Consider the following 144179-nt stretch of genomic DNA (forward strand, 5'->3'; position numbering starts at 1 on the left):
GGTTGCATATACTGTCTAGTAGACTGTGCTGACTTTTCTATGCACGTAGGTATATTGTCTTGTATGTCAACCAGTCTTACCGTTGGCATACTGCACGTAGAGATAGAGGGGCTGCGACATGGAGAATCTGGTGACGATAGAGACATTTGTGTACAATACACATATTTTTCAGTAGTTGAAGGTTCGACATTGTCAAGCAATGAGTCGTCAGTCGTAGTGGTTACAGATTTGAACCTTTTATTTGGTTTAGAAGTTGGTGAAATTTCTCTTTTACTAGAGTTATTGGACATGATATGAGAATAAGTGAGCACAGTGCTCGTTAAATTAAATATAATATCTGAGTATTAGTTGTTATTAAGTATCAACCCGGTTAATACTAGGATTAGAGACTGTGAGTATATAATGAATTGAAGATCTATTTACGACTTAAGTCCGCAATAGGTACAATACGAACTGGTAATTGTCCGTCGAATAAAAATAAGTTTTTTCTTATTTTTCGGGGTAAGATCTACCCGATGTACAGGATAGGATGATAATCACAGTATAATACACCCTACAAAAGAGCAAGTCGAAGAATTCCTAAACCACGTGAAAAAATGTTACCACTTTCAAAGCTCGCGGGATCATTGCTTAATATGACTCCTAAATCTTTAAAGTTTCTTGCTTTGGGTAGCACGAATCCACGTAGTGTATAGTCATACGATTCATCAGAGTTATTTAACTGCATCACTACACTCTTATTAAGATTTACTTCTAGTGACCGCCTGTCTAACCATGCCACCAATGAGCTAAGATCGTCCTGTAATACTATTCTATCCCACATACTATGTATGGGTCTCCAAATCTTTATGTCATCAGCGAAGAGTAGAACGGATGATTTTGCTACAGTTGGCAATTCATTTACATCAAGTAAAAAGAGAAGAGGGCCCAGGATTGTACCTTGGGGAACCCCACTTTCTACAGGTACCCACGGGGAGAGAGCCTCATTAACCCTTACCCTTTGTCTCCTGTCATGGAGAAAGTCACTTATCCGATCGACGACTGTATAATGGATTCCGAAACGTTCCAGTTTGAATTTAAGACCAGAGTGTGAAACCATATCAAAGGCTTTACTTAGATCTATGAAAATTACATCCACAGGAGCATTCCGATCCTTTGCCGCAGCCCACTCTTCTCGTGCAATGAGAAGATTTGTCAAGCAAGATAGGCCTTTCCGAAAACCATGTTGTGCCCTGGAGAAAAGATTTTGCCCTTCAACATAGTTTATAACAGCTATCCGAATGATTTTCTCCATCAGTTTCACAACTGCACTAGTTAAGCTAACGGGTCTATAGTTACTAATTAAATCCCTACTCCCAGCCCTATACACCGGACTTGTTATGTCGTCTTTCCAGTCTCTAGGAATTCTGGACTGTCTCAGAGACATGTCGAATAGTATCGCTAATGGTTCAGCAATTTCATCTGATATGGCTTTTATAATCCTAGGATGAATATCATCGGGACCACTGGACTTATCAGGTTTTAGATGCTGAAGTAGCCTTAAAACAGCACCTTTCTCAATGACTACAGGATCCATCAGCGAGCCGTCACGGTCACGATGAATCATTGGTCGTTCCTCATTACCGATAGAAAACACTTTACCAGAATATTCCGATAAAGCTTCAGCTTTTTCGGCATCATTCTCTGCTAAGATTAACGGATTATCTCGTATCAAAAGTGATGGAATTCTATCGCTTCTCTTAGTTTGCCTTTTTATATACGAGAATAACCGTTCCGGACTATATCTAGAATCCCTAACCAATTGTTTTTCGTATGATAGTCTAGTCTTGCATATTAACGCTTTACAGGTATTCCTAATCTTACAATAGCTGGATCTGTGTTGTTCTAAGCCAGTAGAGATGAATATATTCCAGTGATTCTTCCTTTTTCTAAAGAGTTTTCTGACCGTTTTAGTTATCCATGGTGTACGGTTATTCGGTCTTCGCGGTACCAGGTATGGTATGAACTGGGACGTAACTAGTCTAAATTTACCCTTAAATACAGATCATGCTTCTTCAACTGATATGCTAGTATCTACTAACCAATCTGTCTTAGCAGCGCATTCCTGAATGGCTGATATGTTAGCTTTTCATACATTTGGGCGCGGTGTAACCTGATTGTATAACATGTCCCTAGTTCTAAACGTGAATGACACAACAGCGTGACCGCTGTTTACTAACGGTGGAAGAATATTAAAGTCGACAATATCCTCAGTCTCATGAGTGATTACCAAGCCCAGCAGAGAAGAACCCTGGTTAACACCAAAACGTGTGGGTTGGGATACATGCTGCACTAGTGCATGCTCCATTATTGTTATCAGTAACCTACTATCAAAGGAGTTTATAGATCCTTCTGTGGTCATATCAGTCGAACTAATATCAGGTGCGTTAAAGTCTCCTATTATCAAGCATCTGATATTTTCACTCCAAAGATGAATGTGCTCTAAAACAAAGTCATCAGCTAAGCAGATTGGGCTCCGATAGATGACACCTAGCATAAATGTACTACATCCTATTGCCAACTTACAGCTAATGACTTCACAAGTGCCGCTATCATGGGATTCGCTAGCAGAGGAGCGGATAGTTATGCCATTGGCTATATATAACAGGTGCCGCCTCCTTTTCTACATCTATGTCTATCACTCCTGATGTAATGGTATCCGGATAATTCTGGAGTAATGTCTAAGTCATGGACTAACCAAGTTTCTGTCACTGCTACCATAAGTGGCTTTAACCTGTCCACTAGTGCTTCTAGTTCATAGAACTTATTTCGTAGACTACGAGCGTTGGTATATAAAGCTCCTAAGTAGAACAGCCTATCCACACAGGCCTTGGTAGCATTCACTTCCAAGACCTGACTATCCGAAAACCCACTAGTTGGAGATTTTCCTCGCCGTTTTGCCGACGGGTTTCAAGTTCAGCTAGTGCTTTCTTCCTTTTTATTCTATCTTCGAGAGACATGTCAGGTCTAACGCAAATGTCAGAATCCTCGTGACAACGAGCGCTACTTAACAAGAGATCCCGTTGCTTCTCCGATCCTTGGATTACCTTAAGGAGTCTGCATAGACGGGGTTCAATATTGTCCTCGGTCCTCTTGCCTATTCTTACCAATTTTTTGACCTGAACTCCTTTGGAGTTATCTGGTAAAATACTACGAATGTATTCTCCTAGCTTTTCTAAGTCATGCACGTGTCTAATTTTCGGATCAGGGTCGTTTGACTCCCGCAATTTGCTCACAATAATATTCGATGTTATTAGATTTTTCTTCTTTGTCGCGCCAGGATGGGTTTCACTCTTACCATCAGATCTTGGTAGTGCAATTTGTGGCTCACAATTTGGGTCCACCAGTGAGTTACTAACTACTTGTGTACTGCCTACAGCTTTTTTCTTTTCGTTTCGTTTCCTACGTACCGTAGTCCACTTTTCATCCCTCATAACACTGGGACTATTTGGAACGGTGACTGTTTTATCCAGATCTTCGGTTCTCATTAAAGGTGCATTATTAACAATGTCAGTACCAGGTGGTACTACTCCCCCTGTTAATGTCAACGGAGATTTCACTTTTACGTCAGTCAGAGTCGGTTGTTTGAGGCGTCGCGTAACAGCAGGTACTACACTGACACATTCGTCACTGTCAGTGCCCGTGTTGTCGGCGCATATGCCATCGTTCTTCTTACAGGCCAAAGCCAACAGGCTCATAGCCTCCTGTATTAGTAATGCCTTGTTGGCACAGCAAAACATGCAAAGCCAATGTGAGTTAGGCTTCGAGCATCTTTTGTATGCGGTGGGATTTAAACGGGTGCACATTTTGTGGAACCACTTATTGCATTCGTCACACTGCATTCCCTCCTCTACAGGGAACAAACAGTTTGGTTGTCCACATTTGTGAGTACTATCAACCATTTTAGTCAGATCATGGTGTAACACACAATATGATCACCGTATGAACAGAAATGTCAGTCAACGAATAAAAGGTTACCACAAGACAAACTTTAGCAAGATTTCGATCCTTAACTAAAGTACTTCGATACAGACCAAGAATGGTTTCGAATGTAATAAACACACAAAAGCCAAAAAAACTCAATAGAATATCACTTTAACTGTAGTAGATTCAATTAAAGTGTAAATCGTAGTTTTGATACGTAATTTACGATCAAAACAGTTAACTAATTCAACGAGAAACAGTACCACTGTCCTTTTCAGATAGCGCGTGTCATATATATACCCACATCATTATTGAAAACGAAGTTCAAATGAGCATCCAAACGAGTAGGAAAAACTACTACATTTTGGTGACCCAGTGACATAAGGAAGCTATAGTCACATGAATTTAAATCACCACATACAACTGAAAGTAAATCCCTGGATGAAGTAGGCACGGTTTAAACGTCACCATAATCAAGGAGGTGAACCATATATAGTGGGTTTTACGGCTTATTTTCATTAAAACTCAATCTGTGATCTATTTTCGACCAGAAAAATGGTGTTTTACTTGCCTGACTTTGTATTGTTAAAAATAACCATATTACGGTAACTACAGATTTACTTAGGTGGTGAGCAAGAAATACGTCAAACTGCTAATAAATTGGAATAAAAACTATGCTGCAAGCACAAACATTACGAAAATTCACGTGTGACGGAAAAAGGCTGTTAATAGCTGATAAATAACGACACAAAAAATCCACGACAATATGTTACATGTGCGCGAAAACCTGTAACTTAACAGGCAGAGTGTGCTGTAGATATTGGTCGTAGGCCTTTCATAAACGCTCCTGTATAGTCTATGCGATTAATGGACAGGATGAGACGTTAAAACAAAATGAAAAACCGATAACTTGTTGAAATAACTAGATGGCAGAAACAGGACAGTCAGATATTCAAGCGGGCCGCTCAATTTCTGGCATTCATATCTCCTTTCTGGCCATGGAACTCAGCAATAAGACCGGCAGTACTAGAGTTATAAAAATTGTATAAGACAGTTCTTGGAGTTAAATAACGTATAATCCGCAAGACTAGATCATCGATAGATGATCGATTTTCACTAACAGGAAGCACGTGCTATGCAAGTATATGCGCCTTATGGATATCCGATGAGTGGTAGATATTAAGTGTAAAACTATTTTTGAATACCATATAAGTTACTGATATACAGCCGCAAACAGTTCTATCCATTACAGTTATCATGGTTTTCGACTGTATTGACATATTATTATGTCCGGTGTCTTAGAAATTATGAGTAACAATTGACGTTGACAGCCTATTCTCCTAACTCTGATTATGTGCAGGAACTGTGTAGAGCATTGCAATAAGTGCCACATAATGCAGTCACATCTTCTTCATAAGTTGAACGATGCGTGTTTGTCCTGAGCATTATTCGTTCTTCATAGATATCCGTCTAAGGTAAATTAGCGTCCCATAAGTGTAAACGTGGAAACCCAACCGTTATAACACTAGACGAAATGAAACCGAGTGTTATAACAAGGCCATAAGAAACTTGACAGCCCTGTCCAGATATTTGATTCGTTACACCTTCCGACCTAGGGGTCTAAAGTGCTAGATCCACCAATATTTCTAAAAAATGATAACTTTATGATCGTACAGAGGTGGTACTGAGTGCTGTACTATGATTGGAAAAAAACGAATCACGAACCTTGTAGTGCTATTGTTTCTAACCACACAATACTCAAAGGTGAATATGAGATAGCTGGGAAAATAGGTATTCAACATTTAACACGGAAAGAAGGCCAACACTGGTAAACGCGAGAATATTATTCAGTCGGATGCCATGGCTAAGCCCTTCAGGCGTAGTTATTCTTATGTAATTTATCTGTTTTATTCACATTAAATATCTTTTTCCATGGATTATTTGCATATCTTCAATCACTTGTCATTACATGTGGAAGTCATATTTGAAACAATCTCAACGATTAAAATTTACATTTTATTTTCACATATAATGATTTCTTTATACGCGGCGCCCAATTTTTGTCAAACTGCTCGTTCTAATATTGACAAATTTTCGTGTAAACGTTTTCCGGTTGTCCTAAGCATCCTTCATGATTCCTTCAATCCTGCTTTTATTCTGTTTCCTTTTTATTCTCGTCAATTCATTCTTTTCAATCTCCCTTGGACAAGCATCCCATTTCTGATTGGTATTACATACTACCTAATTCTGTCAATATGGGTGACATATACGACAAACAAACCACTGATCAACTTCCTAATTAAATGCAGATAGGTGACATAATTTCATGTCAGATGAAAGATCTTATGGGACGTTCACTTGTGATCGGGAAGGATGATGGTAGTTTATCTGATCACTTGTGGCTACGTTGACTACCTAGGTGTGCAAGTGATTCCAGGAGCCTGAGACAGTGGTGCAAATATCAAGTGTATCACAAAAAATGGCTGACAATAAGTACCTGAGAACATAATGGATGTGCTCCATAGGAATAGCTCGACGAAGTCAATGTTTCACAAAAAATGTTGAAAGGTTAATGCCTGTATTTAATGAAGTTGATGTTGAATAACAGGTAACAAATGGTCATGAAGCAGATAGCAGTCCCAGTGATACACAAATCTGTGCTACAAGCAATGCAGCACATTCTGCAACTAAGGATATCAGCCAAACGGTACAGTTAAGAAAAAAGTATCTGAGTCCCCCGATAAACGTTTGATGGTCGAAATAAACGCTATTAACAGTCTCGTAATTTCATCAGGTCGCGAGAAGAAAATTGCTCGGCTGGTAGTCAGGAAAGTCTGCTGCCTTCACCGGCACGACTCTGTGACAGGTCCTCGTTGTTTGTACACGAGGTTGTACGGACCATAAACAGCAATCACTTGACAAACAAATGCAAACAACACCACGGTTCAATATTGAGCTTGAGAGGAGCCAGCAAAACCGATATGCAAATCTGGGTTGACATTATTTGACCCCAGGCGCAATACCAGGCTCTCATGGAGTTTTAGAATTACAGATATAGCCAACCTGTCGTCAGCAAAATTCGCTGTTGTGAAAAAATACCACACAATGATGAAAATTGCATGCACATTGTCAAAAACCCTATGGTAAAAAAGGCAACCTGCTGACACATGCTTTCTACGACTGAACCGGGAGAAGTTAAGGTTGTTAGACAGTAAGCTGAAATATTTAGGCATAGCAGGGTTGTCTAGCGCCCCGAAAACGGTGAAAAAAATGGGACATGTGGAAACAGTTGACCTCTTATCAGACAAAAAACGGCTCATAGATATATTATACCAAATATTCACGTTTTTATCAGCGATGTGAAAGGTGGTTTATCCCTTCGGATTGACTAAGTAAGACAAAGCTTTTGACTGTTCATAGGTTAAGTCACTAGATAATTATCGAGAGCATACGCAATTAATTGACGACTTGTCACGTCTTCTTGGGTTAACAAATCACAGACCTTTTGAACAAAACTGTGCAGAAGTAAAGCAGCGATCGAAGAAAATATTGTGAGAGTTCAATATTGATGTCGTAAGTTTGGTTTCAAGGGTCGTGTGGGGAGGGGGGAATACCACCACAAGTACACTTTCGGACTTTTTATCTTTCATCAGAGGCTATGTAAGTATTCAAGAACATTGGATAAGCTGCAAACAAAGAGACTCTACAGCTTGAGAATACGTTGGATGACTGACGTGTCTCAGTTGGACCCGCATTTCAGCACTTATTAAACACCATATTAGAACTTTTCTAATTTTTTCCGATAGATTAGATCCTACACAGATGAGTTACAATACGTTAGGAAGTGAATTTTCAGTGACCAACCTGTCGGTCAAAAAGTTTTAATACTTAATATAAGGTTGCATTCTCACAAAGTATGCAGACCAAAAGTCTATTACGGGGTACTAAAGTATGGGCAAAATAATGGTTCACCCGGGGGAGTTCAGCAATTTAGATTCGTCTCCATAATTGCTTCTAGCATACTATAAGAATGAAGCAAAAGATGGCTTGTTTGGGGAAATGATAAATGTTTTCACGCGAAATAAAACCGAATATCGCATGTTGACGGTATAACAACCCGGATATATTGAGTGTAATAAATCAAGATTCCTATGCATGACTCTTTTGGCATGCTAAGAAGCTAAATTGGGGATAATAATCTAATGTGTGATTTTAAACAGAGTGTGCACGTCTTTCCTCTGAAGTGACTGGCACATACTTTTCTAAAAACCACCCGTAATATATATTGTATCCGGAAAAAGGCCACGGTCAAGCTAGTCTGTTACAAAGGCTGTACTTGAGCCGGGATGTTTGTAACTGGACAAAAAGACGCAGCTTCGATGCTAAATTCAAATACATACGCACTGACACCATTGAACTGGTGCACCCCTCTTATAGGTTACGTCGTATTCCTAATTGAGTTCATAGGTTTCCATGATAGACTGTGGCAGTGTCGATAACAGACACTTTAACTTAGATGTTTGTTAGAGCCATAGTTAAGCTTGTATGAGTTTACGTTCGTTAAGGACTTTAATTAACCTATTTAACTGACAGATAGACTCATTGTGGTCAGCGATGATCTACTTATATTATTGCATTTGGATCCTAGAATTGAATTCATTATCTAAAATGATAATTATATGTTCATCTTATATGTGAATTCGTGACTTGTAATCATCAAACCTCTAGTGATCACGCACAATATCAACGTCAAAATGCAATGTTTAATAGTGAAGAATTATAAATTTATGTCACTACAGCAGGATCATGACATTCAAGTGTTAAATTGTAGTTTAAGGTTACTTTGTAACAAAGTCTTAAAGTTTTGGTAGCTTCACAAAATGCTTTAGTAAATAGAGAGGTCAATTAACTTTAGACTTGGTCAGTGTTCTTTTGTTACTCTATTTGTACCTAAACAAATCATCTGAAACAACGAGAGTACCTGATGTCAAGAACGAACTATGATCTCTCATGGTGCATGTTTCCCCACCCCCAAATCAAGTCTCGAAACCGACTACATTAACACATCCTGTGTACGCTTCCTGTGAATTCACCAGTAGTAAACATGAAAACATACTGTGAAAACCTACAGAAACATGGATGGCCTTTCTGTTTTCCATCTTTAGGGTTAAATCTGCAAAGTATCTAGATCAACGTCTAGACGTTTCTTGCAAGATTAATATAACATTTCGAAATTGTGAGGTTAAAACTAAATGGTCTAAAGGCTGGGCTTCCTACAGTCCTCAAGAGTGATCGGTAACGTTTTGTTATTTGCTTATGAAACGTGACAAGATTTTTTGGGAATGTTTAGAAAATATACGCATAATTAGTAACAGAATGAACATAATTGAGTTATAAAGAGCAGCTACAATCTTTTCGTTGAAATATAATGGCCAATTTTATGTTATTTTATCACATCAGATTATCCGTGGTTTATTCTATATTGGTGGAATCTAGTTTAACTTTTCAAGGTTGCGCGATAATTGGAATGGATTTTGCGTTTATGTGATGTAATGTGTTCGGTTCTGTATACAGCGAGATTACTGCTGTTGTCAAATTTAATACTTCTGATAAGAAGGTCGACAGGTTTGTTTACAATTTTTTTATCTGTCTTCTGATAGGAATATCTCCGGACATTTATACTGACCCAGATGAGTTGGCATTCGAAGTTTATAGTTCGAATAATACTCAGGAGAAGTCTTTCTTTCTTATCCAGCCCGCTATGGAGGGCTCTATCATAGCACATTTGGGGTCATACAATTCCACTCACTTTTACAAGATGGCCAGTATAAACGTATTCCTAAATACCCACATAATTTTTGTATACAAGACCCACAGCTCACCTTTGTATGCTCTTTGTTCACTTGAAAACAATTATCTTGTTGCGCAGCAAAACACCTTCATATTCTGTTCTTTCCGTGTATATATCCAGTCATTTGATTCGCATGTCTTTAGTAATTCATCATGTACAATCCGAACTGTTAATGAAACTGAATGCGCAGCTAAACTCGACCTAGATTTTATAAAAATGCAATTTCTTGCACATATGACCGAATCGTTGACCATATTGGTCAAATATAACGCAACGGCTTATCAAGCTAATTATACGGAACCTTATCTTCATTATGTAGAACGGTCGGATATAACGCACTCTTTGATTCATCAGTCACAAGTACTTCCTCCAGTTACGGCAATCCAGAAGCCTGATTTCGAGTGGAATAATATTAACCATGGAGTTTCAAATGCATCACTGGTTCAAATAGGGATCTCTGGCTTCCGTTTAAACCACGAATTTTCTCTGAGAGTAGCAGTCAATCGGAGCTCTCAGATTCATGAATTCCGGTTGGGGTAAGTTATTATCTTGCAATTTTTTACTGTTTTATATGATTTACATAACAAGTTTTGGCCAAAACATATTTCAGTACTTCTTAGGCTTTCTCAAAATTACCAAAATAAGTGTAACTCTTTATTGTATGCTCTTTTCTATTAGAGATTCATGATATCTGTGTTAGTAAATATTAGATATTCATAAAAGTTTTACTTTGAACTCAATCCCAACTTTTACAAAATTTTCCTGTTCATGGCATGCTCGTAAATACATTTATCTGACTCACTATCCTAACGCCGATCAGTTTAGCAGGTTAGAGTCTTCACATCTTTTGTAGTGATCTTTTTTCTAAACTATCAATCTTACCTAATTATTTACACCTGTTTCTCCTCGAGTGATATAGACCACTAATCATGTATCTTCAACCACCTGCTTCATAATTCACTCTTGTTCGATGGAAGGCGATTTTTAATCAAATGCGTTTGTAATGTAGTATTCGTTTAAATTAATTTTGTCCTGTCTGTGAATTTGATCTATTTTTTAGAACTCCCTTGTCCGTGTGAGTTGAAAAACCCAAATGACTTGAAAGCTTGCAGATGTCTAACTTTATTGGGGTCCATGACTGTTAGTAAGAGCTCAAAACTTTAAACTTTTATGTATTATGAGGGGTCAAATCTGATGTAGAGAAAAATAAAAATGACCACATCTTTTAACGGTGTGAAAAGTAAACATCTTCAATTTTATTTTCTGCACATTCATGTATGTGGAGAAGCTCCTGTAAATTCCAAAATCTGGAATAATTAAATATGATGCCTTGCTATTCAAGTTAAAGTTCCGTTTTTATGTAAGCATAACGCCTTTGTAACACCAATATACTCTTTGTTTAAGTAGACAATAAAAAGCCGTCAATTAAAACCATGTTGTCGCACGTTGAATATTGATGAAACAAAACCTTTGACGAAAACCATATTTTTGTAAACTGTTTCACTGGTTTTATATAATATAGTACAAAATTCATGCCAAAACGGAACTTGTTATGCTTTACAAAAATTTCATGGTCAATAATTTAAGTAAAATGTTCAAGACTATAGATTTTCAACACATTATGATGACATATAGAGGCAAAACCTGTTTTGTTTGCTGCGGACTCATCTATTAGTTGAACTGTATAGCTTACCTACTGTCAGAAATGATTTTAGAATATTCAGTTTCACTTGATTAAATACTATTTATGATGAATAGCAGCGTAAGTCAAAGTGAAGTCATTTCATTGTTGACAGACTTACAGTCCCTAACTTCTAAAACAATTTACATCAGTGAATGTGGTTCATCGAACAAAAGATCCACTTAATAAACTTTTTTTATAAATAACGACGGAAAACAATGTAGTGTTTATCGGTCTTATGTTGAAATCCAGTACGTTGATAGGAACACTATTTTCTTAGGAATAAAAAACACACCTAGATAATGTTAATTCTTACTAAATAAGTTGTTAGGTAAACGTAGGTGGGTTACCACCAAGTCTGTAACAAGCGTTGAATTTAACTTTTTATTATGTGCCACGTCATTTTTAAAAATCAGTCATGAGCTTAATTTTACCGAAAATTCCCATTTATTTACGGTACGAATATTTAGATTCAAGATTGTTTAAAATATTTTTTTGTTCAGCGGTTGCTGGAAACGAGTAGCTATTCAACTTTCTTGCAACGATTAAAATCTCGAATTCGCGTAAAAAATTTTTTGTGTGAATATCTTTATTCTCATAAAGCGCAAAATTTTACGTGAGCTCATTTTTCTAGAACTGTACTGTGTTTAGGAAATAGCCTTGAGACTCTTTGTGTTCAGGAAGTAAAGATCCAAATACTCTTCAAACTTTTCCACAAAATGATGATTACTTAAAATAACTTGAATTTTTAAATGAGTCTAGAGATCAAATAAAAACTACTTGCTGGTCCGACAACAAACTTTATGGCTCCACCTAAAATATTTCACACTGTGTTAAAGGATTCTTTTTTGTAGTCTTATGTCTCATTTACCATAATTGCGATCATCATTATCTCCATCATTTATTGTTTAGGCCTAATATGATGGACAGTTTTTAAACTATATTCAGTTGAGTTAACTGCGTGCTTTTCTCTAACTGTATTAGTTTATTTTGTCTGCAACTGTCAACAGGATATTTGCGCTGTTTAAATATGTCTATTTGCTTACTAACTGTCTGACTCACCTGTAACTCATTTTATTGTTTATAAAGAACCTTGTGTTCCCAGTAAAATACCAATGGAGATAATATAGACTGTAAAAGTTAAACTACTTCTTAAACCTGACAAAATAAGAAGTGAAATCTATAAAAATCATGCCATTAGCAGGTAAATTTAAATTCTGAAAGTTTAGAAGGAAGCTGATTGTACCTGAAGATAATTTTAATTATCTCGAAAACTTTACGAGGATTGAATAAGGAATCAGTATTTACAGTCTTTGCTTAGTCTACGATACGGATTTATGGGGCTGTCTTTCTACATCACGGATTGAGTGGAATAAAAACGCAAAGAACAATAAATCCCAAAGTAATAACCTGTCAAATACATAATGGCCTTCGGTTATATGCCGCTGATGATTGGATTAAACGCAGAATAGTACAGGCATCCCAGTTCCTGGCTTTTAACCTTCTTTCAACCTCACGATGAGATTACTCTTTAGTCAAAAACTCTGTCATATGCGTAACCCTCTTGGTTCGCCATCCATTTATGCTTGTAGTAAAAATCATATTTGAACTCACTAGAAGTCTGTTATTGAGATTGAATTATCGAATAATGAGAAATTTCAAAAACTCCCATTTGACTCTTCAGAGCTTTTCATTCAAAAATAGAATATACCAAGACGTTAACACCACTCTTGCACTTAAATTCTGTTCCATAGAAATATATTTATTTTTATGTGCTAAGCCCAACAACATTGTTGAGTTTCTCAATTAAGATTGTAAGCTAAACGCGTTTGATTTACGTAAATAATAAAGCAGATTTATTAAAATTTTGCGTAACTAATGCGTTCCTATTGTTTTGTATCATTACGTTTAAACCAGAATGTCAGGTTATATTAGGAATACATATGACTATTATTATCATTATTACTAACTCTCAAGGATCAAGTGTATAATTTTACATATTCGGCAAACTATCTGCCTTTTGTGTTAGTCTATACTGCTTGAATAGAAACTTTGAAATCGAATTTAAAAAGTGATTGACATTCTCTCTTTATTAAAAAAACATTATTCTGTTCAAAGATGATAACATTTAAGCGCAAAGTACAAGTGAAATTTACACCGTTTCTATCATCACCATAAACATTCTATAAAACCTCATGTTATGAACGTTCGTTATATACACTGTAATAAACACCATTGTGGAAATTTTTATTACTTATCTCTATTTAGCTTTTACGAAGTAATTTATTAAGTAATTTCATACGTTGTTTTATTTTATTTAAATAGATTTGTTATAAATGCAAGGTATCTAGATCTCTGTAGTTCATAAAGCAGTTTGTTTAACCATTCATAATATTTTATCAGGTTGCTAAGACTCAAGGTCTAGTAACACTTAACGTTCCATGTAGGTTGCTTTTTTAAAGACGTGAGGGAAGTAATTTGAAAAGAATAACAAAATTTTATTACTTTTATCTAGAAAAAATTTATCATGGTTCATACAACATTATTCTGAAACAATTAAAATAACCTTGTGTACAAATTACTATCTCTTCGAATTAATTACATAACAGTTGAAATTATTTTGTATTTTTGTAAAAACAACCTTGTAATACGTTAATCACTTGGAGTCAATAACTTCTACAATAACAATCAAGCCTCCACGGTATGTACACATCTCATGTATACAACTAACTAATGCAACATCTCATATCAATTCCTAGTTTTTGTATTGCTTTATACAGAGTCAAAACGAATTTATGTTAATTCTATGTCAAATAATGTTTTTTGTCCTGACTTAAATTTCACTGGTTATCAATTCTAAATCACTTTTGTTCACTTAGCAAATACTCTCCCATAATTTTCATGAAACTGATTACGGATTGACATTGAATATACAAAACAGAATCACTAGTGCTATTTTGTTAGTACGATATTCTTTCCTATATTTTCATGTTACGTGATTAAGTACTTAAGTTGATACATTGACTGATCTAAATCTGATAGATACTTATATCAATTGTCATTACAATAATAAAGTAAATCAGATTCCTTTTAATGTCCAAATCAGAAGTCCAGGAAGAATAGGAAATTTTTTATATACTATACTACCACTGTTTCAAGAAAACTTGATTGATAAAAATATCAGAAGGGGTTTTGTGGAGATCATAGTAATTTCATTAGTTTAGATCATGAATTAATTGAAGCTAGACCACCATGGAAAAAGTGAAAGCACTGGACCGCCGTTTCGTCCTATTGTGAGAAGCAGTGACCAGTGGAGTTCAACCTGGTCTGTTGTGAGATAGTAAGTCACTGATGACAATGGTGGATGTGTCGCTCAATTTCGTAGATTATTTGAACCTAGACATTAACACAATTCGATGCCGGCTCAGTGGTCTAGAGTTTAAGCACTCGTGTGCGAGACCGATAGGTCCTGGGTTCAAATCTCGCGAGTGGGATCGTGGATGCGCACTGCCTGGGAGTCCCACGATAGGACGAAACGGCTGTACAGTGCTTCCAGGTTTTCCATGATAAAAATATGTTTGACTTTTTCTAGTTGAAGTTTTTTGCTCATTATTTACTGTTTTTTATGCGTCAAATATTATGTTTTCAGTCTTTAAATGAGAAGTTCTGTGTGCCTTTTATTGCGTTTCATGTAATTCTGGTTAATTTAAAAGTGTAAAGACTTCAAATACTTATACATATATTGAGAATATTTTTAGTTCGAGCTTTTAAATTTACTGATTGTGATTCCTATCAAAACATAGTGAGATATTTAGCTAATTGGTCATCGAAAAATAGGTACTTGATTTATAACGAATAAAACATTCTACATTTATTATGTCATGGAAATATTAATGGAAATTTTTGAACAGACTTGTCATAATATTTTATATTTCAGTTTTAGTTTCCCTATTAAGAAAATACATTATCCTAAATCTTTGTCTGTTCTCTGAACTTATTAAAAAATATAACAGCTTCCAGTAGCTAGCTAGAATAAAGAAAAGATCAGTTACATATCTATGCATGATACAATTGTTTGTGTGAACTAAAATTTCCGCTATAATCAAAAATTACTAAACTAGGTTCTCTTACAGAAATTAACTAAATTTTACAATCTCTCAGCAAAATGCAACCCAACACTGTAACAAGAACCACCACTTATTATTGAAAAGGAAAAACAACAGAGTGAACTTTTTTTAATAAACTGCTCAATGTATTTTCCATGTAAAGAATTTGGAATTCACCGTTTTAAAGCACATCTAACAATGTAGTTACGTAACATTATATTTTTCACACATTACCTAATTAGAGTAACTCTGTGTTTGCTAAACTCATAACTGATAGAGTTTGTATTCCTACGCTAATGCCGCACTCTTAAACATTATCTGGGATTGTATAAATTGCATTTATAATACGTCTCAGATTATTAAGAGCCCTGTCGAGAACACTGAGTCAAAATTTATGAAGGATGTTTATTCAAATAATCTACCTTTATTTTTTCATTGTTCTATCTAACTTTTTATTAAATTAATTATACCGGTAGATTGGTGTGAATCCTTTCATGATTGTCAAAATCTAGGCGTTAATAATACTGTCCAGACATATTATTAACCAGAATAACAAGTTTATTTTATTCATGTATTGCTAAACACTTTACATTTGAAACATAAAAAGTTTTTTAGCAAAACTCTTTGTGTGAAAAGTAACTATCATCTTTTCTACTCTATTTTGAATAATTGAGTGAAGTGAAATTGTGCACTGTCATTTTATTTTGTTTTGCTTTAGAATTCCACAGGTTTCTCGAATTCATGAAGTATATATGAGAATTCAAATTATTAGTCTCTACTTAAGTTCACCTGTGTTATTTATACGTTAATGTTGCTTTATTTATTTTCCCTTGTGCTATGAAGATTTTTGGTAACAGTATGATCAATAAGATTATTATTCAATCTATCTTCATAATTTCTAGTACACTTTAATTCATTAGCATAAAATGTAACATGTTTATGTGTTAACTTTGTTTATTTACACACACAGTTGTCTTAATCATAAATCAGGCAGAACATTTGTGACATTCTCTGAAGATTTTTTCGCAAATTAGTTTTTATTTTTGAAATGAATTCCATCAGTCCAAGTTCTTTTAGTTTGAAAATGAAATGAACCACATATGTGTTTAACGATATATGCTTCCGAATCATCTCATAATAAGAACAATTAACAACCTATAGGTTCTAAACAGTTGTTTAATGGACAGTTATTTGTAATATAGAAAAGTACAAATCATAGTATTCACACTCAGTGATATATGAATACATTACTTCATTTAGGATCATACTTTTAACTGAAATCTAATATTTTTGAGATTGACAAAATCATTACACATCACACAACATCAATGAAATTTTTGAAAATCTAGTGATTGAACAACTTAAAAATGCTGTATTATTCTGAGTACACCTAGTTAAAAGTACATATTTGTTAATTCTAAAAGAAATGATAAAGATAAGCTAAATGTTATTATATAAACCCATCAAATATTTTGAAGAAACGTTTAATTAAAAAAAATTGAACAAAAAATGCCGTTGGTAAAATGCTATTGAAGCAGTATTTTGTTTGTAATTTATTTAATGCAATTCATAATAATCAGTCACAATTGTATTACTGATTATTGGAATAGGAAGCTAGTGAAAAAAATCATTATTATTAAGTTTCAAGTAGTCGACAGAGAACTCTGGATCTAGGTTTCATGGTTACTTCTTAAATTATGACACTGGGCTACCAGTGTTAAAATTCATCAGGGAGTATAAGTTCCCTCGGCGTTACAGGTATGGCTTATTGATGAGTATTAGCTAACATAAAGTCTCTATCCGATGTTTCCTGTCAACTACCTCTAGTCATCTAAGAGGAAACACAATACGGTATACAGAGATACTTAGACTAGTAGCCACATTTCAAATTCATCGACAGAATCTGGTCAACACTGGAAGGAATGAATAAACATGACAATGGTCAAGTATTTTCAAACATTTACGTATAACTTTCTAAAACAGTATAAAGAGTGTTGTTTCACAGAAGATAAACACTTCTATAAAAATTTATGTGAAAACTTTTAAAACTGTCTGGCAAGTTGGAGAATTTGTCTATCAAATACTGTTTAAGAATTAGGTATAATATTATTGTAACTATGTTAATTTGTACTTCTTCGGTGATTGAATCATCATAAAAATACTACAGATGATATGGATATTGCTAAATTTAAAAGTTTCCCATCTGAACTCTGCTCGCCTTTATTAACTGTTAAAGGAGTCGTTAAATTAAATATTTCTATAACATACGTGTCTTGTTAAATTCATGGATTGAAAGCTGTTTGTTTTAATGAATCAACCAAGATTATTCTAATGTGTGAAAAATATTTTACGTTGATGAAAGGATTGTTTTATGAATGTTGAATATTATTATTCGGATAAAAAAATATAGACATCGGAATACTATCATTTCCGTTGTTTTGCAAAAATACATATATTTGTACAAATGTTCTAATGATTCAGATGTTTGTTTATTGCTCTTTTTTATTAACTAAAAACATAGTTGATAGTTGATGATTCATATTTCTGTTTTTTCTTTACGTATCACTAGTAGTCTCTCTAAATTGTCACGCACATTGGAGTCAGTCTAAATTTCACTAAATTTCGAATTAAAATAAATCGTTTTCTCCACAACTGTAAATTCTATATTATACTAATTACCATAAGAATAAAAGAAAAAAATGCTTTAGAGGAGAATATCTTTTTTTGATGATGCATTGCTACCGTATAATCGTATTACTAGTTACTCAACACTGTATAATAGTTTATTGAAATAAGAATGTGTAAAGTGTTCAAAAATTAGAGACTTTATGCAATTGAATAAAAGATAACAAAAAATAGACAAAATTGGTTAGTAGAATAAAGCATGAAATATGATTTTGAAGAAAAAGAACTAGATAAAGGGAAAACTTGAGGGTCATATTAATAACTTTCTGATTAGTAGGTATAAATGCGATTCCCCATGGCATGTCTCATGTTATTCGAAACTCGTCAATTGAATATACCTGGATTTAGCTGTTCATGTAAAATTCTATCATGTTTATAACTTTAGAGGGGTTAAGAAAAGTATTTTTCTCACCATCATATACTGTATACTGTTCAGTAACTGATTATAGTTTTTTTGTGATCATTAACTAAGAAATTGTTTAAATTATTACACAGCTCAAATTGTTATTATTTAAATGAATAGCATGTGAAAGTTGTTATTATGGAAATACTTCATCAGTCTGGTTAATAAACGTAGGTTCTATCACATGACATGGCTATTGTTATAGTATGCATTGTCGGGAATCCTACCTTAACAAACGATCTCATCAAAATAATACTACTGTTTCTACACATGTTATTTTCAACTTTGAAATGATATGTTGATAAGGTATACTAATTTCCTGAATTTTTTTGTGTAAACAACAAATCTTATACGTTCATCAGATATTAGTTATTAACAAAATTGGTTTTTAGTTTTACTATATAATAACTTTGATCATATATTAAACATAAACATATTCCATTCATATATAACTTTCAATATCTGTCCTTCTTTATCTAATTTTATAGTTTATTATTATTATCATCATCATTTTAAGACTTATATACAGTAAATCTTGATAAGTACAGTTTATTTAAAAAATGTCAATCAAATAAGATCATGAATATTGTCAATAGTAAATAAATAGTAGGGTTTCTATGTTGTTTTTTTGTCACAAAAACATACATCAAATAAAGTACTTTAAGTGTGTGTGTGTTTTTTTGGTTTTAAAAAAGATTAGTCTGCTTCAATACATTTACAATTCATCATATAAATCAATCTTATATAAAATTGTCTATGTTTTTTTATCGAAATTATCTGGTGCATCTCTTATCATTTACCTTCTAGTTTGTTTTTTATAGAAAAAAACAAACAAACATTTAAGCATACAGTGAAACTTTTTAAAACTTAGTTTTTAAACGGTTTTTATTTTTTTAAAAAAAATTTTTTTTCAGTTTAATTAACTTTTCAAAGTAATAAAAATGCAGTTAAAATTTAAAAGAAAAAAGAAAGAAGACCTAGACAAGAAAAAAACAACACAGTCTGATTCCTCTTAACTTATATTTGTCTCTATGTTTTCTTTTTCTCTTATTATTAAAATTATGTTTATACTAAATTCATTAATAATTATAATCATTTATTTTTAAATGAAACAAATAAATGAATAAATAAATAATGAGTCATTAAGTAATGAGTAGTAGACAACAAGCAGAAAACATTTTGAGGATGATAACAAAAAAATGATAGTTAGTGGGAAATAGTGTTAATTATTTAACTCTCACTATCTCATCCTCTATATTTCCTATATTAAATGGAAACATATTACCTTGTCTTTTTTTTTGTTTTTCGATAGTTAGATAAAACATTTTAGATTTTCAATGTATCTTGTTTGATTTAGATTAAGTGATATTTGTTTAATGTCTATGAACCACATCCATATTTTTTTAATGTAAGTTATTGATAGTATTAACATATATCAAGTTGATTATTTATCTTGACAATAATCATTTATTAACTAGTGATTAAAATGAAAATGAATTTCTCGAAGTTCTCATGAAAATTAGAAACTGATATGCTTCAGTCATGTTGTGCGTAATTCAGTAACTAGAGATAATATTGAATAATTATTAGGCTACACGACAAATTAGCTAAATTAAAATTTTATGTTATTGTATATCGACTCAATTATTCATAATTTCTGGTAGTGAAAACTCAAGGTATTAAATTTGATCCCTCGACTGTGCATAGTATACTGAGAGTGTTAATATCTATGTTTAAATCTGGACTCAAATATATTATGTTTTTGTTTATTTGTTTGACTTCAAGTGGTTCCATATGCTAGCTACAGGTTACATGTATCCAGTAGACAAAACCTCTCGTTGGTCAAGAAAATGAAGTTTTAATTTTAAATTGTCGAAAGGTATTTATTTATTGTTTATTTCGATGTCCAAAAAGAACAAAATACTAATATTTCGTCTTCTCAATTTATTTGTTCAAAGTAGATTTATCTTCGTATGGTTTGGATCGTCAAGTGATATTTGTTTATCGTATTATTACCCATGTATTTTAATTTAAACATGGGAAAAAGAAATAAATTTGACTGTCTGATGTAAACAGAACAGCGTTCACTAGATATATAGCAATATGTAGAAACTAAGCTTGAAGTGTATTTAGTGGCTCGTGGATCTGACTCCATTTAGATCGTAATGACGATTGTTGTTGAAATATATATGTCACCTATCCTCGTATATAATCATCGACTTTAATCGCGTTAGTCAATAACGGAATTACGTAAGTCGAATAACGAGAATGGACTTGTGAATACATATATTTTACATATGAAGCGAATGAAATAGAGCAAAGCAAAACAACGCGCAGTGGAGATGGCTGGTAAGCCAACTCCATTTCTGGCCAGGTGTTACGCGATATTTATAGGCAGACAAAATAAACTACAGACATGTGATGAGACATGGGATCTGAAGTGTACACACATATGCGCTCATATAAAAACAGTCAAGACTGATAAGCGAATAATTAACAAGGTCAAAATATGACTCAAGTAGAATGAATAGAATGGGATGTCCGAAAGCTAGAATAAGGTATATGGGCTTAACATAATAACTGACACTTCATGTATTTCAGTGAATTCGCATTGTTAATCCTGTATATAATAATGTGCTCTCTCACATTTTGTGCCAATCACGTCTTTTCGTATTCTGAATGGTATCGCAGTGCTTTAATTGTTCGATTTATGTTTCATAAACAATTTACAACAAATAATCTGATTTGTTGCAGTACCGTTCTAGTCAAATGATCATTATAACTAAATGTTTGTATTCAGGTATTTGTAGTGGTTACAATTATTTATATATTTCACTACTGGAAGTTGGAGTGAATTATTTTTACTAAGCATCTTAGTTCATTAACTGATACTCAATAATGAGTTATATTAATGTCACTTTTATTTTCCAAGATCTAGAACTGAATTAAATTCTATTTCCTGTCATCGTTGTGACTAATTTAGCTTAAAGAAGATACACCTATACATATACGTACATATGTTATTATAGACGTCATTTTTATAATCAACTAATATGTTCCTGAGTTCAGTGTGTTTAGGTAAATTATAGCTTCCAAAGTATTGGGAGACTTTCCGTTTGAATAAATTACCTATATCATAAGCTACTTAAAAATTAAGTTTTTCTAATCTGTAAAACTAAGTTCTGATGAGTAAGTGTTAATTTTGTTATTTATATAGTCAGATTACTTAATGGTCAGAACTCTTTATATTTAACAAGAATCACATCACAGCTAAAAACACATATTTCATGACAAAAGAAAATAACACTTCATCCGGTTGCTTTATAATAACACTATATATTTAAAGTGGAATCCTATATTCCAACTCATTTGCATTCTTAACAAATCTATGCCTACAAAATATCTGTTTTGCTCATAAATTTATTTCTCTTAGCATCATCTTAGTAATAATCGTAAATATGACAGGCAAACAGATGAAGAAACTGTTTGTACCTAACCCCCTTGATGTTAGGATGTCGATGTCTAAATTTTATTCTAATCAATCAGTTGACTATTCATCGAAAAATCGTATAGTTCCCTTAGTACGTACTTCAGTAATAAAAAATAGTACCGAATTTATCATTTGTATAACAATATAACATTTCAATGTAAAAATCATCAGTGTGTAAGTGATCACTCTACAAATCCTTAAGGATCAAAGCTTATGTATCATTATGAACAGAAATACTTAGGAATTAATTATACATTTATTCAGTAAGAGATTTTATATTAAGCTTCTAGGTATCTTTATTTCATTAAAAACTTAAACTTCATTAAATAAATCATTGTAACGAATCATAGGAATGACCTGTAAACATCCCTCAAATCTCTGTATGAATAATATAAGCGGTTTCTAATAGATAAAAAAGGCGGAAACTAACCTTTTTTTATATTTAAAATAATTTGTCTTCATTATAAAGCAATTAGACGCTTCTAGAAACTCCCAGAGTGTAATAAGAAGACGAAGATTATCAGAACTATGCGATATATAAGCGCAATACATATCGAACAATCTGATCACACATATACTTGTTAAGAACATTTATATGTAAAAATAAAAGGTCAACTTGACTAGAAATGGAGGATAAGAGGAGACAATGGTAATAAAGAAACTAATAATCCGAAAACAATTTAAAACCTTATCACTGCCTAATAAGCTAATATTACCAGGGTAGGTTTAAAGTGAGGACAAACAGTTTTTGAATACACAGAGGGGGTTTGAATTTTCATATGGCTAAGGCTTCAACAAGCCTTAGTATACGCTTTTTTACACTTTTGTACAATGCCACAAATACCGAGTTACGACCAATTTTATGACCTGTTTCAATTATGTGTTTAGCAATAAAGGATGATGGATGTTTATCATCTACCTTTTATTTTTGTTTATAAATTTTCTTAACAATTATATATGTGATCAGATTGTTCGATATGTATTGCTCCAATATATCTTAAAGATTTAAATAGACGAACATAATCATAAAGAAAATTATGTAATATTTGTTAGACTGGATGTAAACAGAACTAGATGTTTTACATTTCATACTAATAACTTACTTCTCAAGTACATATTACTTTACTCAACTTAATCATAGAAATAGCATGTGATAAATTACTTCCGGAAAACCTAAAGATAGCCATCTAAGTGTCACATTTGCTATGAATTATAATTACAGTCAATTGTTGGTTCTATTATGATAACCATTATTTAAAGAAAATTATTTTCTCGAAAAATTGAATAATTATTTATTTTAAAAAATTACTATTTATTTAATTAATTAGAATTAGATACTGGCTATTTAGAAAAAAATACCTAATGTATAATTTCTAGGTTAACATTGAAATTTGTTTATAATATTTAATTGGATAGTGATATTTATTTGGCACAATTTATGAGAGAACAAATAAGGTAAAATTATTTTCGCTCTGATCGCGATCATCAGTAAATTAATGTCAGGCCACCATTGAAAAAGTGGAAGCGATAGACGGCTGTTTCGTTCTATTGTGGGTCTCCTCGGCAGTGCGCATCCACGATCCCGCTCGCGGGATTCAAACCCATGGCCTTCGGTCTTTCGCGCTAACGCTTAGCCTCTAGACTACTCAGTCAGCATCCAACGGTACTAATGTCTAACCGTGTCTTGCCGTGACCAGTGGAGCTAATCCGTGTCGACCACAGACATGTATCTACCTGAGTACAATGGAAGATGGCTGCGCAATTTCGTGGATTGGTTGAGGCTAAACATTGACATCGTCGGATCCCGACTCAGTGGTCTGGATGCTAAGCGTTCGCTCACGAGACTAAAAGCCCTGGCTTCGAATCCCGCAAGCGGGATCGTGGATGCGCACTGTTGTGGAGTCCCACAATAGGAAGAAACGATCGTCCAGTGCTTCCAGGTTTTCAATGGTGGTTTAACATCAGTCGATTATTGATCTCGATCAAAATCTTAATGATCTCCACAACCCTATACTGAAAATTATTTTGTGTCGGATACCTTGTTAAACAGAAAATATTCCTGTTAGGTAAAGCATGAAATTAAGTTCTGATAATTTAAATATTGCTTAAATGTGGTATTTACCTGATTAATGAAAATATTCATTACTTGCAATCAAAGTTCAACAATGTCCCCTTTTTGTTCTACTACTCATCAATATACATTCTTTGTGATTGATGAAAACTAATTATACTTTATGAATTTGCTGTCGTGAATAAATATATGCTATGAATTAGGTAAAAAAGTTGTCAATAATAACAGATATTTAAAGAAATTTTATCTTATTATGTAGGCTGGTCTTACAGTTTTGAGAGCTCAACGCAAAGGAGATTCTTAAAAGTGGTATGTATAACATGTAAGCCGCTAGTATATTTCAGATTCCCTTCTGATAAATCAATGAATCTCCGAACAACTCTTTTTGCTTCAACTGTCATGTTATTAATTTCAATGAAGAATAAATGTAATTATTTTTATGACTTTCTACGTAATTGTATCTCTCTATATTTATAACCTTTGAACGAAACCCGAATCACAAAACGCTGCAATCATAATATTATGTCCGTTAAGTATTGCTTAAATTAGAGTTCAGGTATCTATCAAAGAAAAAAAATGTTTCTACCTTTTCTGATGAGATTTTTCATGGGAGGGAAAAACCGCATTTTCATGTTGAAATCAGAAACTTATGTTCTGGAATGCAAACTTGTTTTTTGTATGTTGAACAAACCGGATTTAGACAATTAATCGGAACAAATCAGGTTTCTCTTGATAAATAATACACATGTAATACAAAAAGTCCTTACACTTCATTTATATTACTTGTAAGTAAAAAGTTTTTTGTGTGTATTTTATCGTATATAAAATACCATACCAAGAATCATAAATGTCAGTAAGGATAATTAATTGTAAACGTAAATCTGAGATGAAAGATTCATTAATTTTATATGTAAATGTTCTTAACAATTATATATGTGATCAAATTGTTCGAAATGTATTGAGCTAATATATCGCACAGTTCTGATAATCTTTGTCTTCATTATGTTATATATAAAACAAGAATCAAGAATAAATTGTAAAATTATTTATCATTTAGTGCTATTATTGACGTTATTACAAATGAAACTAAAAAAATCACATTATCCACAAACTAGTTAGAGTTAGAAATGTAAACTAGGTTCTCAGTATTTTCTAAAAGATAGTTTGCTGATTGATAGAACACATCGTTACTTACAAACTATCAATATGGTTTATATGAAAGGAAATATCATCATAATTCGTGGTTAATCAGGCGATATTGTATTTACTTGTATGATTAGGAAACATTTTTAAAGCACTTTTGTCCCATCTAAATTTTTTTATTCGTCAATAGACAAAAAGTAAAGTAATGACATTGTAACATTTTCATAAAGTGAGTTAAGTAGTGATCAAAACTTTCTATTCCATTGTTGATCATGGTTTTTAGGTTATAGATTGTATCGTATTGATTCGTTTTGATAGAATAAATACATTTCTTAGAAGACATAAAAAGTAATTCAGATTAATTCGCATAAGTTTTGACTATCATTTACAAGAATTACTCAGTTGGTCATTGCAACTGTTTGTTAAAATAATGACTCTTCTTTTATAAAAAATAATTTTAATTGCCTTTTTAAATTTAATTATGTGATTAATTCTACTTTACATATTAACACAGTTGTTCAAATAAACTTGGTAAATGAAGTTAACAACCATCCCATTTTATACTTCCAAAACCATATAAAATCTGTAATAAACTAGTAATAAAGAAACCATTATACCTTGTTGTGAATTCTGTCTTGCATTTTATAGCAAGTAAAAATTTATGTACATTACATTGAGTTTGTAGTTTATACAATCTCTTTTTTCTCTATTTATTATTTATTGAAATCATGCGAATATATATTTGCTTATGTTTGTTAGTGTTAATATTGAAAATGAAATCATTCGCTATCTTTTGTTTCACCCTTAACTAAAACTTTGTCAAATAATACGCTTAATTAGGATTAAGTTGACTACGATTAGTATTGTTATCATTTCCCTTGGTGATAATTATATTATTAATTATATGATTTTGTGATTATATCTTATACAACTTAACAGTATGAATATATATATATATATATATATATATATATATGTGATAGACTAAAAGATTACTTTTCATAAGGTCTAAAACTGGCTACTGTATGAGTCATGAAATTGTTACAGAAAAACATCGAACCACCTTTATGATTAATCCATTTCAATGTTTTCCCATTTTATTTATTGCTTGTAAATTATCTCACAATTTACTATGAGCTTCAAAATTTTTTTAAATAAATAACCTTAATGTTTATTTATGCTTCCTTGCCAGTGAAATACTTCTTTTTTTTAAAATAAATAATATTCTTATTTCTTGAAATGTAGTTGACTTAAACGCTTGTTATTAATTTCATTTCTTGTTAGGTGAAAAAACACAGGAAATATCATTCTTTTTTTCAGGAACAATTTCCTAAATAGAAGGAACAAATTCATTATTGATTATTAATTTTGTCAGAATGAAAAAAAACACAACACATTTTATGTGTAATTGTTCCCAAAATAAAACTAATCATCTTTAGTGATATAAATATATTTATGTAAATTGTCCCATTATGTAAAATAAAGAACCCTTTATTTAAAAAAAAAAGAAGGAAAAATCCCATCAATACGGTTTAAAAAGGATTCTTCATTAATATTGCTCATTTACATAATGTGGGTATACACTTTGTTAACTATCAGTATCAAACTAAGATATAATCATATTGAATGATCAAAAGTTTGTTATTCATTCAAATGTTATTTCTGTATGTTTAAAAAATGTATTGTCTTTGATGAAATGCCATTGATTAGTTTGTTTTTTTCCAAGAAAAAATAGATACATTGTAACCATATGTCACAATGTTGAGTTTATACAGATTAATAGTTTACAGTATAGATGAAACTGACATTTAAAAAGAAAATAATTAGAGTTATAATAAGTTTGTAACAATGATTCAACTTGAAAGTACCGGTAGTTTGTGTTATCTAGATGACAGAATTCTATAAAAGTATTTCACGGCAAATGAATATTAACAGATTATTTTATAGAATTTATAATTGTCCAAAACGTATAACTTTATCTATTTATCGGTCAGTAAAATGTAGGTTTTTCTGAGTTGTCCAGTTTTCCTCAAAGATTTTATGTGGATAAGATTTATGTCGTTTATAGTGTATGTTTCATTTGTTTACAAACTGTCAGAGTCCAGTTCGAATTGTTTAGGCTCATTTTATTAGTATGTTTATATTTATTCTTTTTGGCCTAATACGTAGTCTCCCTTTTAATCGTCATTTCATGTGTATAACCTTTCAGTTACAGTATATAATGTGAAAATATGGTCCTTATTTTATAAAAATCATTAAAATATGAAGTGTACATTTGTTTTTGATGATAAGTTCAGTAAAATACAAATTTCAATACACAAAGATTTTCAATGAAAAAGATGTTAACTAAAAAGCATATGTACTTCATGGCTAAAATCTACGATGATCATCATAGATAAGTTAGGCAATAATCACTGTCCAATAGTAAATAATTTACATTTTTCGTGTTATTAAATACATTCAACCGACTGTGAGCCATATGTTACTAATATCATTAACTTGACATTTCTACCATTGTTTTAGGATTAATCTGATATTGATAAGTTAACCTTAGACCAAATAATAAAATATTTTAAATAACAGGCTTTCTTTTAAGAAAAGGAAGATAAAAGCTTATATCTATCATATTTCTTTTTGTATTCAATTAATGTACAACAGTGAAAGAGAATCCTTCAATGGTGATTAAGCATTTGAAAAGATAGAAAAAAAAGTAGGAAATAAAAGGGGAATTAAGACTTACTATTAGCTGTCACGTTGAAAACGAAAAGAAGAAATAGATTGTAACTCAATATTCAATCATTTTAGTTATATTTCACTTTACAAAATATATGACTCATAGTTTGCGTGATATATGCATAAATACTCGCAGTCTGTCATCAAGTTAAAATTGAACTAATGATAATGATATCGTTGACTTTATTGAAAGGATTTATATCAGTTTTAAATCTAAACAATCTTTGAAATAACACCAGATAACTGTGAGAAGTAAAATGAATTTTAAAAATCATTATTAAAGTAGGAAATTCCTTAATAGTGTCCAGAAACCGAGCTCATCATAAATCTCAATCTTATCAATTAGGAATGTGATAATACTTTACGATAAATTGGGACTGACAACATTTATGTTTCAAATAAATTAAAGAGTTTAGACCATTTATGCACTATTTTTTTGGTTGATAATTGAATTGTGGATCAGATTTTTCTTCTGTCGAAATTGTTTCTATGTACACTAACAAGTGAGAGATATTTTAAAGATTGACTACATTTCCTCAAAAACGAAACATGACGTAATACACTGCCAATTTACAAGATTTATTCAATTACACTTACTTTTTTCCATTATTTTCTATTTTCGTCAAAGTTAGATTTATTATTAAACAATCTATAAGATGTGTTGTTAAGACTTAAATGAAATGAATTCTTTTTTTTTCTCAACAGCCTCTATCCCCACCAAAAATTAGTTGACATAAACAACTTCATGTTTCATAGTTGACAGACAATCAATATTAAGATCAAAATTATAAAAAAATTACTATAGCAAATAATCTATCTGTCATTGTACTGGGGGTTCATTTTGAAATTTTATCTTTGTTGAATGAATGTTAAATTTTTTGAAAAAAAATTGTACAATTTGTTTTTCTTTTAATTTGATTGATAATTTTTAAAAATTAAGTAATCAAAATGTTCCTATTTTTTTCTTTTTTTCACTTTTTATTCTTATGAAATGGAAAAAAAATAATTCAATGTTTCATATTTAATAATAAAAGAATTCAATTTGGTTCAACGATACGTTTTGTTCGACCAAAACCATCAAAATTCTGGGGTATCAAAGTAATACCTAGTCAATATGGTGTCAATTTTAGATTTCGTAATAAAAAGCCAGATATAGCGCAGAAACTGGGCGCACAAATAAATGATAAAAGGTAATTAATTCTTCAATATATATATATATATATATATATATATATATATATATATATATATATATAAGATTAAACGGGAAATAATTGCCAAACTCAGATTATTACATTTATTTTAGTTTGAATTCCTATTTTACTGAAGTTTGTTCAGAATAAATGCAAATTTGTGCTTCATTCAGTATTGTACTGTTATATGACTTGGTTATTAGAAACCGCGAATCGGACGTCGGTGGATGACAATTTATTTGATACCCAAAATAAATTAAAATCAACGTCTAATTTCACTAAATTTCATACGGTTTGAACTGATCAATGGACAAGTTTACACACATTGAACTGAGTAGTATCTAACATTAGTTAATATGTAATATACTGAACAAACATAGATATGTAATACCATGAAATAAACCGACCATGACCAGCCGATATGATTTATTAGACGACTGGATAAAAAAATAATCATCATAGGTCACTGGCACACTTAACTCTTTGGTCACCGTTTCAGTTTTGAACGTAATCATATATATATTCAAAAGTGTTAAGAATAACTGCATGGTCTCCGTTATTCTATCAAGAAAACAGTCTAGTGATAACTGATAAGATTGTATATACATTTTTTCTAATGTTGAATATTCGATTCAGTTTGTTCTTTTTATTGTTGATTCCAAACTAGTTTGGTGATTTCTGAATCGATGTGATCGCTTTGATTTTAAGCCATTTGTACGATTAAACTTTGCCTTGGTTTCCTAACTGGATATTTAAGAACTAATCTATCAAGATATTAAATCTTCGAAACCATTCAGTTTATTCACAATAATTAATGGTTGAAGTGTTTTTTATAAACAGCTATGAATAATGTATGAGTATCAGTTCACTAAGCTTGGTAGTTTATTTTAAAACATTATCTCTGAAACTAGATAGTTTAATAATCTAAGCTAATTAAAATGATTGAACTCAAATTTTATCAGCGAACTTTGAATTACGATTCCTATCGTAACCAAAAGATGAGTTTTCACTATTTTTTAGTATTTTGGTAAAATAATGATTCTACTCACTCATATATTCTTTTCTTCCTTCTTTTGAATGTTTCCTCTTTCACTGTTACCATTTCTTACCTAGGTAATTCTAACTGGATATCTTTCAATTTCTTTTTTCGATGAGATGTAATATTTGTGTTTTCAAGCTTTTTTTTTAGCCAAATTTATTCTGCATGATTATAATTTTATGCTTTTCGAGTAACATAGCTAAATCTTTGGTTTAGTCCCAAATCTCGGTATTGATAGCTTACGCTTCCCTTATATTGAAATAAAAGAAGTTATTTGTCAGGAAATACTATTTTCGTTCAATATGTTTGGAAATATCTGTGATGTCGGAATGTAAAACGTTATTAGGTTTCAGCTCAGTAGCTTAATAGTCGTGTCCTCATCGGAATACTTTGGGATATTCTATTTCACTTTTGTGTAGTTGTATGTGCTTCTAAGTTAGATAAACAGTTTCACAGTGCTATTTGGGGTACTTTTCTAATGGGTTCCAGTAAGCGGTAAAACTATTGTCAAATTCGCATTAACCATTTTTTGTGAAAATCTATTTATGACGTAATCAGTCGTGGAAAATAATAATAATAATACGCCTTTATTTTTGTTCATTTTGTAGTTTCGCCCAATGTAATAGAATAAACAACAGATATACTAAGAACTTTAACGAACTAATCGTACACCTTAATATTTGCTTAAGTGAAAAGTAGGGCAGAGTAGATTTTATTTATTTTTTTAAATTTTGAATTCTTGAACAACAGACAATGTATTAGTTTTAACCAATAAATTGTAAAGTAAATTCGTGGTATTCAAAATAGAGATTTAATTATTTACAGTGATATATAACTTATGCATTAATAATTTGGTGACGAGTCAGTCATTATTACTATAATTATTCGGTGTTTTTTTTTCAAATGACTAAAAGTTTATTTATTTTCGAACATTTTCTTTTGTTTAGTGGTTTAATGATTTATCTGTGACTATTTCTTATTTTTATTTATTACATCAGTTAATTATGTAGTTGGGTGCTTATCATTTCTTTATAAATAATCCATTAGAATTTAGTGAATACACCTTTTCTTAATGCTTGTCTCCATCATACCTGTATATCTAAATTTTCACAAGAGTGAATTGTAAATTATCACTTAAATTACTGAAAAATCAAACGAGTAGTTGTTTTTCATTCTACCAATCAGCAGCTCACGTCCTTTGCATTTCAAGGGGCAACTAACTAATTTGGACGTCCCACTTTCGTGGGATATGTTATCAATAACGGTTAATGAGACAGTGTTCTTAATGTACAGGGTTGCTCCTCCTCCCTGATGCTTCTGAACTCTGTTGGCTCTTACGAATGTGCAACTTCCAAAATCAATTTTAGTACCGTCTATAAACTACGTCAACCAAGTGGCTTTGACTGCGATTACATCCGTCTTAATAGAGTCTATCTGTACATCTAGCTCCGATCGCTTATTGGACGAGCTCCAGGTATTGGTGTAACAGATCCGAAGCTCATTTAAATGGCTTCATGCTGCACCCAGAGTTGCTTTGGCATCATTCTCTTTCGAAGCCTCATCACCCGAAAATTTACAACTTTTATGGTCTCACCAGCATCTAACCTCAGTTTTAGTTCATTTTCAGATTCTTACCATTTTATGCGATCCGAGAGCGGCAAGTCTTTACGGATAAAAACTTCTGAACTTTTTAGTTTATGTCTATTCTGTAGTATTGAGTCCCTTACGTTAGGACACTTGCATACTACTTTTAGCATCCTGGTCTGATTCTGTTTCAAGTCTTTTTGGCTACCTCGTCTATAAACCTTTAGCAGGATGACCCAGGAGATATCCTGAAGCATTAGCTGGTTTAGTAGCTCCTTTATAAACTCAATGTCATGCTGAGTTCTAGGTTCTGAGCTTTCGCTCTCCTTGACTTTATGAAAGACAACTGTTCTGTCACTGCGATCAGTCTTCAAAGTCTCAGTTATTTTTGGGGGGACCGGCTTATCTCACAACATTAGGTCGCTTCTTATTTTGTTTTGTACACATTGATCAATTTTCATTGGAGTAACAATCACAGTCGCGCCGCGCACACTGTGAGATTCTGGATGATTGTCGATAACTTGTGTTATTAGGTTGTTGTATTTTCTGCTAGAAACAGACCTTACCTTGAGACTGGGTTTTTTAGACAATTCCTGCTCGCTGTCGTTTGGAAAGCCGCTGGCAGAAAAAAGTTCCTTATTTGAGCCGTCCTTCTTACTTTGGCCCATGTAATTCCGTCGAATCTGTGCTTATTTGACGCAACTCTACATCAATTTGTGTATCGACCGAAAGAGTATTGGTGTGTCTCGATTATGTTTGTTAATATGCCTTTCAGTAGCATTCACCATTGCGATGGCTTCGGATAACAAGCTATTTGCGTTCAGGCAGCAGTTCTGAGACAACCACACACAACTATTTTTGCTTAACCGTTTGAAAGCCGCAGAGGTTAGATTTGTGCAAACTTCGTGATACCATCATTTTCAGACATTGCATACATGCCACTTCCCACAACGTGTCGAGAGCCTGAGCGTTGACAATTTCTTGTTTTGTACTGTTCAGTCATTATTCAGAGGTTTTCAAAAGGAACTGGACACAAACAATACACAGAGATATAAGAAACTAATGACCAGAGAAAGTGAAAAAACTATAAATTGTTAGAACCAAAAACGCAAACCAATACAACCAATGTACTCAAAAGTACCGACAAAAAATTACTTTCGAGAAAAACGATATTCTTGATGAATACTTCAAATGTAATAAATTCAATAAAAGTGAAAACAACAGTTTTGATGCGTAGTTTACGATCAAAACAAAATACCACTGTCCTTTTTAAATAGCGCGCTAGAGAAACATTTAAGCTATTATTTTATCCAGTTAACTAACTGATAAATGATAAAAAGTTTTAACTCTTAATTGATTATTAACAAATTATCTTTGAACTTATTATCTGATAAGGTAAAGTGATGGTAATAATCAAGTACATTTTAGCCGCCATTTGCCATATGTTTTAAGATATTTGGATACCATTATTACACACTTGCTTTTCCGGAGATAAGTTATTTGATTTGTGAACTACGCTTTGCGTTGCAACGCTACATGACATAATACACTCGTCAATTCATCGTGTCATGTGTAAATATGGGATGCATTAATATTTATTTCTTGTCAGTTTACAATTCACTTATAATTTTCACCCTGTCTGAAATACTGATAATACATACTCTTGTAGACTTTTTATTTATGATAACTCAATCATAAAAATTGACATCTGATTTGTATTGTATACTCCTATGTTAACTTTGGCATTATTCTTTTTTTACACCAGAATCCGGGTGCTAGTTTCAGGAGTCTTATGAAAAACTGTTTATTAGTTAAAGCCAATCAATATTTCTTGAAAGTCATAATGACAGTGACATGCAAAAAAATAACACTTTGCACTCATTTCCTTTCAAACTTAAATGTCACCAAACCAGTGTCACTAAAAAAAATTCTAAATTATTTCAATCGTCTGGAAGACTTGTTGTAGTTATCTGTATATAAACTAATACTATGAGTAAGCATATGTCTAATTTAATAAACAGTTCTAGCTAAACTGTCAAGCTAATATTGAGAACGTTGTGCATTATACTCGTTTTCACTCATAGTCATAATTCTGTCCATCGATGAGAAAATGTAAATGAATCATTTTTTTTTACTAAAATATATTATTTTTTCTCAGCAACAAATAGTTGTTATGATTAAAAGCGAGAAAACTAAGCATATATTAACACCATTGGAACTGTTAAACATTTTGTTCTAATTTTAAAATCAAATATCATTTGACTAAACATAGCCAGCTTATATTTCATTTCTGTTATAGTGATTTGTTTCCTTAGTGGGTTCAGCTTTTATACTTTAATGACGATAAAGAAGTTCCAGGTAAAAATAATCAAAACCACAAGGAAATTCGTTTTATAAGCATTTAGGTTGTGAATTTTCAACAACAAAAAAATGCATAGATAAGAAGTTTTTAAACATCTCTTAGCTGTTATTCTTATTTATTTTCCAATATCTATGACCAATTTTTCTCTCACATCTCTCTCATCGATTAAACAATTTAATATATCAATTCTCTTGTAATCATAACTAACTTCATAAAATAAAGGAAAGTAAAAGTATATGAACAAAGAGGATCCACTTATTAAGTTTGTCGATAATCAGATTCATAACACATTATGTGCATTCTATGAAATCGTGCAAGTACATGAGTTTATGGAACATAATTAGTTAATCGAAATAAATCTTAAACATGAAGCTTTATGCTAATGAATGAAGGTTTGAAGAAAATATGGTCTAGAAGTTAGAACATAATGCCAAACTCGTTGAATTTCTATCTATAACTTATCGTATATTTTGATGTTTGCATAAGATTTATCCATAAAAGTGGTTTGTCTAGTTTCATCCAGGTTGACTTTAGACTTCAGTTTAATATGACATCTAAATAAACTTAATTTGTGTATATGGTCTTTAGAATCCTTTAATCTCTCTTAAAGTGCTTATGGTGCTCTCAGTTTAAACTGGATAAGCTTAAGGTGGAAAATATTAATGTCTTAATCTCAGTATAGTGATGAAATTTCACCTCCTTTTTCAAAGTTGTGAAATATTATACTCTTTCTCATCGATTTAAATTTTAAAACTCAGATGAGAAAGTTGTACAATCTTCTGTTATATTCTGCAGTCCTTCACTTGGGGTCAATCTGTGAAACAAATAGAAAAATATCAAAGTGAATACGTTCTGCTTCAGAAATAACATTTTCATTGTTATTAGATATCTAATTACTTGGCTTTAATAATACAGTATTTTTAAAAAGCATCTAAGAAAAGTTAGATCGTGTTCAGTGTAATGACTCTACCAAAATCAGTGTTAGAGAAGACATTATTGTAACTGTTGGATGTTTGTTTTAACTAATATATGAAAGTTACAGCAAGCTACTATGTGAAATGCACTTGTTCACTGTAGTGAATCAGCTTACGAAGGAAACACTTTCAAACCGATGTATCATAAGTTCTATCTATAACACTGCCGGTGCTTTTAATCAATACATTCGCAAGTAGTACCAGTGAAAAATTAGTTCTTTTTTAATCGTATCAATATTTTTCCACTTCTTATTTATCTCTCCAAGACCTCCTGATTATACTAGGATACTTCTGCCCATGCTTTGTTTTATTACATTGATTCCTGATGATTGTAATCAGTAGACAATCGAGGTTAATGAGCGAAATTTTGTTCAATCATTCATTTTAAACAAATCGTTAATCTTGTCAAATGAATGTAATTATTAAATCGTTCTTAAATTGCCGAAATAATTCACATTCCGACAATCACTTTTTATGTACATATTTACTTTTTATTAATAATATTTTTGTTAATGTTAGCATGTGTACACATAAGAAGAATGATAATATAACAACAGTATCCATTGGTGACTGAATTTACTGTATGTTGCACATGTTAAAAACAACTAATCATTTGTCATTTTATATCAATAAGATATCATAAAACTATCAATGTTACCTACAAAATGTATCACGTGACTTCCTGTAAATATGAAAAGGAAATAATAAAAACCGTTTTTGATGGAGCTTTGTTCTCTGAGCTGGATGGTTTGGTCGTAGAGCTTTCATCGTTCTTCTGAACGACATCATCAGCACAAACTTCACCTCTATCTGAAGTTTGTGCTGATGATGTCGTTCAGAAGAACGATGAAAGCTCTACGACCAAACCATCCAGCTCAGAGAACAAAACTCCATCAAAATCATTCACCTGAGCTACAAATCTTCTCCACCATCTCAATCAAAAACTGTATTACATTTTTCTTACAACTTTATGATTTTACATATTATCATGATGATGAATTTAAAATGGAACTAATGTTAGTGACTATAGATTTAATGTGTTATTTACTGTCCTTTATCGATATTACCCTCATTATATGGTGAAACTGATGTTACTATGTATATATATTAAAGCTTTCAGTCAACAATAGATAAATAGTCCTGTACATACAAGTTTTATTAAAATATCACATATTTAGAAAAAAAAGGTGTTTTAATTCTGGCAAAATCAACATGTGTAATGTCATCCATACATTCTCACATAACTTTTATTATCAAATGGTCAAAATATTTTAAATGATTTATTGAAAAAGTATAAGTGTTGTTATTGACTTCCTCATCAATAGGTATTTAATAGAATATTTTAATAGTTTGTATATCATCCATTAGGTAATCCGTAGTTTAAATTGTACTGAATCTATACCTAATTCACAGTTTAATAAACATGTTCACATTATAGAAGGGATAAGATTTTTTTAATAATTAGTGAAGAGTATGTGATTAAATGTTTACCATATTAGAACTTAACTGCTAACTAAGTAACTAAGAAGAAAATTCAGTTTATTTAAATATTTTAGCATTATATTAGTTTTAGAGTAGCTAAGATTCAGCTTAACTGAGAAAATCCTAAACTGTCAATCGGGTGTGATTATAGTTTATTTGATGTACAGGATACCAGCTCATTCATTTGGCAAATTTATTCTTGAACATCAACAACTGAGAAGTTACGGACGATTCAACTAACCTCATAAGTAACATTTCGATTACTATTCAGTAATAATTATTTACAATCGATTTAGGCAAAGCATTTCCATAAATTCCATAGTTTAAATCGTGAACTGATCTTATCTAACATATCATTAAAATTCGGGAAGAACTGGACGGTTGTTTCGTCCTAGTACGAAGCTCATCAATGGTGGGCATCTACAACCTTCCCATGACTAATCGAACCCAAAACCTTCAGTCTCACGCGCTAACTCTTAAACCCTAGACCACTCATTTGAGATTCAGTGGTGTACATGTCTAACTCCATTTGACGAAACTGTGAGGCCATCTTCCATTCCTTGAGGTGGATAGCTGTCTCACACCCAACATGGTTGAACTTTGTAATCATGGTAATAAACTCATTTGTCCGATGGATCTACAGTAACCTACTAGTCAAAATAGCCAACCATCTCTGTCCAGTCATTGTTCTGTGAACGAAATAAATGAGTTTAATCAGTACAAAAACATTGCATGCTAATGATGTATTTACGATTAATAGAGAACTTAAAATGTAATTTAATAAACTGTCTTAGCGAATCTATCATAATTATTCAATTTAAACTAAGCTTATGTGGATATGTCTTTGATTAGCTGAGTACCAGTGGTAGATCTTTACATCATTTTCATCAGACTATGGTATTTTGAAACTGATGAAGGTGAAAAGTATCTAAAAACAGTGTAATTTATCTTTATATTCAAAACATGCTATTGATAAGAGATTACAAGTGTAAACTTTATAATTATATAGTTTCTGTTGTAAGCCCAATTTAAATGTATAATTTTGAATGAAAACTTAAGAAAAGACCTTGAAATTCAACATTACTACTTAGGCTGTTCATTTAGTATCCTATACTGATGTTGATATATTGATCTCTGTTTTTCACTAATTCACTAGCTGACAGTAAAAACTAGCTTCCTAGCAAATCGAATATTAAAAATTCTGTCTCTTCAAAAACTATTTTATTCAAGTGACAACCAACTCACTAAAGTGACTTACATTGAGAAATAATTTCTAGCAATCTAGTAAGAAGTCACGACTGGAGGAATTTACTCTGTTGGTGGTTGGCGGTAAATATTATTAGTACCAACCGACGATGATCATATGGTTACCTCAGTTAACAAGCTGGGAATATAAACTATTATGTCCCAAGTCAGTTTTATGAAAATTACGTGTTTGCTACGCGTCCTACAGGTCATAAGTCTGATCCTCACAGTCATGAGTGGGGACAACTATATAGTCACATACTACGGTATTTCACAGTTTTCAATGTTCGTCTAACTAAAGTTGGTCTGTTATATAAAAAGAATAGTCTCTTAATATTTTCGAAGTTGAATTCAAGAGTTGATCTAAGCTGGACCACCAATGAAAACCTGGAAGCACTGGATGGCCGTTTCGTCTTAACATGGAACTCCTCAGCGGCCCGCGTTCATGATCCACGTGGAACTCGAACTCAGAACTTTCGGTTTTGCGCGTGAATGCTCAACCTCAAGTCTACTGAGTCGGGATCCAACGGTGTGATCCTGCATCAATCTTTTGATAACTGATACAACATATTATGATATATGTAACATATAATCAGTTCTTAGTCCACCACATTTAGAATTATAAAATTTACCTTTTAAATATCTTATACTTTTTAATTATGTGAAGTATTATGTTACATTATAAAGTATATACGTCATTAAATTTCAATAACTTTGTTCTTTTTGTCCTTTTAATTCAAATGATTCATAAGTCATAATCACAAGGATAATCTATGTTAATCTATGTTAATCTATGTATTCAATGCATATTCAGTTTTTGTTTCATTTTTCCCATTAGGGCAGACAAACAATAGGTCATATGTTAAAATGACATTGATTAATAAGAAAATATTGATGACAATGATTCATATCTACATATCTTCACCTTTCCTTAACTCTTCATTGATTTACTTATCCATACAAATAAAGAACAATAAATACTTCAATAGTATTTGTAAACATCTTGATACTTGATTAAAATCATAAAATCTGGAAGCATTGAACGACCGTTTTGCTGTAGTATGGAACTCATCAGCAGTTCGTATTCACGATCCCGTTTAAACTTAAAATTTCCCTGATAAATTATAATGTACAATGCAATCAATTTTTCATTAGGGAATTATATAATAATCACCCTATATGACGTCTATGTTATTTATTTTATTTAATCAAATTGTAAAATGTCAGAAATTTTCTTTAAACATTTCAAACTAAATTCGAACAGTTGTTCAACTTAATTTATACTAATAAATATCCGTAAATAGCTTAGTCAAAAAACAACCGCTGATACCAATTAAAACATGTCAAAATAAATACGGAAATAATTCTATTGAATTATTCAGTTTTAAGCAATTTTGTATAATAACAAAAAAAAGAGAGGATATTCTCCTATCAGTATTTTATTACACTGCTTGACAGCGATAATCATATATATATATATATATATATATATACCATTTGCATGGTATCTATATATGACAAGTTTATGTTTGACATAGAGAGCACATGCTTGTGTTGTCTGGTTTCTTTTTTTGGTTATATTTTAAGTTATTTCTGATTTCCATTATAGTTGAGTCAAAATATTTTTTAGGGCTTTTGGAGTTCTAATTAGAAGAATTACTCTAGTTGGAGGAACAAACTTTTGTTATAGTACGCTTGATACAAATTTTTTTTAAAGAAAAATATTCATGTTACTGATATTTAAATAATTTTATGTCAAACTTAATAACTAATTCACATTTCCAAGTCCTGTCTAGCAGATGGTCATTCCTAATGGGAATATTTGAAATGATTTCTGTATTTTTATGTTCATAATGAGGTTAAAATTAAGCAAACTTTCTTCTTGAAGAGTAAACATGATTTGATATATTAAACGCATAAAAAATAACACACTTTTCAAGCGATATCTTTAGAAAACATTTAGTGGAATCAACACATGTTACTCCATGTTTACTATTCATCTGTAAATGATGAGTTTACAGATAAATACAAATCATGTTATGGTATTGTAAAAACAAACTTCTCTCGTTCGCTCACAGGATATATATATATAAGCCAAAATCCGTTATCGATCAACATTATTGAATATTTCTTTGTTGAAGGTCATTTAAGTATCTGATCCATATATTGTATCAAATTCGTATTATATAATTATTATACTTGGTAAAATCCATTTGCGATTATGTTTAAATGAGTTCAGCTACAATAGAAGGGCTTATTTAATGTTTTTAGTACCTTCATAAGTAAATAAATAAATAAATTCAGTAAGGAATCCCGTTAAGCCGATGGAAATATACTGTCACAAGTTATTATGTTGCTTTGTCATTGTGTTTGGCTTTGTTATCTATCTGACCAGTGTTTGTTAGCCTTAATATTTCTCTAGTAACGTGGTCATTATTCAGCTAGTATAGATTACCAATTTCAAATCTTTAGACCATCATATATAGACCCAGTTTAGTCTTCGGAGCAGTCGGTTTTAAGCAAATGACGAAGATTTATATTGGGTGAGTATGCAATCGATTTTTTTGTTAAACAGACTTGTACAAAATAAATAATTATCCTGATAAGAATATTTGACACCCTGGTAATACGTAGACTGATTTTTACTAACAATTAAAACTATATAGTTGATTATCCACTTCCCTTTTGCATCTGAGTTACCACTATTGACATACTGGTTACCTTTTTTTAATAGTTGAGATCATGAGTCAATTGAAGTTAGACCATCATCGAAAACCTGAAAGCACTGGGTGGCCGTGTCATCCTGTTGTGTAACTCCTCAACAGTGAGCATCCACGATCACGCCTCACGAGATTCGAATCCAGGACCTATCGGTCTCTTGTGTGAACGCCTAACCTCTAAACTATTGAGCCGGTATCCAATTATATTAATGTCTAACTTCAACTAATCCGTGAAATTGAGTGACACATCCACTTTTGTCATCAGTGAGATACTATCTACTACCTGATTGAACTCCATTGGTCACCCCTTATACTGAGTACTGACAGAGTTTTATCGAATAGAGCTATAAATTTATCTCCGAAATGAAATTCTTATCCTGAATAATGAAATATAGCTAATTGTATAAGTCTCACTCACATAACAGATGAATTGAATCATAACTCTGGTTAATTGTAAATTGTAACTCAGTCAGTAGTGAGTAATTTTCATTCAAATTCACTCATTATACTATCATATTTATATTATCAACATGTAACTTATCATCTAGGTCGATTTCCACTGGTTAGACAATTAATGTGTATAGTGTATACATGCAAGTTTATTATTGTACACTTTATAAGAAACTATTACTTTTTTCATTTTGATTAAATTTCCATGCCAATTTAACTTAATGAAACTAAATAGAAACAGCTGTTTAGTTATCATTTAATTTAGACTTGATGAATAAGTCAATGAAACCTGTTCATTTAAATAAGAAAAGTAATATACATTTAATTGAATTAGATCCTATGTCTTATTTACAGGAACTGTTTTTTTCTTTATTGAAGTTGCAATATCTCTGTTTAGTACTAATTTTAATTATATTCAATACGTTTACTGCAATTAAATAAATATTAGAGGAGAAAAAATAAATTAGATAAATTGAAATCTAATTAACTTATTTATAAACGAAATAAATAAATAATTAATATTATTAATAGTAGGAGTTTGTATTATGAATCATATCGGTCGATTATATAAGAGATTATTAGTAAACAGTATTGAACATTATTTCGTTGATTAAACCCCAAAACTACGACGATACGTGAGTAATATGAATTGAACTACAAGCTAAAACCCATATACTCTAATATCCACTTGTTTCGGTACTAGTAAGGTAAATTATGATCTTCGGAAGGAAATGAGATATATGCAAACTAATACCAAGTTCAATGAACGTTTCAGACAACAACATTGATGGAGTTTCACACTGAGTAATTAATATTTAAAATTTTTCCTTTATTCAAGTCAAATTACATTTGTATATATGTGAAATTTGATAAGTCTAAATTATTATATCATATCGCGGACATAAAGCTATACTGGTTATTACATATCATAATAAATGCAAATCCTAACTGGTGACAAGCTATACACATTTACACTCATATCTGATAAATTAACCTTATCACTGTGATGGTCGTATAAGCTAGTGTTAGTTTCAATAGTAAACTACATATTTCAGTATATTTTTTTGTTATTCAGTATTTGTGACCCATCTGTTGTAAAATCCCTAATCATGCCATTCCTTAATAAGGATGATTTATCCGTCCTTGATTATTTGGATAAAGTTTTATTGAAAACAATACATTATATGTCTCAATCATAGTGGGAATGCAGAAAATAAACTAATTTACATTATGACCATTATGAATCACCAATTGAATCTGAATAGCAAAATAATTTAACAGATATTAAGAATACTAGTCGATTTATCTATTTCAATCAGTTAACATATCATTTTCGATTGAAACCATTATCCGTTCAAATATTAAGTTTAACATAGACAAAAATTAAGATTTCAATATCAACAACAACAACAAAAACAACCTACCAACCTTTTTTTTTTAGAAAAAAAACAAAACAGTCTTTGTTCAGTATAAATAATTGATGTACATCAATATAAAGCTACCGACATCTTTGGAAGTTTCATAATATTTTTATTTAAAATGTTATAATAAACAATTTTTCTACAAAATCATAACAGTAATATTATTCTTATCAAAATGATTATATCATGGAATAAAGAACAAGGAAATATTGAAATTGTATATTACGAAGATAGTTCGTGATAAACACATAGATAAATAAATATTCTCTATGCCTGGTGTAAGCGAACAGCATAAATCAAAATACAAAAAAAAATGATTAACCATTTCAGGTTGTTTAAAAATAAGTAATAAGGTCAAAGAATTTTAATCGCTATTTGTGTATACATCCTTGTTTTCATATATATAGACATTTATTGCATATTTATACAATGAAACTAATCAAATAACTAATTAATGTACACATCAGACTAAGTAGAATTCGGTCTGTCTTTATATTTACTTATCTTTATCTCATTTAACTTTTTTTGTCATTTATGGTAAGATAATTTGCTTCTTCATTAATTAATGCTTTCTTTCTATAGATTATGACTATATATAATCAGTATAACGGAATTACTTAACCAAAATGGATAATAAAACTCTTAAATCGATTAAGAATAAAAATTAGAAGTGAAATGAAATAGAAATAAACCTATGGGGAATATTTAAATAATAAATACTGTATTATTTGTATCATATTTTTGGGAAATTTATTCAATTCATTAATCTATATAAATAATTTAGATATTCATTGAAGTTATGAAACTACAATTAGATAAATTTCATTATTTGAATATCACTGAAACGTATAACAATAATCCTGAATAATTTTAACGACTTCAATTTGTAATTTTCCAAATAATGGTTACTAGCGTAAGACTAGACAAAGTTTCTTTAGTCTGTTTAACTAATTAGCTGAATGAGTTCTTTAATCGTTTAACCTATTTTTATTGTTTTTATTACCTGGATTAGTTAAAAATTTCAGAAATACAAATATTTTTCTTAAAACATTCATATGTCTATCATTTGGGTGGAAGTAAATAACAGAAATACATATCTTCTTCTCAACTATGGATTTTAGGCTACCGTGAATGAATCAATATTTCAGCTAAAGTCTGAAAATCCACTATTTATATATGATAAAAGATCACTAAAACTTAATTTTATTCTCTAGTTATGAAACATCATACAATTGTCTCTCTCAAAATTTTTGTGGTTACTTTTCATTTAAAGTCAATTTTACACTGATTGATCATTTTAAAGATAAAAATATCATATTTGTCTGGTTCTTCAGTGCTGATCGGATTCTATCAATCAGATTTCAATGTCAGTCAGACAGTCAGTCAGTAAGCTACAACGTTGGACCAAGCACATATATACATCGGTTCAAGTTGCCATACCTCATAAGCACAGCAAGATGAACACTGGATTCATAGACATAGTTACTTCAATGGGGTTAATATATATAAGAAAGATTGGATTTAAGAGTATAGTACAGGAAGAAAGAATTAGTTCGTAGAAAGAAAGGTATGAAGAGATTCTAAACCCTTAGTTTAAGGGAAGACAGGGAATGTATACACCTACGCCATTGTGATCGATTCTGAGCCATGTCACCAAGAGTCTCCAACCATCGATTACGAAAGTCACGCGGACCCCAACCAAGTAGTCTGCATCTACCAACATGGCTCAGACTAGAGGTTAGTGTCTTCAAGCACTGATGCCACGTTTTGGTTTGGCCGCCTCTAACTTTCTTCCAACCATCTCCAACACCGGTTAGCATTGCACGACGTGGTAATCGGTATTCAGGCATACGTAACACGTGGCCCAACCATCTCAGTCGATGAAGATTAACAACCTCATCAACTGATTTACCATCATTTCCTAATACCCTGCGTCTAACCTCACTATTACTTACCCGGTGATCCCAACAGACGCCAGCAATATTTATAAGGCATCTGTGACCAAATACTAATGGTTTACGGATATCTTCTACTCTTAATGGCCATGTTTCTCAGCCGTAAAGTAAAACAGAACGGACTGCCGCACAGTATACTCGTCCTTTTATTGATAGACGGATATCTCGCCTTCGCCATAGGTGACGCAAGTTGGCAAAAGCCAATCGAGCTTTTCGAATCCATGCTGAGATTTCGTCAGATACCAACCCATCAGGGTTGATCAGACTTCCAAGATAAGTGAAGTTGCCAACGCGTTCGACTACTTCACTCCCTATCCTTAGTTCAGGTGTTGACGCAGACCAGTCCTGAAACAACAACTTGCATTTAGAGAGAGAGAAGCGCATTCCAAACATTCTGGCATTGTTGCTTAGTGCTACCAAAAGACTCTGCATTTTGTCAGCGTCTTCACCAAACAGGACTATGTCATCAGCGTATTCTAAGTCGATACGTGGACCTCCTGGATGGAGATCAATACCCGAGAGTTCAGTCGACGGGAATGTTATTTACATCAACAGGTCTATGATGAGGTTAAACAGAAATGGAGAAAGTGGACAGCCTTGACGGACACCACTTGAGGTTGCAAAAGTAGATGACAGTTCGCCATGAGTTCTGACTCGACTAGTAGTGTTCGAGTAAAGAGCCTTCACAAGGTTTATGTACTTCTGAGGTACGCCTTTGAATGACAGACACTACCACAGAATCTCGCGGTCTACGGAGTCAAATGCTGCTTTTAAGTCAAGAAAGACCACCATTGTCGGACGTCGATAAGTATGCCTGTGTCCTAGAACCTGACGAATGGTGAATATGTGGTCGATGCAGCCACGACCAGGTCTGAAGCTAGCTTGGTTCTCTCGTGTTTGCAGTTCACGAGTCTTAGTTAATAGTCTGATAATTATCGAGGCTAGTATTTTAGATATTATATTAGTTAAACTAGTCCGTCTATGATTGTCACAGGATGTTTTTGATCCTCTCTTATATATTGAGACGATAAGTGATTGTGACCAGTTAGATGGAACAACGTTCAACTCCCAGATTTTAGCTAAAATATTAGTCAACCTAATGGCTGAAATTGGTCCACCATCCTTAAAGATCTCTGGAGCCAATCCATCTGGACCAGCTGCTCTTCCTCGTTTCAGAATAACTAAGCCTTTTGAACTTTAGCTAGAGTTAGGGGACCTACTTCGATGTTCCATTCACACTGTCTGAGAATGGTGGGTAGTTGTAGATTAGCTGAATGTCAGTTAAAATGTTCTCTGAAATGTTCCGCCCATCGTTCCAAACGTCTGGACTGGGAGCAGATGAGAGTGTCGTCTTTTTCCGAAATAGTCTGACTTATACTTGACTTAGTAATTCCGGTTTCTCTTATTAGTCTGTAAAGCTGTCTTGTGTTCCCTATAGCCGCCGTCTTTTCCATCTCTTTTGCTTTCGTTGCCCACCACTGCTCACGGTCGTTCCTTAGACTTTTTTTAACCTAGATCTGATTTGTTGTCGCTCTTCATCGTGTTCAGAACTTGATGGGCTGAGTATACGAGAATCCATCAGTGCAATAGTCCTTGAAGAAATCCATTGGTTCCTTGTAACTCTGTGGTTTAAGTCCCTAATAGATTTCATTGCTGTGTCCACAGCTGTTTGTATATTTTTCCAAGCAAAACCTGGGTCAGCCTCGTTTTCATAACTACCTAAGTGTGACCTCAGTTGTTCCTGGCACCTACTTTTGGTTTTCTCGTTACTCAACTCAGTTCTAATGGGTCTTCTTAATGTGGCTGTTTTGCGTCCAGTGAGGCGCGAGCAGATGCGTGCCCGTATTAAGGCATGGTCGGAGTCCAAGCAGGTACTCCAGAATGAGTGACAATCTTCTACCGACCCTCTCCAACGATGACTGATGGCAATATGGTCTATTTGAGTCCATCGTTGGTTTGGTGTAGGGGGTCGCCATGTTAGACGATGTCTTTCCTTATGCTTAAAATTTGTGTTTGCTAAAAATAAACGATTGTCTGAGCATAGTTGCAGCAGACGATCACCATTATCTGTTCGCTGTGCCGGTATACTAAAATACCCACCTAAATGCCTTTCTGTTTGGTTTAAACTACCTATCTGGGCATTAAAGTCACCTGCTACGAGTACTACGTCTGAACGTTTAGCTTTCTGAAGAAGTTCAGATAGCTTTCTGTAAAATTCATCCTTTACTTCATCTGAGCTGCAGTCGGTGGGAGCGTAGGCAGAAACGACAAAAAGGCAACGACGTGTGTCCCTATCCTTCGGAGTTCTTACGGAGCCGTTTAGCCGAACAGCACATAAATGACTGTTAACGGGGACTCACTCTAACAGTGCGTGTTCCGCCCTCATGAGTTTTAGTGACTTGGTATCTTGTACATTATGCTGAGATATTAAATAGTTCAAGGTAGTCTGCGTAAATAGCTCAGAAATAATGTCTCAAATCGGGAGACCAGACAACCAAGGTTCGGTTCTAAAAGTTTATAACATTAATCTCGATATCGTAAGGCAAGCTCTGCTACAAGTGATAACTAGGACGAAACCTAAGTTTAGGATTTTCTACCGACAACTCCCTAACATTAACGTCAACTTCATTACACTGAAAGGGTTATTTCGAAAGTAAAAACTATTTTTTATACACGTAGTACTGTAGTGAACGAAGACGTGGTGGGGACAACCAGTTTATTATTTAATACAAAAGTAATGTTTTCATAATATATGGAAACTATAACAATAAATACATTATTTGCACATCTTTCTTCAGTTGTCTTGTGCATCCTTCATGATTCTTTCAATTCCACTGTTATTAAAATTACTTTCTGTTTACATTCCTGTTCTTTTTAATGCGATCTTCTCAATCTTCTGCTGCTAGGCATTCCACTTCCAATTGGTGTTGTTATATTCTACTTATATATATCAATATAAGAAGCATATACCACAGTACTGTTAATCTAACTAGGCTACAAATGAGTTTCAAACGAACATGATCAGGCTGTTAGTTTAAGTTTTGATTCATTAGCTAAGTCTTTGCATAATTATTAAATACATAATAGTTTAGATTTTGTTACTAACTTATGATATAATTACCTGTTTGTTATTTTTCTCATAATTTCTCCAAAAAAGAAACTAAATTAATACAAAAATTCACCATGGAAATATTTTTATTGTTTCGCTTCATTTGTTTGTCACAGTATCATGACTATCTATTCTATTTAATATATAGAACTGTTTAGAACATTGTTAGTTATCAAAAATTCATTAATTCTTTCTTTTTTTATACATAAACAAACAAAAAGAATAAAATGTTGTTAGTTTTTTTGATTATTTACTGTAACTAAAATGTGTTGATCCATTTGTATTTCAATTTTCTTTTTCAATCTTTTTTTAAATAATAATTATTTAGTTTTATGAATGTGGCTGAATTAATTATGGAATATATTGTTCAAGAAAATCATCTATTCGGATCAAATCTCAATCATCACATTGATGTTAGTTCCATTGGTAGTGGTAGTAGAAGCAGTGTTACTGTACCATTGGCACAGTTTAAATCAGATCGTTTGAATATCAATAATTTGCATGGATTGGATGATGAAGTTATCTTTGGTAACTCATCTACTGACTTTGAATCAGATTTTAATGAAGATAATCAGAATATGGAAAATAACAATCTTGGTATTAATAAACATAATAGTAATAATAATTTTAATGATAATGATTATTCATTTATAAAACAACCAATTATCCATGTTAAACTAATTCATTTTATGCATCAATCAAATTCGTCTAAAGTCACTCTTAGTTCATTAAATAACTTTATTAATTTAAATCTACCACGTTTACTAATGCAATCAAATAATATGCATATTTTTGTTCAATTTGAGGTAAGTTAGTTTGATTATAATAAATTTTATTATTATTCACGTTGTTTCAATATGTAAAAGGTATTACTTTGTTCATTTTTGCTATAGAATGTTTCATCTTTGTAATCATGTCTTATTACTGGATGACTGAAATTCCTATGATATTTTGTAAAATATTAATAACTGGTTATTAAATAGGTTTCATCATTGAATGGCTAATGTAAGTGACAGTTTGGTTTAGTAAGATAAATCTTAACTTTTTAAAATTAAAATATCACTTCTAATGTACCTAAACGTTGATAATTTCTTTTTGGTTTTAAAGGAATCTCTGAAATTTTTTTATTGGTCGTACCTACTGTAACGTTCAGAAAGCTGATAAGAGCGACAGTAGTAGTTCCATTTTCATGTTTTCCAACTTATTAATCAGAAAAACGAATGTTACGATTCAATTTTTGGCATAAAAGTTTTATAATTCTTTTGGAAGTAGGATATTTATCGACTTTTTAAGTACGTAGAGTAAACTTATTCGGACTTTTTTTAATTAAAAGCCTGTATACATTCAGATACTATGTCATAAAGGCTTCACATTACAAAATACCAGGATGTTTGGATTAGGATTTCATTATCAATCTTTTATCACCGACATCACCGTCTAACCACTTAATCATCAGAGATAATCGTGCCACTTTATTAATTAAATGGCTAAATTGTGCAAACTGTTTCACTAGTTTTCTTTAATCAAATATCATTTTGCATGTCGTAGTGCGTATTACTGACTGTAGATGTGGGTTTTTTGGCAGTATTCGGATGTGCGAACTGTTTCAGATTATGAAAATTACCCTCTGTTATTGGCGAAAAGAATTCAGTAAATGTTAGATGAGGCCAATCAGACTGCTTTCAGTTTAAAGGTCTATTTACTTCATCTTATAATGTTTGAATGTTGTTTGTCGAATTGAAACATAGTGATAAACAAATGAAACTGTTTTCCGAACTCTAAAATATTCCAAATATCACGATTATCCATTCTGAGTATTAAAATCAGGCAGTTACGTTTCTGAGCTTATTCTAGTGAGATCGTTTGATCACCTAGGTTTGAACAACAATGTTGATTAAATCTATCAGGTTTTTTAGACGGAAGGATGTGTTTAATTTCAAAGTATACTTACGATATTTTAATGTTGTCTTGCTAAATTTCCCTAAGGTAGTTTTTAACCTTACATCTGACATTTTTTATTGAAATTTCTAAATGATCTCGTGGACTCTATCCACAGTTTAGGTTCATCTTGATAGTAATCGGGATGAAGTTCTAAAGGTGAAGTTCAAAGATGGTTTTTTCATAGACTTACATCAGCTGTATAAACCAAGGGAAACTACAAGGTATTGATGGTAATGTTTCAGACTAGCTTGAGACACATTAGGGTACAGGATTTAGGAATATATATATCACCGAACTCGGAGTACTCACACTTGTGACTATTGGAGACAGCCATTATCAACTTACGGCCTGCACAAATCTGTGTTAGCTCAAGCTTACAGGCCACATTAATAAAAAGAGTGGAAATTAACGAGATAAATACGCAAAAGAGTCTAAACAATGTGGCGACAATTACAGTAAGAACAATTAATTGTTCAGAATATGTTTCGAGGAGACTGAATGAAAATATACGTATGGAACAGCACTGAAACTCATGATCTATATGAGAATAAAGGGTTGATGCCGCTTTTCGACTTGGATGGCACGGGCTTTCTTTCAACTTCACCCTACTACGATCAACATTGCACGTTGAGGTAGGCTATGACTACTGATACACACGGTGGTTTTAATTAACTCAACTAATATTGTAGCGTAACCATTATCATCTTAGTTCTGTAGTTTTCCAAAACACTCTTCATTTGGATGAAACCTTGGGTCATTGATTTTAACCATAATTTTAGAAGACTATCTCGAGGTTAATTGCGAATGTGCTTATTGGTATTATTTCAACAGTTGGTTTTTCATAATCACATTTTTTCAAGGTGAAACATCTTTCTACTTATTAAAGTGTCATGATGTGGTTATGCCCATTTGTTAATTAGATATTTTCTAAAATTTTAACATTTAGAAGTACTTTTCAGTTCAAATTTGCACACTTTTCCGCTTAATATATTAATGAATGGCTAACCTAATTAGTTTTTATGGTAAAACATTGGTTAAAGCAACATTTTTACTTAAATATAGCAGATGTTACTTGAAAGTTTTGATGCAATAATTTGTTAATTAACAATTTTTTATGAAATCAACACTCCATAGTTAAAAAGAAGATGCCTTTGTAGGTCTTATGAACTGTATGAGACTCAGTTTAGCGTTCCTTACATGCAATACATAAAACATTGTTATTCTTTTAAATTTTTGATGATCATTTATTCAAAAATACTGTTGTTGATTTGGATTAAGTTGACTTTTTTTATTGTGTCTCACAAGAGAGTTCCACATTTGACGAATGTTAAGTCAATCTTTATCGGTCAAATAGAAAGATTCGAGTACATAATTAAGTCTTTAAGTATCAACCCAAAAATTAGAATTTTTCAAGCAATTATTAATTAATAGTAACATTCTAAGTAAATTTGTCGGGTAGAGACAGGTATCTACCTCAGTACAATGGAAGGTGGTCGCGCAATTTCGTGGATTGGTTGATGTTAGACACTAACACCCTTGGATGCCGGCTCAGTGGTCTGATGGTTAAGTGCTCAGGCGCGAAGCCAGTAGGTCCTGGGTTCGAATCCCGCGGGGTGCGGGATCGTGGATGCGCACTTCTGAGGAGTCCCATACTAGGATGAAACGGCCGTCCAGTGCTTCCAGGTTTCCAACGGTGGTCTAACATCAATTAATTCATGATCTCAACCATAAATTTGTTATGTTATTAATAATGTGGTAAGTTGCTTATATAAACTGAGTTAAATTTCATACAAGAGATGTATGACTTTTAACGTAATTATTCTTTTGTTTCCAGTGACGAATTTTTTTTCAAATAAACATATTTCATTCCCAAGTAAATTCGGTGTTAAACTAGTTTTTATCATTTACTTATTTTACTGATTCACCAAATGATCACTCATTTTTTTCTTTCATTAGATCAGTTTTCTAAACATTAGATAGTTTTCGACTCAAGAAACTAAGAGGATATATTAATCTGAATGGGAAATAGACATATTCTAATTGTGCTTATACTTATTAATTTACTGTCAGTATGGAGGTTTGTAGAGATTGGAGTATTTTCACAATTGAATTCACTTGTCAATCTTAGCCGGGGAGTCCCATACTAGGACGAATCTGCCGTCCAGTATTTCTAGGTTTTCGCCAGTAATCTAGCTTTGATCGACTCATAAATTCAACTGTAAAAACTAATTATCAGCTGAATTCCTAGCGAAAAACAACAAAACTCTGAGATTTGTTTCATATCATGACCTAATGTAACGATAAATTTCATAGTACTTTTTTGTTACTCATTAGCGTAGGATAACCGATTAGTCTCATTTATCTAGTCTTTTACTGCTGGTCGAATGTTATCAACCAAGTGACAATGTGGACACTAGTCTAAGTGCTTATGTCCTACAAGTTAATAAATTGAAATAACTGGTATTATTTCTTCAGCTGATATGTTCATGTTACATACTATTTTGGTATTTTTAAAAATTTAATGAGATTTCTAGATTCAAGGAAAATATAGGAACTATATTTGGTCAACAAGTTCCCATCATGTCGTCCGCCTGTATGATGGGGATTATAACCTTATTCAATAGGCTATTATAACTTAAAATTCATCATGTGAAATTTTCTTAATCAAATTAAGAATGACTTAGTGACTTAATAAAAAGACAATTCGAGAAAAATTAATGACTTTATTCAACTAGAAACATAAATAAATATTCTTCTAAACTTTTAAGTAGCGAATTGACAAACTTTCTTTAATGCCACCAATTATAATTCAGTCAGTAAGCGAACTTAAAATAAAAGTGAGTGAAAGAAACTAGTGAAATTAAATCACAAGTACCTAAGTATTTAATAATATTTATCTATTGAATATAGTTTCGATTTGTCCTAGGCGTACCTGAGGATACCGTACATAAAAAATATTCTATTTTTTATGAACACTGTTTTTAGTGCTTCAATTCTTACTCGTGCATGATAATAATAAAATCTTTCAAAGAATATTTTTCAGCTAAAGTAACGTCTAAAATCCGGTTTTAGTAAATTTTTAAAAAAACTAACGGATGAGTGAAATTAAAATAAATTTTGAAGTAAATTTCATTACTCCGTATTTTCTGAAAGATTTTATTCTCACAATTAATTGATCAATGGGTGGTGATCAATGTCATGTGTGTCAGGTTTTTCCTTGTGCAGATCGAATGTTATCGACCAAGTTGTAATATGGCCACTAGTCTAAGTGACTCGACATTGCGTGCACTGTGTTGAGATGGGATGGTGTTTGGAGTTAGTCAATCCTGGACCCGGGTTTCGCGCTATTTGTCACTCGACATCCCTATAGATTATAGGTACACCTTGCTGACGAGCGCCAAATAGTACAAAACTCAGGTCCAGGTTTTCCTGTTGACTACCTCCAACTACAATCTTAAGATTTTATTCTTTTTGGACAATAATGACTAGTGACTAGCGATCTTCGATGCTAATTGGAAATGTAGTCTACCGGGAAAAATTGAAAACCAATTAAACCAATTTCTAAGATAACTGAATTTTAGTTTGGAGTTGGATTGAATGTACTTTTCAATCTAATTGAGATTGGTCGTTTGGATGAACTCATACTTAGATGTTGATGTTCATAGTGAGACTGAAGTTTAGTACTTTTGACTTCAAACTCCAAGATTTCGTATACTGGGTTACTGAACCTAGTTTGCCAGTAACTTGTCAGCAGCCACAATGTTTAAATCATTATTAGTCAGTGTTTAAACTACACCCTTTTTAATATTATGAACTGGATTCTAACCAGTCTTTGTTAGAACATAAGAATCTTGTGTGAATTAACTCTGTATAGTCACTCTGTTACAGGGCTTTCAAAAGGATGGGTTTTAACTGTCAAATATTATGGACTCGAACCCCAGAGTGAAAATTAGCACTGAGATACAGTTACAGACAGCTGAAAAGTCTGAAACCGAAGTGGACACGCTGGATTCCATGGCTAACCATAATCTTTTTTTTAAAAACTTGTGACAGAATGGAACAGGACGTATATATATCAACAAAAGTTAATCGAAATTCAGTCGTAAATATTAACGGTAGAACAGTGTATACCTTTACCAGTAATGGTCCAATTTCGACCAGTTTATAACATTTCAACAGAAGGTAACACCAAGGTAGTTTAGCAGTATAAAATATGTTTGAGAAAATATTGTACCAGTCAAACATTTCTAGAGTCAATAAATAATACCATACTCTCAAGGTCATGTCCTACTACAAAGTGTAAAACGTATATTTATCTTAAAAATTCTCATGTATCAAATTCGTTGTATTAATGACACATAGTAGTAAACAATCTGTGTATCTATGACAAATGAGTCATTGCCAAATATATATTTCTTTTGTTCTAGTTTTCATATAAATTACAATAAAATGTTTTTGATACTGAATAAATTTCAGACAGTTTGACAATATTTCCTTTCCCCCGCGTGTTTTTCCCCTTATACGACCCATTACAATAGTCATTATCCACTAAATAACAGAGTAACCACTTTTTAAACATAGCAACTGAACACGACAATCTATTCTTACTTTGAGTTTTCCTCCCTGTTATCCGAGTTTTCTGTTCTACACATACACCAACAACCTTTATTCCAACTTGTCTCGTTTATTTAATAGTTTGTAGAGTTTTTCAATGTTTATCCTTGTTTTCTTTTACATTTTTCCCCGACTGTCTACCTGTGGGTTTTTTGTTTCTATGGTACATACATTACTTTTATTAAGTTTCTATACTTACATTTTCACTTCTTATTGTAATCCCCTGATTTTTCTTTCCGTTATAATGCTTACTTTCGAATTTTTTGTCAGGAAAACGTCTTCTGTGAAGCTTGTCACATTGATGTGTGTATTACTAAATGCACTTATTTGTTAGCAATGTAAACTGTATCGAAAACCACTACTGTGCCTACTACATAAAGAAACGATTGGATTTTTCCCAACTAACAAATTTTTTTAAAATATGGGTATGTTTGAGATAACTGAAATGAAATAGGGACCATGTGAAGCTATAACTTTTAAGTTTTGATTTTTGTCATTACTGAAGTTTCGATTCTTTTTTGTATAATACATTGTTTTCAAGTGCTGATTCTTGAGTCTAAGTGAAAATAGATAAGCGCGTAAATTCATGTAACATACTGTTGTAGTTAACGGCCTAACATAGAGCAATTACTTAATGGTTGAAAATATCTAATTCTAACTAATAAGTTGAATTTTCGTTTCATTAAATTTAGTTTGAACGGTCTGATTATACATAAAACATATTTTGTGAATCAGTGTAACGATAAACTTCAACTATTCATTACACATCCTGCTCTATAAAGAAGATTCAAACAATATAGTGTGCAGATGTTGAGTTATTTTTACTTTTGAGTGGTTCTCTTGTTCATACATGATCATAATTTATATATTATACTCATTTCCCTAGTTGTTTACTAAATTGACAGGACAAAAAACGAATGTCCGGCGCTTTAACCTGGTTAGTGGACACGGACAGTCCACCTAGGGGAGTTGGAAATCCCTGATTCCAAACCAAAGGTGCACATGAGCCCCAAGATCCTGAAGGAACAAATGATGCATGAAAATTTTCTTGGCCACCGGCTACCATGGGACTACACCTCCTGACCTTCAGACCTTTAGTTCGAAGGCTCTGGATGTGGTCCCCCTAAGACAATCACCTGCTTCGGTCTGGGCACCCAATAGTATCACAGCCCACACACAAATCACTTGATTCATGTGGCGCATATATATTCGTTGCTACTTTGTACCAATAGTTATGTGTTCAAATAAATAAATGAATAGTTTTCCCTAGTTTTGTTTTAAGCACAAAGCATGATGTCCTTTTAATACAAACCGAAAATGAATTCTCTTTGTAACATTTTTTGAAGTATATTTCTTAAGAACTCTTTATCTTAACTTCATTAATTACTAATTATTTTATGTTATATAGCATAAATGCTAATTGACGTAATCAGTGCTGAAAAGTATATGATGAAGAATTTAGGTAAATTATTTAAGGACTGTTTTCAATCATACATTAATAAGAATATGAATGCTCACTTTTGTAAATACTAGTTTTACCTATTAGACATAACCTATGAATTATTATTTCTAGTTATCTAACACTTATATTTATAGAAATTATTGATGGAAATTAAGTTTCATTAATTATTAAGAGTTATTTCATGAATCGATGTTATACAATACAGGTATGATTGTTCGAAATAGATTATTTCATATTATACTATCTGATAGTTAAATCTTATCTAAAGCAATGAACCATTGTCAATTGCATATTCTTAATCGATTCTTTTGATAAATATATACGGACACTACTGTTTAATATTCTGTTTGTTGTTTGGCTATATTAAGAAAACAAAAATCTAAACTACCTGTCTAACTGCCGGCCTAAAGTATATATACATAATTTCTCTGAAAAGCAAAATAAATATTTGAATGATCTACTTATATATATATATACTTTACGTAAACAATATTCATATTTATACTATATATCTTCGTTCAATACCTACATAAAATCAAACACAAAGTTTACTTTGAATAAAATATACATTTATGTTTTGATGACTCATTTTCCTGTTTTTTCTCGCCTTTATTTCTTTTCTATTTATTTCCTTTTGTTTTATATCAGATTTTACTGATAAATCAAATGAAATGTAATTGTTTCGTGTTTGACTAATAATGATAATAATAAACTATAAGAATACATATTTGTGTGTTATTTCTATTATTATTATTATTATCATGGCGATTCATTGAAATATTACTCGTCTTGTCTTGATTTAAATGAATATTTCTTTTGATATTGGATCTCTCTTTCTCTTCAGGAAATTTTCACTATTACATTGATGTATATTTTTGGTCTAATATTTCATCTACTTTTTTTCATTTGTGTCTATTAACCAAGGTCCTGAAAAGTACTATTATCATATATGAGCATTTTTATATAGAATAAAAACTATAGTTTCTCTACTGGTTTAACATTAATGAATACAATAAACACTATAAGGTATATTAAGTAACCAGGTAATATTTTAGACCCAATTAATCAATATTTATTATCACCGATCTCAAGTGTTCAAATTTATGAATTAATTTTGAGATGATGAAGAAATTATATTACAGTGTAAATAAAACTTCAATTAGTTTTTCATAAGGGAATTACAAATTGATTTGTTTTGAATTAATCAACAACTCATTTAGTAAATCCAATTATTTATTCTCAAGATTTTAATAGTAAGTTGTTTTATATTTTTATTATCAGAAAAAATGAAGTAAAATTGAATTATTTTCAAAATACTTATTAGACAGAATACCATTATTTATCAAGGTAAACTGAATTTTTACAAACAATATGTACAATAATGAGATTGTTTGATTACAAAATAGTAGATTTAATTAATATTTTTTTCACAGATTGAAATCATGAGTCAATTGAAGCTAGACCACCATGGAAAACTTGGAAGCACTGGACGGCCGTTTTATCCTAGTATGGGACTCCTCAGCAGTGCGCATCCACGATCCCGCACCCCGCGGGATTCAAACACAGGACCTACTGGTTTCGCGCGCCAGCACTTAACCACTAAACCACTGAGCTGGCATCCAAGGGTGTTAATGTCTAACTTCAACCAATATTTTTTTCATAATACTACCCACCATATAATGAAAGGTTCAGTTATATGAATTTATGTGTATAGCCTAAACGATAGTAAACAAATAAAGACCACCGGTGAAAGTTTTAGAGTTAAGATAATCATCGCTTTTAATATATTTCATCAAATAGTAATCAGTTTAGCACTTCAAGGGCGGCCTACTTGAGCGTCTGGGCTACCTGTCCCTGCCATCCAGATATTTCAACAAGTTATCTATTTTTGTTTGTTTTAATATATCACTATGTTTATTAATCGCATAACCTATTCTGCTGCGTTTCTGAAAAGTGTACAACCTTTCGTTGTCAAAGTTACAAAAAACTCAATAAGAGCCAATGTGGTTGCTGGCAATATACAGCGAAAAGAATGCACAGATGTTCATTTACTGAACTGCTAACATCTAACTGGCGATCACTCAATATTTATCGCCAGGACCGACCAAGAAGAAAGAAACGGAAACTTGTTGAAATACTTTACTCTGAGAATTATATATTGTACCAAAAATATAATATTGAATAAAGCTGATAATAATAATAATAATAATAATAATGATAATAATAATAATAATATACTTCTGATACAAGTTCAAGTCAAGTTATACGTTATCAACTAATTTAGTGTACACTAAAAGAAAAGATAGTAGCCCACTTCTTAATATACATAATACGAATATTTAAAGTGATATGATATTTGACGATTGAAGATAATGATAGTATATTTACCAGATGCTAACTTCTAAAAAAATATATGGAACAAATATGTATACTGACCAGTTCATTTTGAGCTACCGTAATACAGCATTAACTGAAATCTATTATGTACAATGATCAATAAATTAAAACTACAGTTTATGGAACGTTTAGTCAACTTCTCACATATCTCAGTTTATTTTTAATGTTTAATCACCTCACAGTTATCATTAAATAATCTTGTAGTATGATTAGAATCGTTGAAATTACTTGAGAATTACTACTGTATTATTTATTATATTCGTTTGATATTTGGCTATTATTTTCGAAATCCCTTTCCGAAAACCTCATTGAAATTCATTTCAAATGTAATTTCACTAAAGAAACATACACCTATTCTGAGAATGATGTCGGCCAGACCTGTTGACATTTTCAACCGGCTGATTAAATACTTCTCAGTTTTTTTTAATTTCTGTTTCGAAACAAAGACTATTTATTTATTAGGTACTTTGTAATAGCTACGCTAATACCAATGACTATAACCATAACAACTGCGTTCTATGTTTCCGGATGGGTGTGTAATTTAAATAGATAAAAAGTAGTTTTACAGTACATCACTGATTTAATTATGTTGTCTACTTATCCACTAACTTAATCACAGCAGACTTCAATGCTTCACTTAGTTTTTCCACCTACATCTTGTCTTAATTTTACAACATTGAAGGCAAAATACCTTTAGAATAACAAGGTACTCATAAAATATTTAGTGTTAAAGGTTTCATTATTTTTAAATGAGAATTTTAACAATAAAATCTTTTTCTCTCACTTTATGTAGATAGAAACCATAAACAATAAAAAATGTCTCTAGTTTATCTTGTAAATTGGTTTCTTCAACCAAAATAAACATTCATAAGTATGTTGAAATTTTACACGCCTTAATGTTTTATCTGTAAGTTACTTCAATTTAGAATATATATATATATATATAATATATATATATATATATATATATAGTACATCCTGAAACACTGGACTATAACGCCCTTTTTGCATTTTCGTAGGTTTTTAATATACTGCTTTAGTTTTCGGTGAAAACATTAGTCGAAAATATTAGGAATTGTGTATTGCAAGATTATGACATTCTGTATGATATTAAGGCTAACTGTGAACAGTGCGGTATTAATTAAAAAGCATTAAATTAAATATTGTACCAGCTAATTGCTGATGTTATACTATTTTATTTTTCCTTATGAATTTAATTTTGACTCCGAATATATAAATATTAACATCACGTTGTATACGCATTATTAGGAACTTACACCATTATTATTAATTTTATTTACTCATAAAAAATGGTAAAACCCTTATTATATATTCAATATCTTCTCCTTTTAATAATTTCATTTCTTTTTATTCAGGTTACATAAAATGTGATATAACTGAGCAACAAGAATAGAATGGACCGCATACAAAATAAAATTTGAATGTGGGCTAGAATACTGCTTAGGCTTCTGAAACGAAGTAGGTAGTTTTACTAGAAGAGCTTTCTCTGATCCATTGACCTAAAGGTTTGACTAACTAGTTCTTAGAGCGTGAAAGCAATGAGTAGGGATCTATTAGTATGGGGTGTGAACAGAACAGCATGAGAACATTTTAAGAGGAGTATAATGTCCTCACCTTTAACTGTACTCAACATTAGGGATTCGATATTAAATTATCATACATCCACTATAGTGACAAAGTTTCACACATAAACTGAAACATTAGAATATTTCGTTTTCAAAGAAAATGTCATGCCAACAGATAACACAGTTTTTATTCTCATAAACATGCTCTGATATTTCATGTTTTTTTCGGTCAGATGTAGGACCAGTTCTGTAATCTAAGTGAACAAGCTGTTGTGTTCACTTGTAGTTTCGCGTTTAATTGCAATGACACTAATACATGGAAAAGAACTCATTAATGGAGATCATTCTTATGTGTACATATTCAATCGTAGATATTATGGTTCTTTTTTCAAGCATATGAGTTATTCGCCCGATTTTTTAATGTTAATTTATGCATAATTTTTTTGAAGTGAGATAAGTGTACACTTAATCATACAAGACCAATTGATAATATTTGTATAGGATTATTGCATTTATTTATACCGAAATTTGAAGTAAATTGGTATGTTTGTGTCTGTAAAATCTGTGATTTCAGTGATAAAAGTAATAACAAAATAGTGTATTTATCAAGAATAACACAGAAGAACTCCTGCACCACTCGGTAGTAATGACAAATTGTATCACACATTGCCTGTGGATAATGAAGCAAACATTCAGAGCTCTAGGGTTATCTGTTGTGGGTGTATATTAATTATTAATAGGGATAAATGAAGGTGAGATTGTCTTTCTTTGGTTTAAATTCAGTAGATTACTTTCATTGACCAGAGATAAATTTAATGAATCCAGGATAATCTGTATCACAATTTGCAGAATATCTGATTAGTTTTGTAACACATATATATATTTGTTGGATGGTCACTTTTCTGTTTAGAAATCATAGTATAGTAAGAAACATATTGTCTTGGTTTCTATAAAAATATTTTTCATGGAGTTTTCTGAGGTTCTAATTGTTTACAGTTGGAAATTTTTCTTACTTTTCGTCTCTATATTGTGTTTACAACATGTGTTAATTTCACATCGTTTGTCTGCTGAGTTTATAGGAATTGGATATATCCGTAGGAATTTCACCATCTTAGATCTGCTAATAATATAACTTAAAAATAACATTCTCACGTTCAGACTGAACTGTTTAATATTTAAATTTCAGTTGTTCTATCAGAGATGTTAGCAAACTGTGGAAGATAATTGCCACGTTGTAGAACTTTATTCATTTTATTTGAACATCAGATATACTTATAATTTTGTTTCGACCTTGAATTATTCATTTTTTTATAATGCATATTTCTAGTTAGTCTCTACTGAGACGTGTAGTCATATTGTACATCGATGCAATTATATAACTATAGTTGTATTGATTGATCAAGTCTGAAGCCTCATATATACTGGTATTTATATATGATTTCTAAATATAATGAAAAGAATATTCTTTGGACATTTCCCATTCATCTTCTGATGGAATTTGTTTAAAATCCTTATTTACTTTACTATAGTTTGACATTCCATTTGCTGGTTTGAAAACTTTAAACACAGTCTGTTTATTATATTTGTTTCTTAGCGCGTAAAATAGTGAATTTTTATTACTGTAGACAGATTTATACGACAATTTCATATAAGTTATAACAGTATAAAATGAATAAACCACAGAAATAAAAACATAGGCATATTGTTTATAATTTACTGAAAAAGAAATATTGTATGAAATTATACTTGTTAGTTAATCAGTTAATCTTGTACCTCATACGACGTCAATTAAACGAAAACTACTGTTTTGTCTGTATATGTCACCTTTATTAAAATAACATAATTGATAAGGAATTCAGTCTTATAGACACTAATTCTCCTCACCTTATCTTGCTTCAAGTATTCTGTCAAAGTTGGTTTGTGATATGTTTTTTTTATAAAAAAACATATAGATCCTCTATCAGTCAATTTATTATCATATTTCGATTTTACACAATAACAAAATTGATTAGAAAATATCAAAATTATCATTTCTTAATGTTATTTTTATCTGTCAACCAGAACTGTGATGTACTTCATTGTGTGAATATATATATATCGCTTGATTGTATTTACTGTACTGTTTTTCTTCCTATGTAAAGAACTTACTTTTCTCGATTTTTTTCAATGGTGGATTCACATACAGATAGATATTTAATGGGTTTTTTTTTGAAAATCGTTTTTCCTTATTCAAAGTTTATCTTCATCTATTTGAAATGTACACATCACTCTATTATGCACCTCTGTACTTATGTAGTGGTTAGAGAGTACATTTAAAAAAAAAATTATTTTAAAGGAAATGATTTTCTTCTTCCCCCTAAGGTTAAATACACTATAGGTAGTTATACACACACAAAAAAAGTAAAACGGCGAAATAGTTTTTTATGTCTGTTTATTTCATATGAATAATTTCCAGATTTTAGATAATGATAAGTAAATTTTCAAGGTGTGAAAAATCTAGGAGGTGTAAAATAATTTATGTCAAATTTGTTAGACATTAAATCATCCTAAATCAATGTTATTTTCAGAAGTTTTAAACAAAACGTGGATGCGCATTGCTGAGGAGTTCCACAATATGACGAAACGGTGGTCCAGTGGTTCAAGGTTTTCCATGGTGGTCTAGCTTCAATTGACTCATGATCTTAACCATTGAAAAATATAATTATTTGTCAATAAATTTACTGATACAAATAAATTTAATTGTGATAAACTATTTAGAAAATTACAAATAGAATCTATTTTGGACAAATATATGCAGTACTAGACATTAGAAGTTTAACAAAACTTTTTATGATACTTCCTAATTGACAATCATTTTTTAATTTAAAACTGTTCAGTTCATGTCATCATGCCATTCAAATTATTTAAACAATAAGTTTGGATAAACTTTTGATTAGTCCCTACTTTCGAATTGTCTTAATGTGTGTGAGTGAGATATCAGGATTATTAAATTTCATTATACTTTTTCAACACTTATCGTTGAACCACTGGTTAGAAAATGTTATTCTCTAACTGTAACTTATCTAAAAAATGATAACTATTATGTATTACAAACAGATGAAGAATAGTTCTCATTAAATATCATTATAATAATCTTATATCTCACCACGTACATTAGTAAATTGATTGATTACTTAATAATGATCAATCTCATGTTCTACATGTTTTCATTGGTAATCAGATTACGTTGGTTATATTAGTAATCTTTTTATTTAAGATATTAGGTTACTTAGATTCGAATTTCACGAGAAGCATTCGTTCCATGAAGGCTATATATAAAGATTGATGATAGGTGTTTACTAGGACAAATCAGGCATCCGTGAATTCTTATGGATCGTTTTTTATCATGTAAAATATCCTTAATAATATACAATACTTTTTAGATTTATCAAGCTAACTAATAAATATACCATGATGAAGTTTATTGAAATGTTTCATATAGATATTAAGTAATTCCTTTTGTTTACATAAATAAAGTTAAAGGAATGCCTTAATAAATATAAACACTTTCAAAATGTTTATTATATATAATCATAAATATATTGCGGTAATATAGCATTACAAGTTCATAATTCATCAGGAAAATGTTTAGCTTTATTTATGAAAAAGATTTTCTTGACTATAACGATAATGTACAGTTTAGTATTATGTCCATTTTATGGTACATTCACATGACATTTATTAAAGAAATATTGAATAGGTAAAAGAAGAAATACCTTTTTTTAAACATTTTATGCTTGTTACTAGTTTTATTTCTAAACTTTTTTCCCCGATTTAAAATATTTATTCACAGGTTTATGTGTTTATTCTAAATAGATTCTATTTGATTGATAGTTTTAACTGAAAATGAAACTAATTCGTTTACATATTTTGCTACTTACCTTTTAATAGTAATATACTATCCAATTTAATCCTTTTAAATAACATAAGTTATTATTTACCACTGTTTGATTTGTTTGTCAAATTGTTCAATACTTTCTGTTGGATTTTTTTAAAACTACATAAAATCGAATATCAGTATGGGGTTGTGGAGATTATCAAGATTTTGATTGAGATCATGAGCCGATTGATGTTAGACAACCATTGAAACCCTGGGAGCACTGTACGGCCGTTTCGTTCTATTGCTTGCGCATCCATGATCACGCTCGCAGGATTGGAACCCAGAACCTTCGGTCTTGCGCGCAAACGCTTAACCTCTAGACCACCGAGCCGGCATCCAACGATGTTAATGTCTAGCCGTGTCTTGCCGTGACCAGTGGAGCTAATCCGTGTCGGGTAGAGACATGTATCTACCTCAGTACAATGGAATTTGGCTGCGTGATTTCATGGCTTGGTTGAGGTTAGACATTAAAACCAATGGATGCCGAGTCTGTAGTCTAAAGGTTAAGCGTTTGCGCGCGATACCGGTAGGTCCTTGGTTCGAATCCTGTGAGCGTTATCTTGGATGCTCACTGCTGAGGAGTCAAGCCATAGGAAGAACCGGTCACCCAGTGCTTACAGGTTTTCAATGGTGGTTTAACATCAATCGGCCCGTGATCTCAGTCAGAAAACTGACTATTTTTGTTCTTTGTTTTTCATATTATATCGACATGACCCATTCATATATCTTGTAGAAAGTAATTTTATTTTGTGAATCTAATTATAAACTAAAAGAGAACCATTTGTAAATACTTCTTTTTTAGATTGGTAATGTATATTTTATGAATCGATTTAATTGACTGAATGTTCTTTAGGTGTTCGAAATTTACAATCAGTTATACTTTGATACAATGATTTCCAGTTTACTTCTGAGTATCTGTCAGTTTGAGAATATTAAGTCATTATTTTTCGATGAAGTCTATTCTTCAGTAATTTTGATAAAACACTCAAAAAATTAGTTGAAGATTTAAAATGAATTCGAATCCTTGTATGTTCCAAAAAAATCTATTTAAACAAAAAAATAAAAACTGTTGCTAAAGACAGTGATAATAGAGTTTCGTACAAGCGATTCTGAGAAAATTTTAACTTCACCACAAGAATGCTCATCAGTGAATTTAAACTTAAGTAATTTTTAAGTCACTGGTTGAGAATATTTCACATACTGTCCTAGATCAACCCAGTTAGTAACTAAAAGAACTATCTTAAATTTAACTACTTTAAATTATGTATTAGATGCTAAATGTTTTGTTAGTATGCCACAATGGACATTCAAAATATTGTTTATAGCAATCCTATATCTGCTTACCATACACGTAAGCTTCTTACAGTGAAGTGACTTTTTGTTTTCCCTAAACTGAAATACTTATATTTCTCCGTCTAGCAAAGCTTCTTTTTAGCGTTTTCCAAAAGTGATTAGTTATTAGTAAATAAGTTTACGTTTACTCAATACTAGTAAGATTTAAAAAATTACTAAGATTTATTTCCTTATAAGGTAGTTATAGAAATAAATTAATTTTTACTGTAGTTACAAAATAAGAGTGGTGTCTTCCTAATTAAAGCCTCTGACCACTGAGATACTGGTTTGCAACCTTGGCCACATAAATTGATTTATACAATAAATCTCTAACTCATACATACCACAGGTATGACCCAAAGCTGGACATGGTTGCCGAATCCACTGACTTTAACATACAGCAGAGTTTCATTCAGATGTAGAGGAAGTAATACTGAGATATGCTAACAGGTTTGTATGTAAGTTAGTTAAGAAAAACAGATAATTAATCATATAAATCTGATTTTTCCTCTAGAAAGAAGTGGTTTTCCAGTGATTTATTATTCGATGTTATCTTTTCATTTGTCTTGCTGTTTACAGAATCTTTTAATGTCTGTCTAATAAGGGTGAAATTAGTATTAATTTTATTACTTGTATAGCCAATGTTCATTTTTATTAAACTACATATATATTTTATGTTTTACTCATTCTGAATAAAAGTCAGTATCTCTCCATAATATACCGACGAACTAAAATATATGAGGTGGATATGAATATTGTTCATACACATATATGGTTATTGTACTTAACAAACACTTTTTTATTTCGATAACCAGTAACATATATTGCATAATTTATGGGATTCTGTTGAACAGGGATTTTCTTTACAAAACTTATAACACCTAGTCTACAAGTACATTTCAAATTCATTATTGCATGGTATTTAAGAATATCTAGTAAAACAAATTATATACTCTACGTTCTATTACCGCCAATAAATTGACGCTTGATTAGGACCACTTGAAAGCGGTTGACTGAATAATTTCGAACTAAATAAAACTCATATTTTCTATTCTACTGACAAATGATACAAAATATATGAATTATTTATTGCAATATTATATATGATTTATCATTTTTAATTTGATCTCCCACAAACTAATTTAGTTCACCAAAATTATGGTGTATTAATAGGAATCTATGATAATTTTAATTATTTGCTAAATCATTAAGAATACATAATCAGTCATGGAAATATTATCAGTCCAAGCTTTAGTACATAATATATACATAAATTGGTCATCATATTATTGATATTCAGTTCAAACTATTTATCATTATTCCTAATGCTTTAATGCTTCATTAATTACACCAGATTAAACTGTTTGACTGAGTAACTAACTAACTATAATCAACTGTATTTGAACAAAGCTATGTAAATAAATACAGTTTTTAATTACACATTTGTATATACATTACATTGTGATATATATTTATTTGTATTCATTTCATATATACTGAATGTTCTTATTATAATTATCTTATTATAATGACTAACATGAACAAATGAATTTGATTGGTTTTGCAGCATAAATTAAATAAATAAATACTGTTCAACAAATTCTTCACCATATTAATGAATGTGGAATAGAAAGATTTTTCGGTTAGTCTTTTGTAATGGTTGTTTACTTGGTAAGAAACGATATCAGAGTAGGAATTAATATTTATGTTTGTTTTAGATAACACAGAGGATAAGAAGGTTTTTTGAAATGGATTTGATATATTTACTGAAAATCAGATCATTAGAATCCAGTATGTGTTAAATTATAGTATCAATTTAGAAAAACCCGACTTACAGATCGATTCCCTGATAAAATAATATCAATTAAAGAATTATCAGGAAGCAGAAAACTACGAACAGTTACTTCATATTACATTCGAATCACTCAGTTCGAATACGAACATACATTAAGGCATAGTTGCTAAGTTCTAATCAGCTGACAGTATCTTCAGACCAATACGTATTCAATCTTTCTCCAAGTTTAACTGCTACTTTATTTGACCTTAATGATGTTGTAGCTATCCCCGAATGTAACCACACTATCATACGAACTTTGTAGAATAAATTTTACATTGTTGGATTTTAGTAACTTTGAATAGGATGAGAGATGGCATTATGCACTGATTACAACCAAAGGACAATTAGAAATCAGTTAACTTTCAACAGAAGTTTCGTTTTGTCGTTAGACCACAGGTAGCTTCCCGCTTTCACTAGCTATTTATCTGAAATCATTTCGTGCTTTAACCGACTCCTAAACTTACCTACTTTCTTATTTTGAATGTGTCTGGTTCGTTGTTGTTACTTTTTGTTGTTCATACAGTTGTTTTTCTGAAATAGTCGGTGAATGTTTTTAAGCCAGTAAAATTCAATCGATCATAGACACCGTTTCACTTTTTCCATTTGTCGATTATATTTTATGACAGTCATTCAGTCTTAATTCATTCAGGTTAGTTTCTTCCTCAACTGCCAGATGGCTGATGCTATTCATTATTAAATAATACATTGTAAAAGATGGGATGTTTATGATCCTGTATCTTGAGTCTTTCTTTTCTTTTTGCTATCTCCTTTGTTCTGTGTATGTATAGATGAAATAGAAAATTTTGTCAACAACTGTCTAGTAGCTAAGGCGTATGTTTGATCTCTTGACCTGATTATCAATTTTAATAAAATACAGATGACCAAACATTTTACTCTCATTAGATTTTCATTTAACCTTTCAGTTGTGGATAAACAGATCGTTTCTGCCATGAACTATCTTAAATAATGGAGAATATATTAATTGTTTAATCTTAGAACTAATTTCCAGAAATGTGTAATAGAATAATATTAAAGTGCTCACTAATGACTGACTTAAAAATGTATGACTAAAATTAACCGTAGCATTTCTCCAATTTCTTGAATCCTAAAAGTTGATTATCGGATTTTCATTCAGATATTTAGACAATAATAAGGTCTTGTGCTTGATCCTTGAGTATTTCACAGGTGTTCAATATTGTGAAGCTTTGCTGTATTTCGTGGTTTGCAGTGACTCTCTAGCTAATGCTATTTCATAGTGAAAATCACCACCAAATAACATCAATCTGTTCAAAAACATAATCAAAAAGGTAACTTCAGTTAGTGAAAATTCATCAGTTTTCACAACTTGTAACGTTGAGATGAGACTAGTTTAGAGTGAGTTTAATTTAATTTTATAAAGGTTTCTAAGCTATTGTAGTAGAGTTTTGACCAATTGTTCTAAACTACACTTCAACTACTTTCGAATGTAATCTTATGTTACAACAAAGCCAAGTGGATAGAGCTATTCTTATCTTCTGGGATGCATTACACAGAGTTAATTTAACTACTTATAGAATAAGTTTTCTCACTATGAAATAGGAAAGCAACAAATATAAGCAATAGAAAGATTGAAATAAGTAACGTTTCTTTAATTATTAAAAACACTCAGCACTCTCATGTTAAGGTAGACTAATTGTGCCAACTGTCATTCTACTGTATATTGTAATATTTTATCATTCCTATTTGCTTCCGCTTGATTGTTAGTATCGATAAGAATATGATAACTGAAACTTCTGTTCTGAATTTTGTTTGTACTCATTCAATGACCGACACTGACAGAAAATCTTGTTCTCAGTAATACAATTTTTTAGCCCAACAAACTGATACATAACTGGTATCACCTTTAAACATTCAGTCAGTTATTTAAGAGAATGTTTTTAAAACTAATTCACAAAATGAATAATTATGATTTCAGTTACAATATCTGTTATCATGATTGTTATTATTATAGATGAGTAAAACTTCTTTTCTTTGAAATAGTGACCTATGGGAAATGTTACACATGACCACACCCTGACACTCAAATTTTCATTTTCTGAAAGATTTTTTTCTCTAGTCCATTAAATGGTTACTTGAATGGTTTGAATTTCATATCACGAACTATAATTGACCCTAAAAAACTTGATGTTCGTGTTGATTTCATAACACACTGCATTCACCTTTGACCTCTCACCTTTGTCTAGCACTTTACTCTTTCTATTCGTGTGTGCAACAAGTGTATTAGGAATACTTTGAAGCGTAATTATTCAGGTCACCCTTAAATGAGGCAAGATTACGGCTTCTGCTGAAAAGTAGGTCATGTGGTTTTCAAACTAAATCACACATTTTACCATAAGACTGACAGCTAACACCACCATTTCACGAATTATGTTTATTTAAATGAAACTCAGAACTTGGGACCAGGAACAGATTAAGGACCGTTTTACTTTAGTCCTTAAACGTTCCTGGAAAAAACCAATTAAGTGTAGATTGGTTTCACATTTTTACATAACCTCAAAACCGTTTTTACATTTCTGCTGAGAGCACCTTAATCTGTGCACTGATATACGTGCGCCCTGATACAAGGAGGTTCAAATTACTAGTGTATTAAGTATAAGGAAAATATATTTATAAAATAGGAAGCCATCAGTAGTTTTCAAACACTACATCAAATGAACTAATCTTATTTAAATCCAATTTACGGAATTTTCAGTAAATATTCGTCCGAACCGCTAATAATGTGATTAACTCGTCGAAAATATTCATTTCAATCCCAAATAAACGAAGGAAATATTAAAACCTAAGAAAAAAAATGAAAATTTACCATAGTTCTGTACGTTGAGCAGCTATGACCTTCTAACTCATTTGGTTCGTAAAATCATAACAGTTAAACCTCACTGTATCATGCTTTTTTGGATGTAAGTCACAAAACACATTCTGTGCTTCTATGTGGATTATATTGATATTCCTGTTTTTGTAAAATTTCTGTTTACTATTTGTACTTGTTTAAAGTCTGTCTTTCAAAATAAAGCTTAAGTTAACCAATTTTTGTTATTTTAACTGATTTTTCTGTCTGTTTTAAACATGAAATTAAAAAAGGAATGTCTTTTATTGTAATATATTATACCCTAAGGCTAACAATTTCAATGTCGAAGAAAAATAGTTAACTTGAAATATTATGTTTTTATTTCCTTTTCTTGTCTATATCCTCTTCATTTTCTTTGTGTATAGACTATCATAATATGGGATGTGACATCTTGATTATTTTGATGAATCAGGAATAGCCTATTCATATTACAAAATGAATATGATTTTTTGTTAGGGCGTTTAATTTTCAGACTATTACTTCATTTTATCTGAAACAGAACTATTACTCAGATAAAACATATTAAACAAAGTTGAGTTACATTAATCGTTTTCCCAAAGTACAAATCATCCATATACATTAGACATTTAGAGCTTCATAGAAGTTAATATATAAATTCATTTTAAAACAAGTCTAAAAATCCTCTCATCCATCAAATCACCAAAAAAAAAATCTTTCACAGTCAATTTATAGTTTGGTTTCTTTTAAAATTTATCATCCAATTGTTTATTAAGTCAATCATAGCAATTAATCAAAATTAAATTACAAATAAAAGAAACAATCACTCCTTTTTTTCAAAAACTAATATAAGTATTTACAGTTGAATTAATTTAATAAATACGACAAGATTTGTGATAAACAAATACACTCATATACATAAATATACCGACTTTCTCATTTTATTCTTCCCCCATTAATCTCATCATTAAACCTTAATTCTACAATTACGCGTTTATATTCATTGTGTTCATTCAACTAGAATGTACCGTCTGTTTATATATCCGTTTTATAGTGAATAACTTCGTATATTTTTATAAAATGCTGTAAGATTAGTAGTTAATGTTATATATATAGTATTAGTTCATGATACTACTTCCTTTCTTGAAATAAGATTTTCGTAGTTTATGTTATTTCTTTTATATATACCACTATTCTCGAACGGAAGACTGCACATAGACACAGAAATGAAAACGTTACGGATACATGCATTAATTTCTTTTTGTGGTATATATTTTTTTCTTATTTTATTCAGATCTATTCCATTCAGATCTGATTGTTAATAATAAAACATGAAATAATTTTTGTTTTATTTCATTGTAATACTTTGTTTTCATCGGGAGAAATAATTTTCTTTAAAACAAATAGAGTGATTCTTACCTATATTATTGTTCGGATTTATATTGTTATTCAGTGATTACTTTCAACAGTTTTAAAAGTTCTTAAGTTTAAGAATTGTTTTATATAACATTAAACTATATGAACCTAATCAGTAATTCACAGGGTTTTGTAAACTGCATGATACACTAAATACTGCCAACCAAGACTAGCTATTATTTGAACAATTCTTTCTATCTCTTTCTTTTGACAGAAAACGAGGAAGGTGCATTAGGTGCACATTGTTTCTGTGTACAGAGTTATTGGCTATTGGTTAGATCCGTGTTGTTAGATGCAGACTGCAAACTAGTTAGTGTTTACGCTATTAGCAAGATAATGTTGCGTTTTTTGTTTTAGCTATTCAAAAGTAGACTGAAGAAAATTCAAGGGCAGTGTTTTTTATTTCTGTCGAAATTTATTCATCGGTATTCGAAAATAATAGCATTTTTGCCTCAAAAACTTTGTATAATTTGAAATTATGTTATGGAAAGTAAAAATGTGATTTTGTGTAAATATTCATCTAATCACAAGCTGCTTCATAGATTAAAATTTATCACAGCAGTATAAAGACTGATCTTGACATTTCAATCAGCAAATTCATCAGTTTCAGCATTATCTTGTTCAGATCATGAGCCAATCTAGGTTAGATAACCACTGAAGACCTATAACCACTGAGTGACCATTTTATCCTGGTTTGGAGCTTGTCAAGAGCACGCATCGACAACCCTGAAGTTTGGTACGAACACAGCACCATTGGTCTCGCATGTGAATACTTAACCTTTAAACTGCTTAGCTGGGATCCATTGGTACACAAAACTACAATCTATTCATGCTACTGAGCGGCCATCTTCCATTATCATCATTGGGGAACTTCCCTATACCAAAAATGATTGAACTTCATTAATTACAGATTCTCACTACAATTCCTGAAATTTCCATTCACAAATTTGAAAAGTTATTTTTCGATCACTATAGATTTTATTTGTTTTATGTTCTTATTGATATAATAAGTTTAATTAGTATTTTGCTTAGCTTTCATGAATCGTACGACATTAAGTTAATTCACCTTTAATTTTCAAATAATTAGTCATTCTTTAGTAATATTTATTTCAACGACTTAATAATTCATAAATATTTATTCCAGCTTTTCAAAAATTAGTATGTGTAGAAGTATTATCCTGGCAAAAAATGGTTATATAAGAACACAAATCTTTGTGAAACCTTACTATGGATGATTTTCATTGTATAATAGGTTATTATATCATCTTATCGAAGATAAAACTTTTGAAGAGCTAATTTTAAAGTTTTATACTTCATGAAAGTGTATACATATACACTAGATTTATTCTCTTTGATAAAACAAGTAATTCTAATGTGAATTTCTATACAATATAAACAAAAAATTTTTGTAACTATTTAAACTTTTATTACATAACTGATAAAATTATTATTTAAATCAAATTGGTCTCCATACGAAAAATATATTTTGTTTAGTTACATTTATTATCTTCTATTCCAAAAAAAGAAAAAAAACACAGAGTATTTATTTAATCCACTGATCATTCATTCAACACAACTAATCAGACAAATAATTATCTTTATTCTACTCTTATCTATAATGAATGTGACTTATCTGTTTCCTTTTTTTGTTGTTGTTTCTTTCTGGTGTAATTTATTGATAGGCAAAATTGTTTTGTTTACATGTTGAGTGCACTTTTAGGTTGAGAAAAAATTGTTTATTCTATGAACAATTAACATTGTTCCCCTTCTTATTCCTTTTTTTATTATTATTTCATTTATCATAAAATTTTATTCATTCATGAAATTGTACTACAATATTACAATTATCTAATATGTATAATTCATTTGATTAAATATCAGCTGTCATAGTGAAGTACTTACAATGTAAAGAAATGAATGATGATAAAGACATTTTTGAAGGGAAATTATTATCTATTTATGATGACAAATAAACTATAGCATAAACTATTCCCTCTATTCTGTTTATTTATTTTAAAACGGTTTTTTTTCGATCGTTCTTTTAAACATTCAATCAGTTTATTTTCTTTTTAATAAATCATAAATGTACAGATCAAAATTTTTTAGATAGGTGTGAGGAAAAGGTAGGAATAAACAAATCATTTTTTTCATTGGAACCTGGTGAATGGTAAAGTGATTTCAATGTGATATTCTCTAACTTTCACAGTACTTTCGGTTTTGGTTAAAAGTCTTTCTAAAGTATTCTTTTTTACTTCAAAGTGTCGGATAAAGTCTAATCTAATAATTGTAATCTCAAATGTTCTCAAATCTTATGACAGACGAAATTCAACGATATATATATATATATATATATATATATATATATATATATATATACGTCGGTTGACAGTGGATACATTTCAAATAAGTTTGGAAATTCATCTTTGAAGGATTTAATCCATGAAGTACTTTTTATTAGTGTTTTATGTTTGAAAGACATCTATATTTTGAGGAGTAGGGATGTATTTTATTCAAGATGACAAATAAACATTTTTTTCTCATCCATCGTAATTCAATCAGCAGCTTACACACTGAGTATTATGTGTAAACTATCAGTTTTAGTGATGTGATGGACAGGATATATATCTCAAGTGGATACTTTAAAATCTATTTTGTTCTTTAAGCTGAATGGTTCAACTACGAATCTTTGAGTGTCCTTCTTGATAACGCCTACACAAACAAAAATAAATGTATTACTTGTATTATATATATATACCAGTATACGTTAATTTGTTTGACATGGACGTCATAAAAATCGACTCATGAAGTAGATGTTAGTGAAATTAGTAACAGAAGAAACATAATAGATAAATTGATTCCAAACTGTTTCAGAGATCTAATATATTGATCATAATTATCAAGTCGGTCGAATAACTAATAAGAATGTTGCTACATTTTGAAATGGAGTATTTTCGTCAGTAGTCACGGAATGACATTTAAAGATGTACTGCGAACCACTAAATACCAGACAGTTATTTTTGTGTCGTAATTCAAGATTACCCATCAATGTAATATAAGTTATATCCAAATGTTAATTAGTTTCAAGTGTTGCCTATCACAAATAGTTAAAATATAATATAGGAAACAGTTTCATCGTGAAATAAATATTGATTTGACTTCATTCTAAAAAAAATTTATATCAGTATTAGTGTAAAATGAAAAAACAATTCCCATCATTTATCAAATAATATTTTACGAATTCAGTTAGTAAAAATTATTGAATCAATTCATTCACGACTAATATATCATGAATATAAATGAATGACCTTTGATATTAATGAGTCTTTCAATCAAAATAAGTTTAAATTATCCTTTATCATTTTATGAGCTGTTTGATATCTATATATGTAATCTGTTCATATCACGAAAGACAGAATCATTCTCGTTCTTTTGACTCTTCTAGTATTCAAATATTTCTCATTTGAATTTGTTCACATTGTTAATACTTTTTTAATTATGAATATTTCCACATGTTCTTTGTTGTTTCAAGTGATTAAGGTTAGTGATTAAAAGTAAATTAATAAGACTATCGAATGTTATTATGAATGCAAACATAACCGATTGAAGAATCTTGGGAAAAGTTATTTAAAACATGAGGGATCATTTCTAATTAGTATGCTACACTCACAAAGTAAGCTAATCAAAATTCTATTATGGAAATAAAATTATAATTGGATTTAGCCCCTGTTCACTTCGAGAAAAACGATTTATGTTTATCTATAAGTAAAAATATCAAGTGAACTATGATCTTCATTATTTTGATAATTATTTTTTAATAGTTGAGTTCATGAGTCAATTAAAAATAGACCACCATAGACAACCTGGAAGCACTGGAATCGCGCGGGAGGAATCGCAGATGCACACTGCTGAGGAGTCCCATGCTAAAACGGAACGGCCATCCAGCGTTTCGAGGTTTTCCATGATGGTCTAGCTTTAATTCACTTATGAATTTAACTCTTAAATTGCTATAATATCCACTAAACCCCTCTCTGATTATAATCAATTATTTCATATATCATATTACGTTATTTTCACATGTTAAATTTGAGTAAATTCATGATGAATTTGCAACTGCCATGAATCATCTTATCCGAATTAATATTTTTGACTTAATAATAAAATCTAATTAATGGAAAGACATAATCACATTGTAAATGTAAAACTAACTGTTGAGCAATACGATTTTATTTCATCACTTAAATAACATTTGATAAAACTAATTCATTTTTGTATTGGTTGTGTTGAATATTACCATTGACGTTTATGACTGAAATTGATTAATCTCTTATTAGCACATGTAAATCCTGTGAAGATTGTTTCGATAGTGTCTTATTTCAAAAGCATTATAAGCAGAGATGGATGATAGCTAGGATTGGAATCTATGATTCGCGTTTTGTCTCATTTGTGACTCGTCAGCTGGATGTACTTGCTTATATGATAAAATTCTCTTTCAAACAGCTTCCATAAGCAATGAATATAAGATGAAATATTGTTCATTTCTTCTGTTCTAATTATTGAACTAGCCATTTCTCACCATTTATAATTTAAGGAATAAATGATCAAATCATTACTTGGTAACATTTAAATTTTTATGAATGAAAAATAATATCTATAATTTTTGTGAAAAGCAACTCATTGATTGTCTCGACTGAAATAATGATGCATCATACATAATGAGACGTTAATTTTTCGAAAAAAATGTTTTTCAAATAGTTTTATGTAATTGTTTAAATGTTTATGTGATTATATATATATGGTTATAGTAGACACTGTCTTTTTTTCTCATATCGTTTCTATTTGTATACTCCACTTGAGTAATTATTCTTAATGAAATTGGTTTGAATGTATTTTTCTTTATTGATTGATATCTTCTAAAGCACCGGTAAAAGCAATTGGTTTTTTAAATTATATTATGGACAGGAACTACGCGATGGATTTTTAGGGAAGCCTTACGTTCTGTATAATTTTTTATCAGTAATATTTACTTGGATTTCAGTAGTGATTTTCATACTTCTGAGAAGTAGTAAAATAGTAGCATACTTTTAAAATACTGTTGATTAATAAAATTGAGCACGATTTTAGGTTGTGCTGCTTTGGTAAACTTATTAAGATATTCATTGACAACTCTCAAGTTAAAAATCTGGGACAGAGTGTGAATACTTAGAAGACTTTTTATTTTATTCGTCGTTATTGAATCTGATTTTCATGTCGAAGTTGTCTAGCTGTCTAATTCTCAGTAAACTTTATGTACGGTTAGTTTCAATTTTGATCGATCCGAATAATTTCAGAAAAATCAACCTGAATTGCAATCATTTGCAATTGTAATCATCAATCTCAATCATTTTCCTGAATAAATTTCCCAGTCAGGAACTATTTTATTCGTTTATTTCTTGCCTTGACCTACTCACACGATAATTAGTAATAATAATCAACTTTGAGCTTAACTTGGAAGTTACTGTGAGTTCCCGTATTGTGTGCTTCGAATCTGTTTGGGATGAGATACTAACTAACTGTAAACATTGGATTACGATCATGCTTCGTTGTATCAAATTGACGTTGAGAATATGAAACCGTTAGTTTCAGTCGAGAAGTGACGGACTTACTAAAAGTCTTAAAGTTTTCAAATTTCATCTCGTGTGGAGTCATTGATACGTACTGATGAAAAGTCTTAAACTACATTGAAACAGCTGTACATTGGTCCTTAGTATTCATTGGTTTATTGACTAATGTCAGTTTGCGATTGCTGTCAGAACCTGAGGTTACATTTTGTTTAGTTTTAATTTAATGTTTGGGATTCAGTGTTAAGTTCAGGTACATCATTTAGATATGCTATCAGATTATTTGCATAGTTTATTGGCTAAACATGTGTCTTAGATTTGTGTAGTGAATTTGAACTTCTCTTTTTGTCCAGATTCTTTATTTCAATTTGATTATTAGTCATTATTGATTGTTTAGTCAAACTAAATTCACCTGCTGTGATATCTTTACATATTTGTCACTTCAATCGTGACTTTTTGGATCGTAATTTAGTGAAATCAAGTGTCGTGACATTTTGCATTTAATTTTATGGGATATGAACGGTCATGTTTATACTAACATAAAAATATGTTTTGTCATTATATTTGTATGAATCCACAACCGTTGTGTCTCAGTGGGGAGCAAATAAAAACTTTTGGTATACTTGCCTAAGGATCTAACAATTATTTAATATTATCCATGAATAATCAGTATAAACAAAGGAGAACCAATTTATCCCAGGAGAGGTTAATAATCTTAATCAAAGGATTAGAATAGTGTCGCTAATTATTGATTGGATTAGACTTTGTGAAGTTAGTCATATTTGATTATCAAGTAATGTAATATTATCTTACGATATATATAATGATCAGATAACGGTTTATGAATTCTACTGCTGTCAAGACTAAGTCAGATTACATTCCTCGCTTCAACTATTTTGAAGGATCATTTTCAACATATCATCCATATGTTATATGATTTGTATCCACTACCATCTTGTAGTACTAGTGAAAGTTATCCAGTAATTGTGAATATTGATGAATGAAAAGAAAAAAGGCAAAGTTAATTTTGACTATTTGTCAACTTAATACTGCTATCTAATGGAATCATCAATAGCCTACAATATAAGTAGCATAAACAAATTGTATGTAAAGGATGTATATTGTTTAACCAAATTTAGTGTTTTGAAGTTTTCATCATTTTATTTAAAGACTGTTAAGTAATAAGTTATTTTATTTAAACTATACAGTTCCTACATAGAAAAAAATATATTCTAATTCCATTTGTAAACCCTGTAATGATTTCATCACTAAGAAACTTAAGGTTTGCAAAGTCTCAAATATGAAATTTTAACACACAAACATTATTCTTGAATAATCTATTGAGATGCTAGAGCTTAGCTTTCCTTCTGTTTCATGAGAAACTGAAATATATCAACATTGAATTATTCTACAAATTATAGATCTGTAGTTGGCATATAAAAGTAAATACTCTATTCAAATAAAACCGTTTCAGCTAAGGCAAGGTTGAGGTAACAATGATCAATTTCGGGTTAAAATTCAAGATTATCTTAGAAATGATTACAGGAGCGGAACCCCTTTTTGCTAAAAAAAAGTACACTTAAAGGTTGATTCAGTGTACAATCGAACCATTTTTATAATTTCGTTAAATAAATATCTCACTGACAATCCAAACCTTCATTAAATATTTGCAACAAATCCAATGCTAAATATCATAAATTTTTTCTAAAATATTTATCACAGAACTACTGCACTGAACAATTTATGGGACCATATGTCTCTTATTTCCAGCTCATATAAATAATGTGATTGATATACGTCCGTTAAAATTTAATTTACTTACAAATAAGCATCTAATTAAGATGCGGGCTTATTTATTCTGTAAAAAAAATGTAATGCTCAATGATCTGTAAGTATATCATCTATCAGATAAGGGAGGAAAAAGTGCGGCTAATCTTTAAATTACTCACTAACAATTTCGTTTATCCCTGGCGCCATGTGATTAAACAGTATATTAATGCCTGTTATTACTTCAGTAGGCGGTAAACAGCGCTTTGAAACTTAAGAATGCCGTATATTTCTGCACAAAAAGTAACATATTATTCCGAAGTTAAGATGCTTGTTGGTAAACTTTGGAGTTAATAGTTTTTCTTTAGATGAGATGGTTTCTTTAGTAAATTAATATAGTTTAATATAGCTCTCTCAATGCTTTAATGCAAATATCATGTAACACACCTACAACGGATATTGAGTATAGTAGCTTCTTAACTTACAAATAAAAAGCTCACTAATAACTTACTTCCGTGCATATTTCTTGATGTTCCAACAGAAGTGTGTTAAGTATATTTATAGAGAACGTATTTGACCACAAACACTTGATTTCTACCTGGTAGTGGTATATTGCATAATGAAGGAAGTGAAAACAGGACAAAAGCACATGAAGTAGATTGTCAAATATTCAATCAGTGTCTAGAATATTTATTACTAATACTTCTGTTTTATGGATACATTATCATAATATTATTAAACTAATTTCATGTTTGATTTGATTTAATTTGAACACTAAACTTTATGTAGTTTGTTAACCTCATATTTTTAGTTTAATAAATAAAGGATTTCCTGATAACCAACATAATTTACGGTACTAAAAAATAGATCACGCTAAATTACTACTTTATAAAAGATAAGAAAAATAATCCACTGGAATAGGAATAAATGATCGGAATAAATGATTAAACTTACTGAGAGCGGTGATTAGAACATTACCGGATTTTCGAAAAAATCTATCTACACCATCTAATACAATACAGCTATTGTTTTCATTTTTTTGTGTTTTAACGGTCTTTTTCGCCAGTAAACATATAACATATAACTTCCGAAACCACAATAACTACATCCTTTTTCTGGTAATTGCGATGTCCGACTGACCATTTTTGATGTGTTTATTGGGACGGTAAATATTCTCTTACCACCTTTTCCAAAACACATCAGCTAAATAGTTGACCTGTTTCCAACGTTTGTCATACCTATTTCTCATGTTACCTTCTTCGACTATTCCTCCACATTCTCTCCAAAACAGCAAACTATTTGGGCACAAAGCTAGTTTTTCGTTAGCGTCTAGGACAGCTGAGGTTAATGGTCGATCGTTTAATATCCTTTCAACTTCGACGAAATAAGTGACTAAGATCTCGTCAGTCACAGTCTTTTCTCTGTTGATCAATAACAACAAACGGCGTATAGATCTAATAATCTTTTCACATACTCCACCTCTGTGGTTGGAATATATAAAGCATGTATGGATTATGGCGGCTATGTATTTGTCATTGATATCGAGAAATATATTTGTTTTTCCTGGACTATGTGTTAATACTTGTCATATTCACTTCATGCTTCGGAAGTTACTTCTCCATTGTCTATGTAAAAGTTCTGAATTGATCCATAACACTTATATTTGAAATCGTGTTTATTTTAATGCAGTTTAAACAAATTTAACTGAACTATATTTCAGTTTACACAATATCTAATATTTGTCTTAGGAAACCTTGGATAAACAGAGTAAATGAGTTTGAAAATAATATGGAAAATGAAATATTTTATTTACTCTACCAAAACAAATGCAGAAATGTTGGTTATCAAACATTTTGGTATTTTGATTTAGGAAAGACTTGTAATCGAAAGACTGTAGACATATCCACCTAAGGTCTCAGAACAAAATAAAATACCTGTTTTTTGCAATCAGTTGTCAAAACTATGGATTGATCAAATAAAACTATTGTTTAATTAAATCCTATGATTTGGGAAGAAATCTCATTGTTGCATATAAATATATGAAATTAGGACGATTAAGTGAATTGTTCATCTACGAAAATGTTTTCATAGGACATATTTATATTTTGTTATACTCCCTTTACAAACGATTATTAGACGCATTAATATTATTTTTATACAGAATAAAACATCAGTCAATTAGCTTAATATAATTAGTTAGAGGTTTGTCTGACACGATATATAACTTGAAACTGGCACATTTATCATCAAGTATGAATGTCAACTTAAGTTATTGTATACTTAATTTATTTTTAACTTAGTGAATCATCATATCTTATTATTAAAATCAGATTTCCGGACCAATTGTTCTTAGTAAATGACAATATTAAATTTGTCGATGAAATGTAAATATTTGTAATATTATACACAAAATTATTTCAGTGACGAATATTATCAATTATATGACGACAATTAGTTGAAAAAGGTGAAAAGTTGTATGACATATTACTTATTTGAATGGTTTATGATCAATGATACACCAAGCTCTCTTATTTCTCCAACGATATATGAGCGATTTAACTGAAATTAGTTCAAATGGTATTTCATAACTACTTTTTGATCTGCGTTTCAAACCCACTTGGTTTCACAGAGAATGATTATTTTGCATATTTTTACATTTGTACAAGATTATATGAACTCTATGATGCTACCACAAACCGTTTATTGTTATTTTAAAGCATTTCAAATATTCTCAGTAAGTATGCTTTACTCATAGGTCCCCTGATATTTTACATTGGATTTTGAAATTGTAGAATAACTTTGGAAATTCTATCTTAAAATAGATTGGTTCAACAATTTAAAATAAGTTGACCTACGTTTCTCATACTGTAAACACAAAACAGTTAATCCCTACTTCCTGTATCATATTAAGTTAATTAATTCTCCTTTGCAAACTAATGGCTTTCGTTATTGATTATTATGCACGAGTTTTAATAGTTCGAGTCAAATTTACATTGTCTAACAATTAAAGCAGACATCATAAGGTTCTGAATTATTTCTATGGGTGGTAATGTACATGTTTTGTTTAGATATTTTGTATATCGGTTAGAAAATAATTTACTTCGGTAATATTTTGAGTGTTGTAAAACTTATACGCTTTTATCTTCCAGATTTCAGTTTATGTGAGCGCTAATATACACGTACGTAAACAGTGTTGACTGTCAAACGTATTGTTTGTTGTAGTTGCTTTTTTTCAACTAAAATAGTGTTTTTCTGTTAACAAATGAGTAATTTCCATATATTATCCATTTCTTTTCAGCCACGAGATATTATTGAACCTCCATGGTTTCCTGCTATATCAACTCCTGAACCACGCAAATTATGTATTATTGGGCTGATACCCGAACAGCATTCAGGTCCTTTGGATAATGATAGATCCTATGAGTTTTCGCTAAGTACGCATTCAGTCGGCCGACTTGTTGACCTAACACGTTCTGTATTTTGTAGACCATCTACATCACGTGGACTAAGTGATACCCTAGTAGATGTTATCATTTCATCAAGTCCAGCTTGTTCAATTTCTATGAGACAAGCTCCACCAGAAGTCGAAAATATTAACCCACCTTTTAATGATGGGTTTTTACGTGATCTAAAGCTTAGTATGCTTACCAAAGTTTCTGGAGGATTTGGGATGCGTACTGGCTGGAATGATCAACTAGTATTAGCCTTGCCATCTTCTATAGAAAAAAATTATCGCATTCCGATTGCACCAAGTATATACGGTCCTATCTCACTTGATACATATTGGCCGTGGAGAGATTGGCGTGGACCGACTGTCAGACGTTGGATGTTGGAAGGATTTCAAATACATACAACCAAAAGATTGCTTAGAAAAATTACCTCTTGGAAAATTCCTCAGAATTCTGCATTAAATAGTAACAATCCTGTAATCCATCCTCAAACAGAAAATGAGTAAGTCATTTTTTCTTATTTTAATCGCTCTGATAATCAAACTCATTCACTATGTAATGTTTCCTCAAAAATTATATATTCTCGTCACATATGTATGAAATGCTTTTTAATACTGCAAAATGTCCTCAAAGCTTAGATCCTGTACATACTTCAGACAAAATGGATGTTACAAATAAATCTGGTAATATTCACTGCAAAAGCAAAATTATGTTTTATGTTAGCATTCAGTAATTTAACCGCCCTACATAACATGATTTAAATAGATAATGATAATAAAAAACGATGTTTAGATGGATTGATGTTGAAGATTCGTACAATCTGAAGATAGTTTGATTATTGGCAAACCATCTTGATGGGGGGGGACCACAGTGAAAAGTTTTTTCAACTGATAAAATCTTTTTTTTTCAGACATTACTTGTTGAACTTATTAGCAATTTCTTTCAATACAGCTATGCTGGATAACACACATAACCCTTGCTAAATTAAATAAGTCAGTAAAATGGTATTGAAGGTGAGGGTTGTGGTTGTGGCTTTCGAAAGCTAGAGGCTAATCCCATAGTAACATGGGAGACTGGATGTGTTGCTTTCGTATACACAGCTCTGACTTTTATAAATATACGATGAAGGCTTTATTGATATTAGTAATTCTTTTGAAGATTAGATCTTTAGATTCTTTTAAACAAATTTTGGTGGATATCCATTTTCGGTAACTATTCTTCTTAGGAGATTTTATTTTACGACTTCAGCATCCGAATTTTCGATCAGTTGGAATCCGTTTGTTGAGGTTCATAATTACTATCAGGTACCGATCTTAGAAAACGACCTAATATTCTCAAATATCGATGATTTCCACCTGTAATAAGTGCGATATCGTTTGGGTTTCGTGTAATCAATATCATATGGATATTTCATTGAGGAAAGCTGAAAGCACAACATATGAATGACCGGTTTTATTTCGACACAGTTACAACCGACTTACAAAAAGGTGAGGAACAAATCAGTACCATAAAGTGCAATTGACCATATACCTTCACACATAACTCACTCTTACAGCTTACCAATGACATTAAAAGCTCACAAACGTTTGACTGATATAAATATATATTAACCAGTGGTGTCTAAAACAAGTAGTATATCACAGGTCTCACGAAGGATACATTTATTATCTGCGAATAACAAATATGTATTCACTACATCCTCAATAGCTGTTATGTAACTATAAAATTTACATTAATTGTCAGAAAGTCTAATAAAAATTATTTTTGATATGGAAGTTAATGTAAAGACAAGATCATTTGTACACAAAACTCATTCCGCACACGGGATCGATGGAAGTTAGACTTTAACACTCTTGGATGCTAGCTCAGTGATCTAGGGTTCAATCGTTCACCCGCAAGGCCTAGGGTTATTTGTTCAAATCCCGCGTGCGGGATCGTGAAAGCACAGTGCCGAGGAGTCCCATACCAGGACGAAACAGCCATCCAGTGTTTCCAGGTTTTCAATGACAGTCAAGCTTACGTCGATTCGTGAATTCAAATACTGAAATACTTCAATCTCCACAAACCACATCCTAATCATAAATTACTTAAGCTTCTAAAGTGGTGTACAATTGGTTCTATGTTCAGTCTATCCAAGAGGATTAAAAAACATTATCCAGTTTGCTTGAAAAGTCTTATAACCGTGCACTTTGTTAACACAGACTATTCGACCAAAAGAAGGCTAAAATTTAAATTTCTTTGCAAGAAAAAGAGAAATCCTTTAAAAATAGTAAATTCTCATTTCTTTAGCATTTCTAAACCAGTATTGATATATTTAGAGAATCCAAAACCATGTATACAGAGTTAAAACATTCAGTTTTTTTCTATGACCGTAACTTCTTTTTTTTTTTAAAACCATTAAGACAGCATTTTTGTTTATTAACCTTTTGCCTTTCACCGACTTATTCCAGTCTCTATGATTTTTTTTATTGCATTTTATTCATTTCAATATTTTTTGTGATATTGCTAGGCAAACCTTTTTATACAATTATCATTTTTTAATCTTCTATGAAATTCACCATGAATATTTAGGATCTTTGTAGGAATAACACTTTTTTGTACTTTAGCTAATATACTCAGAAAAATTATTGTTAATTACAATCATAATTAGTTGTCGTTTTAGGAAAACGTTAGTAATTCTTTGTGTACAGTCTTGTGAATACATTCACCGATAAGGAAACTCTTCAATGAACCACATTTTTTGTGTATTATATGCATATCTTCTACTCTGAGAACCTGGATTTGTCATTCTTTAGTAAACAGATGTTAAAGATTTCATTCCTTGAGGTGTTCAATTGTGCATATATTATTAAAAAATTTATAACTTAATTAGTTATTGACGAAATAAAAATTTACTTTGTCTGTTTTACTTCAGCAATAACTATGACGTAACAACATCTAAGGGGATATTAATAACAAAAACTACTAAATAAATAACACATTAGATAAGTAATACAAATTTAAAACCAGTAGGTGCTCCGAAAACACAACAGGTAAGGATCAGTCCATTAATTGGAATCAGTTTTAAAAGATTGCATACATAGTTTTCTAAACTGCCACCCTATTGATTGTGATTATCTTTCTTCATGAATAACGTACAAATATTGGAGGTTTTGCTGAATATAATATTAGATTCGTAGACTAGGAAGCTGAGTGACGTTAGCTCAAACTCCACATGAAGCATAAATTTCTACAAGATTGGAAATATTCCTACTGGCGTGCGCTAACTAACGCAAAACGTAGGTCTAGGATTTCCGATTGACTACATTCAAATACCTAGCAACTGACCATAGTATTCATGATATCGAGTTACTTAGTGTGATGTTCACATTACAATTAAATCGACAGAATTTAATTGACTTAGGGGACTAAATTAACATGACATTGATCATTTCTCAGCAATCAATCATTTATATGATAAACAAACGTTTAATCTACAAAATTAAGCAAACAGTTCAAGTAATTTTAGAATTTACATGATGAATTGTTTGACTTTTTAAGTTTACTGAACTGAAATGAAAACATTTTCATCAAAGTTAATTTTAATTTATCAGTAAAAATCAGTAGAAACTTTCAACTAAGTTTTCGTTTCAACATGTGTTCATCAGCAAAATTAACCTGTAATCATATAGACAGTTGATGTTCTCTATGATAGTTGAAAACATGTTATAATATATCCTAATTTGAGACATTCATATTGAAATTATTGAATCCATGTATTATGTGTAAGACTGAGTTGTTATGTACATTGTTACACTGATTTTTGTGCGGCTGACACAAACGAAAATCATAAATTTTACGCTCAAAATCTTTTGAAAGCAAACCAAAATGAGCAAAAATGGGTGATGGCTGGCAATGATATCCAGGACGCGTGGTTTTTTCTATTTTGGACTCGTCAGCTGGATGTACCTGAATACCAGAGTTGATGTTACTGTGTTCGAAACCTGGAATGAACAACTCTGTGAAGCAAGTACATCCTGCTGCTGAGTCCTAAATGGGACAAGTTATTATATTTTATTATGATCTTTACCGGTACGCATATTTGTTAAATGATTGACTGTGTAGCTGTTCGTGTTTTTTCTACCATTGCCTTTTATCAATTTTCTTATCTAAACAATTAATTCAATAATACATTTGATCAATATACAAAAATAATAATTCTACTGTTTACCTTATATTAAATAAATATCCAACATGTATATTTAAATTACGTGTTTTAATCAAAAGTTATATATAAAAATGTTTATATTTTACATTCGAAATTCAAAAAACGTTGTACGTTTTTGTATGTTGGGAGTAAGAGATACGTTTGTATTCGTTCTTAGTCCCTTTATTGTTTTCTTTACAGAGAGCTTGTTTATATATTCTTTGAAGTTATTTATATATATATATATATATATATAATGTGAATGTACAAATAATATTGATTTAACGTAGCTGAATAGTTAAATAAACAAATGGTATTAAAAGTGTTCAACTAATCAGTATTAACGTTACTTGATATCATATTCAAGAATAAAGCAACTATATATTTTGTACAAATGTTGTCCATATAATGGTAGCTTATAAAATAAATAGTAAACAGATATACTACTCTTTATAAAAAGTATTGGTTCATTTTTTAAAATGTTTATCTTAAAACAGTAAAATGGTTGTATAGAATATGAAATTTAGAAAATCTTTCATTCATTATATATAAGACTATGTAAGTGATACCTTCAAGACAACTCCTATTGATATACTTGCCTCTAAATGCGTGATAAACTGTGTATCAAGGCGTAATCTGTCGATTCATAACAAGTTACTACTTTTTTCACCAATAACAATATGCTTCATTTCATATAATCGGATAAAAAAAACATTCCTATTTTCATTTTAGAAAAATAAATAAAAAAAAACTAGTTTCATTGAGAAAAAGAAAAAAAATTGTTTTATTAAATTTTATAGTTAAAAAAAATGATTAATTCTTTTCATCCACAAGGATTTGAATGTGATTGATGTTTACCTTCTTTATACCTTACTGATAGTATTATGTATGAGATAAGAGAATTAGTCATACTTAACTTGATTAATCTTTTAATCGGTGTGTAAAACTTTCTTGTTTAATGGATACTGAGATGTTATTATGTTTCTTATGATGATTTATAAAAAGAAAACAAACACACAATTGGTTTAATCTGTAATTTTAATTCATGGTTGATTTAATAAGATTGGCAACAAAGCTCTTATGAAATAATATGTAATGTCAAAAACTGATCTATTAAATAGATTAAATTGAAGACAGTCCTATTAACTAAAAGAAATCCTCATATAAGTCACTGAAAAGAAGAAATATTTTGTTGGACTCTTGATTAGACGTCCAAAGTTACCATAAATTACCTACTAAATGTTCTTTGTTCTCTAAAATGTTTACCTTTTGTCAATTAGTGAAGAAACGGAATATTTTCTTTTTAATTTCCTGACTCTAAAATAATAATATTTTCAAAGAAAAAAAAAATTTTCGTTATCAAAATTTATGAAGTTTATGATAATTAATTGTTGTTCGAACATTCAAATCCCTGAACTCAAAACTCCTCCATATGAAGTTCAGTTTTCAAAAAAAATATTTAGAGTAAAATAATGTAAGTTATCTCTCACTTTTTAGTGAAAATATTCGACAAAATAACAAAAGTAAACAAAGTAATTTATGGCAAACTTGAACCGATCAATTGTTACTTTTCTTTACTTAATAATCCATTTATGATGATCAAAATCTTGACCTGTAATCTAATATAAAAAAAAGTGGAGAAAGTTTGTATCATTATGTTCATTGTTGAAAAAAAATATTGGTAACCTAAAGTGAGAGTAAAATAAAATCACTCAACTTTTTATATTCAAACAATATGAATAAAGAATCAGTTTATTTATCGAATAATAAGATGAAAATTATTAAACTATGATAATAATAATAATAATAACAACAACAAAAACTCGAAAATAACGGTAAAAATAACAACAAACAAACATGCCAAACAGAAAATATGATAAAAGATAGAGGCTAGAAGATAATTTGACTTTTATTCTCTTAGGATTTGTTTGTAGAGTAAACTAAAGATTCAAGTATAAGGTGAAACAAAATAGTTAAAGGTGAAAATGGAGAATGAATATGAGGAGCGAGAAGATAAAGCTTTGATACACATAAAAAATATGTGAACATTTATTTTCTTATTTTTAATAGACAATATATATACTGAATAGAAAACGACTCTGAATGGTTAACTGAAGTTTCTGCCTCAGTTTATTCACACCTCTAATCTAAGAATAGGCCGTCGAAATAAAAATGGAATAATAGTATAAGAAAATGGAGCTTTTATTTTATCATTCTTCTCCCATAGCATGCGTAAATCAAAATACAAATAAGGATTATAAGTACTTATACATACCATATCAGTAGGTGTAATGTTAAATATTCATAAATTCAAAAATAAATTCTTCGCAAGTGTTCATACATATGAAGATTAATAATTTACATATTTTTGGAGAATGATATATATAATATGAGAGCTTTTAAGGCTACCAGTTAAGGCATATGACCAATGTTTCTATTGAAATTTGTTCGAATCAATAACTTAATACACACCGTTATTCAATTGAGGTGTTCTGCTCCACTTTTCTTTTTTTTCTTTTAGTTTACTGGATTTATGTATTGAAAACTTGTTCAAAATATATTTTGCTATTCAAATATTTGAAATAATATAAGCATTAAGTGTTCATGTAGTTGTTTGCACATTACTAACAGCGTTCTAGTTGAAAATTTGACTAACCTCATCATACAACAGTCTAGAATGATTCTTAGTTGAATTATTAGTGTTAAGTGAATATATATAACTTGAAGATAAGTTATATAAAAATAAGAAAGAATGGAAGTCTAAAAACAACCATTTTGATTAATCGATTTAGTGAAACCATTGTAAAGCTTTATAAATAATTGATGCAGGAAACGTACTAGTATTCATGATAATTAAGATGAATGTCAAATAAATTTAATCAATGTTAATTACAGTGTTTCTATATAAGGACGATTTATGCTGTATTCAGTTATAAATTAAAATTTTAGGGTGTATTAACTTTCATATCATAAATCTATTAGTCGTTTCATAGGTTAAGTAGAAGCATCGTTTAATTATTAATGCAAATAGTAGGTGGTCTTATGTATTTAGATATTTTCGTTGTGTTTACTTTTAAAATGACAGGGCTAAATTAATTACACTGTTTAATGTCATTCAGCATGTTAAGTAAAAAAATTAATGTACTATCTGTAAAATTTGGTATGAATGAATAGTGTAACCAATGAGAATAGTGGTTTAGTTTACAATTAGTAAGCTGATGATTAACACATTAAAAACGTATCAATAACTGTTTACATTTATAGATTTTCAAATTCTACGTGTTGTATATTGTCAATATATCCAGGAATTTTATAGTTAATTTTGGATTACATAAGTATTGTATTCTTTCTTTTCGGGAATTTTCTTAACGATTTCATACTCTAATTCATTTTTTACTGATTGTTTGAATCGTCTCATTGACATTTAAGACTGAAATTGGCATATGTACATCCTGTGCAAATTGTCTCGATATTGCCTCAAGTCACAAGCATTATAAACAGAGATGGATGATGTCTAGGAGTGGAATTCATGACGCGCGTTTCATCCTATTTGGGACTTGTCAGCTGGATTTACTTTTCTAAGCGAAACTGCTTGGGTATTAAATCATTAGATTTAAAAACATTTCATGGAACAAACTTGTACTTATTGAATTATGTTTTGCAGCATCATGAACGTAAATGGATAAGTCTAAATAATGTGTACCTTAACAGGGCATCTAACATTCACTTTTAAGGTTTAAGGTTAAAAACTGCCTCAAATCATTTAAGTTATCACTGAATCATTCTCTGTGGATTACACATAAATCATTCTTGAAACACTAACTAACCTGAAACTTAAGTTCATGGGTTTATACTATTCATAACTCTTTGATATCAGGGCACTTAGATAAGCACTCACAACACTAGCTGATTGATTGGAGTTTGTTATCATTTGTGAGTAAACTCATGATATTGTCTGACAATAAATAAACTGTTAATATAGAAATTATCCATAAATACGTCTGTTAAATTACCTCACATTAAAATGAAACTGATAGGTTATTCTCATTCCTCAAACAGAAAATTTGAAAAAAAACACATTAATTCATGCAATGTAGTCTATTTTCTTGGTTCTTAACATTTTTAAGGAACTGATTATATAACTTACGAATGTTTTACATTGTCAGTTAGCCTTAAATATTTCATTAATTTCATTTTAACTCATTATAACACAATACTACTGAATAAAATACTACATTCTAAGTAATAATTTAAGAAACTACACGTATATTTGCATTGTTCTTGAGAAATAATGTAGCAAACATTGATTAAGGCATATATAATACATAGCATTGTAAAAAATATTCCCTTCAACATAGTGCAGACCGATTTATTCACCATTTCTATCCTCTTTATTCAGAGTCTAAAGACAATTTCTATAAGGTATATTCATAATGAAACAACTTCAACGACAAATAAAATGAGGACGATAACAACAATAATAATAATAATGCGTTAATTGGTTTATGAAAACTTCTAAATAGATAGTAGTTATTTTTTTTTCCGGTTTACTTGGTTAAGGAACTAGAACTTCATATTGTCGCTGTTTTTTTTCCTACTTTACTTAATTCACTTCTTTAGTAATCTTGCATTATTTTACACAAATGATCTAGTTCATGGATAATTAGTTACTATTAGTTGACTTATAACACATTATTTAGTTAATAAGATCAACTTGAAGTTAATTATTTAAATAAATACACCAACATACATTTAACTATCGAATTTATTATTGTTTTGTGAGTAACTACTTAAAAAACAAAAAAAATTTTTTTTACACATAAATAAATAAAACACAGTACAATTCTTAACATAAATAAATTCAAATAAGTAGTTATAATGTAAACAAAATTTTAAAAAAAATTTGTTTTGTTTTACTCATCTAAGTGGAACAAAAAATGAATGCTTCAAGGCAAATGAGAAAAAAGAAGTTTAACCTTGTCTATAAATTCGATAGAATATTGAGAAACTGTTTTGTTGACAACTTTCATCATCATATTTAATGAGAATGTTGTTTTGTCAATATAAATGAATATCGATAATTTCTTGATTTATAAGAATAAACTTGGAAAAAAAAACGGTATTTGAATCCAATACTATCTCTTGGGTAAAATTATTGAAAAGTTTGCAGGTTAAATAAATAGATATTTACAGTAGAGAAATATCATTAATTAATCACTGTAGTTTATCTTGGCAACCATTTTCTATCATAATACTTGTTTATGAGGTAATAATCAAATAATCATCAAATTAAACAAGGATTTTTTTCTGGTGAAAATCAATTTATAGATATGAACTAAACTGCTGACTTGAAATAAAGTAAATGAATGAAATTATTGAAAACTTCTAACAGTTTACACATTGCATTATAGATATTATATAATGTGATATGTTTGTTTCTTACTTCCGTTATTTGTATTCAATATTTCAATCTGTTTTTATTCTACTTTCAATTTTTTTTTCTTTAATTCGTTGTTAACAGTTGGACTTTTTAGAATATTTTAAATTTTTCTATTTTATCATTTTAGAAAAGTGTTTCGCATTTTTTAAAAAAATTTGACGCTTTCATCTCAAATTTATGTAGTACATGAATATTTGTGAATTGGGAGAGAGAGAGGGGGGGGGGTAAATTAGGATACAAACATAAAATTTTAGTTTGTATACCTTCAATTTAATTATATTATTAATTTATCCAGCTCAGTGTCTTAATAGAACTAGAATATAGAAATGAATACAAGATTTTTTCTTATTAAGGGCTGATAACTTTTATAATATTCATTAGTTTAACCAATGTCATTAGTGATAAAAAGTGATTTAAGATTGTAACTGCGCATAATTTTCGACAGGCAAAAACAGATAGCATAGATTAGAAGTTAGATTTTGATATTTAATCAATAAATTGATAATATACGCGGAATCCACATACCAATCAGTTATGTTCCTATAAATTTGTAGTTTTTAAAACATACAGTTTATGCTACATCTCAATAAGAGTTGTAGCCGAAATCCATAGTACCAATTATGTAATTCTGTTTATTTTATTATTTTTGATATTATTCTGGTGAATTAATTGATGTGATAGTTATCGTTGGTACGAAATTATATCGCTCTGAAGAACCAGGGAAAACTAGAAAGTAATGAAGAGCTGTTTCGTTCTAGTTTGAAACTCACAGCCTCGCTAATGATAGAATACAAGATATTGTAGTTAAACGTGAGTGCATAACATTCAAATTATTTAGTTGGGATGCGATAGCCTAAACTTTTAACTCTAGTCAATTCACAATGTCACATGGTTTGGATTTGATAATTTTTATTATAAAGTTGAATCTTTTATAAAAGATGTTTTGATCATGGTTAAGCATATTTTTAAAAGTTATCGAGTGTTATGTAACAAATGATCATGAATAAGGTTGCGAAACAACATTTTAAAGTCTATTTATTACATAGCAAATTGCAACAGTCCTTCACTCTTATCACTTGATTTTTCACTTATTATAAATCATAGATTTAATTTTGCAAAATAAGATTTTCACAGGTTTTAAATGTCAATCAGGTCATTAGTTGTAGGTATTTCATTTGTTTAAATATAATGTTTAAGGAAATTTAGAATTTTTAAGACGATGTGTGGGTATGCATCATATAACTGCTGCTCAATAATGTGCTTGGACATATTTAAATAACAAACGACCAAAACCAACTGTCTCAAATAGTTCAAGTTTTTTATTCACGCTAATATCGTTTTCAGTAAATATATTTATTGAGTAGGTATAATACAAGTATTCATTTCCATTTTATCTTGATTAAAACATCAACGTTTGTCATTAACTTACTGACTAGTTCAGTTTGATCAAATTAAAGTGAAAAGAATTTACAATTCGTATAAAACTTGGTAATGATTGACAACACTAACTACTTAATAAATATAAAGGCTTAGAAATACACTTAAGTAAGATTATTTTTCAACAAAGTTACTTAATGATAAACTATTTCTGATTTTATTAATAATGTTATTTTTAACTACACCAAATTGATACTTAAACAGATCGTTTTCTGGAATGGATCGTTATGAACAAACTATGATTACAGTTACAGCAAGGTAAGTCAAAAAAATTTATAAATGATATTTTATAGGTATCATTACCAAGGTTTGATTTGATCATTTCGAATAAATTGAGCATTGTGTAAATTGTTATAAATAAATAATATTTTTGCAATATCCCAATGAGTAGAAAAATAAGATTTTCTGACGTTTCGCAACTTGGTCTAAGCCACTTCTTCAGAGAATAAATAAGCAAATTAAAATTAATCCAAGTTTAAATCATACAACGGAACAATAAGCTATTTATTAAATGATATTTGAATTTATTATTTACACAATTTTCATTCTTTTATTAAGGTGTTTGTATTAGTCCTTTATTTTCTATTAAAATACCATAATGTATAATAGACGTAGACAATTTATGTTTATATTATGAAACGTTTGTACGCACAATGATTATTTCAAATCCAACAATTACCACGTCATAATTATCTTATATCAACATTAGTATTCTATAGTAGAGGTTGTTCTTTACATTCAGTTTGGAAGAATGATGTATTTAAGTTTGGGAAATGTCAAAATATTATTAAGTAGAAAAATACAAAACACTTAGAATTTGTCTCATATAAGTTTCAGTTTTATAAACTACAGATCAATAAATAATGTTTTCAATTAAAATGAATAACAATAAGATTGTTATCAACAGTTCTATAAAATTCTATAGTATTATAGTGAACGAGAACACAGAAGTGGGGACAACCAAATGTATGTGAATACAGAATTACAGGACAGTTTAATAAAATCTGAGAACCATACAGTAAATACTTCATTTACAAAATTTCAACCAATCAACTAAGACTTCAATTTCCTTCCGTCCATACACCAAGCATTCTTTGTTCTCGTTCTCTTTTCTTTGATCTTCTTAGCCTTCTGCATCCAGGAATTTCACTTTCGAATAATGATATATACTACTTATATTTGTCAACATCAGTAGCACATACCACAGTATAACATGAAGTCTTTTATATATATGATAAATCAAAAACTTTAAAAAGAAATACATTTGCTTAGTTAAGTCATTCACACGCAGAGTGCATTTTCAGCTCTTTGTTTAAATCTTTTACACATTTGTCACCTACTATGACATATATGTATAAAGTTTTCAATTGTTAACCGCCCTGAAATAATACAAAATTTTATTTCAAGTTGTCAAGTCAAATGTGGTCAGCAATTGTTTTGTTTTCAACAGTTGCTTCTTCATAAAAACTTTTTTCTTACCTAAACATTTCTTATTAATAATAAGACAATATACATAATATTCTATAAATTATTCCATCTATTCATAATATTTGTGTTAACAACAGTAACCAATTACTTTTTAAACAAAAAAAAAAAACAAAATATTCTCATTGTTACTATTGTAAGAATGAAATAATGTCATAAACATTTGTATATACAAATTACAGGTTAATTCATGTTTAGTATCCATTGATAAACTGAATATATATATATATATATATATATATATATATATATATATATATATATATATATATATATATATATATATATATAGTATCAGTATGGCTAGTGATTAATTTTTGTAACTTACAGTCTAATTGTAGAAATTATTCATTCATCACATTTATCTGGTAAATAAGTATCCTATTGTTTATTTATTTACACGTGTACATACTTTTGTAGCAATATGGTAAGTGTTTTTTGCTTAGTAGTTTGTAATATTAATACTTCTTTTTGTTTATTACAAATAAGAGTTAATAGAATAGATTCAAAGTATATTAAAAATTTTTATCAATGATTTTATTTAGAAAAATGAAAAGATCATTTGTGTAACTTACTTAGTTTGTGTATACGAGTCTTATAGTGATGTCGTTTTATCAAACCCTATTTTTTTTCAGGATTAAATGTTTACTAATTCTTAGAAAGTATGTGCCACTAACCTGACAAGTAATATCCTTTACATAATAACCCAATCTGTTTAGTTCTAATATAAGCATTACTCGTATGGATTTCAATAACGAACTTTGGAGTGAAATCTGAACGTTCTAATGATACATTGTGGTCGGTAAACTTTAGTCACATTTGAAATGGGACTGGACATACTGTCATTGCTGATCATCGTAGAATACGGTAAAAAGGCTAAAATTGAGAGTTTAGACAACAGAATGGTAGCTTAGGAGTCTAAATCTAATGAGCTTGACACAGGATGTGAAGTTTAAAGGTCAGATTTCTAATCGGATATTGAGTGTACACTGCTATGAAGTCTACAGGACAAGACAGTTTCATGGTGCTTCTTTGTTTCCAATGTTTTCCTAGATAGTATTAGTTTATGATAAAATCCAATTTTACTACGAGACCAATTTCTTTTAACCACTTGAACTAACTTTCAATAATTGAACACCCTGAATATAAGATATCATGTTTTATCAACAATTGAATTCTTAAATAAATTCTACGATAATAAAATATAGGCTACATAGTTTCTTCAACATATATTCTTATTCTTATCAGGCATACTAATATCTATGTTGATCTAATCATTTAGCTTTCTTTCCACAACGTCTATAAATAGGTCATTAATAAAAAAAAGTGGTATACTTTAGTTTAACATTTGTTACAGCATTTATTATCATTACTGTTACGTAACATATCATAAATCTACTTCGTCAAACATTTTGTTCAGTTTACTTATTTTAATAACAATCTTATCAGATTTTAGAAATGGTTATTATTATTATTATTTTTATTGTTACACAAATGCATAGCTAAAATACCATCATAACAAGTGAGCCTTTGATAAATGTGTTTATTGACAAATATAAGTAAGGGTCAAATGAAATAGTTTGGTAGAAACACATTGATTGTTCAAAAAGTAACTATGTGATTAATGAAGTGTTAAAATAGCAAGTTTAGAAATATTATAAAAGGGAATTTATGGTGTTACATAATTTTTTGTAAAATATTGAAACATTTCGGTCAATAACTGAATTTATGTTAGGAAACTATGAGTATTTATTTAGAATACTTTCTAAATAGATTTTTTTTATAAGTATCTTCTATCCTTGTTGTCTACTTCAAATTTTCTAATGATTTTGTTTATTTAGAATATATACAATGAAACCTGGAACAGGTCAACGTATTTATTTAGGTTCTTCATTCATTGACAAACAGCATAGTTCATCATCATTTTCAATTCCACCACTACGTAGTGAATTTCATACAAATGAAGATGGTTCCGGTCAATTAATGTTCGACATTACAAGATTACTTCCTTCTTGGGCTTTAATTGTTAAACCGATAAAATCATATCAATCATCATCTAATTTTGATACAATATCTGCTGCTTATTTATATCGTGATAATTTCAGTGGTAGACCTTATTTAATTGGTAGATGGCCAGGAAAAGTTGAGTTAAGTTTAGTTGCAACTCTTGGTGATTTTCAACCATTAGCAACACTTTCAATTGATGTGGTTGATTTTGACGATCTTACTGTTCGTCAACCAAATTCTGTGTATACAAATGAAAATATTGATATTGTAGCGTTAAAAGCAGAATGCATTGTAAGTATAATTATTTTAATCATGAATTTTGTATGATGTAACTTGTGGAAATATAAAGTATTTGAGATTTAAAGCCAGAGAGGAATGAATACCAATCATGATATTGAATGTATAACATAAAATTATTAATAATGTATCACTTATTGATTTAATCACAATTGACAAGATAACTTAGTTTCCAAATTTTATATGTCAGAAAACTTACTTATGAACCATAGTCGATTAGACGTTTTAGTTTTCTACTAGAGTTTTTCACTGTGATCACAGTGATAACTTCTAACTGCATTTTGATTTCAGAATATCACAGCTCTATTCTGATCTTTTTGGGTCTAACGGAAAATGAATGTTTGATATTTTTCTAAATATTATTGACTTTTTATCAACAGTTTACAAGACAAAATATGTGCTAACATTCATGGTTTGTTATAATCAGGAAAAAAATTCAGTTTTGTACGAGATAGAATTGAAGTTTCAGGAGCTTTAGGCACTAGATTGCAGAGATGTAAACGAGAAATCCACAGTTTTGTAGTTTTATAATGTGACATAATCCCCAGCTATAATTACCACTATGCCAATGTAATACTTAAAACTAGCTTACCAGCACTAGATATGGTTTATTATTACGAGTGTGAGAAATCCACCTTAGAGCTAGTTAGCTGTAGAAATAAGACTATTATCAATTTTCCTGTTTTTTCAAGGGATATTTAATTTGTTCGAAGATACTTTCAGTCACCTAGAGAACCGCTGAAAACCAGTGATTTCATATTCAAACTATCGTAATACATATTCATACGTATCGGCCTGTACTCACAATTGTAATTACATTTCTTGGTAGTCACTTCATGAAAGTAGTGGAGTTGAAACCAAAAAAAATAACATAAGGATATGATCCCCTCCATGTCAACACAGAATTAAGTCTATAAATTAGAATGTGTTGATCGTGATGTCTTTTATTCTAGCGAGTCATCTCGTGAAATCTTGACTCGAGCTTAAGAAGATCTTAGCTACTCAGAAAACCACCTAATAATCCAGTAAAAGTTGAAAGACTTCAAATTAGGTTGACAATAGTTGTTCATGCTGTAACTATCAAATCGATTTTAAAAATGTCAAAATAATACGGGAGGATTTTTCCAACTATAAAGAAAGTGAGTAGCAAAAGCGTTGCATATATTGCTAAATCCTACTGCCTTGAATAGAAGAGTTCTTACTATGCGAGCTACCATATCTGATTTTATTCACACCACACACTGTTATAATTCATACAAATTCAACTCTTTACTTTCACATTACAAATGTCACATTTTTCATCCATTATTACACACAGATACATCATCATGTCTCATATAAATCATCTTGAACAAAAAGACGTAACACTGACTAAGTCAGATCTGTTATTTTTTATATTAAACATCTTAAATATTTCTACTTTGTTCCTTTTTACTATTTAAACTTGGGTTAATTTTATTTATTTACTTATACTTTGGAAAAGTGGCTTACACTGAGTCACAGAACGTTAGAAAATTTAATTTGTCTACAAAAAGACGAACAATGTAGTTGATAAAAGAATGTGTAAATTAAATAGAAAATCCAAATTATAATTTAAAAAATTATAAAAATATTTTTTGTTTCCTACCTGAGAGCTAAATACGTTTGGATTTAAAAATTCTCGTTATTTTATCATATTGTATGTTTATCCTTAACTACTTTAGTCATTTTAAGATCTTCTTATCCCTCTAACATCACTTTGCTAGAATTATCTGTCTTTATACCAAAATCTTACGTTGTTTGTGCTTTCAGATTCTGCTATCTTTTAGTGGATAACTATTTTTTGATTTATCTTATCGTCTCAATTAAACGACAGAATACGTTAGCATAATTGACAGTATAGTGACTGATTAAATATTAGTTTAATTAAAAATTTGGAAGATAAAATGTATACAAGCGGAAAAAAATTAACTAAAACGTAATTAGACTTAAATTATCACGAAAAAAGGCTTATTAATATTTACAATAATAGAGTAAGGGTAATTCAGTACTCTTAGATTTTTTGTCTAGGCATTATGTTTGTTTATATAAATAAGCGGTGGGTTTACAAAGAATATATATATGTAAATGAGGGTATTTGTATAAATATTGTTTGGGAATTAATTATAAGACAAGATTATTTTTCTTGTCTGCTTTTCTGCTACAAAATATACTAAAGACGATTTGAATTAATTTATTATGGAATTGGTACTATTTAATGTACGCCAATCAATGCATTGTCTATTATGTGGTTACAAAAGACCGAAATGTTGATTTGTTTATTTAAAAAAAAACATTTTTTATGTCGATATATTTGTCGGAATGGAAAGCTATAAGATTATAGTAGTGGATCAAACTTTTCAGAGTACATGGGATGAAAAAAACTATTAGTAAAAAGTGACTACGTGGTTTTGTAAGCAGATTAGGTTTATTAATAAACTACTATCTTTGTTGAAAATATATTTAATCTACATCCATAATAAAATAAATTCTTTCTTTGTAACAAATGTGTGATTTCCAAGAAGAATAGTGCTAGTATATATTTTGATGGTTATCCCTAGGATTAGTGGGTCTTTTATAAGTATAAATCACAAAATGCCTTTTAATTTATTTTTTTATACTAGTTTGCATTGAGATTGATTTGTTTTTACTATACCAAAATTAGCTACTTATAAGTAGTACAAAACGTTCGCTAACAATGTTTCCAAACCTTTTATATACATGTTACTTTAGGACCCACACTTAGAACTATCTGGAAGTCTTAATCCAGCAACGACCGGCAACTCCGAAGGTTTATTATTTGATTCTAGTTCTCAGGATACATATCGAAAAAAGTATTCACATTTATTTGACGATAAATATGATGGAATACGAACAACAACGATTCAGGATTACAGTCTTCCGAATCCTCATCGACTCAATATTAATCTCATTGGAAGAAGTCCAAAAAGTGTAAAACTGGTTACAGCAGCCGCCTCATCTACAATCAGACATCCACAATCCTTCAAGTTTAAGCTAATTCAATCAGATCAAAACACTCCTAGAATTATGGATACAGTTGGGCCCTCAGTTTCTTCTGCTGTGTGCCCAATTCATTTGTTAGTTATTAATATTATTTTATCGGACGGTAGCATGATTGGTGCACATACTGTGCCGAAAAACCAACTAAGGATATCATCTTATGGATCAAAGTATGTCTGGGATCCTGCCATGTTGATTCAACCAATGAATGATGAAAGAGAATATGCACAGAATATAACTGTCCCCATAAATAGCTTAATTATTTGGCCTGCCGTCTTAACCGACACAAAAGAAGCAAAGTTTCATTCATTGCCACTAGCTATTATGGATGACGTGTTTGTGTACATTAAAAAATCAGGAATGGTTCAAGATCCTGGAATTCCACAGAATCCATCATATTGGTTCAGTAAACAGAAAAAAGATAAAATATCTGAGAAGATACTACGATCAAGCGAACAGGAAAAGGTAAATCAGAACAACAATTTCACTTTTGCAAATGCTTCTTGCCAGAATTCAAATGGTTACAGAGGACTTGAATAAGCTGAAACCAATTTCTTATAAAATTTTAGTTTTACTTAGCTGGTTTTATTGAAATAATATTGGAATTTCAATTATCTTTATGTTTTAAAGCCGTGAAAATGATTTGTCATTGTTATAGAATTATCAACATTACGATCCATATATTTTTCATCATAACAAAATCTTATTTCTTCTTATACAATGAAACTTATAGATAAAAACCATGTAAATCGATTCATTGAATTATTTAACCGGTTCCAACAATTTAGGTATGTTAACTGATGGAAACATTAGACTGTAAATACTCTCTCTCCCTCTATTTAAAAAGAACTGCTCGACTTATAAATGAAGTCAAACTACTGTTGATTCTAACCTATATTTCTTTTCTGGAAGTTGAATCCCAATGGTATGACTGTCACACTTCAATCAGGTCACCATATTACGTAACCCTTATCCATTGACCATGTTGTATAACTATCTCGATCAAAAAAGGTTTTAATGGCATTTAAAGTCTAAAATATTTTGATTCGATGTTGATTTTTTTCTATACGCTAGTGATAAACTTTTCTTCACAATACTGTGTTCATTTAGTTAACTAATGCACATATGCAAACATTTTGAAAAATAATTTAGCAAATATGGTAGTGAAATTCAGGGTTGATCGATGTTCATGAGAATGAACCGTTTAGCAATTTCTGATAAGAATCATTTCTGTTGATCGTTTAACATAAGCACGATAGGTCCTCTTTTATTCAAATAGATGATTTCATGACTTTTGCTAGAAAATAAATCAGATTTGTTAAGACATATTAGGCTAAAGAAATGTTGCTGACAATCTATATGCGGAATATCGAGGAAATGTAGTCGAGTGTTTCCGCACATTAAGTTTTCTTCACTAAATAGCTAAAATAATTTGTCAAAGAAAATAGACTTCTTCATTGTACGAAACATATGCAAACAGAAAGCAGTTATTATTATGAGTTTTTTGTATTGTTTGTTTGAATCTTCCCATTGATCAGTCTCTTATTGGCATATGTGCATCCTATACGTAGTGCCTCAAGTCATAAGCATTATAAACACAGATGGATGATGTCTAGGAGTAGAATTCATGATGAGCGATTCGTCCTGCTTAGCCCTCATCGGCAGGATGTACCTGCGTTCCACGGTTGATGTTCACTCCGTGTCTCTATCCCAGCAACATCCGTTTGAAACGCCATCACGCTATCCACTTAGCTACTGAGTCTAGATAGACTCTAGCTTGTGCATTGGGACAAAGTCTTAATTCATGTTTACATTGTTTGTTTGCAGGTATATCCAGTTGATGAGTCTCAAATAGGACGAAGCGCGCCTCGTGGATTCCACTGCTAACCACAATCCATGTTTACCTGTTAGTTATTATTATGCACTGAATATCCTAATAAATTATGTAGACAATCATCTGTTTAACCCTGAGTATTCATTTTGACTTTCATGATTTTAGTCAATCTAATAACTAATTGACAAACATTATGACATGGTTTTAAAAAATACTTCTGTGTGAATAATTATGCTGATATCTCCGTCACAATATCGACAATGAACTAGGTCAATAACCTATATCTGACAATTTAGAATTAATAGTTGCAATACTGGATTTCAACTTTAGGTTATTTGTTTTTTTGTTAAAGAATAAATGAATGGCGTAATGAAGGTTCACTTCAAACACAATTAAAAACTTTCATTTATATCGAGTAATATTTAGAAAAAAACATTTATGGCTGACATTTAAGCAGAGCTAAAATAACCTTGGAATGTTCACCTGTTTACTACGGTTAAATGAGGATTATATATTGATATGAGGATTATGGATTGGGATCTATAGTCGAACATTAGTGTTAGGATATAGATTTATTGCTTCCATCACGAATTGATATCAGCTATAATGCTAAAATGGTATTCAGCTGAATGAGCGAATGAATTTCGCATCAAAATTCAAGATCTAATATCTTAAATCTGGTTGGTTCATGCATAAATTATAGTCTTGTCGTAAATTTTAATAATGGAATTCGGAGCGAAAAATATAATCAATTTGTAGATTTAATTTAAGATTTTATTAAATAAAACGATAAAACTCTTTTGGTTTCTTTTTCTTATGTAGGATAGTTCAGTAGCATCTTCAAACACTGGATCATGGCTTCAATTCAATACTTTATTATCATTAAGCAATACAGAAAATTCTTTCAAATCAAATGATTCGAAAGATCAATATACACAAACTGTTCCACTGGTAACATATATTTTAGTTATTATTAGTTGTTCGGCAATACTCCTTTTAATCATTAGCTGTTCTATTGTTATTATTCTTCGTAAAAGGCATTCAAGACAACAAAAAACTGAAAATAAAATTCAATTCAAACTTCTTCCAAGTTATCAAGGACATTTGGATGAAAAATTAGGTAAATTTGATTCAGATGAGCCAAATGACATTGATGATAGGATCCTTAGTGGTCGATTACCTGCGTCTCATATGATTTCGTCTACTGGAGATAGGTCCAAACAATTAAATATAACATCTACAATTTGCAACATAAATTCTGGAGAACCGTTGATTTCAGGAGGCTGTGCAGTAGGTTCCTCCCCACTTTGTCCAGAAAGTCGAACACATATGGTTTCTGGACGTAGTTGTAGTAGTATGGGTAGTGGAAATAGTGGTACATTTATCAACAATAATATTAAGCGCTCTATGATTATAGACACAACAGCAAACCCCTATCTCATATGTTCAGAATCATCATCATCAGGCAGAGTTCAACACGTTTCTCAACACAGCTGTTCTACAAATTTATCTTTAGTTAATACTCCTCCTGCCATGATGAATTATCAACTGGTTTATGATAATCCCACTTCCCAAGAAAACTGGAATACACCACCAGCGAATCCATCTATTCATTCAAATCATCATTCTAAAGCTCTATATTATGATGGAGGAAATATGGATCAGTGTGTAATGTGGTCCACAACTCATCATGTTGACGGGCAGCCATGTAACGGTGATTATACTAGTGGTCTTGGTTCTCTCGGTACAGCCGAAGGTTGTAGTGACGAAGGTGTACCATCTGGTATTGAAGTGAATAGTATGTCTCAGGAATTAAATAACAATAACACTAGTGGGATCAGTTGCTACCCAGGTTCTATGAAGTACAAGTTGGATCATATCTGTCAACAACAAAGACAAACTCCCAATAGTTTTCGTTCAGTCAACGATAGCTTCACTGGTGTGATAAATAACAGCGGAAACAGTACTACGAGATATCACTCTAGAGACGCATCAAAAAAATACAAAAACAATCTATTAAATGGAACTATTCTTGATAGTTCTGGTGTCTGTGTAGGCGGTGGAAGTTTAAGTGGAGCTAGCAGCGGAGGGGATACGTCAGAATATAGACAAGATAGGGGTCATCTAGGATCGCTCTGTCAAATGAATAGAGATATGAATAGTAGATCTAGTCACATTATGTATAGTCCAACAAAAGAAATAGACACAAAATTGAATACAGTTTCTTGTTCAATGAATGCACAGAAAGTTGTTGATTTGACATGTGACTGTACGTCGAATTCATCTCCAAAGAACCTACATATGTTTGAAAGTTTCCCAAAAGTCAGTCTCCATGTAGAACAAAGTGAGAATATCGGCGAAAAACTCCGAAAAGGTGTGATGGTTTGTGAAAATAATGTTTTGATCAATATGCGATGTATCCCAGCACAAGACGATCCACGCAGTAAACTAGATGCTAACTTTTGTTCGAATACACACGACCTACACTCGACACATAATTCCACTGGCGAGGAGTGTGATGGATTTTCTCTTCACGTACCCCCTATGATGTTACTTAATAGTCAAGTTAATTCGGGCTCTGTGACGAGGTCTTCTATAAACTCACCAATAATGCCTAATCGTTCATATGATTGGGTGGAGCCAAATTCATATAATCCAAAACAGCCATCACATGGCTATAAAAGAAGTGACAGTTTTGGTATGGCCACTCATAGAATACCTGTAGCTGCAGTTGAATGTTATAAGAATAGTGATTTAACACCAAAGCTAGATTTCGATTCAGACGATTGCGAATTTTCTTGTGAAAAACAAAATCTCTTTAAACGAGATTCTCTCACATTGGTTGGTGCAGTTGACGAAATGATTGGTGATATTTCGGATATTACTGATGAAGGAGTGATCCTACAGAAATCGGCTAATAAGCAAGCAGAAATAACATGTAATGCCGACAATAGTGGGATGACTTATCTGTACAAAATACCAGCTCCTGAAGTTTAAATTTTCGCTTAATATTATCTTCATTTTACACGAATCTAATATTATGGCGATTCATTCAAGATGTAGGATTTTCCTCTGACTCTATGAAATTTCAGTAGGTCTAAGCAAGCTTTGAAAATCACATATATCACGAAGAAACATAAACAAAGTACTACTCTAATTTCTTACCATTCAAAATTGTTATTGTTATCGACCCATTTTTTATCTGTAAATTATTTTGCTACTGATTACTATGTAAGTAGGCTAATTTATAACCATAAAGTTGCCTTATGTAATATAAATAGACCGAAACATATTCAATTAAATAAATTAGTAACCTTATTTGCATTTACCGCTGAATTTTTTGTGATCACTGATGCTACACAAGGGTTATAATCGCCCTTGCTGAACAGTTTTTAAACTGTTTTAACTTTTTAAGAAATTTCCCACCCTATTTCAGAACTATTTTCATTTGAACTTTCATACATGGATTGTAACGATAAGTTTACTTTCATTTTGATTATAAGCTATGTGTTCATTTAATTCTTTACTGATACATTTCAATTTACTAAAACTATGTACAACGTCTTAATTAATTTTTTTAATTATGTCAAATTTATAGCATTCTATTAAAGGTTAATTAATTTATTTGTTTGTCCAAAAAAAAGCAATTAGTACGATCGATACTGAAAAACTGTTCTTCCTTCTGAAAAGAGCAAGAATAAAGATTATAACAGAATAGCATGAATTCATTTTATTTCATTCAGATCTCGTCAGCTGCTTACAACCTATGATATTTTAAATCATAATTACATAATGGGTTTAAATTACTTACATGAGGGGGTTTAGTTGGAAGTTATGTTGAAGACATATTAGTGTAAATAAATTTAATATACTGAATATTGTAAATATATAACTTATGTGAAAGAACATTCTACAACATTGATTGTGACAACAGTTCGAAGAGCCAGAAACAAGTGATTACATAATGAATAAATATTGATAAGAATATGGTGAGTAGAGCTCAGTTGATAAAATAAGATTATTAGTTTGGAAGAAGGTTGAAATGAAACTCAATGATGTAATAAATGCGAGAAAGAGTTTAAAGAGAAACAAAATGAATTTAAAAAACGCAGCGAAAGAGTATTTGTCACTAAAGCAAGGAACACATAGGTCAGTTTGTTTTACGCCTGATGGCAACGGCTTCAGCAAACTTCAAAAGACTGGAGTTTGGCTGCTTACTAATCACCTTAAAGAATTGCAAGGTATCTACCTGATGTCCTGTATCAAGGAGATGTTTGGTGATTGCAATGTTTAATCTTTCTTTCCCTTGTTCTGAGACTTTTTGGAACATGTTTTTCTTTCATTTTATGTAGATAGATACAGTTTATAAAAGGATCTACAAACATTAAGGTTATATACATTAAAATAATTATATAAATTAAATGAATATTAAATTGAACAGTTTATCATGAAAACATTCATACGATCATGTTCATCATATTTAGTTGCTTGCTCTTATTTTACTTCTGACTACCTTCAGTGTTTAGTGAAAGTAATCGTGCCAATAAATATTCAATGTTCCTTGCTATCCAACCTAATAATCTTTGTATTTACATAATTCCTCTTTAGAAACGCATGTTTATCAAAAAATAATGTGATTTTAAAGAAATCATTTATTGAATACTTCCCTGAGAATTGACGTGATATGATCGATAATAATCCCAAATTTCAAATTGAATCATTTTAGATTTGCGTTGAATTGTATTCGAAAATTCAAAGACATTTTACACTATTTTCTTAACTAGGCACTGGTTCAAACTTACCTGAGAAAATCTAAGTAAAGTACTTGAAATCAGTTGATAGGGCAAGACTATAATTTATGGATGAAACAATCAGATTTAAGGTCTTGAATTTTGATGCGAAATTCATTCAGTTAAATACCGCTTTAGCATTATAGCTGATATCAATTCGTGATGGAAGCAATAAATCTATATCCTAACACTAATGTTCGACTATAGATCCTAATCCATATTCCTTATACCAATATATAATCCTCATTTAATCGTAATAAATAGGTGAACATCCTAAGGTTATTTTAGCGCGGCTTAAATGTCATTCGTAAATTATGATCTCACTGATGATATAAGTAAAAGTACATCGATTTGACGTGAACTGAGACTAAAAAAAGACATTTTCTCCCCAATAACCTTATAAATGAGTCTATTCACATGGAAACTTAGATTGATTGGGAATTGGTTTATTACATTTACATTAAAGTAATTAACACAATAGCTGTAGAATAAAGTATGGATTATTTTAATAACAAACATAATCACTGATTTTCAGGAAAAGCAATTTTTCTGAGAATATTTTAATTGCATATCGTAATTTCATAAAATACATGGATTTAAAGATGACGTATAAGAATATATTTAAAATACTACTTAGATTTCACATTACAGCATACCCAAACACGAATGTAAAATTTTTGTTTATTCAATAAGTATTAAGTCGAAGATATTCAGCTTAACTTTCCTTTCGATTTTATTTTATTTTTTAAATCATAAAGATAATGGGAGAACTAGACTAAGACAATGCAATATATTTGCTGGTGTAGTAAACCAATAACTAAATAAGTTTCTATTGTTTCATGCGATTATTGTATGCGATATATATGATATTTCAAAGTTCAGCATTAGAATCATGGGTACGTAAATAATTATTTGTTTATTGCCTATTCGTAAATACATATACTGATAAAATGCATCAGTAAGTCAGAAATATATTTATTATAGCTTGTGGTCTTGTGCCCTATTAATATATAACGTAATGATACCTCCAATTAGAGAACAATGGTTTATCGACCGGACCAATAACGCATAAAACGCGTACGAGCAGTGTAGAGTCTTGATCAGTCACTCTTTCCTCCTAGCACTGCATGTTAAATCCAGAACACCAATCTCAGCCTCTGCGACATGAATCACGTATTTCAAACATACTGGGTTTGCATACGGATCCGTTGGCCAGACATTATCAGCAACAACCTACTATGGAGAGAACAAACCAGATCCCAGCGGAGGAAGAAATCAGGAAGAAGCGCTGGAAGTGGATAGGACACACATTGAGGAAAGCATCCAACTGCGACACAAGACAAGCCCTCACATGGAATCCTCATGGCCAAAAGAGAAGAAGAGGAAGGCCAAAGAACACATTACGTCGAGTAATGGAGACCGACATGAGGAAAATGAATGAAAATTGGATAGAACTGGAAAGGAAGGCGGAGGACAAGGTGGGTTGGAGAATGCTGGTCAGCGGCCTATGCTCCATTGGGAGTAACAGGCATAAGTAAGTAAGGGCTTACATACAATCCAAACATACTACATCGTACCATAAAACAGTAAATAACATTTGTACAAGATTTAGCCTAAAAGTGGTTGTGAATGTTGGTGATAGTAATTGATAGGCTGGGCATAACTCAAGGATGGTAAATCGTATAATAATAGTTCACAGATCAAATTAAAGCTTATAAGAAGAGAAACACGAATTTGAGTAGGTTAGTTACTTAAAAATTATACGATAAATATATATGTATAGTATTAGTCCAGAAATAGATTGTAACAGTTACCATTCGTTATTTTCATCGGGATATAACAATATTGATGAGAGGAAAAAAAACAAAGATTTTAACAGAATAGCATGAATTTGTTTTATTTCATCTGATTCTCATTAGATGCTTACAACTCGTGAGATTTATAAATATATGCTATATAATTGTTAATTGTCAGAAGGAATAACTATATCATTCTTTGAATATATCAGTATCATTTGAGATTGTATTGATTTTTCTCTACAGCGGAGGCAAAAAAAACGGAAATTTGTTGACATTGTTAGGCTTAATAACTTATAAATAAAAAATAATGATATCAATGAATTTATATATATTTTTAATCTTATATACATATATAAACATATTTTGGCTAATAATTTATACGCGCATTATTTATTTGGTTAATTGTTGCTAAGAGTCTAGTCGGGAGATTTATTTAACTCGTCACAAAAGTTATAGGAAATACATATATATAAGGGTACATTAAGATAATACTGTAGATAAAACATTGTTATTTAGGAAAGAAACCTGGTGGTATATGAATAATCTTAGAAAAATAAAATCACTTCGTTAAAAATAAAATCGATTTTTTAGGGATTTAAAACAGTAAACTGGGAATGAATTACATTGATTTAAGAACTAATTTAAAAGAATATTTAATAAAATTAATAATAATAATAATAATTGAAATTTCAATTAGATAAAGTTAATATTTAATATCAGATGGGTTTTTGTGGAGATTGTAGTAATTTCAATGGTTAAGATCATGAGTCAGTTGAAGCTAGACCACCATGGAAGACCTGGAAGCACAGGATGGCCGTTTCGTCCTATTGTCAATTTCACCATGTAAACATTTTCTTAGACCCTTGTTTTGTTAACATAGTTACTTTCATTGTACTACCTCAGTAATGGTAATGTACGAACATGATATGAATTGATGAAAGAATCTTCAAGCATAACATCGAACGCATGTCATTTTAAATGTGTCTACAAAGTAAACAGCATGATAATAATTTCAATCTAAAGTACATTCAAACAATAAATCTTCCTTGATATAAATCAAAATTATGAATGATATAAGTAATAAAGAGAATAATCGTAAGTAATGAAGCATAGAGCAAATATGATAACATATATTTAACTATGGTGACTAAAACAACAAAAAAAGAACTGGTTTCTATATTTTTACAACATTGACATAGTTTTATTTATATAAAGAAAAAAACAATAATAATCATGCTCTTGTCTAATTGACTACATCATGTCTCTTTTTTTGTTGTTGACAAAACACACAATTATTTTATCAAATAGATAATTTCTATATTCCAGACAGTATTCACCTGTATAAATGTACATAATAAAGTCCATGAATATTTTATAACCATATTGTTATATAAAAGTGAATGAATGATATTAAAATTTTGATAATGACAGTTAATCTATATGAGCTTTGGTAGATGTATGAGCTAAGAATACCAAGTGTTCATATATAAATTCAATAATATAAGAGTTTGTAATTGTTAAGTAATAATAATGGTGAATTAAGACACAGGGTATTAGGGAATGATGTTAAATCAGTTGATGAGGTTGTGAATCTTCATCGAGTGAGATCGTTAGGCCACGTGTTGCGTATGCCTGATCACCGATTACCACGTCGTGCAATGCTAACCGGTGTTGGAGATGGTTGGAAAAAAGTTAGAGGCGGCCAAACCAAAACGTGGCATCAGTGCTTGAAGACACTAACCTCTAGTCTGAGCCATGTTGGTAGATGCAGACTACTTGGTTGTGGTCCGCGTGACTATAGTCACCAATGGTTGGAGACACTTGGTGACATGGCTCAGAATCGATCACAATGGTGTAGGTGTATACACTCCCTGTCTTCCCTTAAACTAAGAGACAAAAATCGCCTCATATCTTTCTTTCTGCGAACTAATTATTTCTTCCTGTACTATATCCTTATATGCAATCTTTCTTTTACATATTACCACCACTGAATTAACTACTTTTATGAATTTGGTGTTCATCTTGTTGTGTTAATGAGCTATGGCAACTTGGACCGATGCATATATGTGCCTGGTCCTACGTTGTAGCTGACTGACTGACTGATTGAATAATTTCAAAATAAACTACATTGAGTTAAGTGTATTCACTTTTTAGTATAATCCAAATGCTTATATCTTATTCACTGTATAAATGTTTCTTTTATGTACACTAAAGAAAGGTATTACATTTTAAATAAGTAGTTTATCTCGTTTTAGTTCAGTGGAAAAATTTTATAGTACTGTGAAGTGATTAAGCGTTTAGTGGAGTTTTGTTCTCTGAGCTAGATAATTTGGTCGTGGAGTTTTCATAGTTCTTCTGAACGACATCAGCACATACTTCAGTTAGAAGTGAAGTGTTGGAATCCATATCTTTACATGATAATCAGAACGAACTTTGTTTTATAGTATTTGTTTCACGAATAAACACAATCATGAGAACACGTAAAGTTATCAAAAATGATATTTTTTTGTTTCTCTGATTCTGATTTTAAAAAATAACAATTTGATAAGAAAAGTGTCAGATGATCTTAATACCTGTGGATATGTTCTTACTGCGAAATAAACTTAAAATCTGTCACTTTAAGTGGTACGGTGTAATTCATAAAGTAACTAAGTCATGATAGTTAATACAGTCAACAAATGGCATTTCTTCCGAAAACGCCCTGTCGAGTTTTATCCATAAAATTTCGTTGAGGTTATGAATCCTAAGATATAAGTAGTGAACGTTATATTCTATTTTAACAGCGAAAACGTTTCATACTTAGGTGTGGTTAAATTACAAAAGTGAACATCGAATATGATTAAAACATAAATCCTAAATTCTACTAATACTCATTAGTAAGCAGAAGATTGTATAAACGCCGAGAATGATCTTATTTACATACATTGCTATTATCGTAGGTAGAACTTGTTTTCTTGCAGAGACTGAAATCTACGAGGATCACTGAGTAGTGAACATTGTCACATGTGTTCAGTCATTTGGTGTCACCATAATATTCCAATGATAGAGTTTCAGACTATGCAAATGAAACGACAATTTTAATCCCTCTAAGGAATATAAGTTCATCTACTGACAAGTGATAAGTAACATAATGCTTAGGTCCAATGTTTCATACCAATTAAAAACAATCACCACCTAGCGTTATTTTGATTTTTTATCCTACTGATGTGCAAATAATGATAAGCTAGCTTTATTAATTAATACGAATTTATTCATTTTTAACCTCATTAAACTTTCTTCCCTTAACTTCAACACTTTTAAAATAACACAAAAGGTGAATATGGAATTAAATTTCATTATTCATATTGCTTATCATTAAAACTGTATGCTTAAAGAATATCTTCAATGATCACAATTGATTGATCACTGGGTGGTGATCAATGTCATGCTTGTCTAGTCCTTACTAGTGCAGATCGAATGCTATCGATCATGTTGCAATGTGGCCACCAGTCTAGGTGACTCGACACTGATCGATAGCATTCGATCTGTACTAATGAGGACTAGAAAAGCATGACATTGATCACCACCTAGTGATCAATCAATTGTGATTACATCTCAGTCCCACAGGAGGTTAGTTGCGGCTCGGATAGCTCAATGGTAACGTCTCTGACTGTGAAGCTGGGTGACACGAGATCGAGTCCGCCAGGGAGCACCAGTTCCCTCAAGATTGCAGATACACCTTGCTGACGAGTACCAAGTAGCACGAAACCCGGGTCCAGGGTTTCCTGTTGACTACCTTCAACTACCATCTAAATCTTCAATGATCTTATGTCTTATAATTTCTAAGTATATATATTGAATGAATTCATTATTCAAAATTGTAATCATAAACATAATGACAATCACTTCATTTATATTCTGGCAAAATATATATGACAATCATTTTATGCATTATTAATTACTAGGTAGAAACTACTAAAGTAGTTTATTACAAGGAAAAAAAGTAGTAACATAGAGAATAGAAGTGAAAAGAAACTATAAAGTGTTTTCTATTCAGTATACTTCTAGGAATTTTATTGTTTGTTTCAATTAATGTTAAATAAATGATTATAAAATTTATTAAAAAGACGGAAAAGAAAACTTAATAAACATATGAACAAGTTGATAGAATACAATAATAGAAAAAGAATAATGATACATTCGTTTTTATCGAATAAATTAACTGAAAGAATCAAAGTTACAAATTAAATCTTATTTAAAACATTGACATATTGTAGAAAATGGCTTATTGTCATTAAAGAAATATGGTAAACTACAATATTCTTTATGTTAGAAGACTAATAAAGATGGGATAGACTAGTTATTTAACTAATGGTTAAGCGTTCGTACACGAGACCGAATGCTCTGGGTTTGAATCCCGCAAGAAAGATTGTGGATAAGCACTGTTGAGAAGTCTCACAATAGGACATAACATCCGTTCAGTGCTTCCACGTTATCAATGGTAGTCTAACATCAATATGGATTCATTTAAATCAACGTTTACAAACACAACTTACAGGTTGACAAGTGCTATATTTACAGGATACAATAACAAGTATCATATGATATATGTCAAGTACTATAAGAGATGTGACAAAAAATTGTTGTATTCAGTATATGTAAAAAACATTTTGGAAATAATTCCATTCACATTCAATTTTACATCTAAAAGCCGTATGATTCAAATTAAGCTTAGTATAAATATTATTTCATTTTCTTCCCCTTTTTTATAGTTTCTATGTATAATGTTGATCTTACTGATGACGTAAGAAATGTATGTCAACAGCGAATGCCGTGAGCTATGAATAATAAAAGTATTTCTCTTTCTTTTTTACATCAGTTACGTTTTAAATAGTTCTTTTTGATTCTGCCAGAAATGAAAATTTACTTTTCACTTAATTCCGTGGTAGACTGATTCGATGCTAGATTTCATTACCAATAAAGACTGGTGATGAAGTTAAAATTTGCTCTTCTACCTTGAAGTGAAATTTTACTGGCTCGATCGTTTCTGATTGCTATTGAAATACACAGATCAGCTATCGATTTAAATCATGTTGGTGAATAACGAAATTAAGTAAGTCAAATACGAGAATGGATTTTTGAATACATATATTTTGTACAATCGTTGATCGGAACAGATAATCAGAGAGACGTAGCGAAGGAAGCGAAGAAGAATTAGGGAAACGAGACGGCGTGCAGTGGAGGTGTTTGAACCAAATCAATTAAATCAAGCGTTAATCGATATTTATAACCGAACAAAAATAAGTTACAGACATGTGATGAATGGGATAAGAAGAGAACACACATATGCTCACATATAAACAGTCATGATTGATAATAAAACAGTTAGCAGGGTCAAAATGTGACTAAACAAGAATGAATAAATTGGCCTGTCCAGAAACTACAATAAGGTATATGGGCATAAGCTTCATATTCATAGGTATATATTCATAACTACAGGTAGATGTATTTTCTTTACATTACATATTCAAAGTTCAGTGTTGAAATCTTCATTCAGTTTATTCTTGAAGTAATTGAAATATTTCCAAATGTTTTTTGTCAATTAACTATCCTTGTTGTGTTTAATTTATTGTATAAATCACTTTCATATTTATACAGTTTATAATTAAATTCCTAATGATTGAAAAATATTCAAATGGTTATTCCACGTAAAATTTGAAGTGATCCATTAATACAATTTAGTTGATTCATTAAACACATTGTGATATGGATACAACAATTTATAAAGTTAATCTGTTTACCTTCAAAGAAATGCTATAATAGTATGTTTTAAACACTTATAGTTGATGTTTTGAATCGTTACATGTTAAGAAAACGACTTCCTAATAAATCGTTGAAAAAAGACCAAAAAGTCTGATGATCTTATTATTATTGTTTGTTCAGGTTACTTTGATCGTGATTCAAAAATAACTGATCAGACTAGGTTTTTGATTGAGATCATGAACTGATTGATGTTAGACTACCATCGGAAACCTGGAAGCGCCGAACGGACGTTTTTTCCTACTGTGAGACTCCTCAGCAGTGCGCATCCATGATCCTGCTCGCCGGATTCAAACCCAGGACCTTCGGTCTCTTACGTGAACGCTTAACAGTAATCGGTTTATGATCTCAATCAAATAATAATGATCTCCACAACCCCATACTGATAATTACCATGCGCTCACAAGCGACTACCTTGATGAGGGAATTCTCTGAGTTCTAGTGAGAAGCTAATCCGTGTCGGTTAGGAACAGGTATCTACCTCAGTACAATGGAAGATGGTTGAACAATTTCATGGATTGGTCGAGGTTAGACATTAACACTGCTGAATGCCGGCTCAGTGGTTTAGCGGTTAAAAGTTCACGCGCGAGACCGGAAGCCCTGGGTTCGAATCGCGCAAGCGGAACCGTGGATATGCACTTCTGGGGAGTCCACAATAGAAAGAAACGGCTGTCCAGCGCTTCCAGGTTTTCAATGGTGGTCTAACATCTATCGGTTCATGATCTTAATGAAAAATTTCGATAATGCAATGAGAAGACGAAGATTATCAGAACTATGTGATATATTAGCGCAATACATTTCGAACAATCTGGTCACACATATACTTGTTAAGAGCATTTATATATAAAAATAAAAGGTCAACTAGACAGGAAACGGGGTAAGAGGAGATAAGGATAATGATAAGAGTAATAATAATAATAATGTGAACACAATTTGAAACCTAATCACTCTGGATAATAATGAAAAACTTAATAATCTCCTCAACCTCATACTAATGATCAAAATAATGATTCACTTAATAGAAAACCTGATATAAACAGCATTATGGATATATATATATATATCAGTGAAGTATATTGAAGAATCATCAGTAGTAAGAAATACATCAGTTTTTTACTACATTAAAATGACCATAAAAGATATTCGTTTTATATCTCTTGCTAAATATAAAAACATTACAAACGTTCAAATCGTATTTATAGAGGGATTTTCATTTTTTTTTTTAAAACACCTCTCACTTAATTATGAATTATGAGTGAGAAATCACTTAGTTCAGTACTTAGTTTTGACGAACCAGTAGATAGAGTTAATGCTTAGTTACCCCACGACGTTTAGCATACTTTAGCAAAGGTAATGATATATATATATATATATATATATATATATATATATATATATATATATATATATATATATATAGGTTAGATTATATTCTTTAAATAAGTTAAGAATTAACTTTTTAGAATGATAACACTTATATCATTTCGATTTATTGTATTGAATAACAATGTCATTGACAAAATTACCATAAATTTAATTTTGATGAAACTTTCCATAGAAAATAGTTTGAACTTATTTTTCTTTAAGTGTTGCTGACCTCATTCTCTTTTCGTTTTCCATTTAAAACTTTATATTTTGAAAGTTGTAATTGAGAATCAGTCAACCAGTTAATGATAGAAACATTTTATCACACTTGATGTTATATTTAGATTCTTAATGGAAGCAACATATTTCCACTAACAAGATTATAAATATAAGAATTCTATGTAGAACTTACAGTGGATTGTAATTTTTATATATTTATTTATGAAGGGGTTTTCTTTAGATGTTATAGTAATTCTAATAGTTGAGATCATGAATAAATTGAAGCTAGACTTAAAATAGGACGAAACGGCCGTCCAGTGCTTCCAGGTTTTTCATTGTGGTCTAGCTTCAATTAACTCATGATCTCAATTATTGAAATATTCATTTCTGCTAAAACAATGTTGTTTCCTCCTACATTTTCCATATTTTGTAAAATATTGTTAGAATTCAGTTACTTTTTATCATTAATCTCATATGAGTAGTCAGAAGCTTGTAGCACAGTCAGTAAGAAATATACATAGTAATATCCATTTTGATGAATATGATGTGATTCACAATACCGTAAAAAGCTAGTAACTTGTCGTATAGAAAAAAACATTAGCTATATACTCCATAAATCCAAGCACTTTTAATTCAGGAATAATCTTATTTCTAAAATTTATTGTGTTCTGGAAGAAAGTGGATTATTAACTGGTTGAAAAGAGATTCTAACAGAATATCATGAAGTCATTTTATTTCATTCAGATCTCGTCAGCTGCTTACAACCTATGATATTTTAAATCATAATTACATAATGGGTTTAAATTACTTACATGAGAGAGTTTAGTTGGAAGTTATATTGGAGACATATTAGTGTAAATAAATTTAATATACTGAATATTGTAAATATATAACTTATGTGAAAGAACATTCTACAATATTGATTGTGACAACAGTTCGAAAAGCCAGAAACAAGTGATTACATATAAATGTTTATTCATTATGTAACCACTTCTTCCTGGCTATTTGAACTGTTGTCACAATCAGTGTTGTAGAATTTTCTTTTACATAAAGTATATATTTACAATATTCAGTCTATTGATTTTATTTACATACTTTCTATACCATACTAATATGTTTTCAACATAACTTTCAACTAAACTCTTTCGTGTACGTAATTCAAACCCATCCCGTTAGTATGTTTGAAATATCACAGGTTGTAAGCAGCTGACGAGAACCAACGAAATAAAATGAATTCATACTATTCTGCTAGAATCTTTATTCTTGCTCTTTTCAAGATGATAAAGGAAATTATATGTATATGAAATTTCTCAGTAACAAAAAAAACGCCTCCTAACACTATTAACTGATTATTCGCAAGTTATTTACCAACAAGTAAATTGTTCAAAATACTACTGATTTTAATATCGTTGGAAACTTCCCATTATATTAAAACACAATCATATGAACGAAGAATATTCTTTTCAATGAATTTCTCATCAGGTTCTACAATTATAAATCCAGATTAATAATCCATAAAATTGGTCAGATTTAAGGCAGAGTATATCATTTGGAAATTGTAATATGTGAATTGAGAATTGTTGTTTGTTATATAAAATCAATTCAGATGGTTAATCTTGAGGCTGTTTAATATAAAGTGTTAACTTGAATCAGTTTATAAGTGAAATGAAATTGTGCGATAAATGGTCAGAATAAATATGGTCAACATGGAGTGAGAGAGAAAATAACGGAATAAAAATCGGAGATTACGTAATATGTAGAATAATATGAATTAGGTCAGATATAGTAGATTTAGGGATGGATATTGAATAAATTTCTCAAAGGGGTTGTCAAGTGTAAAGATTATGATAATAATAATAATAATAACAATAGCAATAATAATGATAAGTTTGGGGCATAAAATGAACATTAATCAGATTACGTCACCATATTATAAAATAAATTATTAACTAGTTGGCCCCAAAGTTGGCCAGGGTAAAAAAAGTGGCTGAACATACTTCTTTTGGTTGCATAGCTCTGCCTTTTTGATCCGAATAGCAATTGCTTCAGCCGTCTGTAGGATTCGCAGTCTGACGGAATTAGGTAGACTGACTTTAATATCTATAAATAGTAAACTAATACAATTCACTAATTTAAAAAATCTTCAGAAAAAGTTTAATGTAAAACTAGTTTATATAAAATGACATGAATTTTGTTTTTTTCCACTTTTATTTTGGAATACTAAAATTTATTGTTGACTTTTATTGAAATAAAAAAAACAAACATACATGTATAATCTACCTTGAGTAGATGAATAGGTGGTATACTATTTTCTATGATTTAATTCATTTAATGATGTTGATTAGCATGGAAAACATTTTTAATGTCTAGACTAATGTAATACACATTTTTGTTTCTAAACGAAACATCAGTAGGATACAGGAATGAATGTTTAGACAAATCAATTAAAATAATAATAATAATAATGATAGAAATGTCTGCCTTTTTTGACTTGATGAGAATACAATCTACAAATCACCATTATAATTAGGTTATTTAGTTGTTGTTTTTGGTTATCTTAATTGAAGAAAAATTGAATTGGACTGAAATGCCAAAAACAAACAGAAAAAATAATAATAAAACATAAAATTGTCTAAAAGTGTAATCTTTCTTTATTTCCCTAATAATACTGTGGTGTGTGGTTACTTATATTCACATAAGTAATATATAACGGTGATCAGGCATAAAATGTATTTCAGTAGAAGATCGATAAGGAAAGAACGGGAACGGAACGCAATTGGTATAAAAATGCATGAAAAATGAAATCTGAGACAATGGATTGATATTTGCGGAAGGAACAATCAGGTTTGAGACGATGGATTGATATTTTGCAAAGTAACTATTTATTATATGTGGTTCTCAGAATCCAGTGAAATGTTCTGTAATTTTGTGCTCAAATACATTCGATTGTCCCCACTCGTGTTTTTGTTCCTACAATACAAATTATTTATTAATAATTTGATGTAGTTGTACTCGTGTGTAATTTCTTTCTTGGTAAACTTACGTTTTCATACAGTGACTTCTTTAGAGAGTTATTTTTCTAATTTAATGTCAAAATATCTTCCGTGCTATGGATCAGTGTTCCTTCAAAAAGCCAACATCAATCTTATAACTACTTAGTTACATTTTATTTAAGTGCTTATAATGAAAACGTATACATTAAGCAACAAAGGCAACGTTCACATGTAACAATGTAAGTTGTTGTTTGTACACATTAAACGGTTATTAACAGATATTCTGGAATCCAAAAGGAATGTACATATGCTACTCCAATTTTGTGCTGTAATCCCAGTGGATGTATATTTATATGACTTTTCTCCAGTATCTTTGCATGTAACTAATATATGAAGAACGATAATTAGTAAATAGTAAACCAAGTTATTTATAGAAATGGAAGAAGGACATTTCAGTCACACATTTTGTATTACACGTCTTGCAACTGAAAATATTACAGATTTTATAAAACATAGTATAGTGAGTTTGCTTTTTGGTATTTGAAATTCGTCACTCTACAAAGGATAATTGCCTAATATTGAAAAAATGAGCTATATAGATCGTTATACTAAATTGATAAAACTCAATTACGAAACCAAAAGGTGATTTGATCGATCGTTATTTTATTTCTTCACTAAACTATTTCAAGATAACAGGAGTTATGAGACCAGTAGAATTCAACCTTATCTATTATGAGTCAGTTACTCACTGAAGACAATGGTGGATGGTGGCGCAATATCGTGGACTGATTAAAGTCAGACATTAACACGGATGGATATCAGTTTAGTGTTCTAGAAGTCAATCGTTCACGCACGAAGACTGAAGGTCCTAGGTTCGAATCCCGCGTGCGGGATCGTGGATACGCACTATTGAGGAGCCTAATACTAGAACGAAACAAACGTCCAGCGATCCCAGGTTTTCCAAGGTGGTTTACCTTAAATCAATTCATGAACCCAACTATTAAATAACAGGGATTGTTTGATTTTCACTGATCAGATTGTTGTAATTATGATTTAGAGAACTTTAACTACATACTCACGCTATACATATGCTTTCATTTGTTCTTGATAATTTTCTAAGTTATACAAGTCATCCATTATTAGAAGGATTGGCATACACTAAGTCACAAAACGTCAGAATTTAAATTTTATACATACAATTATTTATATTGTAATGAACAGAACACGAGTGGGGACAATCGAATGTACTTGACACAAAATTACAGGACTTGTTAATAAAATCTAACGATCAAATAGTAAATACGTAATTTGCAAAATGTCCATCAATTGTCTTATAATGACTCAGACTTCATTGTTCTTGCATTTTCATACAAATTGCATTCTGTTCCCATTCTTTACTGTTCGATCCTCTTGTCCCTCTGCTGCCAGACCTTCTGTTCACGACTAACATCATCTACTACTTAGGTCAATATAAGTAGCACACACCACAATATTTATTTCACACTAACTGAGAGTTTTAAAAGGGGAATACATTTTTCGGATTAAATATAAATTCATATATATATATAATTGCATCTCAATTGATGTATTTTAATTAATAAAAAATAAACAGTAAAATGTCTGATGCAAAAATTGCTTCTCCAGACGAATGTATATCTAAAGTGCTTCTATTTGTTTTCCGGTTGTTCAGTAAAACATTCGTAGACATCGAGTTTCATTGATGGATTTTTAATTGCTCATGATGTGTTCTAAATTACTCAATAAGAAATGTCATAAAAATAAAGACGGTAATCGAAAGACGTTGCGGGTACTTTTTTTATATAAATTTTTTAGGCTTATTATCCATTTGATGAGATCAAATGAATTTAGTCATAGGAAGCAATAATAACTCTGACTGAACATAGACTATCTTGCTTTTGATTCGGAGTTTTTATTTGAAAATTACAATTGGTAGAACAATTCACCTTTTTAAACTGTTCGGTAGAAGTTTTGATAATCCTATGAGAATAATTATAAGCCTTTTTCAAAAAGCAGATTAAAGTTTCACAAATGAGTGCATAAGCGAATCTTTTTTATCTATTCAGTCAATAAATGTTTCTATGAAACTATGGTATTAAATAAACTGTTCCGACCGAAGCAATTACATTTTTTTATTGTGTTGTAGTGAACGAGAACACGGAAGAGGGGACAACCAAATATGAGTGAATACAAAACTACAGAACATTTTAGTAAAATCTGAGAACCATACAGTAAATACTTCGTTTGCAAACGTCTCAGACTTCATTGCTCACGTTCTCTTTCCTTAGATCTTCTTTAACTCCTGCCTCCAGGCATTTCGCTTTTGATTGATGATATATACTACTTATATCTGTCGACATCAGTAGCACACACCACAGTGTCATTTGATATTTTATGGATATAAAGTCTGTTTAACAATGCTTTTAAATTTAAAGTATTTATATTTTGTAATACATTTAAACAAGTTTTACGAAAGATTGAATCCTACATGTAGAGTCCCACAGTAGGATGAAACGGCCGTTCAGTGCTTCTAGGTTTTCAGTGGTGGTCTAGCTTCAATTGACTCATGAATTCAACCACTAAGTTACCATAATATCTGCAAAACCTCTCTCTGATTAAAATTTAATTATGATGAAGTAAAAAATGCGTACTGGTTTATTGTCCTTTTTTCATCAATGTTGTAGAGCTTTTTGTGATAGTCTACTAGTCATGATATTTTCCTAGATAATTGTCAATAATGTCAACCTACTCTATATGATACCAAATAAATTGGATTATCCACTAGATAATCCAAGAACATAATTTTTAATTTGTTTAAAGATCCTCATCATAGTAAAAGACTGTTCTTTGATTGATGAATATTATTTTCAATAAATTCTCTTCAGGTTCTACAATTATATATTCTTATTACTGATAATCTGAAAAATGGACAAAATAAAGGCCACGTACATCGTTTAACACTAGATCATGTGAATCTAAGATTGTCAAATACAACAAAATGGTCGATGTTAGGATGAATTATATGGAATGTTAACTTGAATCAGCTTATAATTTAAACGAATCTACTTACTTACTTACTTACTTACGCATGTTACTCCTCGTGAAGGAGCATAGGCCGCTCACCAGCATTCGCCATCCAACCCTGTCCTGGCCAATCCTTTCCAGCTCTTTCCAGTTGTTGTTCATTTTTTTCATATCTGCTTCTATTTCCCGACGTAATGTGTTCTTTGGCCTTCCTCTTTTTCGCTTCCCTTCAGTATTCCAAGTAAGAGATTGCCTCGTGATGCAGTTTGACGATTTACGTAATGTATGTCCTATCCATTTCCATCGTCTTTTCCTAATTTCTTCTTCAGCTGGTAGCTGGTTTTTTCTCTCCCACAAAAGGCTGTTGCTGATGGTATCATAAAGAGTATTTTTTGTTCATATAGGTTCTTTATAATAAAAATATTTATACTGTTGAAAAGTGTAAAAAAATGCATATTGCGTAATATGAATGACATTAGAATCATAATTACTTAGTAACATATACATTCTATTTAACTTATTTATTTTATTCTGTTTCAAATGGTTAATAATTCAATATAGAAAATTTTCGTTGTTCGTTTTGAAAACAACCCCCCTTTTTTTCGAAAAAAATTCAAAAAATCAATAAAACCGTGTATCGTTACGTTCATTTTCCAGTTTTATATTCAGTTATTACGTAATATCAATTATTCATTTCATTTTTTTTAATAATTCATTTTGTCTAAATGAATAAATATGAAAAGAAGACAAAAAAAACCTGAATTTACTCAATTAAATGGATAATTCTACTTTATTTCCTTCTTCATTGTTATCAAATAAAAAGTTAACTAATATTTTGGATGCTGGCTCAGTTGTATGATGATGAAGTGCTCGCGCGTGAAAACACTAGGCCCTGGGTTCGAACCTTGCAGGGGGAGCGGTTGTGAATGCGCACTGCCGAGGAGTCCCACAATAGGACGAAATGGCCGTCCAGTGCTTCCAGGTTTTCCATGGTGGTCTAGCTTCAATGGACTCATGATCTTAACCATTGACATTATTATAATATCCACAAAACCCATCTGATATAATTTTATAATTGAAAAATTGACTGTTTTGTCATTTTTATCTGAATTTATCATCAATAAAAATAATAATTTTTTAATTTAGAGAACAAATTCAATTTTTAATTGGATAATTAAAAAAACAATTAATAAAAATCATTAGTAATCATTAATTAATATTGATTATCTCATGATATAAAAAATAAATCAATAAAAGAGAATAGTTAATGTTGTTTATTTTTATTACTCTACTGAAGAAGTTCGGATAAGTTGGTTTGACGAAACATTGAAATTATTTTTTTTGCTGAAATTATTCCAAATATAATTTTATATTTAATGAATGTTTTTTTTTCATTTGTTAGTTTAGTTTTGTATCGTTTAAAATGATCCCTATTTTTATCTTTATATTAATCATAAATATTTTCTAGTATTTATGATTAATTACATATTAGATTCATTAAATTCCTTTTGGATATATATAGGTTCTTTTTTTAATGTTTTGGTTAGAATAATGATGTAAATTTTTGTTGTTGTTGTTACTATAATTAAACAGATATGTTATAGACATAAAATTGAATTAATCTAGTTTAAAACAAGAAATTTGTCGATTATTCATATTAACTCGTTAAGCATTAACTTTACCATTGAATAAGAGATAAATACTGAATCATGATAAATATAGAGATAACAATTAATGAGTTGAAATTAACATGAACTGATTAAAGAAACTGGAATTCACTTATTTTTAAATTATACATTGAATCTATTCTCAATTTATACTGTCTCAGGAAACATTGCACGAGAAGACATACTAGTCAGTATTGGATCCATCAGAAATGACCACGTTAATAACCTAAGTAATCGATCTTCAATTAATTGTTTGAAATGTAACGTAGACATTAAAAATTCTGGTTTTATCTTTGATGAGGTCATAATTGTCGTACATCGTGATGAACTACTATAACTAGCTTTGTATTTTATACTACAGAGATGATGATGGCTAGCAGTGAAATTCAAGACACACATTTCGTCTTGTTTTGAGATTCATCAACTCAATGCTTATTATTTAGGGCAATATCGAGTCAATCAACATAGGATGCACATATACAAATAAAAGACTGATCAAGCTTAGTTTTAAACATTAATGGGAAGATTCGAACAATCAATATTAAAAATGAACTATTATATTTGTATAGTTGCAGTGGAACGTTTCACATGCACGCATCTACTGAAAAAGTTTTTAGGAGTAATTAATTATAATTATTATGTATCTTTAAACACTGAAAGCGATCTTTTTTAATAAGTTGGTTTCAATACTGTTATGAAAAGCCGGAGCTGATCAGTTACACTATATATCTCAATGATTCAAACATCTTTAAAAGTCGTGAAAGTTTATTTGTAAAGATAAACATATTTCCAAAGATTCCTGCTTTCTTACTTTTTAATAAGATATTAAAAGATTTAAAAGTTGGGGCAAACTAACATGGACGAGCATAAATAGATTCAATATCATAATACCGCTGACAGCTCTCGTAAAATTACCGATATGATTTCCGTAAATAAATAATGTTTATTGCTCACTGTTTCTAAGGATGAATTTTGACTTGCTCAAATTAGCGATACTGTTGTTTTTGAAGCATTGCAATCTTTATTCATCGTTATGCATGAAATAACCCTCTTATTATTAAATAGTATTCAAGTTACAATCGAATCAATAAAGTGACACAATAGAAATAGAAACGGGTCACATTGGTTGAAAATAGAGTGTTATGGTAGAGCGTGACAAAGGGAACAATTCCATCTTAAAATGCTTCCAAACAACTATTCACTTAAAGCTTGTGCCACGGAAGTCCTACGTAGTAACTTCGAATGACAGGGTGCTCCTACGATAGTGCAACGATGGTATACAAAACTTTGCCTCTTGAATGAATTTGGCAGATATAGAATGTTTACTAAGAGCAATTCAAAAGTTCAATAACTCTGTCGCATTAAAATGAGAATTCCACTGATGTTTAAGTTAATTAGTTCTTTCTAGTTAAAATTACATTTATGTTTATGTCAACGTACAACTAATTCTAATTGACAAATTCACCTTAAGTGATTTTTATTTAAGAAAATGGAGACATTTTAATTGTAACTTAAAATTTTGTGCACAATTCATTAACAAGTTCTATTATACTTCAGAATGTGTATGTATGTTATCGAACATTTAGAAACTAAATATTTCAGTTATTTAAATAAAATTGACGATCTTAATTTTCAATGATCAATAAATTGATTATGTTTCTTTTCTAAATAATTAAAGAAAACTCTTGTTGACAAAATCAGATGCGTAAATAGTTTTGTTCAGAAAATAGTATTCTTCAGTAGTTAAGATCATGAATCAATCGAAGCTAGACCGCCATAGAAAACTTGCGGGCACTGGACGGTCATTTCGTCCTATTGTGGGACTCCTCAGCAGTGCGCGCACATGACCCCGCCTTGCGGGATTCGAACCCAGGACCTATCAGTCTCGCGCGCAAACGCTTAACCTCTAGAACACTAGGTCGGCATCCAACGCTCTTAATGCTTAACTTCAACCAATAGACCAAATCCAGAGACACATCCACCATTGTCGTCAATGAGTTACTATCTCACAACAGACCCGGTCGAACTCCACTGATCACTGCTTCTCACTAGAACTCCAGAATATACACCTTGAAGCCAGTCACTAGTGAGCATATATTGATTATTATCAGATTGTGGGTTTTGTGGAGATTGTAGTAATTTAATTGGTTGAGATCATGCGTCAGTTGGAGCTAGACCACCATGGAAAACCTGGAAAAACTGGACGGCGATTTCGTCTTAGTATTGGACTCCTCAACATTGTGCATCAACGATCCTGCATACAAGATTCGAACAAAGGACCTATCGGTCTCGTGCGAGAATGCCTGATATCTACACCACTGAGCTGGCATCAAACGGTGTCAATGTCTAACTTCAACCAATCCACGATATTGCGCCACCGTCCACCACTGTGATCAGTAACTGCCTTACAATTGACCCAGTTGAAATCCACTGGTCGTAACATCTCACTAGAACTTCAGGAAATACCTCTTGAAGCCAGTCACTTGTGAGCATATGTTGATTAGTATCAGATTGTAGGTTTTGTGGAGATTGTAGTAATTGGATAAGCACTGCTGAGGAGTTCTACATTAGGACGAAACAGCCGTCCAGTGCTTCTAGGTGTTCCATCGTGGTCTAGCTTCAGTTAACTCATGATCCGAATTATTGAAATTACTATAATCTCCACAAAACTCCTTCTGATACTTTTCTTTTAAAGCCATAATACAATTACATAGGAATTTTCAGATCATTGATTTTGTAGAGGAATTTTTATTCGTTGTGAAACATAAATTTATAAGTATTGTTCAATTACCATGAAATTTGTTACTTCACAAACAATATGTCTGATATTCAGAAAAACAATGTTTTCTGTCAATATACCGTGGATGAATATTATACTCCTTTAGTAATGATATTGTATTTAAGAAATTAAGTATTTTGTGCAATTTTTAGAGCAAACATAAGCGTCAGACAACCAGCTTTTCTATTCAATTTGTTATTCAAGCTGTTCAGTACGCAACGGGACTAATGAAATATTATATGGAAAATCAGAATAGGCTAATGTTATTCATGCATATTAATTATCAGCATAAAAATTTCATGTTTTAAATGCAATGTACATATTTATGTGTTGTAATATTAACAAAATGGTACGACACTAAACCTGTAAGGAACTTAAATAGTTTTCTTTATTGATAAACTTTGATGATTCACACTGTATTCAACAAGACTTGATGATAATTTATCATATAACTCTGTAGTGATAACACATATGCTTGATCATATATGATACTCTCAAAATGTTAACTAACTCAAGGGATGGGATTCAGACCTAAGAACTGAGAATTTCAACTAAATCCTTATTTAATAGATAATCAATAATTGAGAAATATATTGTAAAACCTACTTGAAAAATGTATTTTTATATCTTTTTTCTTTCATTATTAATTTACATAAAATTAAAGATATAAAGTAGACAACAAATTTTATCACTGGAATAGAACACAATGGAGTGAAGGTTGTTTTTCTTTTAGGTCCATTATTGTTTGCATTAGTTAATAAAGATTTTAATATGTAGATCAAATAAATGAATTCGGAAAATCAAATTTCATCTCTAAATCATTGAGACAAAACTGATATGGTCAAGTTGTACGATTATGTGTTTAACCGATATCATTCAATTATGCTTAATTAATTCATAAGAACAAAGAGTCTTTTAAACTGTCAGTTAATGAAAGACCATAATGATATTATCAGACCATGAAGCCGAAGTACAAAATAATAAAACTCAGTATGTAATTTCTCTTTTTTCAATTTAGTTAGAATAAAGTATGTAATAAACCATCCAATTCATTGGTTAGTTATAACAATTACAGACTTTTTAATAGTGAACTTTAGATAATTTATAATTAGGCATAAACTAGCAACAACTAGCAATGGTGAGATGTTTGTCAGCAAACGTTTGTCAAACAATGATAAACTTTCACAGTTTCATATATTATACAGCAAACAAGCAAGGGTCTATGGGTGTGAAATGAGGTGTAGAACAATAATGAAAGAGAAAAACCTTCTAGAATTTACTGACTGTCAATAACTAAATAGTTAAAATTACCTAGTGTTTTAAAGTAATCTTAAGTTGGGAATTCCTCAAATATAGCCCATTCTGATAATCAAACTAAATTTACTTTTTAGACATTCTGAGTTATTCTTTACTAAACTTTCGATAAGCTGTACAATGAAAAATATTGGATATTCATATAAATTCATTCCATTCTCCAATATCCTTTGTGTAAGTGAGTGACTATTAGGAGTCAGTAGCCTGTTAAATAATGCGTCAGGAACATGAAGCAGAATGTATTGAGTTTTAGTTCAGATGTAAACATTAACACTGGGATACAGGTAGATTTAAGTGATGGTTGCTAGAAAGGAGGAAAAATCCACCCTTAATTCATTTGCTTAATATAACCCATAAACTTGGACTCCTGGGAAGTGTGCATCACATCCAGTGCTCATAGGTTTTCCATTGTGGTCTAGCTTACATCAACTCATGAATAAAACTATTAAAATTACTACAATTGCCAAAATCCCCATTCCGATAAAAATATGAATGTGTTTATATGTCCTTGAAAAAATCACTTTTTCATCTTACTCAAAGAAACCAGTTATATACAGAATCTATGTTTGATATATCTGTAAAACATAGTAAATTTGCTGAACGTATGCTTTAATGTTAAATTACTAGTTAAAGAATGCATAAACGAACCCATGAATCAAACAAACAAGTTTATTGACCGAGGTCTCTGTTACTTAAGTCATGATTTTAATACATTAGGCAAACTAAACGAGTGATTCGAAGCAAAATCAAATGACTCGATGATATTTAATACAGTTTCGAATGATTACGATATAATTTAATATTTCTAAATAGAAGCTTTAAAATAAAATGTGGATTCAAATTCACATGGTGTTACTTGCTTGCATCTTCCGATTGTTATTCAGGACAACAGTTGATCGGCCTCATGTTGGCATATGTGCACCCTGTGCAGATTGCCTCGATACTGCCATATGCCAACAAGGAACTGATCAATTACAGTCTTGAACATCAATGTTGAGATACAAACAAACAATACCAAGTGAATTTAAACTTCACCCAATCGCACAAGCAAGCGGCTATCACGACTCAGTAGCAAAGTAAATAATGCAATGGTGTTTGAAGTGAACAGTACTGGGTTTGTGTTCCATGAGTGAGCATCAACTCTGGCATACAGGTACATCCAGCTTACGAGTCCCAAATAGGACGAAACGTGCGTTCTGAATTTCACACTATCCATCATTCCTTAAAAAATATAGATTTATAGTATCAAACTAAACGTAATAAATATAAAATGTTGTTTACTATAGTTACAAAATCATTTAGTAACGTACAACTCATTATTTCATTACCATTATAAAAATATTATTCTATTTAGTTTGTCAAATCTGTTGTTCATTTGTCATTATTTCATTGTACATGAGAAAAAGAAAATGAATAAATTAAACTTTGATTTTTGATAAAATTGTACTTTAAAAAGTGAATATAGTTTCTTTTCTTTCTTTGTTTTCAACGATAAAAACGAAAAACGAAAAAAAGAAAGAACAATGCAAAATTCAAAAACTGTCCACTTGGTCGTTTTTTTTTGTTTTTCGAAAAAAAGAAGTAAGGAAAAAAAGATGATAAATTGGAACGTAACCAAATGAAAAATTGAAATTCATCTTCTTGTTTGCTTGTTTGTTTCTGTTTTGCACGATACAGATTTGATTAAAATAAAAGTATGTACACTCTATTCTACAGTGTTCAGTGATTATTATTTAGCTACGTTCTTGTATGTTTTACCCTTAAATGGAATTTATTTGTTATTTTCTTCAAAATACTTATTTTTCTGTAATTTAGTTGTTTTATTTATTTGTCATTGGACAGCTTGTTTAGTTGACATTAGCCATATTTTTTATTTCTTAAATCTATTTATAGTAGTATGAAAAAGTGTTTATATATGGATTCAATTGTCGAGATCATGAGTCAGTTGAAGCTAGGCCACCATGGAAAACCTGGAAGCACTGGATGGCCGTTTCGTCCTATTACAGGACTCCTCAGCAGTGCGCATCCACGACCCCGCTTCACTGGACTCGAACCCAGGACTTATCAGTCTCGCGCCAAGCGTTTAACCAACTAGACCACTGGGCCGGCATCCAATGGTGTTTATATCTAAATTCAACTAATCCACGAAATTGTGCGACACATCCATCATTGTTACCAGTGAGTTACTATCTCACAACTGACCCGGTTGAACTCCACTGGTCACTGCTTCTCACTAAAACTCCAAAATATACACCTTGAAGCCAGTCACTAGTGAGCATATGTTGATTATTATCAGAAGGGGGTTTTTTAGAGCTTTCATTAAATTGCTGTTGTGATCACGAAATGATCTGATTTAGGACAAACCATTGAAAACTAAGCTTTCAATGGTAATTTAAATTAAACTCTATTTATAATGGAGAAAGTAAAAAATCGTTCAGAAAGACGTTGATTTAATAGTTTTTATTTATTATCTGAGTATTATGTCAACAAAAATTCTATCAACTTGCAATCTATCCCCCTATCAACATCACAAAAAAATTTCAACTAAATGTTTCCATGTTAATTATTTATTTATAAATAGACATCTTAATGTTATTGGATAAATGAGATTGTTTACAAAAGTTATAAATATTCAAAGTAAATCAATTTAAATTGATTAAAACATGGATTTAAAATAAATTCATAATTTTAGTAGTTGAATTAGCGAGTCAATCTAAGCTAGACCATTATTGAAAGTATGGAAGCATTGCAATAGTGCTTCGTCCTAGTATTGGACTTTTTAACAGTTCGCATCCATGGTCTCGCAAAAGGAACTTGGAATCAGGACCTTCGGTCTCGCTCTCGAATACTTAACTTCTAGACCACTGAGTTGGCATCCAATGATATTAATATCTAATTTCTGACATTGAAGATATATAAAATTTTATGTTGTAAAAAAAACGTCATGATTATTTCAGTGTAGTCATTCGTAGAAATTAAGTAGTAGTATATACTAGTATATAAAATGAAATTATATTTTTATATTTTAGGTTATGTTCCCTAAATAAACATCAAAATTCTTCCATTATCTTCGGAAATTTCCAAAACTGGATTTCTAGATCGTTAACTAAAAGGTAGATTTTCCTGAAACTTTATCCAATAGCTTCAATGAACTATTCATTACTTAAATAGTGAGATAAACTTACTGAATCGATGGAAACTTCAATAATTAACACTTCATTAATTAAATGTTAAATGTGCAAAACATAGTGCAAAACGACTGTATAAAAATGAATTAAAAAGGTTCTAAATAAAAATATTGGGGATATTTTATGAATTTAAAAAAAGACCATGGTTATGTTTAAAAAAAATACAATAAATTCATACTACATACCTTTTAATTCTTGTTAACGTTTTATTATCGAGTTAGTTTTCTACAGAATAGGGTCGCTAACCCCATGCCTAACCCTTCTCCTTTATTCGGGCTTGGGACCGGCAGTAACCTCAGAGGGGCTTAAGGCTCACTTGGAATCCACAATGCTAAAAGAAAAGAGGAAGACCAAGGAACAGATTACGCCGAGTAGTGGAGACAGATAAGAGAAGAATTAACAAAAATTGGATAGAACTAGAAAAGAAGGCCCAGGACAGAGTGGGTTAAAGAATGCTGGTCGGCGTCCTATGCTCCATTGGGAGTAACAGGCGTAAGTAAGTACATGCCTCTTAAACACTCCTTGTGATACAATCGACAAACTGAATCAAATTATTGATTATAAATTAAATTGAAAATAGTTGTAGTAGTCTAGTTTGATCTTTGTAACAAATTCAACACAAGTTATTCCTTTAGATGATATCACATCATAATATAAATCCGAATTCAGTTGATCATAAGCTTCAAACTCGAACGACATATTGTACATATTGTAAGATTAGCGTTTGAAATTAGGAGAATCTTTCCAAATTAATAATCTAATATCAACACTAAATGTAAAATCAACTTATAAGTAGTATTTAGATATCATTACCAAGGTTTGACTTGATAATTCCGAATAAATTGGCTATTGGGTAGTTTATTATAAATAAATAATAGATTTGTATTATCCTTATGAGTAGAAAAATTAGAGCTTCTGAGGTTTCGTGATTCAGTGTAAGGCACTTATTTGGATTTGGTTATTTATCCTCTGAAGAAGTGGCTTACACTGAGTCACGAAACATCGGAAAATCTAATTTTTCTACTCAATGGGATATTACAAGTATATCATTTATTTATAAGTAGTATGTTTATCATCTTTATTTCGAATATTGATTTTGTGAAAGTTTGTTCATTATTCATATACCTTTTTTCTGTATATCGTTTCAAAAGTTTATTAGTGATGAAGAGTGATGACAATGTCATGAATATATTGAAACCAGAATTATTAAATTATGCATAACAAAGTACTCTTCTTAAAAATGCTGTGAGGTAGTTACTCACCGAAGACAATGGCGGACGGTGTCGCAATTTCGTGGATTGGTTGAAGCTTGACAGTAACATCGTTGGATGCCATCTGAGTGGTGTAAGTATTAAGCGTTCTCGCACGAGACAGATAGGTCCTTTGTTTGAATCCCGTGTGAGGGATCGTTGATGCCCACTACTGAGGAGATCAATACTAGGATGAAATGACCTTCCAGTTGTCCCAGGTTTTTCATGATGGTCTAGCTTCAATTGACTCATGAATTCAATTATTAAAAACGTAATTCTTTTTTTTCTGTTATTTATCTGATAGAATCTTAAATGGATTTATTAGAATGATGTAAGTTGCAAACCATTTTCTCCTATTATAACTTTATACTGTTTTTTATACACAATTCATATCTATGTATGATGCATTCAAAGTTAATTTTTTGGGGGCACTAAATAATGTATTTTGTGAGAATTAAAATGCAAATACTACTCGATACATAGTTGTAATTGTAGACAATAAATAGTAGTAAATATGTTTTTTGGAAAATTCTTTTATATTGATCATTATTGATTACTGAATTGAGACACTCAGGAGTTAATTACACTCGTGTTTTTTTATTTATTTACCTCAATTCTAACGTTTTGTAAGTTGTAATGAACTTCTGTCTTTCTTGAAATACTATATAGTTAGGTGATATATAGAATGATTTCTCTAGAACTTTATATTATCTGATAGACCATTGAAAACCAGGATAGACTGAAGGATTGCATTGACTTATTTAAATTCATTACTTCAAGAATCTACAGTGAATCAAACATAAGCTTTCCATGTACATTAATAATTACTAACGACAGACCTCTCAGTCAAAATATGTTGACTCATAATGATAGCTTTAATCTATTTGTGATATGAAGTGATTCGAATACAATGTCATCTATCAGTAACTTTGGTATTATATTACAATTTGGATGCGTTATCTAAGATAATGGGTCAATATAAGATCTTAAGTGACTATTTTCAGTTTATCGTCTAGTAATTGTTTAAAATCTGTTTTCTTTCCTTACTGTCTTTTATATGTTTCGGTTTATTTGCCCAGTATTAAATCCCAATATATGTGACTTATTATATCGAGTGTTATTTAGGTTCCCAATAATAATTGGAAAAACCTATTTTGTTTACGAAGTAGTAAGTATCAGCTTGGTATATAACATACTTCTAATGTAATTTCAAGACTAGGGATTAAATACCTTTTTAGATAAACTATAGTGATATCAGTCTATAAAACATTGAATTTTGGGTCTTTGGATTATGTAAAGAATCTATGCACTGGGTACTGTGCGATTAATTTGTGCTCATCATGATATTAAATTTAAGACATTCAATAATTACCATATAAAAACATGTGCGCTCAAAAAAGAATCTAATGAACGATTTGCATTAAACTCTACATTTTTAATAGTTATAACATTTGTTTAGGTAAAGAAGGTAGATTATATCAATTTATAAGCAAGTAGAATTTTGGACTATTTTCGAATCTCAATGGTAATCTGACACGTTTTAATTAACATTTACTTGATTAATTTACCTTATTGATTCACAAAAGGATTTTTCACATAAGATTTAAGACAGAATAAATAACTTACATAACAAAACAAAGAATATGTGTTAATGAATATACGAGTAAAAAATGGGAGGTAAAACCCGACTCACACGTGCTCGTCGTGCCTTCTACATATTGGAACTTATTCCCATGAACTAACGTGAGAGGTAAACTGGGTGGTAAAGACCAGACTAATCACCCACTCAACCGATACTCATGAACGATTTTGAGTGCAAAAACTGCAAAAAAAGCTATCCTGCCTTGGTAGTTGTGCTGTGCTTCGATGAAGCCGCTTCTCCAGAAGAGCCTACTAGGTTTCAACAAATTGATTTTGGCTATAAGGGGTATCTCAGTGATAAATGGAACACACATATTAAAGAAACAGAATTATAGTTATCATATTCCACTGTATGACTACTCGGATTAAGGTTTAATTTACTTAATACAACATTAAAAGTTTTAGAAAATTCTTTATATTTTCTCTCATAATCTGATAAGTACAAAACTTGATGTTAAAACCTGTAAATGATTACGAAAGTAATGAAGAAAATTAACTATTTTCAACATGGAGTAGTACATAAGCATAATAGGCTTGGTTACTATATTTTAATAAAATAGAAATTCACTACAGTGTACAAACAATGGTAATTGTGTATTTTACATCAAGCAGATAACGTAGATTTTATTAATAAAATAAATGGTTAGAATTAGTTCTAATCATAGAGATATTTGAATTCTGTCTAATAACAATTAGTTATAATATAATAGCTTGATATAGACATTCTACTCACTTCCATAATAGTTGACGCTATAAGTATGTAAGAAATTTCTTAGTACGTGTTGTAAATCTGTTGAAAAACCGTGGTTATACATTTGCAGATGTGTAAAATGTGTATATGTAACTACTTTATTTTAGACGGAAATCATACTTAAAATGGGTATTCCATTATTATTTATGCATGACGATATTCTATTAAATACATTTAAACATAGTTCATAAAAATCTACATTACTTCAAAGCTACATTCAGTGCACAGGCTAGTAAACATTTCTAACAAAAATACCCTAATAAATAAAAATAATTTTTATTGTCAAGCAGTATATATATGAATTTTTTTTGTTAAGTTACTAGTTCCGTGAGGAAATGTAGACATGAATAACCAAGATAACGTATTTACTTCGTTATGCCTGTTACTCCTCTTGGAGAAGCATAGGTCACCCACAAGCACTCTTCATCCAACTTCATCCAGAGTAATCCTTTCCAGTTGTTATTCATCCTTACATGATGTAACAGAAAGATTTTAATACTAGATTACGTAATACGAATAATAACAACAGACTTAATAAGTTAATCACCATAGAAACATTAAGATCAAATAGATCTATATGAGATTTTTTTAGAAAAAAACTTTTACGATAAGTTGAAATCTGAATATTTTCATTCATTATATTTTACCATAATTTATCCATAACAATTCGAGATTTGATTAGCGGATTTTAAAAAAATTGGTCTATATTTCCAATGATAACACTATTAATGATAACAATAATGATAATATTGATATTATTATTATTATATGTAAATCAGCCAAACCTTCATGCAATAGAAATCTATAAGTTGCATAGTATTACCATTAAAAAAGCCAATACTATACCATAGTTTATTTTAATAGTAGGAAGATATACGCTTTTTGTTTTATAATTTTTTGTCGCATACATTATTCAGTAAATTATATACATATATAATCTACAGTTTTTAATGTATTTGAACGTTTCTATTGTTTATGTATTAATTAACTATACAAACATAAAAATACACTCAAAGTATAATTATTGAAACGAAAAATATATCTGATGAATTGAGTCGGATGGAACGTTGTTGTTCTTTTAGGGGAGGGAGGGGAAGAGGAAAGCGATGTATTACAATCAATCGACAATATAATACTCAAATTAGTTGGATAAAATCTATAATAATTGACTAGAAATAAATAATACTAAATTTGTCATGGTGCATACTAAACATAAGTTTGGTAAACAAGGGAGTATATTCAATAACTATTATATATATATATTCATTACTTAAAATATTGTAAATATGCTAGACATTTAACTGTGACACTACTTTTTCTAGAAAAGCATTCAAATCAGGTAGTTCTATAATTTTTGCCGAATATTAAAGAAGTGATATACGTGAATCTGTAGACTTTAAGCATGTTATATGTGGATAATTTAGTGGAATTCAACATGACGTTTTACCAACTCTCGTGATTCAAATTCAATTGTTTCTCGAATATATATAAATCAGTAAACTTGTTTGCTCCTTAGGGACTAAGCTAACTTTAAATCGACTCTAAATGAAGAATAGATTTTGATATATTAAAGAATTTCTTGAATTCAGTAATTTCAAGTAGCTTCAAAGCAGATAGATCACTGTTATGTTTGCATGACACTAAACATATGGCTATTTGTAAACTAAATCTGTGAATTTTCAAAAAAACGGAGTTTTAATATTTCAGGAATGATTCAGGACATAAGTGAGAATATGTGGAATCTTCAAAACATTACACAAAATTTATTTAGATGACTCTTACTTTAGAAAATAAAATTAACATTGTCATATACTTCACCTTCAACTACAGAGCAAGAGTTTTGATTAAGCAAACATCCAAAGCCTGACCGAAAACCTCTAGAATAAACAGATGACATACAAAAGTTAATAGATAATAAATACACTCGTGATACTGGTAATTTTTGTATTACATTATGGCATTACCGACGATACTCAAGAAATGAGGAAACAGCCATTTAAGTTTTACATAAAAATCTAGGTAACTGCACTTTAACATGAAGAGAGAAAAAACGACTAAACAAAAGTTGAGTTCTAATTAATTGTCATCATTCATGAATGTTTAGTAAATTTTGCCAGAATAATATCTTAGGTGAAATATACGTATATTATTATTTCTGTAATCTCATTAAAAATGAAATCAAACCTGCTATGGAAATTAGTCACTTCGTTTACATTTTACTGGATGTTACAACCAAACAAAGTTTTTAGTGACCCATTTTTTTTAATAATTTACTAGATGTCCCAAGATCATTCTAATTAATTTCCATAGTAATAAATAACTTAAACTCGTTAAAACATTAATTAAAAAAACTTCTGAATACACTTTATTTACTCATTAAAATAAAGAAAAAGTACCGGATGAGTTACAACATCGCAGACCAATGGTCTCTCACAAAAGAAAAAAAACACAAGTCAAAAAACAGAGTTACTACGTATTTTAGACATAACTTTTTCAAATGAACCAGATTTAAACTTTCAAAGAGTAAAGTTTTTGAAAATAAAACGGTCCAAAAGCTAATTCATCATCATTGACTAAATATAGCAATAATAGACATAGTTCATCAGTTAACAAGTTTGTATTTTTCATCACCGATAAGAGTTGTGCTGATTTAATCACAAAAGTGAATTCGTGAGTCAACTGAAGCTAAACCATCATGGAAAACTTGGAAGCACTGAACGGCCGAAATATGTTAAATTATTTAAAGTATTCCAGTCTACATGAGAGGAGTTTATTAGCTACTCATCAAATCCCAATATTTCTGAACCGATGTTTTGTCATAGTATGATACTTGTCTATAGTAATTATCAACAACCATACTAGCAATCAGACTCAAATTAATGGAGAACCTCACTCGACACATAAAGTTTGAAAATGTGAGTTTAAATCGAATATTTTTATGTATCTAGCTTCGACAAATCTGTGATATTGTATAACCATTAACAATATAAAGGGGAATTCGAAGTGTAAACTGTCATCAGATGAACAGTTTTTACAACCCACTATCCTAATATCACACGTTGTTTGAACAATGCTAGTCATGATCTACTAGTCTCTAACACCTTATCAATTCTTTCATAAACATTTGACCAGAATAAAGTTCTAAATAGATTATCACTCCTAGAATTTAATTTCGTTTTTACATTTAAAACACAATTATATGAACGAAGAGTATTCTTTTCAATGAATTTCTCATCAGGTTCTACAATTATAAATCCAGATTAATAATCCATAAAATTGGTCAGATTTAAGGCAGAGTATATCATTTGGAAATTGTAATATGTGAATTGAGAATTGTTGTTTGTTATATAAAATCAATTCAGATGGTTAATCTTGAGGCTGTTTAATATAAAGTGTTAACTTGAATCAGTTTATAAGTGAAATGAAATTGTGCGATAAATGGTCAGAATAAATATGGTCAACATGGAGTGAGAGAGAAAATAACGGAATAAAAATCGGAGATTACGTAATATGTAGAATAATATGAATTAGGTTAGATATAATAGATTTACATTTCATAGTTTCCGTAGATATAATTAAATAAGGTGAATAGGAATTACTTTGAATCATTCAAACCATAACTTTCGTGAAAAATGTATTGCTTACAATAAAGCTCCAGTTTTTAAAATAGACTATTGGTAAATGAGTAATGATATTGTCATTATTTACGTTTACGCACAAATATACAATCCGACATTTATAAATGATACTTGATATAAACAGTTTCCAAATATACTTTTTATAACATATACGTAACATTGCCAAGGTTCATTTTCTTCTAAAACAAAACAATAACAACAACGAAAATGAACGTTTCAGAAAGTAATTTCCGATTACAGATTTGAAATTCTAAGATTATACAATATAATTTAAAAATGACGTAATAAGGGATAACTTCCTTTAATATTTATTACTAATAGCTTATTCTCAAAATGTAAACTACATAAATAACCTACTATTTATCTTAGAAAATATATGAATAAATGTTACTTTGGGAGTAACAAATTGTAATGTATTGCAAGATAATATACAGGAAATTACGCAGTAATGGGAATTTTCTTTGAATTGTACTTTATATAAAATACGTTAATGTATAGGATATGGATATTATCGACTATATAATCTGTATTATAAATTGTAATTAACAACTCATGTATAACATGGATTAATTTACTTTCATCCATTCATTGTATATTAAACAACAAATAATAATACAAACACATATGAACTAGATGAATGATATTACTTTCAATTAATTCTTGTTGGGATATTCAGAAAAATATCCCAAAAATTATCCTGTTAAGTCTAATGCTATCGTTGAACGTGAAATGGTGTCATTTTCCTATTGGTCAATATTTATTTCACGTGTCATTTTCCTGTTGGTCATTATTCACGGTAGTCCTAACTGTATAAATATGCATTTATCTGTAAAGTATCATTCCTATTCTTATTATTCTCCTGACCCCATAAACAATTTACATCTACGGTTCGTGTTCTGATATATTGGAGATTGAGGAACAGTTTTGGGGTCGTACTGGGATAACTGAAGTTAATCAGTCGGTAAAAATTAGAGTAGCCACCCGCGGTCCACAATAATTCTCATGAATTTTTTTATAAGTATTGATACAAATGAGATTTTCTGAGGGAGAGTTGATTGCAAAAATCTCATTCAAAGATTAGAATATATGAATTTCAGATCGAAAAACAAAATTATCCAATCCGTGTCGGGTGAATATAGTTATCCACCTCAGATAATAGATGAAAGGTTGCGCAAGACCATGAATTGATTAAAGTTAAACATGAACGTTGTTGGATGCCAGATTAGTGGTTTAGAGGTTAAGCGTTTGCGCATGCGACCGGAGGTTTTGTGTTCGAGTTGCGCATGCGGGTTCGTGGATGAGCGCTGCTGAGGAGTCCCATACTAGGACTAAACGGCCTTCTAGTGCTTTGAGTTTTCCAATGATGGTCTAGCTTAGATCGCCTCATAAATTCAACCATTAAAATTGTTTATACTGAATTATCTAGTATATAATGTTAACACTGGATTGATTTGTAATTCGATTGAAATTTCGGGATTAATACTAAGATTAAATAAACATAGCAGGATTATGATGTTACTGCACATCAAAACTAATTCTTGTTTAATGACTGAATAATGTGGTAACTGATATGAATTCAGTTTGAAAAGCAAAATGACATGATGGTTAAGTAAATTCTTGAGGTATTTACACTACTACTTATAATGATAATGACAATACTCACGATGTGGTAGATACTACTTACAGGATTGTTTGTAAGTTGTGGGAAGCAGAACATAGAGTCGATTGTCATATGTAGTATAGAGCTTCAGCACACCGAAAGCACGGCGTTGTCAGTACATTTGGAGACCAGATAAGTTGACAGTTCAGATGGCAGAATATACCGGATGGTGCAAATGGATGATTGGGAGCTATGTATATACATTATGTAAATACCACTTAACTTCTCACAACAAATACGCATTCCTCCTACCTATTGTCAAGTTTCACAATGATAACGAAATTTCCTATTTAATTTTACGTTGCTAGTAACCTTAAATTCATATGCTGTTATTTCTTAAAGGTAATATTTAGATTCAACTTGTATTTTAAATATATAACCCAGTAACAATTTAGGGAAAGGAATACTCTTCATACTCTTCATTTCATATATTTTTGTTTTGAGAAAATATAAAATTATGAATTATAAATAATGTTAATCTATCCAAATAACTTGAGATTGTTGCCAATGTAAAATGATTCGCACGACAAATTCTAGCAAATGACAAGTGTGTTCAATAAACAAGTTGACAAGAATAAATATATATACATATAGCAACTTACACAGGCGTGTTTTTAGGATGATACTGTATCCATTAATTTTCATATTACTTACTGAAATGTAAATCTGTGAGCTTGAAACAAGTCGTTACGAATTTCTAAGTCAAACATGATTTACTTTTCCGTTTGTCTATATGATATTACATAATATTAATTTGTCTGTGAAAAGAATCATATAAAAAGGAAATGTATCTAGATTATGTAACCTTAGACGAATGACATTTGAAGTAGTAAACCAATATGATTTCAATAATGCAAATAATAAAATAAAAATGAATGGTAAATAGAAATTTCGGTTCATCCTACAACAATCACTTGTTCCACTTTAACTCTTACACTCATTTCTATATTGACCTTTTTTAAAATTATTCATTAGTTAAAAACAAACAGCAGAAGTTAAAGAAAAACACACAAATATTGCAGAGACCTTTGCTGCATACCATAATGAACAAAGTTTACAATAGTGTTATAAAATGGATATTATACTACATAAACGACGTCCAGAAATATAGTCAGTGTTGAACTGAATAAAGAATGACACTGAAACTATAACGAAGATCATGCTGAACACATTACTAAGCTAAACACTGGATTAAAGCAGAAGCAATATTTGTTAAGTTAGATTGATTCTGTAGAGCTGTTCTAAAAGTATGTGTCAAGATTTTACAATCTGAATAAATAATAAGAATAATGTACGCATGTACTTATCCCATATGGAGAAGTTATCAACTTGAAATTTAGATAAGAGCGCACAACGTGTAGATGGTTCCTTTCAAAAGGACTGTGATTAAAGTGTCACTCACAATGTTTGACAATTAGCAGCTTCCAATATAGTTTTTAATTAAGTTTTCACATTTTATGATATTCACTTAATTGGGTTTTAAAATATAATAATAGTATCTTCTCAACCAATGAGACGGGCGATGTAAGCCAAAAATCAGAAAGCATGAATAAAATAAAAAATTTTAATCAATTTAAATGATTTGAATGACAAGCTGACCAACATTGAAAATCAAAATACACTTGACATCCATTTCATCCTGGTTTTGGATTCCTCAGCAGCGCACCGACGACCCCCATTTGTAGCAATCGAACTCAGTATGTCCGGTTCCGCACGCGAATGCTAGACCTACAGATCACCGAATCGTCATCCAATTCAGCTTCATTCAGTTCAAAATATTCCATAACCCTCATCCATAGCATGTAGCGGATAGAATTCTCACGTCCAACATCGTTGAAACCCACTGGTCAAAACTTCTTACTAGAGCTCCAAGAGTTTTATCTTTAAACAGGTCATTTGTGAGAACATGATTATCATTAGTATAAGGAGATTTGTGAGGGCCGTAGAAGTTTTATATTCCAAATCACGAAATGATCTTTTCACTGGATGTATATTGCAAAGGAATCCTATAATATGACGAACAAGCCATCTAGTGCTTCCAGGTTTCTAATAGTGTCCTAACTAAGAACAGTTTGTGTTTAATGTATTACTTAAAAAGGTTATCTTGTTTAAAACAGTAGTTGATAAAATTCAGTTAAAAGAAAGTAGTTTAGATTTTCAGTACCGGTAAAATTATAGGTGTTAAAGCTTCGTGCTTAGATCCTCTGAGAATTCCTCGATGAGTTCTTTAGAACACAGAGAGGTTTAACCAACATGAGTGTCCTAGAGACTTCAGCAAAATTGTTGGGTTATGTGTTAGTCACAGACTGGATGAGTGCTTACACTATTGCATGCTTTCAAAACTTGCTATATGCTAAAGGTTGGTGATAAACTTATAAATGAGTTTTGTTTTCATATATCAACGAAACCGGAGTTATAACTTTCATTCCTACCTAATGCCTATTCTCTCTAGTTTACGACATAAGTGTTGGAGAGATCAGGAGGTCTAGAAGGTGACTTGAAAATCATTATCAAGCGTTTTAGTAACAGATTTACCACTTCATATCACATTAAATGAACAAAATTGTACACAATATCCATGATATTTATCTTCTTGACGCTCAAAAATCTTAAGACATCATTCATAAAACTTTATTTCACAGTTATCAATTCATACTGAGTACGAAAGATATTTGAAGTTGTAATAAGAATAATTTGTTTGCTTATAGATATTAGCTTTTTTCCTTATCACGGTTTTGGCTTAAGAGTGACTAAATTTCAATTCAACCTTCGTAGACATTGTCCAATTCAACAGTTACTTTATGGTAATAAATTCAACAAGAAGTTTTTCAAGTTCTATTAACCAACATGAAATTATTTATAACAGTTGTAGCTCCATTGGTGTTTTTCTAAGATCAATAGCCGTTTGACATTTCTAAGTACATTATGGTGAAAAATAAGATAAAATAAATGTGTGATCAGCTCCAAAATATTACACAAAACTTGAATAAATCACTAACCAAATTTATTTAATAATAATATTTCTTGCATCAAATGTATCATTACTAAGATTTAAACAAGTTTTATATAAAGATAAGCTAGATAAGATTCAACTAAATGACATTTCTTTCATTATCATCAAACCATGAGTTATCAGAATCTAATAAAATATCCATGATTAGTTCATTTAAATAGGAACATTCGTAAATTCGTTAGGTTGACCATTGTGTTTTAATCATATGTTAATAATCGATCAATGTACAAATGGACTATGAAACGAATCAAATTGAAATGAAAAGACCTTGGGTTCGAATCCCGTATGCGGGATTGTGAATTCGCATCGTTGAAGAGTCCCTCTAGCGCTTATATATGTTTTCAATGGTGGTCTAGCTTGGATTGACTTGTGAATTCAACTGTTAAAATACTACAATCTTTATACTGAAAATATCTCAGTGTTAAGATATTTTAATCTCAATAGTTCAACTAGATATTTGGTTATGATGGTCAACATTTATCATTTTATTGAGTCGATCTTCACTAAGTTGTTCGAAGATAGTACGGTAGTAACTTCTATTCATCAGATTATCGTGTGATTTACTGTTATCATTAATCAATAAATACCATTTCTACATGACGATTACGAAGAATACTGAATACATTTTCTTAAACTGATTCCTTTATTTTCTTTATCCCATTGAGATTTTTTTTTAATTTTCACAATAATATTACATCATTTTGATTTGAACAAAGAAATCTCTTTTTGCCATTTGAAATTTGTCAGGACAAAAAAAACTGTCCAACTGTTCATTGTTTCTTGTTTGTGAAGTTAACTCATACTACTTGGATATTATGAAGAATATCTTATTTTCTAGAAAGTATAGTTACATTTTCATTCTTTACATTATACATTAGAAAAAAAATAGAGTAGTAAGTGAATAATTCATGTGACAGTTTAAAAAAAACTCTTTCTCCTCATCACTTCCTCCTCCTCCTTCTCCTCTCTCTCTCTTACTTACTCCCTTCACTCTGCCAAATATTTTTTCTATGACTTAACAATCATTTTATTTTCGTAAAAAAAAGCGTACTGCAAAACTTTGAATTTCTTGAAATTAAACGAAAAAAGAAATTGTACATCAGTGATTATTAATCAGAATTTGTCAAATCTGACTCCAAAACGCAGTAACAGTGTAATTCACAAAAAAAATAATAAAAACATAATAGATTTCTTTGTTTCCCATATTTGCAAATAACTAAAGAGTAAGATAGAATTTACATTAGAAATACTATATTGTATAGTAACTATGCTTTGAGTTAAATATCAATATGTTTACATTAGTGTAATGATAAGTTCATGTAATAATTGAGAGTTTATTACTTAACCTCAGTGGTTTTCATAATCTGATCGTGTAGTAAGGCCTGATGATGTCTTATATTGCACAAAAAATTGTTACTTTGAAACAAATGACTCATGAAACACATACATGCCAGTACAAGTTTGATGTCGTTTGAGATAACTAACACTAAATTTCAATTACAAATATGTTCCATTCATACAGTTATGGGTCTAATAACCGTTAGACCTTAAAATATTATATATATATATATATTACATCAGCGGCAATATCTGTGCATTAACAAGATTTACATTAAGGAAATTCCTGTAGTGAATAAACTATGTCTCCTCACATTCTCATGTGAACTGAAGAACGAATGAAAAAGCAGGAAGAGCACTGAACAAATTCCGCTGAATTTAATCTTGGT

The 144179-nt window shown here is 30.6% G+C and overlaps 1 protein-coding gene across 1 annotated transcript; it reads left to right on the forward strand.

The window, feature by feature from the left end:
* Window positions 1–9477: 9477 nt before the first annotated feature.
* Window positions 9478–104541, forward strand: MS3_00007287 (uncharacterized protein; the record flags this gene model as incomplete). The annotated part of the gene is made up of 9 exons (XM_051215550.1): window positions 9478–9588; window positions 9624–10350; window positions 29161–29316; window positions 47989–48466; window positions 81669–82321; window positions 93087–93140; window positions 96209–96665; window positions 99423–100175; window positions 102367–104541. The coding sequence occupies exons 1-9, from the start codon at window positions 9516–9518 to the stop codon at window positions 104539–104541; spliced, it is 5526 nt and encodes a 1841-aa protein (XP_051073689.1). The 5' UTR covers window positions 9478–9515.
* Window positions 104542–144179: the final 39638 nt, after the last annotated feature.

The sequence above is a fragment of the Schistosoma haematobium genome, chromosome 1, assembly GCF_000699445.3.
Source record: "Schistosoma haematobium chromosome 1, whole genome shotgun sequence".
Classification (NCBI taxonomy): Eukaryota; Metazoa; Platyhelminthes; class Trematoda; order Strigeidida; family Schistosomatidae; genus Schistosoma; species Schistosoma haematobium.